General features: G+C 46.7%; 5 protein-coding genes and 2 long non-coding RNA genes across 14 annotated transcripts in view; 4 read left to right on the top strand and 3 right to left on the bottom strand.

Annotated features, from left to right (window-relative positions):
* The window catches only part of PAX3 (paired box 3), a 77,420-nt gene extending 63,813 nt beyond the window's left edge, over positions 1-13,607 (bottom strand). For 2 of the 5 annotated variants that reach the window (XM_084530274.1, XM_084530277.1), the window contains exons 1-4: positions 13,470-13,607; positions 12,708-12,943; positions 11,366-11,495; positions 10,884-11,018 (exon numbers count right to left, since the gene is read on the bottom strand). In XM_084530274.1, coding sequence (XP_084386400.1) covers positions 10,884-11,018; positions 11,366-11,495; positions 12,708-12,943; positions 13,470-13,554 — 586 coding nt within the window. In that variant the 5' untranslated portion in view covers positions 13,555-13,607. Of the gene's footprint in view, positions 17-9,528; positions 10,420-10,883; positions 11,019-11,365; positions 11,496-12,707; positions 12,944-13,469 lie in introns of those variants that run through there. The other 3 variants (XM_084530279.1, XM_084530283.1, XM_084530282.1) reach the window with 3 other exon arrangements.
* A 10,394-nt stretch (positions 13,608-24,001) lies between these two features.
* Positions 24,002-26,779, bottom strand: RNF228 (ring finger protein 228). The gene has a single exon (XM_084529309.1). It carries the CDS (start codon positions 26,725-26,727, stop codon positions 25,828-25,830), a length of 900 nt encoding a protein of 299 aa, XP_084385435.1. The 5' UTR covers positions 26,728-26,779; the 3' UTR covers positions 24,002-25,827.
* An 11,671-nt stretch (positions 26,780-38,450) lies between these two features.
* SGPP2 (sphingosine-1-phosphate phosphatase 2) lies at positions 38,451-64,808 on the top strand (the record flags this gene model as incomplete). Of its 2 annotated transcripts, XM_084528847.1 has the most annotated exons (5): positions 38,451-38,693; positions 48,628-48,786; positions 55,176-55,355; positions 57,405-57,494; positions 62,605-64,808. In XM_084528847.1, 5 exons carry the CDS (start codon positions 38,451-38,453, stop codon positions 63,142-63,144), a joined length of 1,212 nt encoding a protein of 403 aa, XP_084384973.1. In that variant the 3' UTR covers positions 63,145-64,808. The 2 variants fall into 2 exon arrangements, with proteins under 2 accessions (XP_084384973.1, XP_084384974.1); XM_084528848.1 differs by lacking the exons at positions 38,451-38,693; positions 48,628-48,786 and adding an exon at positions 51,917-52,035.
* Positions 64,809-66,855: 2,047 nt separating this feature from the next.
* On the bottom strand, positions 66,856-103,230 carry FARSB (phenylalanyl-tRNA synthetase subunit beta). The gene is made up of 17 exons (XM_084528839.1): positions 103,119-103,230; positions 102,666-102,721; positions 101,349-101,503; positions 100,697-100,769; positions 100,102-100,217; positions 99,503-99,653; positions 98,204-98,312; positions 95,692-95,762; positions 94,318-94,379; positions 94,180-94,231; positions 92,611-92,672; positions 91,996-92,203; positions 91,489-91,569; positions 89,192-89,284; positions 87,404-87,521; positions 80,992-81,144; positions 66,856-67,544 (listed from the first exon to the last, which is right to left on the bottom strand). Exons 1-17 carry the CDS (start codon positions 103,174-103,176, stop codon positions 67,393-67,395), a joined length of 1,770 nt encoding a protein of 589 aa, XP_084384965.1. The 5' UTR covers positions 103,177-103,230; the 3' UTR covers positions 66,856-67,392.
* Positions 67,551-77,833, top strand: LOC311441150. Its single transcript, XR_014695828.1, has 2 exons — positions 67,551-70,624; positions 72,226-77,833. It is a non-coding gene; the product is annotated as an uncharacterized lncRNA (long non-coding RNA).
* A 108-nt stretch (positions 103,231-103,338) lies between the features above and the next one.
* Positions 103,339-126,219, top strand: MOGAT1 (monoacylglycerol O-acyltransferase 1). 2 transcript variants are annotated; one of them, XM_084528849.1, is made up of 6 exons: positions 103,339-103,718; positions 113,256-113,434; positions 113,878-114,079; positions 116,744-116,918; positions 120,478-120,677; positions 122,871-126,219. In XM_084528849.1, exons 1-6 carry the CDS (start codon positions 103,625-103,627, stop codon positions 123,023-123,025), a joined length of 1,005 nt encoding a protein of 334 aa, XP_084384975.1. In that variant the 5' UTR covers positions 103,339-103,624; the 3' UTR covers positions 123,026-126,219. The 2 variants fall into 2 exon arrangements, with proteins under 2 accessions (XP_084384975.1, XP_084384976.1); XM_084528850.1 differs by lacking the exon at positions 122,871-126,219 and adding an exon at positions 121,743-122,864.
* Positions 126,220-127,314: 1,095 nt separating this feature from the next.
* LOC311441151 lies at positions 127,315-136,500 on the top strand. Of its 2 annotated transcripts, none has more exons than XR_014695829.1 (3): positions 127,315-127,521; positions 133,124-133,281; positions 133,995-136,500. It is a non-coding gene; the product is annotated as an uncharacterized lncRNA (long non-coding RNA). The 2 variants fall into 2 exon arrangements; XR_014695830.1 differs by having other exon boundaries at positions 133,861-136,500.
* Positions 136,501-140,906: the final 4,406 nt, after the last annotated feature.

The following is a 140,906-nucleotide window of genomic DNA, read 5'->3' as shown; positions in this document are numbered from 1 at the left end:
CCTATGGAAAGATGCCTTTGGCAGCCCCTTTCCCACAGCTGTGGGAACTTCAGCAGCAAACTAGCACCAGCTGTGCAAGTGGGGGGAGCCATTTAGCCCAGCATACTGGGACCTAAGGCAGCCACTCAAAGAGCTGAATGTCCCCAAGTGCAAATACCACCTTCAAAGCACCACTGTGACCACAATGTCTCCATCTAGAGAACACAGCAGTCCTGTGGAAGCTTCAAACTTTGCGTTAAGAAAATTAGCATCGCTTATAAGCATCCCAGAAAAGGGCAGAGGAGGCAGAGCAAGGAGCAGCCTGGGCTGGCAGTCCGGGTAGCACAGCCAGCCCCGAGCTATTCCTAGCTCACCTCTCACACATTAATGCTGAAGGCACTCAGGGAAGCACAACGGGTCTCATAACCAAAGGTCCCAGGTCTGCAGAACGTGTCTAAGGGGCACCCAGGGCACACCACTCCTCAACCCCCCTGTGGCTGAAGCTGGAAGAGCAGCGTGGAAGGAAAGCCAAGGGCACCCAAAGGAGAATCACCGTCCGGGTCGTGCCCTCCCCGTGCCTGCCACGTAGCCTGTTCCTACAGTAGTGACTTTTCTGCATGCTAACACCTGCTACTAGGAACAGGTGAGTCGCTTCTCCGTGCTCTGATCACCTGGAGGATCTCTTTTTTTTCCCCTTACAAATCTTTTCTAGGGTATTTTTAAATTTACGTTTAACTACCATTATCTGGATTCAGATACTAGACGTATTTAGGGCTCGTTCAATACGTGCTCTGAATCTTTTTGCCTCAGATATACTCTCCCAGAGCTGACAAGTCTGTTCCTGATGTCAGATTAAGAGAAATATTTATGCCGTCAATCATCGCTGCATCTTTAGCACTGCCAGCACAGGAGAAGTACGGCAACTTTGAGTCCTGGCTTGTTTTAAGTCCTCCCTTGGCCAAGGAACTTCTAAGAGTCGGGAGAAAAATCCTCTTTGTGCCTGTCATAGCCCTGGGTTTGACAACCATTCAAATCGGAGCTCCTGATTCCTTTCCCAAAATCTCATTTGCTGCGTTGATTAGGATCAAAGGTTGAGGGGAGGAATGCAGTTTAGGAAGAAAGAGAGTGCCTCCCTCCCCTTGCGATAGCCTTCAGCCAGTGAGGAGCCAGAAATCAAGCCAAGCAAGGCGCTCTCTCCCTGCCATCCTGCCGGCGCTGATGGAGCAGATTGCTTACAGAGCTGCTCCAGCACGGGGCCAGGTTTTTTGTTTTTTTGTTTTGCTAAATCATGTGTTAGAAAACTTTTAAGTGCAGTTCGCTAAAACAGCTCTTTTTAATTTGCTCTGCTTGTAATGCTTTATTTTAACTAGGCCTACTAGCCATGTCACATCTCTTATTTAGCAGCTGAGGCAGACGCTTCGTGCTGTGATGTCTTGCTAAGCCAAAGTGAGCGAGGTCCCTCAAATCCGAAACGCAGTGGGATCTTCCTATCAGGGCCAACTTCCACCCTGAGTAACCGGCACAGCCCCGCTGAGAGCAGGGGGCTGTTCAGATGGAAATGACGGTACAGTTTGGCCCCCAGACCCTTTTTTAACGTACACTGAGAAGGCAATAAGATGAACAAAATGTCTGCTATACGCAGCCATTTTGCAACTTTTGCCAGAAGCGATGCTCCCGAGCGCCTGTGGGGCCGCGACTGCCCAGCGCAGACACACAGCACACACCTCCTGTCAGTCCTTCTGCGGGGCAGGAGAGGTGGACAAGTCACTCCTTCTGTGGGATTTTCAGAAGGTCACACTGAAGTACCCAGCACACAGGTCTGATGGCTCCGAATTTATTAGAAAACAAACCGTGGATGCTAAAGCAACAGGATTTTGTGTGGCTTTCCACATAGTTGTCAAATATTTGAGCGTTTTTGCCTGATCCCATCAAACCGAAAGGGAGCAGGTCCAATCAGCTGTGCTACACCAGGGACGAACCCACAGGGCTTTTTCCCTACTGCAACATTTATGGTGCGATTTTTTTAATAGATAACTGGATCGCCCCGATTCCTAACTGCTCGCTTGCTGCTAGTACTCTCCTGCTCTGCAGATGTTGGCAGAGCACAGCTGAGCCCCGTACCATGTGCGTAATTGCCACCGTAAGCACCAAGAGGCTGGAGCGTGCCGTGCCTTGCTCTGCACCGCACGTGTTACGGAAATACTTGTAGACCTCCCTCCCCCCAAAACAGAGCGCCAAAAAGGTTCGGTGCCTACTCCCTGAAAACATCACTGCTCCTTGTGTAAATAGTCCTGGGTTGATAACTGCTCCAGATTTGGTGAAGCTGTTTAAAGCACTTGTGCAAGGCGATCCTGCAGGATGGTAGTTACCCAAAGTGGTCCCTGCTGCTCCGGGGATGCTCATGGACCCTCTTGGTGTCACTCACACCCCAGCTGCAGAGCCATGATTTATACCTTTGATAAATGGAATTCCTGCAGTTTGGGAGATTTGGGCAAAACAGACACTTGACAGGATTACATTGTGAAAATAGGCAAATTCTGCACTTCACTTTCTATTTCCCCATTCCTTTAGCTAAACATACCCCCCCCAGCTCCATTTGTTGTGTGTGTTTGATTTTTTTTTCCCCAAACCTCTCTTTTCCAAAACCAAAGCATTTTGCTGCCCAAGGATGCAGAGAAGCCTGACTTCCACCTGGCTCTGCCCGGGAGCTCTCTCGCCGCTCAGCCTGAGTGGAAGGGCTGGGTGAGCATCAGGGTCCCCCCTGCCCCTCTGCTCATGCTCCAGCCCTGCAGCACTTCAAACGAAGGAATTGCTCCTTCAGGGAATGGGACATGCTCCGGCACTGCTCCCTGCCGCCTGCCTCCTGCAAAACCTGCCCCTGGCCATGTGCACCTTGCTAAAACATGGAGCAACGCAGAGGGGCTCTAAGTCCAGGCCAGTTACACCGAGCATGCTGGTGCTACTGCCCCACGGAGCTCCATGGACTACACATCGGAAAAGCAGAGTAATTCGGCCAGGAGACTGTCAAGGTTATTGCTTTTCTGTGTATGGAGCAGATCCTGACTGTATTGGCATGAAAAGTCCTGCTCATTTAAACCAGGTGGATGAGGTTTGACGGGGGCTGAACACACTGCTTGCAGAAATGCCAGCTGCAGACAGTTCGTCCCTCACACAGCTCAAACCACAGTGATCTACGTGACGGTACATCTGATAAAGAAATTACTACGTAGTCATTTTGGGATCAGGAATCCAACACGAGGCGTGCCATAAAGACAAAACCCCTTAAGACGGGTCCATATAAGGACTTGTGCGTGACAGAAACTTGGGACATGCTTGGCAGAAAGGTTACATCCAGGCAGATACCCATAAAAACAAAACACCAAGAGGTGGAACACACATCACTGTCCTCACTGCAGCTCTCCGCTGCGATGAACATGTTGAGTCTGTGCACTTCAAGGAAATTTGTGCCTAACCTGATTTCAAAGAATTTTAACCATTATTCTAGGGCAAGATGTCTTCTAAAGTAGCTAGGCACCTGTGAAGTAAGTGCTAGTATTTTATTCAGACAAAACAAAAAACAGTGTATTTAAGAAAGGGAATGAGAAACCGGTGATTTAAAATAATAATAATAATAAAAAAATTAAAAAATCCTTTTCAGCTTTTTACTCTGCTGCTTTCACTACAGCATGAGGCTCATCCACGTAAAACAACTGTGAGACCAGGGGAGGCTCTGCAGCTTTACCAGGCTTCTTACCACCGCTGCTGAAGCTGAACGCCTCTGTTCAGAGGTGCCCGTGGAAGCAGCAGGACCTGGACCTGATGCTCACAGCCCCCCAGTCCAGCCGGAATTCCACGGCACAATTACAAGCCAACGTAACACATCCCCGCTGCACAGCCTCTTGTGCTGAGGATGCGGTGGAGCAGAGTTTGCTGTCTCTGAAGTAAGCAGAGCTCTCCGTACGGCAACAAGGAAGCGATTATTCTCGAGCACTCTCGTTGCCTGTCAGCACAGCCTGGCCGATCCGACTTTCCCCCCCCCCCTTTTTTGGGGGAGGGACAGCACAACTCTCCTGCCTGATGCAAGTGGGGACTGTAAAATCAAAACTGGGGAAAATGCACAAAGAAATGCTGCCAGCTCGTTTGCTTTCCCCCTGCACCGAGAGCCCAGCCCTGAGAACTGGCAGGCTTCTCCAGCTCCCTTTCTTTCAGTGGCAGCCCCGGACCATTTATCTTTCTGATTTGGTGTAGAAAAAGAAACTGTCTGTATACTACGCCCAAAAAAAAAAAAAAAAAAAAAAAAAAAAAAAAAAAAACATGAGACTAAATCAGTTTCATTAAAATTCCATGAAATACACAATTTTTCTCCTGTTGTTTTAGTAAAATTTCTGTGCCCTTTGTACTAAAACCAGTGATTCACACAACTACAAACCCAATAATGCCAAACAAAAACCCTCCACAAAACTGCAGGAGCGTACAGTGAGTACAGGCAACAGCCTGGGCAAAATAAGGAGTCTGCTCAAATTTCACATCTCACTAAAGACAATTTGGCCATTAATCCATACGGTTTTAGGAGCAAAGAAGGATTTTCCAGGACAGATAAACTGAAATGATCCTCCTTTGATCTCTGAGGTTAAGAATCAGTTACAATGGAAGATGAACAACACGGGGCAGGACTACTGGCCTTTTTATCTGCAACAATGGCATCAGCAAACAACTACTTAATCAATATTTGGCCAGGGCCACTTAAAACTTCCTTTTCAAATTTTAATTCCTAGTTGTAAAACAACTGTAGGGCAACCAGCAAGATAAGACATTAAACTGACTGCTTAATTGCCTTTTACTGTCCTGCTAGTTATATATGCACATCCTTAATCGCCCTTGAATCTTTATTTACCGGGATGAATAAATGACCTGTCGACAATCACATCAAACTCCACTAACCACGTAATCTCAGCGCGCGACACACTAACTCTAATGTGCCCACAGTGAGTTTTAATTTCATTACGTTTCACTTTTTTTCTAGGGAGAGTGATTTAAAGTGAATTAGTTTAACAGCATGGGGCAGGAGTACTCCAGGGCAAGTGAAGTAAAACGAGGCGCTCGCACTACGCCGAGCAAGGTTTGTGGTGAGCTGTGTTACTGTACATCATTTTTATTAGCCAGCAAGCTCAGCGTTTGGGGAACACTTGGAAGTATCCCACATTTTTATTTATATATTTTGTTCTCTCTGCAGCCACATATGTTTGTTACATAGGATTTAAAGTGACATTTACATGGAGAAATCTGCATTGACTGGGTTGCTCTGATTTATTGCTTTGCGTTTCACTCAATTTCTTCTTAAATTAACCAGAGAGCACTTTGTAGTTCTGCTTCATTTCCCAATGCCGTTTTATTACACAGCCCTGGGGACTCGTGATAATTCATCACTATCAACTTTATTGGCTCCCCTCATCTAAACCCCGTTCCAGCCCTTATCAATAAGTAAACCCAATACAAAACTAAACCTTCCCCAAGTGTTAGATAAAAGCGGCGTCTTGGACAGATACAACAGAAAATTACCAGTTGAAATTGGACCCCGAAAATAATCTCTTCTGGGGATTTCATCAGCGTCAACTTTTACTTTCAGCATTAATTTCTAATTAATTTTTTATCTAATTAAAATCGCTGCCTGGCTGCCTGCTGATACCATCGCTACCTTTGTGCGAGCACGGCTACAGAAATCCTCAGCTCGACGAGAGTTTTGCCGGTTTCGGTCGGGACTGCAGCCACGCTCGCAGTCAGCCAGCAGTTTCTCGTAAGAGAAGAGGACAAATTTAGGCCCCGCTGCTGCCTGCCCCAGCCACGTGAGCAGCTTTACACACATGAATGGGCCCTTTCAATGGCACTCCTCGCTGTCCCTCGCATCTGATGCTTTCCAACCAACCTTTTTTTTTTTTTTTAAGAGTTGGTTGGAAACAGAAGTGCTGGGGCCACCTCCTGTCATCAGAGTGGTTCCAAAGAACATTTGTCAGTATGGTGATAGGTACTTATATATAAATAAGTATATATATTTAGGGGTCTGATATGCAAGCCTATAAACCCAACTCACATCCCAATCCTGAGCACTTCCCTGGGAGCTGCAGTTGCTCAGCACATTAGAAATCTGCTTTCAAGACAAGGCTGAGCTTTACCATGCTAAATTCCTACTGTTGTCAAGGATTTGGCAATCGCAGCAGAATCCAGAAAGCCAAGGATACAAATCATGGTTTGGGAGCAAGTCCATTCATTTCCTGCCCTAGTCTTTCCAGAACGACACTGTCTAGGTTTAATCAATCATCAGTTAAAATTTTCAGAACAACCCAATCGGATGCAAACTTGGGTACAAACTCCAACCAGTGTGCGTGAAACTATCCTGGTATTTGCTAAAATAATATTTGTCTTTGCTCAGGGTACAAAAGTTTAGAAAAAAAGGGACAGGATGTCCCCGGTTGTACTGCTTGAACAGCTAAGGAAAGTGCTCCCGAGATGGCAAACCATGCAAAACCAGCAGAGAGATCAGGATGTCAGCAGGGGCTGCTGTAGGATGCGGGGAGCCTGCGCCTTCCCGCAGCCCCTGCTCGCCCCGCTGGTAGCAACCTGGTCCGAAACACCACAGCCCCTGGCCAGGCAGGAGCAGCAAACCCAGGGCCACAGTCCAGCGACGAGCCCTGTGGTGATTTACTTTGTGCAGCACCCGGCTTTTCTGCCCGCCTTGAGCCAAACCCTGGAGTCATTGGGGAGTTTTTTGTAATTACGCACGATTTCCCCGCCAGATCTGAGACCCCGAGAGGCAGAATTCTGCTCAAATCAGACGAGCAGGTTTCTTCGAGCTGCTGGTGACCAAACATTTAACGTAAAACACTGAATGCCAGGCTCAGGAAGGTGCCTGCCTGCAGTCGCCATCCCCACGTCACCCCAGAGGCGACCCTTCAGCAGGGGATGTAGCAGGGGCAACACGTGGCGCTCCTCAGACCTAAAACCCACTGGTACTTGACACGGCAAGGACACCCTGGGAGGGGATCCTGGAGCAACACCACAGTGAGCCCAGCATCAAAACCCCAACCAAAGCACCAGGCAGCCCCCGCCCTGCCCCACGCCTTGCCATACAGCGGGGAGCGGGATGGCTCCAACCGATATCTGGCGCCTGCGTGTCAATCCCTTCCCTTCACAAGCTGCCTTTATTAGTTTAGCAACCTAAAAATAACCGGCTGCATGGTACTGACCAAACCTAAACAAAACATCTGCAGGCCCGGCTAGCCCCCGCTACCCTCCAGACCATGTGCCACCACTTCAAAGGCCGCGCATCAAGTCAGTAATTGTAACATTGCATCTAAATATTTAAGCTAGGGGCTGGTAGTCGCGTGCCCCATTTACAGCCAGCATCTGTCCTCTAATTCCATTACAGTACAAAGCAAAAATGTTTCCCAAAACTCGCAAACAGGAAAAGCATCGCTCTGCTCGAGAGGCAGCGGCAGCTTGAACTTTGGAGCTGCTGAGCGGGGCTTTTGTGCTGAGGTCCTTCTTCTTCTCCCCCCCTCCGAGCTCCCCGCATACACGCATAGAAATAGGGGTGGTGCCGAAATTGTATTAATGTGAGCCTCGGGCACACAGAAAAAAAAAAAAAAAAAAAAGAGAGAGAGAAAAGAGGAAGGGGAGGGCGAGGGGGGAAGGGTTTGGTCCGAGATGAAAGTCAGAAGGAAATAAAGGAGGCAATTTAGTCGGCTGTAGCCTGAATTGCTCTCAGTGCAGCCCAGGGTAGAGGCTGGGGATGAGTAGGGCCCTTTCTGGATGGGCGCGCATGACTGGGGGAGGATCAGCCGGGACAGGGCCCGGGGGCCAATTCCGCCGGGCCGGGAACAGAGGCCCCCTTTGAGGCCGGGGGACCCCAGCGCCAGCCCCGTCCCGTCCAGCGCCGCCCGCTCGCAGCGGCCCCGAGCAGCTCCCGGCCCCGTCCTGCCAGCGCTGGAGGCCGCCGGTTTGTGCCAGAACACGGCAGCAGGAGGCACGGGCAGCTCCCCGTCTGAAAATACAGCCTGATGTGCCTGATAGCGCAGGAGCTTCTCTTTTGTGATCGTTATTCACAGCTTAAGTGGTTAAGAAAAATATATCAGGCACGCAGAAATGCAGATGTGCTGTTATAGGGAGATAATCTCACCGATCCGCACTATGACAGCCAGGCTTGGCTTTAAACACACACCCGAAACCAGGGGAGAGGACGAGACGGGCAGAAATGCAGAAACGCAGCAGTGCAATGTCTGCCAAGGCGTGTGAGAACAAAAAGTTTAGGTGCCTGTAAATAGGGGCTGAAACAGAATCACAGCAGGGCAGATGGGAGTTTACCTACGCTCACGTCTGTGAAGATCAGAGGGAGAAAGCCCAAGCCACGTGACGGACTGCTTCTGTCGCACATTTAAAATGTATATATATCACATTTCTCTTCTCCCTGACCCCGCTCTGCTGCAGGAGCTCCCCAGCTCCTGCACGGTTACAGCCACAGCCCCACATCCCTCCCTCCCTCCAGCCCTACACAGCCCCGGCTCTCCCCACCTCACCCACGAGCAGGGGACACCAGCCACCCCCAGCCATCCCGTGGCTGTCCCCTTCCCTCCAGTGGCCAGGGCCCCCCAGCCCTGCCACCACAGCCACAGAAAAGGCTCGGGCACGCCAAAACCCCACACTTTGCTTTTCTCGCTCGGACGGGTGCAGTGCTCCTGCCACGGGTGCTCAGCACTGAGCTGCCCTGCAGGGTTGTACCACGCGCTTCAGCAGTGACACCAGGGACCCAGGGGTGCCAGCCCGCCTCTCACATGCCGGCTGGGGCTCCAGGCCCTGCACACAGGCAGCCAGGATCCTGCAGCACCCACATCCCCGGCAGCACCGCCAGAGATTTCAGTAAGAGGGTCGGGCAGTCTGTGCAAATGGCAGGGCCCAACCTGAGGATTTTATAGACAAGAGTGAAATCCTAGCTCCTCCACTGGTCACAAGAGTTGAAGCAGAACTTTTGTTTTTTGTTTTTTTTGCCAGATACAGCCAGAGAGGTGGACTCATTTTATGTTTTTTTCTTGCAATGAGCTTTCCAGCATGGTGTCCCCACAGCACCACGCTATGCGCACGGTAACAAATCCGTCCTGCAGCAGCTCTCTCACTGCAGCACCCCGGCCACCCCAGTAACAAGCTTAAGGAACAGGCTGACACCCAGGCAGGAGTCAGCAGGAGCCTCCCTCCCATCACCAAAACCTCCCCAAAACTCAGGGAACAGACCAGATTTGAAGCCGCTGTTTGCACAGAACTGCCTGGCCCCCTTCACCCAACAGAAACCTGTATGCGCAGAGATGGGACAGGGCTGTGCTAGCCTATCTACTCCCGGGGAATTTGGCCTCTGACTGAAGGCAGAAGAAGCAAAATATGCTCACTATGGCAGCAGAAGGCAAAGGAGAGATACATGGAAGGCTGAGGGCAGCCTCGGCACGGGCTGCACTGGGGAAACGCTGCAAGGCAGCGCCCGCGTTCCCAAAACCAGCTGGTGGCAGGTCAGGATCCCTGCCTTACAGAGCAGAGTCAGAGACTGTGAAGATTTTTCTGAAGTAGAGGGGTGGGTAATATTGATGATAATATTTTTTCTCTTGCTGTCTCTCTTAATTACTCTGCTCCATAAAGCTGGGGTGTTATCAAGGTTCCCTACCTTCTGGTTTTAATCTCTGCAGGGAAATTCAGGAAGGCAGCACAGCTAGCTACTTCACAGCTGAGGGCACCGCGTTCAGCCCATTTTCCCTTGGTGCACATCCCTCGGAACAATTCTCCGTTGCAGGAGGTACTGGGGGAAGCTGTGACACGCCATACAGGGGCAGACAAACCGTGCCTCCTGGCCTTAAAGTCTGTGCCTCTGTCAGCATCGCATGTGTGTGTGTTACACACACCCACAGACACAGAAGGCAAAGTTTCCCCGAGAGCTTCAACAACTGCCTCGGAAAGTAACTCTGGGAAATGCTTTCAGGTCCGTTCCTACACTACAAGGGGACACCCTTCTTTTAAAGAAAGGGTTTCAGTTGTCCTCTCGAGTGGCGCTCGGCATCTCCAGATGTCTAAAAACGCTACAAACATTTTGTAGGTAAAACCAGTTACTTTTTCCACAGTGGAGAGTCCATAAAACTGCGTGGAGCATCAGCTATTAGGGGCTCATTGAATAATTCATCCCTCATTGCAAGCCCATAATGTCTTTTCTCGGCCTTTTGTGGGGCTGTTTTCTCTTCTTTTCTCCTTGAATTATAAAAAGGTTGCCTTCTTTTGTTCACATCAAGCTGCTGCTAGCTGAAGCTTTGTCTGCGCAAAGCCAAAGTGTGAGTTTCAATGGACTCCCCCCTCTTTGTTTTCCAAGTTCATCTCCAAGTGTAGATTGTGTATAGAAGGCCTTCTTTGTAAAAGCTGGAAAAGTTGTACAAATGTTTGACCAGCTCATTTGCTACTTTTGTCTCGCCTTCTCCAGCGCCTGTGCCTGTGCCGGGCAGCCCCAGCCCTGCCGCCCGGCCCGGCCCCAGCGCCGCGCTCCGCCGGGGTGGGCACCGCCGCCGCGGGCAGCCCCCTGCCCGCTCCCGGCCCCCCCCAGCCCCCTCCCCGAGCCGTCCGCGGCCTTCCCAGCGCAGCCGGGACGGGGGGCGAGGCTCCGGGCCCTGCCCGCGGCTGCAGACCCCGAGCAGCTGCAGCCTGGCGCTGGGCTGGGGCTGGCAGCGCGACCCCCGCCGCCCCCCGCCGGGCCGGCTCCAGGCTCCCCCCCGCTGCCGCCGGTCCCTTCGGGGGCTCTGCCCCCACCGGCGGACCGGGGCCGGCTCGGCACGGCTCGGGTGCCCCGTCGGGGCCCGCTCCTCGCCCCGCACGCCCCCCGGGTGTACCTCTCTCGCTGAGGATGCCGTCGATGCTGTGCTTCGCCTTCTTGTCGCCTTCCTCCGCCTCCTTCCTCTCCAGCTCGGCCTCCTCCTCCTCGCCTTTCCCGAACTTGCTCCGCAGGATGCGGCTGATGGAGCTCACTTCGGGGGGAGCGGAGAGCTGGCACCGGGCCGCCCCCAGCCCCGAGGAGCCGAGCCCCGCTGCTGCCGGGGGGCCGCCCGCTGCCCTCCCGCGGCCGTTCCCACCGGGCACCGCTGCCGGGCCGCCCCCACCAGTGGGTTTGTCCCCGGGGCGCGGACAACCAAAAAACCCCTCCACCACCCGGCTCCCTCCTTCCAGCCCCGGTTCGGCGAGCCCCCAGCCGGCCCCAGCCCGGGGGAGCATACAGGGGGCCCCGGTCGCTTTTTTAATTACCCCTCTCCTCCCTATCCCGGGGTCCCCCCGCCGCCGGGCCGCCCTCCCCGCACCGCCCCGGGGCTGCCCGTACCCGAGGGCACCGTGTTGCGGTCGCACACGCCGTCCTTCAGCAGCTTGTCGCGGATCTCCCAGCTGAACATGCCGGCGTTTTCCCGCTTGTATTCCTCGATTTTCTTCTCCACGTCCGGCGTCGTCACCTGCTTCAGTAAAGACAAGGCGAGCGGGCAGGGGTTGTGCGGCCGGGGGCGGCGGGGGACCCCCGAGGGTCCCTCTCCCTTTACCGGGCACGGCCCCGAGCGAGCCCCGCTTGTGGGGCGGGCGGCTGGAAAAAGGGGGGAGCATTACGGGTAACAGCGGGCCCATTTAGGGCAGCCCCCCAGGAACCCAAAACTCGCCCCGAAAACCGCCGGGGTGAGACGCGGTGGAGGGCGGCAGGGGAGGCGGCCGCGCTGCACGGGCTCCTCGGCCAGACCCATCCCGGGAAGCCGAGCGGGCAGCAGCGGAGGAAAAGTCTCACAATAAATAAATAAAGAGGTCTGAGCACCGGGACCGACACGGAGAGCTTTCTCCGATCGCCTCGAGATTTTTAAAACGAAACCGAGCTCAAACGAACCCGAGATGTCCCGGCTGGGAACAGCCTCTCGGCCGGATAACGCGCTTGGAAAAAATCGCCGCCGATTGAACGCCAGAACAGAAAGTTCGGGGTTTGCTACTTTGGAAGCAACAAAGGGGGAAAAAAATCTACGGGGCAACTTTCAACCAAAAATAAAATAAAAATAAAAATAAAGAAAAAATGAAAATAAATAAATAAATACAAGAAATAAATAAAAAAGAAAGCTTTGTTTTGGAGGAAACGAAAAGACAAAACGACGGAAGAGGCAAACACTGAGACAAGTTTCCCTGTTTGTGCTACCATGAGCGCGAACTTTTAGCCGTGTCACTATAAATACACGCAGCTTGGGAGCAAACAGAAAAATAAAGGGGGCAGGAGAAGGCACCGCAGCCGGACAGATAGCCGGACAGACAGGGCACTGCTGCGATTTGCAGCGTCCCGAGCCGTGCCCGACCCCACCGAGCCCCGGCGGCCCCCCGAGGCTTCCCGGCCGCCGCACGACTCCAGGGCGAGCACAGCGCTCACTAAACTCCCCCCTTCGCCCTCGTTTCGTTTCCTTTTTTTTTTTTTTAATATACATATTTTTAAGCATTTTCTTAAATAAAACAACGGCCATAGCCCAGCAACAATCCCTGTAAAGGCCGGGACTCAGCAACAGGCAGGGCTGGGCGCACCCCGCTCCCCCCGGCCCCGCTCCCGGCGCATCCCGGCTGGGCCCCGTCCCGCTCGGGCCGTGCCAGGGGGCAGCGGGGCCGAGCCGAGCCGTGCCCAGGTTTTGCCCGGCTCCGGAGGGGCTCACCTTGGGCTTGCTGCCGCCGATGGCCCCCGGCCGGATGGAGCCCGTCTCCTGGTACCTGCAGAGAATTTTGGAGACGCAGCCGTGGGACACTCGCAGCTGGCGAGAGATGACACAGGGCCTTATGCCATGGTGGGCCATCTCCACTATCTTGTGTCGGATATGGTTGGGTAAAGGCCTGCCATTGATAAACACTCCTCCGAGCTGATTGACTCTGCCCTGGCCTAGAGGAGTAGAGACTAGAAAAGGAGGGGAGGGGAGGCAGGGGGGGGAAACGGCGTTAACGTCTCCTTCGGATCCCGCTGGCTCTCTTTTTGCCGTCGCTTTCTGGAAGGCAACTCGCCGCCCCCCCCCCCCCCCCCCGAGCCGCCCCGCAGCGCACCCGGAGCCCCGCCGAGAACGGGCCGGGCCGGGAGGCTTCACCTGAGCCCCGGTGCTGCCCGCAGGCCGTGCTCCGGCCCGCCGGGAGGGCCACCAGCCCCCGGGGGGGCACCCAAAAGCTGCGCGGACCCCGCCGAGCGGGGCCGGGGGCTGCCGGCCGCAGGACGGGGCGCGCACCGCTGCAGTGCCGGAGCCCCTTTCGGCTCCGCCAGCCGATCTGCGTTTTCCAACTTTTTCCCCCGCTCCCTCTCGCCCGATCGCCGCTTCCCGCAAGGGCGGCGGGGCTCCGGGACCCCCCCCGCGTCCCTCTTCCCGGCTCCCCCCCGCCGCCGGCCGTCGGGGCAGCCCCGTCCCGTCCCGTCGCGGTGCCGGTGCCGTCCTTACCTTCCAGCGGGAAGCCGCTGCGGGGGTAGTTCTGCCCGGCCCCGGGCCGCATCATCCTGGGGACGGCTCCGGCCAGAGTTGTCATCGCGGCGGGCGGCCGGGGTTATATCCAGCGGGCGGCCGGGCCGGGGGAGAGCCGCGCTGTCGGGGGGTCCCCGCCGGCAGGGGGTGGGCGCTGCCGCCGGGGGGCGGGGAGGGGGCAGCTCCCCGCTGCCCCTCGGGCACTGCCCCGCACCGGGAGCGCTGCGGGGGCCGGGCGGGGGCGGCGTCGCTGTGCCCGGTGCGGCGGGGAGCGGCAGAGCGGGGCCGGGAGCATTTATCGGCTCCGGCCCCGGCGCGGCTCCGCGGCGGCACCGCCGCGATTGGCCGCCTCCGCCCGGCCCGGCCGCGCCGCCCCAGCTGATTGGGCGACGGCCGGGGCTCTCCCGCATCGCCGGCAGCGTGACCGGCACGGCACGGCCCGGCACGGCTCGGCTCCGGCACGGCACGGCTCGGTGCAGCCCGCTACAGCCCGCTGCGGCACCGCACGGCTCGGTGCAGCCGGCTGCAGCTCGCTGCGGCACGGCACGGCTCGGCACGGTGTGGCACGGCTCGGCACGGCGTGGCACGGCACGGCACGGCCCGGCTCGGCCCCGCACTGGGCTCCCGTTAGCCAGCACCGCGGAGCCGCTCCGTGCCCCGACAGCAGCCCCGGGGCCCGCTGGGCTCCGGGCGGGGGGCGCAAGGCCCCGCCGCCCCCCTTCTCCCTCCCTCCTGTTTATTCGTTTCGCCCCGCAGCCCCTCGCCGTGCCGAAGAAGCCTCCCGGGACCGAGCGGTGCCACCGGGCCCGCAGCGGGAGCTGCCGTCGGGGCTGGGCGGCAGGAGCGGGCCGGGGCCGCGGGGTGCGCGGCAGCGGCGTGTGCGGGGGGCTGCGGGCGCCGTGCGGTACGGCCTTACTAACGAGCGTTTGTTCCCAGGAATTTATTGTAGTATTCAAACTAAACTGCTGGAAAAATAAAAGAGGTAAAGTCTGCCTCGGAGCTGAAGTGACCACAGCAGGATATGACGCCAGGAGTGTTGTAAAGACTGTCTGTCCTTAAAGAAGGTACTATTGTGCGCGGCCTTTTATTTATAACTTGGTAAGTGCCAGCAAACTCGCCTCCTTTACACTCTGAAGTGCCAGCCCGGCTTTCCACAGCGCTCTTTATTTGCAATAGTCTATTCAGCAACTGTCACTCCCGAGCTTCAAGTTATTCAGGACCTTAATCAATCAAAAGGATGAGAATCGCTCAGGTTCCCCCTTTGAAACGGAGCGAACAATGTCGGCCGGGCCGCGGCTCCGCTTCCCCTCCGCCGGCCGCGGGGCGCGGGTCGGGGCCGGGGGCGGGCGCCAGCGACCCCCCCCCGGAGGGGAGGGCGGCGGGGCGGGGGAAAACGGGGAGCTGCCGGCCGGCCCCGCACCGCCCCGCAGCGCCCCGCAGCGCCCCGCAGCCCCCCGGCTTTTCCAAGCGCTTTGGGATGCGGAGGAGCAGCCCCTCCGCAGCGCGCAGCCCGGCGGAGCTCGCAGGGGACAGGGCTCGGGGACAGGTTGGTGCAGGAGCTGCGGGGACAGGGAAGCTCGTGTGGGGTCGGCACGGCGTCGCCGGCACCGAAACGTGGCCAAGGGGCGGCTGCGAGGCCCCAGCCCCGACCCCGGCCCCGGTCCCGGCCCGCAGCAGCTGCGCGGGTTTCCTGGGGGATCCGCTCCGCTGCCCTCTGTCCTGCGTGTTCTCGGCGGAGGAGTATGGAAGAAGCAACTTAAATAAAAAAATGAATAAATAAATAAAAATAAAAATTAAAATTAAAAAATAAATAAAAAATGAAAAGCGAAGAAGAAAGAAAAGGAAAAAGAAAAAGAAAAGAAAAGGAAAAAGAAAAAGAAAAAGAAAAAGAAAAAGAAAAAGAAAAAGAAAAAGAAAAAGAAAAAGAAAAAGAAAAAGAAAAAGAAAAAGAAAACTAAAGAGAAGAAAGAAGGAGGAAAAGAAAAGAAAAGAAAAGAAAAGAAAAGAAAAGAAAAGAAAAGAAAAGAAAAGAAAAGAAAAGAAAAGAAAAGAAAAGAAAAGAAAAGAAAAGAAAAGAAAAGAAAAGAAAAGAAAAGAAAAAAGAAAAGAGAAAAACTCTTTAAGACACTTGGTGCCCGAGAAGCGCAGGCAGCTGCGGGGAGCGCCGGGGCCCAGCAGCGTGGCGCAGCCCGGCGGGGAGCACGGCCCGTGGCGATGCCCACCCGCGGGGAGCGGCCGCGAGTGGGGGCGGCTCGGAGCCCCCGCAGGACGAGGAGGAGGAGCGGGGTCCCTCAGCCCCGGGGCTGCGAAGTCGCCGTGAGTCGCCTTTCGCTGTCATTCGGGCGTGCGTGGGGTGTGAGCGGTGTGTGTGTGTGTGTGTGTGCGCGTGGGGTGTGTGCGTGGGGGTCCCGGGCCTCGTCCTGCGCTGCCCCCCGACGGCTGCGCCTCCCGGGGCCGCAGACCCAGGCGGGGGCCGCCGCGGTACCGGGCGGAGCGGCCCCGTCCTCCCGCAGCGCCCGGTGGCGGTGCCCCGGCCGCCTGGCCCCGCTCCTCCGCCCCTCCTCGCCCCCACCCCGCATTGCCGTCCTTTAGGCCAGCAGAGATGATTTCACGCTTTGCCAGTGGAAATAGCTAAAAACGCTCCTGCTAATTACAGAGCCCTTCCAGGCCAGGTGCACTTTTAATTGGATTAGTGAGCGCTCTATATTAAACCTGCCGCACATCAAATGGACAGCGAAAATTAGAGCTATTAGGAACAGAGGCAATCATTTCGGAACGATAACGTTGCTGTTTTCTCCTCTATTAGAAATAAATCAATTACACTGTTTCCGGGTTTGCGCGCATACATTAATTTCTCCTAAGGACTCCGGAGGGGATCTTCGCATAACTGTGTCGTGGGGGGGGGCAGGGAAGAAGGGGGTCGGGCTTCGGGGGTGGAAACGTTTGGGGGGGAATGGAAAGGAAAAAGGAAAAAGGAAAAAGAAAGAAGGAAGAAGAAAAAACAAAAGAACAAAAGAAAAAAAATAAAAAAGAAAAAGGAGGAGGGAGAAAGAGAAGAGAAGAGAAGAGAAGAGAAGAGAAGAGAAGAGAAGAGAAGAGAAGAGAAGAGAAGAGAAGAGAAGAGAAGAGAAGAGAAGAGAAGAGAAGAGAAGAGAAGAGAAGAGAAGAGAAGAGAAGAGAAGAGAAGAGAAGAGAAGAGAAGAGAAGAGAAGAGAAGAGAAATTAATTAAAGAAAAATTAAAGAAAACATAAAGAAAACATAAAGAAAAAAATAAAGAAAAAATAAAGAAAATCTAAAGAAAAATTAAAGAAAAATAAAGAAGTTAAAGGAATTAAAGAAAGAGAGAGAAAGAAAAAGTTATTTTATTTTCAGGCTGTTTTCGAGCACACGAGCGTGTAGGACCGCCCGTTACTTCTGGTTCGTGCTCCCCGTCGCCCTCACAACAAGCGCCCCGCACCACAGCCGGCCGGGGGCTGCGGACCCCCCTCCGCTGTCCCGGGGCCGTGTCCTCCCCCTCGGCTGGTGTCCCCCTCTCTCCCAGCACGGCCCCCCCTTCCCTCCTGCCCAGCGGGGTGCCGCGGGGCTCTGCGGGGCGCTGCGGGGCGGGGATGCTGCAGTTCAGCTCGGCTCGACCTCCTCAGCAGAGGGACCTCCGCACGTTGGGAAACGCCGCCAAAAAAAGGCACAAACCAACCCAACAGCGACAACACCCAGGAACGTGACCGGGGAGCGGTCAGCAGCAGCGCCGTCCCCATTAATTGTTTTTTTTTTTTTTTTTTTTTTTTTTTTTTTTAATCCTTTTTTTTTTTTTTTGGTGGCAGAAACATAATACTATTTGGCGAAAAAAAAAAAAAAATTGCCAGCAAAGGGCCGGGGAGATTAACGTTTGGAAACTTATGAAATGTAATCTGCATATCCAATTGATTCCCAGCATATCAGTTGAAAGGCTAAAGATGCATATCTCCATGATGGATATTGCATTAATAGGCACATAAATAAAGGTTGAAAAGTCATCACCGAAAGCTTTGAACCTTTTTCCTCCGCTTTTATGTCCCGTGCGCACGCCTCAGCACCGGCTGAGTTTTTTTTTTTCCCCTTTCGAGTTCCGTTTTCATCAATTCACGGCCCCAGCGCCGGGCAGCACGAGAAGGGCTCGGCACCGGAGGATGCTCTGTGCAAGGATGGGGACGGGGCACAGGACCCCCCAAACACCCCGAGAAGCCCCGGGAACCACTGCGGAGCCCCAGGACAGGGCAGGGCGCCCTTCTCCACCTCCTCGCCCCCCTGGTCCCACCGGAACCGCCGGGACGCGATGCTGCGGGGGTGAGGACACGGACAACCCCGGGGCTCAAAGGGAGCAGCCCGGCGGGGCTCGGCCGTGCTGGGGGGGCACACGGGGCAGGGGGCACCCCCGGAGCCCCTCGGGCTCCCCTGAGGCCGGGAGAGGCGGAGGGCAGGGGCTGGTGGCCTCCTGCGGGGGTGGGAGAGAGGGAGGGAGGGAAGGAGAGAGGGAAGGAGGAAGGAAAGGAGAGAAGGAGAGGAGACAGGGAGGGAGGGAAGGAGGTCTCTCTCTGCCCCCCGGTGCCGCAGCAGCCCCGCACCCCCGGGCCGAGCGGCGGGGGGCACCCCTCGGCCCGGCCTCCCCCTTCGCTCACAGCCGCGTTTCAAAACGAAGCGGCTAATCCTCGTTAATTACTTGTGAAAACACCAGCGATTATTAATTCCAGCGGCATCGCGGCGGATTTCCACGGGGAGCCGTCCTGCAGTCCGAGGCCCTTCGGGTTTTGCTCACCGAAGGCTCGGCCCGGCCGAATGGGCTCGCACCGGGAGCCGGGGGGGGGACGAGGAGCCCGGTGTGACCCACGGCAGAGGAGGGAGAGCCCGGGCCTGCCGGCAGGCAGCGGACACAGGCAAACATCCAGCCTTGTCCCCAGGGGACTCCGGGGTCGTCCCCAGCCTCCGCGCCCTGCACCCAGCGCCACGGGGCCAGGGACTGACGGCGCGGGGGGAAAGCAGCGCTCCGAGCTCGGACAGTCAGTTCGGTCGTCGGTATCTCGGCCGCGGATAGAGGATTTCACCAGTTGTTCTTCTGGGGATGAACTGGATTGGGACCTGGAAAGAGAGAAAATGAAAGGGAGAGAGAGAACGGAAAAGAGGGAAAGAGTGAGAGAAAGAAGCAGAGGGGGAACAGGGAGAGGAAAGAAAAGAAAAGAAAAGAAAAGAAAAGAAAAGAAAAGAAAAGAAAAGAAAAGAAAAGAAAAGAAAAGAAAAGAAAAGAAAAGAAAAGAAAAGAAAAGAAAAGAAAAGAAAAGAAAAGAAAAGAAAAGAAAAGAAAAGAAAAGAAAAGAAAAGAAAAGAAAAGAAAAGAAAGATGGAAGAGAAGAGGAGAGGATAGTGGAAACGTAAGAATAAAGGAAAGGAAAAGAAGGGAAAGAGAAAAGAAAGGAACGGGGAAGAGAACGAGAAAGGAAAGGAAAGAGAAGGAGAGGAGCACGAAGCAAGCCCGGCAGGAGGCAAAGCAGACCCCGGCGGGAGGGGAGCCGCCCGTGGGGCCGCGGGGGGCCGGGCCGGGCAGCAGCACCAGCAGCAGCATCACCACCACCAGCACCAGCACCAGCACCAGCACCAGCACCAGCAGGGCCGATCCCGGGGGTGTCGGCACGGCCCCGTCGCCCTCCCCGCAGGATTTCTGCCCCCGGGCAAGGACCCGAGGGCGCCGCAGCCCCTGCTCGCGGCCCCAGGTAGGGCAGCGGGACCGGGGGCTCGGGGCTCGCTGCTGCCCCCCGAGCCTCCCCGACGGTGCCCCGGGGGGGACAGAGCCTGCCCGGCCCCCGGGGCCGGCGGGGAGAAGCGGGGCCAGCCCCCAGCACACAGAAGGGGTCGGGGGGCGAGGCGACCTTCTGGTACCTGGCAGAGCACCTCGGAGGGCCGAACCGGAGGCTCTTCCCCCCCCCCCCCCAGAAGGAAACTCACAATGTGGACAGCAAGCCACAAGTACTGCTCATCGCCGAGTTTTCTACGCCGTAAAAAGTTTCATTATTTCCACATTAAAGGAAAGCAAATTTTGATTTGTATCTCGAGCATGTTTCTCAGGTTTCAGTCGTTGAAAAAAAAAAAAAAAAAAAAAAAAAAAAAAAAAAAACAGAAAGAAAGAAGAAGAAGAAGAAGAAAAAAAAAAACGAAATAATTTTCTTGCTATTACTATTAATCAAACGGTTATAAAATAACGACCCGAATGGATTTGTTAGGGTGGAAGGCTAAACAACATAAAGGGAGGGTGGGGAAACTGCTTAGATCTGGACCTGTAAGGAGCTGAAATCTAAGATTTAGATTCCCTGATAACGAACAGGTAGGTTGGGGCATAAATTCAAATAAAGATGTCAAAAACTTCTAAGCTATTCTTCCCAAATTCTGTATTCCAGTGGGACTGATCAACCTCGCAGTATTTCAGCTTACTGTAAAAATCCCCTTAAACTAGCTGAGGTGTTTTTTAACTGAAGTTATTTGAAGAGATTACAGCCACCTCGATCCAAAATGTCACCACCCGAATCCAAAGCTAAAAGTAAGCCTGAGCCCAACTCGGGATCAGGGCTGTGAGGCCGGTGTCAGAAGTGTTTTTTTGGGGGCAGAGGAGATGTGTCCAACAGGATCCCAGTACTGCTCCTTCCTCACAGCACGAGCAGAGGTGTTTTGTGCTGCAGCGGTCAGAGATCCGTGTAGCAAAATACATCAGGTACCCACAGAAGCATCCCCCCGGACAATACATGAATTTTGTTAACGCAGCTGTGGCATTTCTTCCAAACACCTCAACCTCTACACGCACCCGGACCAAGGGAAAAAGCAGGGTAGGTCATGGGGCTGTCCAGCAGTACTAAAAGCGAGCCACTGAATTTAAACACCCGTCAGAAACATTAGAAATCAGAGCCATGACAGACCTGTCACACAACCTGCTTCCTCGCCCCGTTTGTAACATAACGAGAAACCTGCAGTGTTTGCGTACAGATACTGCAGGAGCTGCCTCTCACGTGGTTTAAGTGGTCAGAGGTTAATACCAGCAAAGATGCAAGTTTTCTTTGGCAATATAATATGTTAACAAAATCACCAACTTCCAGTGAGATTAAACCTATTTTCTAGACCAGACAGGGACCTCGGAGCTGCAAAACATCCTTAGCACAGGGAAAAGGGGCAGTGAGTTCAGGAGGGTTTATGCATACACCAAGAACTCCCACATTAGGCAAACAATTCTCCTGTGTTTTTATTTCCAGTATCAGGCACTCGATATCATGTCCATAAATATCTCTCAGGCTGTGTTAGTATCAAATGCACTGCTTATCCCTGAGTCTGCAAGCAGAGCTGATTAATACCCATTTATCTGAATGATGTACATCATATCTAACTATTGGTTTCTTCAGCAGTTGTTAAATTTTGCCTGATGTTCACAACGCACTGATATAGGAAGGAGACTGTGCCAGCCCCAGACACAAGCAAGGGAGCTGCAGCAGCAGCTTGGGTTGCCATTCACAATTGCTGTTCCCCCAAGTGACCGCTCTCAGCGCCAGGTACGGGACTCCACATCACTTTCCAGGGAAACTTGTAGCTCACGCACCTCCAAAATTCCAGCTCTGCAGGAATTTTTTTTTTCTTTTTTTTTTTTTTTTTTCCTTTTTTTTTTTTTTTTTCCTTTTTGTACACTCCCCAGTCTTGGCCAATTGAAAAGTGCACCCACTCCAGTGGCAGTGTTCACTGAAACAGGATTTCAGCTATTAATTAGTTAATCCACGTGAAGTCTGTAGCTATATCTGTATTCCTAAGTGTGCTAACTCAGTGTGAAGACAATTCACTCTTTCTTCATTTGCAAAAGGTATCTTACACAAAGCATAATGCACAGCAAGCTACTTTGGGACTTAAGCCTTGACAACAAAGCTGAATCCCTGTGAACGGTGATTTGAGCTACAAAAGAAGAGCACTAAGGTAAGAAGCAACAGTGTTTCCATATGCACCTGTAATTTGCCAAATTTTAATAATGTGTTTTGTAGTGCAAGAAAAAGTAATTTTGTTTTGTTTTGTTTCTGAATTATGAACCCAGACAGGAATTCACTTCTCAGAGTAAGATGCTCTTTTGGATTCTCAGCCCGCATTACTATTACACAGCCTGATTTGCAAAAGATATTTTTGGAAAAAATCAGACTCTGTTGCCTCAACGCAGGCAAAAATAGAACCCCAACCACCAGTCACTTTTGGAAATTCAGGTCATCGATCTAACTTCCAGTGATGTATGCTTCGGTACCCACTGCTTGTAGCTCCCTTTTTATTATTTGTCTTTGTGGTACATTTCTAGTGACGGTACAGGACAGTAACTGCATCCCTTTTTGCATGATAAAGGAACACAAAAGTGGCTCTGTATGCAGGCCTTTTGACCGATCCAACTAGATAATCAAGGTTTTTATTCCTTCCATGCATTTACAAAACGCTCAAGTGTTTTTCTGTCAAGCCTGACTCTCATGAGATGATATCTGCTGGTAGGTAAATTAACACTGTATGATCACTTGCTACCTGTGGGCTAGTGAAGCTGAAAGGAATATAATTTCTTTCCTGTGGTCACAGCATTTATCAGAGACACCTTAAAATGAGAGAGCAGAAATAAAAAGTCCTACTCTTTAGCACGGATGGTGCTCGGTGCGTGTTAAGAACATAATGGTGCTTTAAAAAATTGAATTGGAAATTGAAAGAAGTTGCAATGCGGTGGTGACCGTGCTAGGACATCCCCTTACATCTGAAGGGGCAGAAGCTCCACTCTGCCCCTGAGGCTGTGTCACGTCGAGCCTTATCCCCTGCAGTGAGCCTGTGAGCACTCCTCAGCTGAGAAATCCCAGGTATGACGGAGAGGAGCATTTCCCAGGACTGAACTGCTGAACACCGAGTGTCAGCCACCCAGGTGCAGTGTCGGTGAGCTGAACTCTGCCCTTGTACCTGCTCTGCTCTGCCCCTTTGGACTGGCACCACCGCTGCCCAGCAGCACACTGCAGATCACCATCAGTGTAGCATTTAATCTGACCTCCCAGTCTGGAGTCCCGCGTGCTTCCCATCCGGTGCAGGAACAGAGGGCTACCACGAGACAAAATTTCAGATCTATTGGCACAACTGGAAACTACAGCAATCTCTCAGAATTCATGCATCCCGTGCACTCGCAGAGGTCAAACAATTCCTGGGAAAGCTTCAGGTCTTCATTTACTTTCCTGGTGCTCCCATGTACTGGCTGCAGCAGCTCCTGCCACAGGCCGTGCAACTCAGTTACATAGCAAAAAAAAAAAAAAAAAAAAAAAAAAAAAAAAAAAAAAAGAGTACAAGAAAAAACAAAACAAACCAGCTTGTATTTCCCCTATGGTGCTGTGGCATACCCTGCTTTCCCCCCGCGTGCCCCAGAGCACTGTTTTTCTGCTAGATGTGTGGATGGCGTAACTGATGCATACCCCTCCAGCTGCGTATCTCCACGTACTTCTTGAACGACCAGAAAAGTGGTCTGCCTAAAATAATTACAACAACAAAACACCACCAGTGACACGGTTTTTCTCTTTTCTGTATTTTACTTTTTTTTTGTTGTTTTCAAACTGAAACTTGAGCGAAGTTTGGCTTTGGACAAGCGATCTGTACACTCAGAGGAACCCAAAATACAAACATAATACTGGGATTCGAGAGATGTACACAATGCACGATTTTTTTTCTGACTGGTACTGTGATGTGGATCCAGACAAACGCTCCTGAAACCAGTGGAGTTTCCCAAAATTTGCATAAGTACAGAGAAGGATTTGGCATGTGGTCAGACTGTCCATTTTAATTTGGCTCTGAAATATTTTGAAATGTATGGGTAGGAACCTGATACGTAATATGACTGTTCAATTGTAAATAAGCCTGAAAATCCTGTTTAGGCCTGTGATCTTCAACTTTTTGTAATGTGCAAACCTCTAAACAATGTAAAGTTGACCCTCACATAAGAAATTTAAGGTTCTGGTGATTGATTTGCTTTTCTTACTTACCTTTTGCAGATCTTTTAGAAGTAGTCCACGGATCCCAGCTGAAACCATTGGTTTAGACAAAATGGCAAATACTGTTTACAGAGAAAAAAGGCAAAAATGGAGCTATGATATGGAAAGAAAAGAGAAAGATGGAGTATCGATTTCTTACTGTAACCAGTATTTAAGGGCCCAGCTACGTAACAGCTCCTGTTGTGACTGCAGCTCCTGTAAACACGGCCGGGTCGGCGTGAGCCCGCTCAGACACCTCTGGCAGCACGTCCATCGCACCCGGAGGGCCCCCAGGAGTCAGGCAGAGCAGGAACGAGCTCCAGCTGAGCTCCCCGAGCCCTGCCAGGCAGCTGCAGCATGTTTACAGGAGATGGAGTTAGAGCAGGCCAGCCTGAGCTGCTGGACGTGGGGCTCACCTGACTGCGCACAGAGGCCGGCACACACGCTGCGTTTGCAGTAGAAGCACAAGCAGGTAAATCGTAACTTGGTGCATATGATGTACACACGTACATATTCGAGATATTTATTTTTCTTAGAAAACATTGCCGCTGTTTATGTCCATTGATTTACATATATTTATTCTTACTACAGTATCATTTATAATAATACTTTCACTTCTATAGCACCTCCTCTTCAAGGTTCTCCAATTGTGTAAAAACTTTAATAAATAAAGCCTCACATCTTGCCTGTGAGGTAGGTCAACGCTATTATCAAACTTTACAGATGCATTAACTGAAAACAGAGAGGTTAAGGCCAAAATTTTCAAATGCTTGTACCTGAAGTCAACCATCTAAATTCTCATTTAGATGCTTAAATAAAAGTCTCGTGGTTTTCTTTGGTGCAGAACATCCACAACTACTGCTGAAGTCAACAGGGGCTAATAGTCAGGCCTGATTTTAGGAGGCGTACCTTTTACACAGCCACCAGACACCTCCAAGTCTGAAAACACCGGTCTAAATACACAACCCATGGTCAGAGCCAGAATTGATCCCAGTGATTTATCTCCTCAGGGCCTTTTTATTATTAAATATAACTTTAAAAGGCTGGTGTGGATCTGGTAAATAAACGTGACACAAAAATCATATACTATTTCCACAAACTATGTCCATCATAGCAAAGGCTGTATAAATACCACTTTTTCTTTTTTTTTTTTTTTTTTTTTGAGGGGGAGAGGGGTCCACAGATTTGTGATAAGTAAGACTATGCACAGTACACATCACTTGTGCAGTCATAAAACACATCACACATCTTCACTTGCTGTCTTTACATGTCTACAGAGTAAATTCCTTTGCACTTGTGATAAATAGAAGTGGTCAAGTAAAGGTCTATTGAGAGGATACTTGTCAGAATTCATGCAGACAGCTTGCAAAATACACATACTAAAAGATCACTTCTGAAATTCTTGAATTGTTAAGCACGAAAATAATTACCTCATTCCAATACAGTACTGTGTAGAAACGTGGAATAAGCAGCAGCATCTTACTCCCCATGTAATAGATTATAACAACTAATTAAGTTAAAAAAATTCAGGCACCAAATGAATTATCCTGCAACACAGAATAGTACCTATATAGAGTGCTCTCCTTAATATACTACAAAATCAGTTGTATGGCAATATTTTTCATTTCATAGTGCGAGCGTCTCCCCGCGCTTCCCATACATCTCTGGCGTGCCAACCGCACAAAGCAAGAGCATTTTCTACTGGCCTTCACAGAAACTCGTAATACAGAAGAGAAACTTTCCACGAGGGGAAAAACACGGCCCCGTGACAGCCGCCTTGGCGGAAGGTAAGGGCTGGAGACGCGCCTTACGCTGCTGCATCCCACCTTTACAGCCACGCCGAACGTTCGTGTTTTAATGTGGGTTTCTCTCGCTGTATCAAACCGAAATCAAGGGGCCAGTGGAATAAGGGAAACATGGTTCTCTGCCACAGGAGCCTCCCAGCTCCGCGTTAGAGCTCCCTTACTTAAATCGTCTGCCGTAAACCGTTTCAAAGTGTGCAACGCAGCGCTTCAGCCTCCCACATTAAATGAGGACTTCAAGGAATTAAATAATAAAGCTTATTTTAAGCAACCAACAGAGGGCCCGGCGGCCTTCCAGTAAAATCCGAACACAACCGTGCGCGGGGCGCCCGGGCTCAGCCTGGCCGAGCCCAAGCGCCCCTGGCACGGCTTCCCCGGGCGCTTCGCAGCCCGGTGCAGGGACAAGCAGCGGCAGCAGCATCCCTGCTGCCAGCGGCGGCGAAGCATCCGAGCATCTTCCAGCTGGGGGCAACAGCAAGCCGGCGGCGCTCCGGCCTGCGGGAGCCGGGCGGCTACGAGTCGGTCCTGCGGGCCGCCCCCCTGCCCCGCGGGGCGCCGTCGGACGCGGCCCCGGCGGCGTTGGCGGCCGCCGCCTCGGGCCGGTACTTGAGCCAGCAGATGAGCCAGGTGACGACGACGGAGAAGAGGGCCAGGATGCTGGCGACCGACAGGCAGATGGGGCCCACGGGCGACGGCGAGGCCGAGGCGGCGGCGGGCTCGGCGCCGTACTGGTTGACGAAGATGAGGCCGGTGAAGAGCAGCACCACCATGGCGAGGAAGGAGACGACGACGCACACGCAGCCGGCGCTCAGCGCCGCCCGCTTGCAGCTCTGGCAGCTCTCGCAGCCGCCAACGCCGCCCGAGGAGCGCGGCCCGGCCCGGCTGGGGGCGGCGGGCGGCGGGGCCGGGGTCGGGGCCGGGGCGGCCGCCGGCTCCCGGGCGCGGTGCGGGCGGCGGGGCGGCAGCGGGGGCAGGCGGTCCTGGGGCAGCGGGTCGCGGGCCCGCAGCTGCGGCGGGCAGGCGGCGGCCAGCTTGGTGTTGACGGGCAGGCCGTGGACGCGGTGCTCGGGCAGCGCCGTGCGGTGGCGGCACAGCGGGCAGGCGAGGGAGCCACCGGCACCGCCACCGCCACCGGCACCGGCACCGGCACCCGCCCGCCCCGCCGGTCCCTGCTCGGCGGCGGCCGGGGGCTGCTGGGCGGCCCGCAGGTGCAGCTGGCTCAGGCACTCCTGGCAGAAGGTGTGCAGGCACTCCAGCAGCTTGGGCGCCCGCCGCTCCAGGTCGAAGTAGTTGTAGCAGATCTTGCACTCGTAGTCCTCGTAGCTGGGGGGGGCGGCCGCCGCCGCCGCCGCTTCATCCTCCTGCCGCCCGCCGCGCCCGCCGCCGCCCTTCTTCTGCGCCGGCTCGGCCATAACATGTCGCCGGGGGGGCCCGGAGCGCCGCGGAATAGCGGGGGAGCCCCCGGCGGGCGGGCGGCAGCCGCCGCCTCCTGGCCGCGCCCGCGGGCTGCGGAGAGCCCGGTGCGGGTGGGCGAGGGGCGGGGAGGGGCGGGCGGGGCCGCGCCGGGGCCGCGCTGCCGCCGGGGGCCGCGGGGGGGCGGCCGGAGCGCGCTGCCCGCCCCCGGGGCCGCCCCCGGCTGCACCCTGCAGCAAAGGGTTTAATGAGGTCCAGGTATGCCGGCGGTGGGGCTGCTCCAGCCTTTGGTGTTCCGAGGTTTGTTATCGGAGCTGTATCTGCCTCCAGGTCAGCCGAAACCCCGCCTAATGAGGGTAGGAAAGTCAGCGCTGGGAAAGCTTCCTGTAACTCAGGCGTGGAAAACACACAGGAGAAATGGCAAAGCTGAGCGTAACTGAAAAATAAAAATGCTAGGGGTGAAATTAGGATGAGCTTTACTTTTTTTTTTTTTTTTTGATAAAACTTAAGAATGAGAAAAACTTGTTTTTTTTTTGTCGTGGGAACTAACTCCATCACACCCAAGCAAGGTTATCATGTGGCACTAGGTCCTAGCGAAGACTTAATGGAAGGTGGAAGCAGGATGGAGAATTGTGACAGAATTGTCCCCGTCCCAGCGAGTGGTGAGCTACTGCTGTTGTCTGCAGAAGGATGCAGCTCACATTTACCTGCTTGGATGGCCAGTGGTTCCTGTGCTGCCTGTCCTGACCCTTTGGCACAACCAAACGCCGTCCCGTTTTCTGTGATTTTTTCTGCTGGACCAGCTCCGCAGAGCGGGTTGCTGCTGCCTGGTTGCGCAAGGTCTGCAGCCAGCACAAGGAGAAACCCTGGTGGCTGTGGTCAGGAGAGGAAACAAGACTGGGACCACAGCAGCTGTGATTTACGTACCCTTACCTTGCTGTGGAACAAAACCACTAATGATTTCAGCCCTCCCATCAGCCCAGTGCCATGCCACCTGCGTATCGGGACAGCACAGTCTGGAGCAAGGCTTGTGTGTGAGCTGCCTGCCCACATCTGCTGGCAGCCTTCCCGGTGAGGGCACGCAGCTTTGGTGGGCAGGCTGCTGATCCCACAGACGTGGGCTCCATCACCCGTGTTCCCAGGGTGCCTGGCCTCTATCCCGGCTGGATTCTTCCCTTGTCCAGGCCCGTTGTTCTCTCCAGGTGGAGGAACTGGCCAACGAGTACGGGTAAACATTTCCATAGGCCTTTCATTAAACGTCTTGTGGGCCGGAATCAAAGAGAGCAGAAATGTCTCCAGATTTTGGAAGAGTTACTGCAGTTCTCAAGGTCCAGATGTACTCTCTCCTTTAGTTGCTTAAATTGCAATTAGCATGTGTCTTCTGGACTGTCAGCTTGGAGGGCCTGTTCTTTAATGGAAAAGTTGTATTGGTTATTGTAAAAAAACAAAACTGAACTGCAGCTGAGCCGAATCTGAGGGCTGACTTTTGGCTGAACCAGTTTCTGCGCCTTTGGATGTTATTCAGCAGAGGTTGTGTTATGAGTTCTGAGCAAAAGTGGCAAACAAGCCTTATGAAATACATATTTTTCCACTTAAAATAATCATCCTGCAGCTGGTAAGAATTGATTTTTTAGCATTTTAAATATTGTGCCTGATTTACCCAGTTCAGCATGCCAGTTCTGCGCCGGTGTAAGCCTTGATCCCAGAGGACTTGTAGCAGTGAGAAGTGAACTCACTGATGAGCCAAGCCCCAGATGTCGCAGAAGAATCTTCACGTTGGTCACAAGGAGCGTACTGGCATGCATCTCTCGCTTAGCAATAGAGCTTTGTTTAGCTGATTTAATTCTCCAGAATTTCTGTGTTACTGTACAACAAGTATGTTTAATGAAACTAGACATCTTGCTTTTTATTTGTAGGTAGGAAGGATGTTACCTCTGATGCATTCATAAGATAGGAGTGGATCGGATCGCAGCCCACTCAAGGTAAAAATGCTGCAAATCCCTTTTTGATGCCCATGTTTTCCATACATTTCAACAATGAAGTGGCTTGTATAGGACTGATGCAAAGATCACTGAAGTCACACAGCTCTTTGTTCAGTCCTTGTGGTTTAATTTGGCATCATGGTTGACAACAGAAGCTTTTTGCCAATATTTTAAGATCAAGAGTGTTTTACTTTATAAAAGTCTGCTTATTGTATGAGTTTCTAGAGTGCATTATGTAACTAAGGCTAGAGCACATTTGGTAAATATTTAGAAGAGAACTGTCTTGCTTTTCATCCTTGTACTCAAATTCATTTACCCGGGTTTCCTCCTCCAGCCCCATTTCCACTCACCTCTCAGGGGCAGCAAAAGCTGCACATCACATTTATGCCCTCAAATTGGATTGTGGGATGCTGCAACATCATCTTCTGATTTCTTCACGTTAACATTTTATTTCATATAATGTATTTCTGAATAATTTATAATTAAAGTGCTTTTTTTTTACCTTTTCTGTCCTGGAACTACTTGAGCAGCTATTGCACGCGTGGTTTATTGCATTCAGTACAGAAGGGAATGTTAATTTCCAATAGTATTTGTGTGCCATTTTGGGGAGCTGAGAAAGGAAAGAGAAAGGATTATGGTTATGAGCAATGCCACATCAGAGCAACGTGTGTTGTTCTCTTAATGCATATGGTATGAATGATACAGAGGTAAATGGATGCACAGGTACCATATTTGACACCCCTCTTCTCTCCAAAACCCTCTTTGTTGTGTTGTAGTTGCTAAATAGGGTCCTGTGTTGGTTGCCTCAAGCAACGAGGAACGTGTGAAAGATCCCAGATTTTCTGAAAGTGAAGCTGCCTCTTCCTGCAAAGTGAGAAAGGCCAGGAACTGACATTGTGTCTCCTTTGCGAGCCCTGACAAAACTCTGGCGCGTTTGCAATAAAAGGGTGAGGGACGTGGGCTTTCAGCTGGGAACGAACACATCAGACACCATTTCTGATTCTTCCCACCCGTATGTTTTCCACATCCCTGTGTTTTCTGCATGTCACAAACAGGCCGCCGCATGGTGAGGCTTGATTAAGACAAGATGAAGAAGCATTTAAAACTAGGGGGGGTATGTCCATTAGCGCAATATCCTTCTCAAGTAGCCCGGGTTGAACGGCAGCAAGGATCATCACTAAACTGGGAGACTAGAGGAGACGGGGCATTTGGGGATGAGGCACATCATGCCTCACGTAGCACCTTGGGACTTGTGTTAGCTACAGCTTAGGGCTCTCCTGGCCACGTTAAAGCACCCACATTTGAAAATACTGCTAAAACGAATAATTACCACTAATAGTGGGTAGTGTGAATAGCAGCATGGCTACTTGCTGTTGGGCAATGACTTCCTGCTACCCAAATTGTCCTTGCGTTCTACTGAGACAGAAAAGCTATTTCTGTGAGGAACCACTTAAAAAGATTATGTAGTGCTTTGGGAACTTTATTTGCAATACACAATACCGATTTCAGATACAGCACATCATTGGCATTGAGTTGAAGTAAGGATGGTTATCTTCAAAATAAAGTCCCCATCCAGTCAAGTTGGTAAGCATTTTCTCATCAGCTTCAAAGGGGACAAATTTTTATCCTTAGTAATGACAGGGACACATTTTTTTTTAACACAGCTTTTTAAAACTGCTATTGCCCAGACCACAATATTATGTATATGTGCTTAAATCAATTTTATTCAGAATGAGAAACAGATGAAGGATTTGGAGATTTTTGCATTCATACTATTGCATCAGTTCAGATAATAAAATTGTGTATTCTTTTTTGTTTTGAGTTGAAGCAAGCACATAGGAGTTTCTTATTTTTTTTTTAGACAAACTTTAACATCTCACAGGAAATACCAGATTTAAAATTCACATGATGTGAACCTAAAACTGGATCTATTGCTAGCTGGAACCTAAGGGGCCATTTCTATCAATTTCTCTGGGCTTGAGGTTCGTTTCAGTTTTCCATTGTAGATATATCCCAAGTTTATGCTCGAGAAGCTCTTTTGTTGGCAGGGGAGAAGACACTTCATAGGTTCACCCGAGCTTCCTCTAAGGTAGCTTGTGAGAGGTAGCTTGCAGAGCAGCAGGAGCTCTGAGTTCCAAGTGTTAGGGATACATTAGGAACAACCACAGACCACAACACAAAGCCTAATTTTTCTCCTGTGTACATCAGCAGCATGTTCACTGTGTGTGCTTCTGGTGCTCTTTCTCTAGGAAGGCATCTAGGGCAGCAAATGTTCAGGAAGAGCAGGGAAGAGGAGGGACTGGGAAGAGCTTCCAGGGGAAGGGGAGCAAGTGGTCTGAGACCCCACGGCCTGAGGAAGAGGCAGCTCAGAGGGATGCAATAGCGGTCTGGTTGTCTCTGCTCGACCAGCCAAGCAGCTCAGACACAGCGAATGAATCTCCAGCATTAAAAGGGCTGCAGACTGCCAAAAGGGCTGCTGCCAACTTTTAAACCGGCACCGCCAAGGGTGCCTGTAACTCTAGAGGGAAGGGGATATCTGATTTGTTCCTTGGCATACTTTTGCTGTATATTCTGTTATGCTGGCCCACTCATTTTCATAATATTGGAAAGGAAGATGAGAAGCTAGCTTCTAATGGGTTGATTAGATATTAAATATTTTGGAACAAAAAAGGCCAGCAACTGGGATGTCTTTCTGATGGGGGTGAGAACTCAGGATGTTCGATCTGGAGAGAAAGCCCTCCAATTAGCTGAAAATGCAGTTCTAGCTGAGTCAAGAAAGAGATTCCTTTATCCCAATTTGAAATCTAAATTACTTTAATTGAGGAGTATATGGTTCCTGAGTTTTATGAGTAGGAATAATTGCAAATGAATTCAATTGCAATTTTTTTTTTTTTGGTACACAATTGTTTTTCCCACAAAAATGTGGACTAAATTTGTACTCCCACTAGTGAGTGCCAATTTGGAAAAATTCCACTGAGTTCATTGCAGCTACCCTACTTGCACCTTCCTTTGTGAGTACAGAATCAGGCTCTGCGTGCATAATTTTTCCACTTTTAGACCTGAGGGAATATAATCGGGAGCCAGGCTGAGGTCCTATTCCAGATTGAGTCTTTCATATGCAGATTATAAAATCACTGAAAAACAAGCTTGGTTTGGCAGTTACTTTAAAAGAGACCTTGGGTGATTTTATCAACAGCAGAAGACGCAATTCATTCTTCATGCTAGGAATCACCGTATATCTCATTCTGGGAGATGGGATCTGTACTGACTTTTTCACGGTGAGGGAAAAATACCGTATTTGGGAGATTTCTTGGGGCCACTTCAGGTCTCTGGAAGTTCTTCCGCCCTCAGAAACCTCGTCCCATAATCTCAGAGACATGTTTTTGCACAATTTATTTAGATCAATATTTTTGTTTTATTTATTTCGATAGTCTTGTCTCATGTCTCTGACTGTCTGAAGCTTCAAATGAGATTTCAGAAGCTCATCCAAAGTTTCTATATTAGTTCTATTAGAAGCACGGACTTTGAGTTAGCAGTGTGGGTCAGGTTTGTAGATGCCAAGGCAGGAAAGCACACAAGGATTGCATCTTTGCTCGGCTCTTGCACTGCTAGAGACCTCGTAACCATGAAGGAGGGGAGTTAAAACACGATTTTCTCTTCAGCCAGTGCCAGGAAAGCTGCTGACCAGATGGATGATCCATGAGGGATGTGAACAATGGTAGTTAAATGCTCAGGAGTTGCTACCATTGTCTTTCAAAAGAATGTGTATTCCCCAAATGAGAACAAGTAAATAGAGATAACTATTTACTGGGCACGCATGAAAAACAATGAGGGAATGGCTGAAGTCTTGTTCTCAGATTATTTTGTGGGTCAGGAACGTAAAGCAGCGCCTTACGAGTAGTAAGGTCCAGCGTGCCAGATACAGCTCTGGGTATTCAGGAACACTAAAGGCTTAGCCCAGCTACACCACAACTCTCCCCTGCAAAAATATACTGACGATACCTGCCATTTGGTGGTATTTTGATGCATCTCAACAGCAAAGCATCTGCGTTAAGAGTGAGGCACGGGAGAAAATCATTTCTGTGGTGAGTTACGTGGGGTGATGGAGCTGCCCAGGCCAGCTGCCTCCTCAGTGCTGTCCCCACAGAGAGGCCAGTGTGGGCATGAGAGCCCCATATTTCTGTCTCTCCTTTGGGTCCCTTTTCCTTCCTCCCTTCTCCAGTCTGAGGACGTTGCACCCTGCTTCAGAAGGTGCCTGATGCTCAGGAAACACAGGTTTGTGCCATGGTTTACGCTTGTTGCAGTGCTTGGGCCAGGCCTGCCTGACACAGGCAGTAAAAGTCCTGCTCTGGGATGGTGCAGATCACCTTAACGTCACCCGAAACAAAGGCAAACGCTGTCAGACTGCCTAATGGCTGTTTCTATCCACTATCCCATAAAAGATGTACATATATATCCCTCTTGGTGTACTGCCAGTCAATCAGCGTTAAAAAGTTGACATATGGGTGTGGGATTTTTTGCTGTCTTTAAAATAGGAGCAATGACATTAAGGTTTGTCATGTAAATAGTAGAAATAAAGCAAAAAACCCAAGAGCTATTTATGGTTTTAGGATGGCATCTGCAGGGTGGGTGGCAGTAGAAAGAAAAGCAGAGAATCTCAAGGCTCTCTGTAGCTGAATGAAAAGACTGAACATACATTTTTGGTGGTTTAAGAAGCAGTGGTTACCCTAGGTTCATGCATACAAGCAAAATAAACCCTATGAACTAACGTGCTGTCAGTAGAAGATTTTCAGAAGGGATTAGTGTTAGGCACTGCACATTTATAAAGCTCTAACTAAAATATGAAGATATACTTAGTTTACGACTGACTGCAAAAAATCAGGGAAGAAAATTGAGCAGAGGGAGAAAAATGAGCCAAAGTAAAAGAAATCAGTAGCCCAGACAGTCTGCAGGTTCCCTCCTTCTTATAGGGTAGAAAAACGGACCAAAACATTTGCCAAAAACAGAGGTTTTGTACCACAGCAGAATGGATTCAGTTCTGATGTCCAGGTTATTGTGCAGTGGCAATGCCCAGCTCCATGCTGCATACACAGAGAAAGACAGAACAGCTCCCAGCCTGTTGCATTCCTAACAAATGCTTGGTAGCAGTGACTCATGCCACTGATAAACGCTTAGAAAACATCATGCTGCAGCTTCAGGAATGGTGGCTGAGGTTTCCTACATGTAAGGGGCCACTGAAGAGAAACTATGAAGCTGCCTGGGGGAATGGGACCTGGCTTTTAAATCCTCGGCTCTGAACAGGACAGAGAACCACGGAGCAATGTGCGGCGCACAGAGGGCTCTGGCAGTGGTCTCTGCCGGGGCAGGATAAACCAGTGCTGCCCAGCACCAGTGGGTATCAATTTCTTCTCCTCTGGAAAGATGATGTGATTAACACCAACCTTTCCTTCAGTTTTCGCTCAGTTTTGCATGTGCTGGCTGTGAGGGCATCCATCAGCAGCCAGCAGTTTAGAGAAAACATGCTCTGTTTGTGCACAGGGGCGCCAAGCAAAGCCGACCTTTTCAAGAATAATGGCTTGCTTGAAAGACAGGGAAGTTGTAAAAAGAAGGGTGTTACACCGCGTTCGGTAATAATCACTCAAGAACTGTCATGTTGTCACCATTTCTTCATCTGCTGAGCGAGAGTTTGTTCAAGATAGCATGCTAAGAGATTTCGGGGAGCAAAACAAGCAAACAGAAAGCCTGTTTGTTCAGCTGACCTCTTTCAGCAGAGACTGCCTCTCTGCAGGGCAGCTGCCCCACGAGACTGGCTGTTTTGGGGAATCCATTTGTCGTGATCTAGGAGCCCCTCCATGCTCCAGGCCTCGGTGAGAGCTGCCAGGAACTCTTCCCCTGGTTTCACGTACATCGAGGCAAAACTCAGCCCAGAGAGAGAGGAGTTTTCACCAGTTTAGGCCTGGGCTCTTGTTGAGACAATTTCTCCAGAGGGCTGAGATGGAATTGCGAATGAAACCAATGCAACTCTATTGATAGTCAAGGTTTTAAAGATTCTTAGGGGTTAAGTTAGTTATGTAAACACAGTGTTATTAAATTCTGTTTTGTCATCATTTTCCCCAAACACTGAAACAGCCAAGGTGTGGGATAAGCCTACAAATAACTAGAAATGTTGAGAACACCTCCAGGAATTTCACAGTAGAGATGCATGCAATTGAAGTGTCCAAATGATATGGTGCAGAATAATTATTTAAATGACATGCTAATCATTGCTGGAAATTAGCAATACCATTTCAAGCAACGCAAATCATACGCAATTACATAGCATTATCTGGTTACTTACACTGCAAACAGAAAAGTTAATTATTCCTACCCAAAACAGCAGCAGAAGCTTCAGCACATTCTCCTTCGTGCAGCTTTTGGAGATGCTTTCATCTTTCCAAGTTCTGAAATTCACTTCTCTTTTTGAAGAAAAGAAAATTCTCTAAAACTCTACATTCTCTAAAACTGGAAAGATGACCATAAGGATTTAATAAGAAAATTTTATGAACGTTATAAAAACAAGGGTCGGCAATTCCATTTTTTTCTGTGCCTAAACTTCCAGGAGCTGATGAGCAGTTTGGACCTTACAGGAGCGACATATTTAGCACACACAACACCGTGTGCTGCTGGAGCTTCACATTTTTGAGACCATCTGTGCAAAGACAATTGGCTGCATGTTCAGGGCACTGAAGGCTGCTGATGTATCAGAAACATGTTCCGATCTCGCCGTGCTGCTCAGCTAAGCTAACGAAGAAGGTACTTGTGTAGAAAATGCTTTTTCGAAGCCAGAAAAGCCATGCAAAACAGGCAGGCTTGAAACTCATTACATGTGTGTGGACTTCTGTTGTGCTTAATCGAGCTGGTTTTGTGTAATCCCCTCTCAAATGGAGATCAAAGCTGGGAGAGATCCAGTGGGAACCGTGCCTGTCCTGGGCTTCTCATGGCAGACACATAGCCGCTCCTGCTGAAGCTTCGTGTTTCATGTTTTTTATTGACCTACGTTGCAAAAGGGTTTTTTTGTTTGTTTGTTTTGTTTTGTTTTTTCTTTTTTTTTTTTTTTCCCCTCAGAAACCTTCTTTAAATAGAATTTTATTTGAACTTTGATATGCATTAAATCAAAAGTGAAGGATTGAAGTGCTGTGAAAACCACATTGGGGTGGTTTCTAAGGGCACACTGAACAGCACTTTGCCATCTCTGCAGCTTACTTCACAATCTTTGCTTCTTCCAGATAAACTGAGAAAGCTCCAGTTTGTTCCCCGTGAGGTTGGTGGGTGGTCGGGTCTGACATGCAGTAAAAGAGTCACCTATCCAAAATAGTTTGTTCAGTAATGTGTCAACTAAATAAAAAAGAAATTGCAGGAAACTTCTAAAAAGGGTATTAAATGTATACAATTTTTAACAGTTTCCTTTGCAGTAAGAAGAGTGAAAAATGCAAATTACCAAAAAACAGTGAAGGAAGATGAAAGCGAGCTGGGCTCTGAAGTATATGGAGAAAATGACTGAGGATAAAGAAGAGATACAGGATGATGCTGGTGAAGAAAACGTGGCCAACACCTCCTTAAAGACAATGTGCCGTGATGCCAATGCATCATTGGGATTTCGTTCTTCAGTGCGTGGCCAAAGGAGCCTGCAAATGGTGTAGCGGAGGCATTGCAGCCCAGCGGTGAGCAATATGGGTGCTGAGTGTGCTGGTGTCCACACCATTTCCCCCCTCGCCGTCTGCCTTGGTGAAGCACGGACATGGCATTCGTGGGCACAAGGACAACCTGCTGCCACCTGACAGGGCTGAGGTGCTGCCCTTCAGGGTGAAGCATGGTTGCTGGCTGCGTTTGCTCCTTCAGCCCCATTTCCTCAGCCTACGAGTCAAAACAAGACTCGTCTGACTGTCAGGGCTGCAAACAGGCTGGCATCTGAACGTGGAGCTGCGTTCTTATGGCAGCATTATCCTCCCCCGATCGTGGAATTTGTGCCTAGCTCTCAGCTTTGTTGATGCTGGAGGCAAAATGATACGCTGGCACGACAGCGACACGAGTTGTTGTTAAGGAAATGCTTTCGGTGCAAGGCACTATTTTCAGCTTACTGAAAAGTTACCCTTTGTTTTCTCATTTTGTGTGCTCAGCCCAGAGGTGAATTTCCTCCCCCATGAAAATGGCGCTGAGTGCTGACCAGCTGCTGGGGTGATGTTTTGGCCTGAGATGAGGGAGTTTCACTGGTTAAAACTTTTAGCATGTTCTTTGCAGCTGGTCCTTTTACATACTCTCAGAGAGCTACATAGCTTGTCCTTTGCAGCGGTCCTGCTTCCACTGCTTTTACAGAAAACTGCAATTTGAAATGCCAGAAAATCTGCATGGGGCATACAGAGAGTGGGACGGGCACTTCCTGAAGATTTCTGTGTTTCGTTTTCTTGTTTTCACCTTTCAAGGAGCCAAATCCTGAATGTTTTTATTGGCAGTCAGAGATAATGTGAGGCAGGTCTCAGGAAAAGGGTATTAGAGCCTTGCTCTGTAAGAGGAACATCAAGAGGAATGATTCACACTCTTGCTTTGAACAAGAACAAACAAGTTGTTCCCTGAGCAGTGCCAGTGACAAAACAAGCTTCCTATAGATGTGTATTCCAAGTTACTACGAGCTTTCCACTGCAACTGTCACTTTTGTGCTCTCAGTTCTCTCACCAAACCCTCCATCGTCCCCGTGGCCCTCCACATTTACTCTGTGGCCCTTCTTGTGATCCCACAATCTGCCCTGCAAGCATCCCTGTGTCCCTGGAAATAAGTGACCTGCATGGGGCCACCCAGTGGCCTGCACCATGTCATTTCTCTGGCTCCAGCCTTTTGTCACTGAGGCTACCCCAGGGACATGCGGGGGTAAGGCTGTGCACAGTACTGCCTCTGCTAAAATAATCTGTGTTGGTGGAAGTAATCTGCTGCCGTCATCTAATGCCACGGGTGTCCTAAGGTGCAGCCAGGAAGATGGTAAATTCCTGAAGGCACATCCCTCCTTGGTGTTTGTGGAGGCCTCAGTGAACAGAAAATTAACCAAGAGCTGGAAATCATAGAACCATTAGGGTTGGAAAAGAGCTCCAAGACTGCCTGGTCCAACTGTCCCCCTGCCACCAGTGTCAACCACTAAACCCTGTCCCCAAGCACCACATCCACCCTTTCCTCGAACACCCCCAGGGACAGTGACACCACCACCTCCCTGGGCACCCCGTCCCTGTGCCTGACTGCTCTGTGAGCAGAAACGTCTCCTCATTGACAACCTGCACCTCCCCTGGCACAACTTGAGGCACGCCGGTTCAGACAAGGAGCACCCAGACACCCATGCTCACAGGTAGAGCTTTATTTCCCCAGACATGCCTATTTATATCTATATCTATCTATCTCTATATAAATATCTATCTATCTCTATCTCTCTATACGTCTATACACAGGTGTATCTATTCCCCCAAACTCTGTGTGCACCCATCCCACACCGCCAGGCGGCCATTTTATGCCCTGAGCGCCAAGCCCCCATGCACCCAGTGGGCGTGGCCTGGCGCACGGAGGGGCGGAGCCACCCGCCGGGGCGTGGCCCCAGAGGGGCGTGGGCTACCGGGGCGTGTCCGGAGGAGGGCGTGGCTTATCGGGGCGTGGCCGGGCGCACCTGTGTGGGCGTGGCTTAGTAGGGCGTGGCCGGGCACCTGCGGCGCGGCGGCGGGCGCAGCATGGGCCGCCTGCTGCGGGCCCTGCGTGGCTCCCAGCCCGTGGCGCGCTTCCAGCGCTGCTGCGGGCTCTTCCCCGCCGGCGATGCGGGCGCAGGAGGAGGAGGAGGAGGCGGCGGAGACCCCGCCGAGGAGTCCCCGCTCCTCGCCGCCTGCAATGGGGCCGCCGCGGGGCCGCCGCGCCGCCGGGGGGGCAGCGCCGGCTGCCGGCCGCACAACGGGGTGCGGGGCGGCCGCGGCTCACGGGTGAGTGCGGGGAAAGGGGAAGGGGAAAGGGAAGTGTGAGGGGGGGCCGTGACTCAGCAGGACCGGGGGCGGCCGGGGGATGGGGGAGCCCGGCCGGGGGTGCGCGATGCTGCGGTCCCCGCACGGTGCCTGCCGGTGGGTGCGGGCTCGCCCCGAGCCGTGGGGAGCCCTCGGCCGGCCCTGCCCGCTGCCTCCTCAGCGTGGTTGATGGAGCGGCGTAGGCACCGAAGCCCTCCCCGGGGTAATGCTCCGCCGGCAGGGACGGTCGCTTCACCTGGAGCGATCGCTGCGGCTGCCGCGGCAATAAGGAAAGCCCAAAGCGCCTCGCTGGAAGGGCGAATGCGTCCTGCCTGGGCACGGCACCGCGCCGTGGGAGCGGGAGGGCCTTTTTCCACCTGAAAAACTCACTGCCCGGTCCTGGAACGCATTGAATTTAGATCTCAAGGAAATGGAGAGGGAAGTAACAGCTTGACAAGTGTTTCAGGGCGGCGTTAGAGCTGTTAAGGAAGGCTCCTGGCTCTTGCGGAGCCCGCTTCTGTGAGGAGGGCCTAATGCACCCCCGGGAATGGGCCCTGGCAGCCCCAGCAGGGGGGTTCGGGATTTCCATCCTGGTGCAGAAAGCAAAGTTGAGTGTGGCTTTTCCTTACACCAAACAAACGTCCTCCATTCTCTGTTGCTAAATGGCCTGGGGTGGCCTTGATGCATCTGGAAAAAAAACACAAACACAGGTTTAGGAGCCTGCTACGAGTAGCAAAGTCCTCAGCTATAAGCTTTTATGATCAGTGATGTTTTCTTGCTCTTTGCTGTGGGCGTTTGCAGCAAGGTGCCAGAGCACCGCCCTTGTGGCTCACCCCCGGTGACCCTGGTGGCTCAGTGCTCAGCTGGGGCCATCCCTTCCTGAAGCCCGGGGACCCCAAAGGCTGTGTTAGTGGGACAGATGGCTTCCCTGGTGTAACAACTTCCATACTACTTTGTCTTTCTTGCAATGATACAGTAGTCTGGAAGCTCTCAGGTTCTCCTGTGTGAGCTGTTGTGCGACCAGGAGGTTGGTCATATCTGTAGAGCATGTAATTGTGTGCTGGAGTGAGGCTGCTGGCCAGCTGCTGGGGCTGCAGCAGCACCATCCCCCTGGCACCCACTTTTTCTCTTGTGCTCCCTGTCCGAGGTGGGCTGGATGGGGGTAGGGGTGCTGAGGGTGCAGCTGGTGCTGGTTTGGGAGGGGATGGAGATGCCTGGCAGGGTTGGATGCTCATGGGGGACACCGAGGGAGGGCAGTGAGATGGGACTTGGGGGAGAGACCTTTAATTACCCACATGCTTGTTGCTGGTGGTGCTGCTCATGGTGTAGCAGTGCCTTCTGCCAGGTATCACCTGCAGCTGATGTGTTCTCTAAGGCCTCGTGGCTGCTCTCAGCAGCACCGTGGTTGGCTGTGCTCCTGGGATTCATCCCTCAGCCCCATCCACCCCAGGAGCTGCTGTGGGATGGCGAGGCAAGGAGTGACATACCTGGATGTAAAGTGTTTCTTAAGCATTGGATCTGCTGCTTAGTCCATGCTCTGTGTTCCCTGCCAGATCAGTTAGAACCTCCTTCCCCCCCACCCTTTTTTTTTTTTTTTTTTTTTTTTTTGAAAAACAACCTTCAAGTGAAAACACTGATATCTGAGGATAATTCATGGTGTTGCTAATGCAATGTGCTATTTATGCCCTGGCTCAGGCTTAGTATTGAACCCAAGGGCTTTAATTGACGGTACTGATGGGTTTTATCATTACAGAAGACAAGACATTAACTTCTTATAGTTACAGTGTCTCTAGCTAGGACTTCTGCACTCCTTTCTACCATTAGTCTGATTTACAGGGAGTCTACATCGGAAACTGGTTGGAAGTTATTTGTCCTGATTTTTTTTGTTGATGCTTTAAGTTTATATACTTGTAAGTTGTATATAAACAAGTACTAACTTTCCAAAGGCTTCTTCAGTCTTTCAGTGAATAACTAAAAAAATGCTTTGTGTATTTGAAAAGCAGAGTGCTGCTTATCTGTAGGCTCCTGATGGAAGCTCCGTCCTGAAGCTGATATCCTGAATTAAAGGCAACAGAGGGGGGATAAAAGGGGGGGGGGGGGAAATCTTATTTCAAGTTTTCTGTAGCGATTTACTCATTTCTTCTCCCCATTTCCTTTTCCGAGATGCTTTATCATCTCCTGCAATCTCTCTTTCAGACTGTGAAGGAGCACAGTTCATATTTACTCTGCAGTTATACCTTAACTGCCAGAACTGCTCCGGGCGGTGTGGTGTTTGCAGGCTGCCTGCTCGCCGTTACCGATCGCACGGCTCTGCCTCGTGCGCGGGGACTGATGGCAGGGAGGCGAGGGTAAGGGCAATGGAAAAGGTGGATAAAAACACGCTTCCATCTGGAGGTGTGGGTACTTGCTGGCAGCACGCAGGCAGGGTGCCTGGCAGCCTGACGCAGACTTGTCCCGGAGCTTTGGGGTCTCTCTGCAGTGTTCCTTTGCAACAGATTTTGCATCTGAGATTTGTTTGAAGGTTCCTCTGGAACCACTGAGGTTCATCTCCCACTGAGGGATGTTTGTCTGTAAGTGCAAGAGGCTTTCAGGAGATGACTGTGACTCCCTTTTGGCGCTGGCATACAGCCCCGTCCCAGACGGAATGGCTGGAGGGCTGTGTCGAAGCCTGGCACGTGCCATCTGTGACCAGCACTCAGTGACCTGGCAGATCTTGCTCTAGAAGCACCCAGTGCTAATAAACATTTGTGAAACTTCACTCGCTGATGGCAGTAGGGATCATGTGTAGCTGTATGGTGCCGTTAGGGCTGCTGCTGCTGGTGTGGGGGTACAGGAGGGGCTGTGGTGGTGCTGGGACCGGGCACTTCGTGACTCAGCACAGCCTGAGTCATCCCTTTGGAGGCTGCTGGACCTCGTAATGAGGAGCTGTCAGGATCCTGGGATTAATTCCCCTGCTTGGAGGCAAGCCACTTGCTGCTTTATAATTCTGCTGAATGTCTCAGGCCATTAGTTCGGCTATCAAGCAGAAGAGTAGGAGTTCATCTCTTGTCATTTTCCTGCTCTGTATCTCTGGAGTCTGGGGCAGGCTCCATGGGCAAGGGGCCAGAGGAAATCTCTTCTCCTGGAAAATTCCTTTGGACAGCCAGTTCTTACATTACCTCCCGTGCGTGTTGTATGGGAAGCACTTACAGGTCATCTGGGCAGTGGAAGGGGACTATTGCCTGCTATGGCCTTGCAGGCAAGTACATCTGAGGCCTTAAATGTCTGGACGGTGTTGTCTAAAGCAAGAGAAACATTTAATTTTTTTTTTTAATAAGACTATTCAGGTTCCTGCTTCATGGGGCTCCGTATCCCTTCCATGTAGTTGGCACCTGTAATTTATTTTTTCCAAGGTAATCAGCTACTGGTCTAGATTTAGAGGTACACAAATGCTTTCATGCAGGGTTATGTTGCTAATTTATTACCATTTTACTACTACATTAGTCAACATATATTGCTGGATTAAAAAGGTATTTCATCTGTCTTTTTGGAAGCAAGTGGCAGCGCAACGTCCTGCTGCGGAGCTCCTCGAGCCTGGCAGCACAGGTGCCCACGGAGCGATGCCACGGCTCCAGCAGCACCCTGTGTCTGTCCCTTTTGCAGCTAGTTAGACCCGATGGGGTCTGTGTGCATGTGGAGGGCGTGCAGGTGCCTCACTTCGCAGGAGAACTTGGTGTCAGGCACCGAAGCTGTGCCACAGGAGAGCAAAGACCAGGCTGTCGGGTGCTACAGGAGGAGCTCCCGGGGGAGCAGAAGGGACGTGACCCCATGGGGTCAGTGCTGGGGTGAGCTGGCATGGGGAGAGGCGTTTATTAAGCTCCATGCTGCATGCATCCCATCTACATCTCTCATCCCAAGTGGCCTCGGAGCTGCCTCTGCAGCCCTGGCTGCTGTTGAAACGCCTTGCTGGGGGCTGTGTGGCTGCCACCACGGCTGCCCAGTGAACCCCAGGCCTTGCTCTGCCCCTCGCTCCTCCAGGAGCCTGGCTGCTCCGTGCCTCTCCAGATAGACTTCTGCTGTGGAAACGGTTTTCATCTGGGTCCATCGTGCTGCTGGGTGGGACGAAGGGGTTCATTTTGGGAGCAGCGCTGTGGGGCTGCCCCTTCTCTCCCAGACACTCCAGCCCGGGTGTCCGGCAGCCGTGGCAGTGCTGGGATGGCTCTGACTCGGGTCACCTTGGCAGGGAGTCGAGCAGGAGGCGGTGGTGTCAGCTCCCATGCAGAGCTGCTGCTGCTGGTACTCAGCGTGTGGAGTACAAAACGCCGCTGAGTTGTGGAGGAGTTTCTTGATCTGCTTTGTGGCTGGAATCCCTGTCCTCTTGAGCAGTCGGTAATTTGTCTTCTTGGGTTCTTTCCTCTCTCTGCAGGTACTACTGCAGCTATCTAACCCCTGAAACATCTTCCTCTACCACTTTGAGGCGTAGGCTCCGTGGTGTACCTCATGAAATTGCAGTGTAATTCTGGAGAATTAAAATGCAATTATACAAACCTGTTCTCCCACTGCAAATCAGGGAGGAAGGGCAGCCTTTTCCTTCTGTCTTTCCTTCTCCTGCCTCTTTTGTGCCCCGTTCCTTCCTCTTTTTGCACAAGCCAGTCCTCCTGGAGTAAGGAAGATGCTGAAGCCCTTGGGAAGCTCTCCCTCTGCCTCCATCAGGGCTCCTGGAGCAGCTCACATCCAACCTGTGTGACGTCTGGTGGGGACAGCAGGGCTGGTGGCTTGCTGAGAGAATGGAGGAGCTGAGCTAAGCCTTCCCGGTGCTTGTGGATAAGCAGCTGCTATGCATAAGCAGTGCTGGTGCTGTGCACCTTCCTTGGCAGGAGGCTGCTGTTGATGCCACTTGTCAATGGTTAAAACCAGAAGCTGAAGAGCTGGAAGCCTGAGGAGTTCCTGGGCAGCTAGAGTAGTGATAAGAGGGACAAGGTCCCACAGAGCATACAAGGAAGCGTGAGGGTGCTGCCCTAGGAGAAAGGGAATGCAATTGTGGCACCAAGACATCATTGTGTGGGGCAGATCGGATGAGTATGATTATTAACGATATCTAGGAATCCCAAGTGTAGGAGCAGGTAGGAATTGGGGTGTCAGCTCTCCAGGCATCTGCTAAGGAAGGGATTTATGAAGTTAAGTGGCTTGGAGTTGTTGGAGTGCCACAAGGAACCTCTTTGGACAGAAAGCAGTGAGTACGGAGGCTCTTCAGAAGAGGTTTCTTAGCCTCGTGGGAGGAACCAGCTGGAAATGTGAGTGTGGGGGCCGCTGCTGGAGAAATGGAGTTAGGAGGAGCTGGAGGACAAGAACAGAAATCAATATCATCAAGTTGAAGGTAGGGTTGAGAACTGACTGCTATGCAATGCCTTTTGATCCAGGGGGTATCATAAATATGAGATGGCCTGCAGCAAGCAGCGGAGCCTCCATCGCTGGTGTCGGCGAGGACAGGTTAGAGCCTGCTGTCAGTGATGTGAGTGCAATCTGTCTGTCCTGGGTAGACAGACAGACAGGGCTTCTGCTCATGTCTTACAGGAAGCAGTGGGTGTCCTCCAGCTGGCTGCAGGCACTGTCCTCCACGAGAGATCTGCCTAGTTGGCAGCCACTGCCTTATGTCTCTGAGAGACTTCAGGTTTTTTCTTTTTAATTAAGAAAGCTTTCTTTTAGGAAGATGATTCTTCTTCCTTCATCAGTTCTTCCTATTAATTGCTAAGCAAGTCCTCTGTCAGCTCTAGTCTCACCATATTCCATGCTATATTCAAACAACCCAGCAGATTGTTACGTCTATTTGTGCCCTCTCAGTGAAGGAAGGAGGCCTAATTATGTTGCTTCCAGAACGATGTACAGAAATATATAATTAAGCCTGCCTCCCAAGCACTAATCAGGGCGGAAAGGAAAAGCATCTGAAGATAAAAGAGCTGAGGTGTCTTCTCTTCTCTGTCCTGGGCCTGTGCTGGCCATGCTGGTGATGACATGTGTGCCTCCATCCTTTGGGGATGAAGGGGGAAGGTGGGATCAAGGCGTGATGAGAGCTGCAAGAGACAGCGGCTGGGGAGCTGCTAAGACACCTTGCTGAGAGCTTTGCATAATGGCTTTTTGACTTTTTTTTTTTTTTTTTCTTGGTGCTTGGGATGAATTAAGCTGCTGAAATGCTACCAGAACTCCCCCTGACTTTCAGACTGCTGCTTTGTCTGAGAGCATTGAAAGCGCCGGGGCTGGCTGGAAGCTCTCCCACTGTCACCTCTTGCATCTGCATTAAATGATGATTCAATAAACGATGATTCAAGGCTGTCCCTAATAATTATGCCATCAGTGCATGCCCCTATAAATACATGCACAGCGGCTGCAGGCTGGGTGATGCCTATCTGCGCACTAACCGACGGGGCAGAAGAGCCATTTCTGGGAACTTTGTCGCATTTAAAGAGGGTTTTCTCCTGCTTGGCTTTTCTCCATCCTGTAGCCTCTCAGGTTTCAGTTAGCCGCAGGTCTCTCTCCAAGGACAAGGACACTGCACAAACCTGGGCAGCTCTCGTACCCTGGCTGCGTCACATTCTGGAGAGGGGGAATCACAACCTAATTAGAAGTGCCTGGGCAGAGCAGGGAGCTGCACACTCATGAGTTTGGCTAGGTGAGATTTGTCAAGCCTTGGGGCTCCTTATGTGCGTTTTGTAGGCTGTGTGCCACTGCTCTCCCCTCTCCTATCTTTCCAACATCTCTGCAGTTGTTTCCATGCTTCTGTTCCTCATGTTATTGCTGGTGCTGTGCCCTCCATCCCATCCCTGAGAGAAGCTTATGGTGCTGCAGCCATGCAGGGCCCCTTCCTGGGGACACGGCCCCCTTGTCCTGCCACCATCCCACCTTGGGGCAGCGAGTTTCCAGGCTGGTGCTGTGTTTCCCCCCAGTGTTACCCCCCAGATTCATGCTCTGTGCCATACTGCACTGCAGGACCAAGCTGTCTGGTTTCTACTGTCTGCACATACAGCAGGGGCTTTTTTCTGGGGCCTTTTTCATGTGCCTTGTCTTCAGCAGCTTCTCTAGACTTTGTGACTTTTTATAGTGTAAAAAATCCCCAAAGTGAGAAGAATCATGATGCATTCAGTAGGGTCTCTGGGGGAGAAATTCCCAACCTTCTGCCAAGTTTCTGTTGCAAGTGAAGTCATGTAGAGACTTCAAGAACCTTAATTAATCATGCTCATCTCCTGAAAGATCCCAAGTAACTGAGAGCTGGTATCAAAACGCTGGTTAATGGTGTCTCTGGGTCAGGCTCTGAGCCCTAGGGCTGGTCCCTGGAGATGGGGCAGAAAAGCCAGTGCCCATTCAGCTCTTACATGGGAGATCCTACAGGACTGGGAAGAGGGGTGGAAGAGGGGTTTCCCACCGTCAGTGTGCGGAGATGGGCAAGTTGGGCAGAGCTGTAATAGCTGCTCCTGTGTGAATATTTTGGGCAGGGGCTTCATTCAGGGAGACTTGCACATTCACGCGCATCACTTATAATTTGAGCAGCTGATATTGTTCCAAGTAGATGAGAAGGGTCATTTGTTTGAAATTATCTGTCTCCCGTGTCTGGGAATGCTGCGGCTTGTTGTACTTTTCTTCTGAAATGTTCTTAAAATTCTGGCTTTCCCTACAGCCTTAATTACTGCCCATTAAAAGCTCTCTGCTTCTGACCGAGTAGTGATGGGGACGGACGGAGGGGCTGACTCACTGCGGGTGCTCTGAGGTTACGGGAGGCCGCGAGTCACGGCAGTCCATGAGGCACAAACTCGTCTGCTAAAACTCAGTCGTGTAAAAATGTGGGCTGAGAGAACCTCCGAGCATTGGGAGATGCTAAACCTTCACCCAAATTCACACGCTCTGTAAAAGGCAGCGATATTCCTTTCTGTCAGGAAAAAAGGGACGTGGGGAGTAAGCGTTAGCTGAGGGTTTGTGGGCTGCTGTCTGGAGGCACGAGGAGCAGGCTTGGTGGGCTTTCCATAATTACGACTTTAGGATCATGAGGATTGTGAACTTTCATTGCCACGCACTCTGAAAGCAAGCGGAGCTATTCCGAGATGCCTTTCGCGCCTGTCCTCTGGCTGCTGCCGTCACCTGTCACGGCTGTGGGCTTTGTCTTGCACCTCGTTCAGAACTGCTGGTGTGTTATTAAAAAAAAAAAGTGTTTAAACAAGTCAAACTAGCAAGTGGGAGATGACTTGTGATGGAGGAGAAGAGAGAAGAAGAAAGGCTTCTAAAAAGCAGTGTGGAAGGATTTGGCCCTGCCTTCTGCCACCAAGTATTTTTAGCTCCAATTTCTTTTAGAACCTGAATAATTATACAATTGCTTTTTTTCCCCCCTACAAAACAGATTATTGTAATTAGGAAGTTTTATCCCTCACCCCATGAGGTTTCAAGCAGAAAAGAATTACCGTGGGGACGTGTCTGCTCATCTCTTATCTAAAGCCTGTAATTCCTGGGGCGCTGGGGACTGCCGCCTGATGGAGGAATTAACGGCGCTGGCAGAAAGCGTTCTTCGGGGACCCGCAGATATGACCAGAGATGGTTTAATGATCTCAGGCAGGAGCATCGCAGCTAATTGCACCGGGGGTGTTCTCTCACTGGTGTGTGAGGCTCAAGACGTTTCAGCTGAGAGCTCCATCGGTGCCGGTAACTGAGCTGCCACCTCCAGCACTAATGCATGGGGGAACGCTCCCGCAGCCCGAGCACTTCAGAAGTGTTGACTCATCTTTTCTCTTTATTGATGCAAAAATCAATTTAATATATTTTTTTTTCCTGCAGTAGGTGAATGAATGCAGTCTTTTTCCATCCTGCTTTGGTGGTTTTTAGGCAGTTCGCCTCATCTCCGTACTGAAGGCAGATGAAGGGACTAGAATGTCTAATTGCTCTCAAAATGAGTCACAATTGGATGTCTAGACTTCCTAGACAATTCTTATGCTTTCGCACTGTCATGTAGGATGAGGCTTTTTCTCTGGTGGATTAGGCTCACAATCAGCTCCAAGCATGATAGCTTTCCTCTGAGCTTTAGGAGTTTACGTCAAAGCTCTTTTACCTAGGGAGTCTCTGAAACCTTTGTGTTCCCTTTGCAGCCCTAATCTGTAGGATGCTCTTTCAGCCCCTATTTACCCAGCCAAATCCCATGCATGTCTTTTTTTCTTAGGAGAGATGAAGAGAGTTTGGCTCTCTTGCCTCCCAAATCCTCCTCGTGTATAGCTTTTGCCTCCCAAATCCTCTTCATACACATCGTTCCCTTTTCTCCAGAAGCATACAGGTGTTTGCATACAACCTGGCTGCATGCTGCAGCAGGACATAGCAGGCTGCTTGGTGATGTCCCAGTCCTAGATATCATCATCAGCAAACCCTCGTGTCCTCTGTGCCACATGCAGCTCCGTGTGGCTTCCCAGCTCCGGCGGGCTGCCTGCCACTCAGAAGAGAGAAAAGTAAAATTTCCAGGCCTGTTGAAGTAAATTTGTCTGACTTAATGAGGCACATTTTAAAAGAAGCAGTCCAGTGATTCCATTTCACTTATTTCATCTCAAAACGCTCTTCTAGCAAAAGCAGTAGTGGCTCTTTTTAACTGCAGATGTTGAAACTTGGAAATAAAAGCATCAGTGCCCTTTTATTAAATGTAGATAATTTGCCTTTAGCAAGGATTGATCTGATCTCTGGAAAACCTTCGTAGATGTGACTGCTGCCCTTAATTAGTCCTAATGGATTTCTGATCTCTGCTAAGTGTAATTGAGTTGTTACAATGGTCTTTGAGTATAAAAATTGATTTTTTTCTTCACATTTGTTCTAACAAATTATTTAGTTTAAGGGTTGGGAACCATTACAGTGAAATTCCTTGGATGTTTGATATAGTTTTCTAACTCATTAAACGTTTCTAAAATCCTGTTGTTTGCAGGGCTGTCCACAGAAATATGTTGTGAAGAACTACTTCTACTACTACTTATTCAAGTTTTCAGCTGCTCTGGGTGAAGAGATCTTTTATATCACTTTCCTTCCATTTACCTACTGGAACATCGATCACTCTGTGTCCAGAAGGATGATAATCATCTGGTCTGTAAGTATTTAAATCACTTAAGCACATACTTAATTCTGTACCTGTAGCAAAAGGGTATTTAAGAGTAAGAATAACCTTTCAAACAAACAAAACCTCTTCAAACAAACAGAAGAACCCAACATTATTTATGTGGTTCAGTGTCTTCAGTCTTGCTAGGGTGAATGCTTGAACATGGACCTGGCAATATCTTTGACTACTGCTCCCCTCCTCATACCTGGGGTGCTACTTGCAGTGTTGTCTATCAGAAATACTGAAGCATTCTCAAATCAGCAGGCTTCAGCATTGCTTCAGCCTTCCTAAATGCAGTGGGTTTCTCTTCTGGCTCTGAAAACCAGTGGGTAAACAGGCACTTTATTCTATACAGGAACGTCTGTTCTGTCACTGCCACTGCCCATCTTGATATTTATTACATTTTTGCCCAAATAAGATTGTTTTAGACCAAAGAAGGGAGGTAAGAAGCATGGTGGTAAGAAGATGATGGACCCTGGAGATTTGTTTGTCAGTCTACACTGATTTGAGAAATTAAAACTTGATTAAAACTTGGATGTGATACTTAGCTTTTTTCATTACAACAATGCTTCTCCTTGACTTAATCAATTCTGGTTAATAATATCCTGACTTTTGTCCAAATAACGTGATTAGAAATAATAAAAACAACTTGAATTGGGTCATACATTTAAAATGCATCCAGTCTTGGATGGAAGGCATCAGTTCTTCTGTGCCAGTAACCCTAGTCAATAATTTTTTATAAAGAGAACAGGAAAAATAACTTGCAGATGAAATTCAGAAGTAGGTGGACACTGTGTAATTAGAGCTGGGTTTTGGCCAGGAGTACACCTACTGCTTCTGGAAGTGTGCCACAGAATGATAATTGGTAGTCACTGCCTTCTGGCTTTGCATATTGCTCAAAAGTGACTCCTCCAAGCTGCCTGTGTGCCTCTGAAGACTTGCCTTGCCTTTACCTGGCAAGGAGGCTACCTGATTACTGGCCAGATCTAGCCTGGCGTAATTAGAGTACACAACCGTCTGATGTTATGCCTATCAACATTATTTCTCAGTTACCAAGGGAGTTGTGGGGCTGCCTTTTTATACTGAAAAGGGGAAGCTGTTTCACATACACAGACTTTGGACAATTTGTAGCTTTAGAAACATTTTAATTATATTAAGTATGAAAGGGTTTGAAGTATTGTGTAGACTTGGCATTAATGTTATGGCAAGCTCAGCTGGATGGCTTGCTTGCTTTTGAGCAGGAATGGGTTCATGGTGCTGTGAGGGGTCTGGGTCGGTCCGAGACAGCTCGCTAACATGTGCTACGGCAGGATTGGGATCTGAACACACTGCTGTTTCTGTGTAGATGGTGATGGGATGCAAACAGCCACAGAGAAAAATAAAGGTAGCCCAGCAGTGTCTAACAACAGCTGCTAGCAGAGCAGGGAAGGCAGCCGCGAAGAAAGCTGTCTGTGCTGAGCATGGGGCAGGCACACCGAGGCTGCTGTCCGATGGCACGGAGCAGCTGGAGTGCAAATGATAGAATTGGGGTCCCGGGCTGAACCAGGGGGATTCTTTCCTTAAAAGTTAGAAGTATTAATGCTATTTGCAAGGCCTACACAACATCTTATCTGCGATAGTTTCTGCAGAGCCAATCACCCACATTCAAGAAGGATAAATTCCAGCTGGAGCAGGGCCAGGGATGGCTAGGGAACAGGCTATTTTCTGAGCAGAGGCTGAAAGCTGAGATGAGCCCCTAACCAAATGCAGTCGGGGAGAGAAGGATGCTGGCTGGGAACGCCAGGGGAGGGAAGGAGCTGCTTGAAATAAAAACAGTCACAAGAGCAGATGTGTGCAAGGTAGTCGTGAATAAGCTACATCTAAGCTGGAAGCTTTGAAACACAAGGGCCAGGCTCATAGCTGCAGGAGGGCAGTAAGGAGGATCGTGCAAAGTGCATCTCAGCAGCAGGTGAGGCTGCCCTTGGTACCTTGGTTGCATTCTCCAGTCCTAGGCCCTCAAAACCAGCTGCTTGTGTCGGTTCAGTGGGGTGGCTGTGGGAAATACGGGCTGCGGTCACATCCAGCTGTTCTGGGGGCTTAAACCATGTGTGATGCTTCCACGGTGCCCTTCTTATAGGGATTCATAGCACATCTGTGGGCTTTGCCTTTTTCTTCATGGGCAGATGAGTGAAATACCTGCCTGGTGTCTGAGAGCGAGGTGCGGGGCTGGTGCTGAAGGCATCCCGACGTCTGCACGTCCCTTCCTCAGCCCTTTGAAGGGGATGCTCCTCAACCTGCACAAAGGTGGCTTTGATGCTTCGTGCTCCTGCTTCAGCCAGGAAATCTGGAGGTGGAAAGCAGCTTCAAATAAAACAGCTTCAAATAAAACAGCTCTCGGGCATGCTTTAAGCTCGCCACATCTCAGCTTAAAAGGTGGAAGCTCACTTGAGTACTTCTTTCTTCGGAGTGCGTGAATGTGAAGTGTCCCCACACCTCTTTTAAGCCCACGGAGCTGCAGTTTGCACGATATAAGTAACAACCGATTGTACAATATAAAGAACTGCCCCGCATGGACTTTGGGGCGGGTGGGGAGCTGCAGGTGTGCTGGGGTGATAAGCGAGCGGCCGGGTGCCTGCGGCCGTGGGCCTGGGGACATCGCAGCCTGCTGGGTGCTGGGGCTCCCCAGCCTGCCCGTCCTCACCCTGAGTGGCTCTCAGGGGGCGCACAGAGCTCCTCGAGGGGCACCTTCCTGCTGCAGCCTCATCTGCCAGCCCAGGCTGCAGGGGCTGCGGGCGGCGCCGGCTGGGTGCTTGGCTCAGTGCCTCTGCCTTGAATCAAAGTCACGCCTGCCTTGACAGCCCTGGAAAGGAGCTGGCGCTTCCAGGATGCAGTCTTTGCCTCTGCTTGGCTAATCTGCTGCAAATGCCGGTTTATTATTAGTGCATTCTCATTTTTTTTCCCCCCTCTCCCCGGTGTTCCTGATGTGCTCTGTTGCTCCTATCAGCACAGAGTGAGTATGAGGGAAAACAAAAGGGACATCACTTTCAAGCTGTAAGTTTCCTTCCTGGGAAGGTGACAAATACCTCTGCAGTCCATCCAGGGTTTCCAGAGCCAGATCACTGAGTTGCTGTTTCAGAGCTGAAACCGGTGGGTACCGAGTCAGGCTGGCGCGGCAGGAGCTGCCGATGCCATTTGACCCCGCACCTCCAAAATTTCATCCCCTTAGCAGATTGAGAGCATGGCCAGGAGAGCTGCAAAACGGTGAGTTTAAAAGGGATGTGTTCTGGTGCACCCTTGGCAGACCAGGTACAGGAGAGCGAAAGGAGGAACCAGCCCGACTGCTCCAGGGAGCCTCCCTGCGCCGAGGCCGGGGTGGAGGCTGGGGCCTGGCACAGGAGGAGGACGTGCCCCGCTCCCCACCCACACCTCCTGCCAAAAGGCTCAGGTGGGAATGCGTGCCTGGAGAGGGACCGCGTGTGACTGGGAGCAGGGAAGTCACAGGAAAAGGACCCAGAGGCTGCCGTGCTGCTATAGCAGCTGCTGGTTGCGTTCGTGGGGTGAAATGTGAGGCTGCTGACCCACAGCAGCAACTGAGCCTTGTCCTGCCCTCAGCGGGGAAGGACTTTGCCTGGTGGGCAGCATGGCACGGGGACAGCCCTGTTTGTGTTGCTTCTGGCGCTGCAGGACAGCTCCTGGAGAGGGGACAGCAAAGAAGAAGTCTCTCCCCAAGTGTTAGTGCTTCTTGTCTCAGCCAGCTTCCTGCGCGTCCCCTCCTAGCTATCCGCAGTTAATCACGTCCTGCGCCGTCCATCTTGGTTTTGACTTTGTTGCTTCAGTAATGGAAAAGTCTCCAGGTTCAGACAAACTTCCCCATTCAAAAGCAGAGGTACTTTTTAATATGCAAATTAAAATTATTTACGCTGAAGATGCCTGCAAATGGTTTTCCACCAGCACAGCAGAAAATCGCTCTAGTCTGGGGCTGGTGCTGGGTGAAACACGGCTGGTACCAGAGCTGTGGAACAGCACTGGGAGCCACGGCCTGAGACAGGAGGTGGACACAAACGTCAGTGATGGAAGGAAGCAAACAGAACAGTAGAGCATAAAGAGATGACTTGCTTCAAGGTTCCTTTTCTTGTCCCTGGCCTATAGCAGATCAAATAATGCCTGTTAGGGTGTTTAGGTTTGGAAATGCATACCCATGCTTGTGGTCGGGTGCTGCAGGGCCAAGCCTTGACCCACTGTCCTCTCTTTGTCCACAGCCACTGTAAGTGTGTGGTTTGTCTCCTGTAGGGTAGGCTGGGAGCTGCAGCAAAACCCCTCAGTCCTCTGATCCCGACTTTGTGACCTAAATGATCCTGAGTTACTGACGTTCTGAGGCTGGGGTAATTTCTACCCATATTGAATGTGTTCTGGGCCACCAAGGGTGTCTGGTGTTGTGCAAACAAGTAATTCAAGTCAAGTCCTGTGGGGGAAGCTTAGCTCTGTGTTCGTCTCCAGCCTGTCTCCATGCTCACCTCTCCATCTTCCTTCTTCTTTCCAGTGCTCCAATGTTTATGATTAGAGGGTTTGTTACAGGGCCTTTCTCATCTGCTATGTTGGAAAAAGCTGCTGCAGGCTGCTTGCTTTCTTTCCTGGGGCTGCTGGAGAATAAATCCAGAATGACAGAGAAATAAGGTCAGGAACTAGTGAAGTGTGGCGTAAGAGAGCACACCGCTTAAAGGAGACGGATGCTTTCTGTCCTCAGCAGATGAGAGCTGCCTGGAGCACAGCTCAGACGCTCCCTGCTGTGAGCCCGTGCTGGTGTGACCCCCGCAAGGCAGTGGCTGTCCCCGTGGTGTCCCCACACCTTGTGGGGCTCCGTGTGGCGAGCCCCAGTGATCCTGTGCTCTGCCTCACGTCTGGGAGCTGCTTGTTGGAGCAACCCTTCGGCTCAGCTGGTGGGATGTCCTGCTGCACCCATGGGTGCTGCTTCTGCTCCCCGGTGCAGGACGTTGCACATGAAGCCCTGTGCCCGGGGGAGCTGAAGGTGAGGGTCTGGCACTGCAGAGAGCAGCGCTCAGCCTGAGCATGCTGGGCTCCCCTCGCTGCCCTGCCGAGGCTGTCTCACCTCTCCCTGCCGTACGTGGTCGCACAACGTGTTTTTAAAAAATATATAAGGGCCAGGAATTATCCTGCAATGAACAGAAGAAACATGTTGTGAGAACACCTGGTGTTTTTGCTTACCTGTACCCCTGCCAGCAGCCGGCGCGTTTGTGGCTATTAGGAGCCCGAGTACAGCCCTCATTTCCAAGGTGACTCACTTCCCTTTCGGTAATACATTGGTGTATTGGGGCTAATAATACTTCTACAGGTGGAAGTCATTAGAGAGGACTGCTGATAAACTGGCTTGTCCAACCTTGCCTCTGAAGTGGTATCACACCTGGTAGCCTCAGAGCTTTATCCTCTGCTGCAGAGTGCTTCTGCTTTCAGCCCTGGCATTTGGTTGTCATGCAATGAGCGGAGGCTGCTCGGGCTGGCTGGGTGTCAGGGACTCGCCTCGGTGTGTCCTTTGCTGTAGGGAGGATGAAGGAATGTGGAACTCTGTTCTTTTCTCTGGGTCTGCTTTGTGAACCCTCAATCTCACCATTCTGCTCTTAAGGTGAAAGTATTTTTTAAGTGGCTGGTGGGAGAGAGGGATGCAGTGCAGCTGGTGGCGAGCATGGCAGTGGATGGGCGTGCTGCTAGCCACGTGCCGGAACAGCACAGCCTGGGAAGGATGGTATTTTAAGAGCTCTCCTTTCCTACTGGAAGTGCAAGAAGCAGAGCAGTGAGCTGTCTCGTGCAGCAGCTTTCATGACAGGTGTCAATTACCCTGATCTGTGTGCTAAAAAAGAAGTTTTGAGCTGCAGAGCTTGCTTTGCACGTATCTGGGCGTACTATCCGGGGAGGGGTGGGGATACCAGAAAGCAAATGCCTTCCTTTTTGTTCGTGTCCTTGTTGTGCTGCCTCTTGAGCCTGTTCCCAGCATTAAATCCCTTTGGGATCTCGCAGCACTCACCCGTGCAGGTGTCGTCTCAGGTGCCTCTGTGCCGCAGGACGGGAGTTAAAAGGGACGGGTTGGGGACTTACACCTGGCTAGTGTGGGACGGGAGCCAGCTCTCCTCGCACTGTGCTGCTGCGGTGACTCGTCAGTGAGCCCTGCTCATGGTCCCAGCTGTGATCGGGTTACAGGGCTGCATAGGAAACAGCTGCTGCCTTCGCTGACCAGGATAATGGAAAATCCTTTAATAATTCACAGGATGAGCTCTGCTCTTGGGGCGGTGGATTTTGCAGCAGAAAAGCTCAGATAGCCATGGTTCTGGGGTGGGCAGGGTGGAAATTCCCTGTGCGGGCTGACAGCCTGTGGCGTTTCCTCTCCCCAGATCGTGATGTACATAGGGCAGGTCTCCAAGGACATCCTGAAGTGGCCTCGTCCCCTCTCGCCACCTGTCGTGAAGCTGGAGGTGCGGACGGATGCGGAGTACGGGATGCCTTCCACCCACGCCATGGCAGCTACTGCCATCTCCTTCTCCTTTCTCATTGCAACCATGAACCAGTACAAGGTAAGGGCTAAAAAATGTTAAAACAAACAAACAAAAAACAAAAACAAACAACAACAACATAAACAGCAACAAAAACCAAGCCTGCTAGTCTCCTTCCAGCAAACTGCAGAAAACTCCACAAATCCCAAGCTGCTGCCACTTCCAGAGGAGCTATGTTCATTTCCACTGCTGCACACTTCTCCCTGGGATCTGTAGCTGGCCGATAATGGATACAAGAATAATCTGTGTGGCAGTCTCCCTGCTTTAGCACAAACCCAGCTCAGAGATGCGGTTTGGAGGCTGTCACTTTCCTGGTGATGCTGAGGGAACTGTATGTCACCTATTCTTGTCTGATGCAAGGAGAAGCATCCTTGGAAATGCCCTGACTATCGCTTGTATTAGGCTAATAGTGCATAACACAATTTAAAAGCCTGTTTATTGCAGAAGTAGCATCAGTTTCACTGCATTGCTGCTGTAGGCTGCTTGGGGTGATCCTATAATTATTATTTTTTCCCAAACCTTCAACCTTTCATCTTTCTGTAAGCTTTTTCCTGGAAAACCATTGCTCTGTGATGGTCATTTTGATGTCATTTTATGAATACTAACAGGCATTTCCTGTATTTTAGCAGTAATAACTTCCTGGCTGCATCATCTTTAAGCATGGTTCTTGTTCTCCTCAAGCATGTTTCAAAGATAACCCCCTATAATCAGTCCAGAGGACTCATGGCCTGGCTGGGAGATCCTCTGGGGTTCCTCGGAGGCTGTGCTGCCAGCTGTCAGCTCCCTGCTGGCTGTGCTGCCCTCCAGACGCAGACGTGGAGCTGCTCGCAGGGGCTGAGCCTCCTGGTATAAAAGCAGCACGTCTCCTCTGTTTGTTGGGGTGCGATACATCACCCCATCACCCCTGCCTTTGGTACTGTATGCAGGGTCTGCCAAAAAGACCTGGGCAGCACTGCTTTCTCCTCCTTGGTTGATAAGCTGGGAGTGGGGCTTGCAGCTCTTCACAGGCTGCCTTGTGCTTGTTGGAAACTGCCGTGAAACAAACAAAGCTGCTGCAAAATAATTAAATGGTTTAATTGCCTCCATTAAGAAGGAAATATCTCCCTGTGCATTACAGCGCTGTCTCCCAGAGCTGCCCTCCTCATCAGTTACTGGCCTGGGCCAGCTCCCAGGCTGCAGGGGGAGCAAAGTGGGCATAAATAAGCTGGGGGCTTGGAGGAGTGAGGCAGAAATAGCACTGCATGAACCGGGGCGGCATCTGCAGCGGGGCACGACCGAGGGAAGGCTCGGCAGGAGCTGGTGTGCCCAGCGGTGCTGTGGGAGCTTTTCTGCACTCACCTGCGGCCAGCCTGGCCAGGCGCCGGGCTCTGGGGAGGAGGAGGAGGCCGGGTTACATTAAGTGAATGCATCTCACTTTTTAAATTTTTTTAATCCTCCAGAAAACTGCCCTTTAGAGAGTGAAATGAACCCATTGGGCTTGTTTTCAGTGGAGCCCTGAAATGGGATTTGAATGAGTGGAGTGAAGGGCTGATGTGTTCAGCTTATTCTTTATCTAATGTGATTTTTTACAGAAAGAATGTTGATTTATTTCAACGCTTCTCCCCATGCTAGCAGCCAGCCCAGAGAGGGAATTATGTAAAAGCAGCTTTGTAAGGGGCCGATTAAACCTTAAACGCTGGAGGGAAGAGCGGCTCTGACGGCTCTAGCAGCTGGATGGCAGCTCCAGCCCAGCCATCGATTTCCCCGGCCCTGCTGCCGCAGCACGATCGATCTCTGGGCAGACAGCGTGGCTCTCGGCTCCCCTCGGGCCATGAGGCAGCAGCGAGACCTCGGGGATCGCCCGCAGGATGCGCTGCCCCTCTCCTCTGGAGGCCCACAGCGCTAAGGCCTCGCGCCAGGTGGATGTCGAGGGGCAAAACCCTGCAGGTGCCACCTATTTCCCAGGCCTGCCCCTGCTAGGATCTCTTTGGACAGCTCCGGTGTGTGAGGCCGCAGGCTGTTTGATTTCCCAGCTTGATTTTTTGGACGTGGGTAATGTCCTAACGTGTGCACTTCTCCTTCTCTCTGCAGTACCCCTTCGAGCTCGGCCTGACGGCGGCGTTCGTCTTCTCCACGCTGGTGTGCCTCAGCAGGCTGTACACGGGGATGCACACCGTGCTGGTGAGCCGCGCTGCCCCAACCCCTGCCCTCACCCCGTGCACGGCGCAGCTCTGGCCCTGTGGGATGGGGGGCTCGCCTTGCCTGTGCCGCTGTGGGAGTTTGTAAGCTGTGCCTTCAGAGGCAGCCACGGGGAAACCCAGGAGCTGCATGAACCCTGTTCAGCCAGCAGCCTCCTCTGGCAGCTGGAGATGCGCTGCTTGTTGGCTGCATGTGAAGAAATAGTGCGTTTTTTTATAACTAATAGTGATGCTATAATAAGGCAAATAGATGAGCGTAAGAAAGAGAGCCCTTTGTGTGATGGTTGTCTATAAAATATAGCCTGACCTCCCTGCCCAGGCCTACTGGATCAAAACAGTATCTTAAAGCTGATCTGGAGCCATCCTTTCTTCACCAGTGACCTTAAGTCAATCAGGGAGAATTCTTGGCATATTTCCCTTGCCGTTCCACGATAATGAAAGACTCCTCTAAATATAGATGGATTTTTAGGGTAAAGAAGAAAAAGTCCTTTGTGCCTCTGACACTATTAAAAAGGGCTTTAAAATTAAGGGGGGGGTGGGGGGGGGAAGCTCCTTCGTGTCACCGTGAGAAATGCTGCCTTTCAGAGGGCCGAGCATCCTTCACCAGGGGCTTCTCTGTGCAGGGAGCTGGGGCAGCGCTGGGCAAGCTGCATGAACTCAGCCTCGCACCATGCATCGGCCACAGGTGCTTCTGGAGGGAGGATTGGGGCTCGGGGCCGTGCCCCAGCTGTAGGGACAGCGTGTGGCTGGCCCGAACAGCACCCCGTACCCGCTGCTGGTGGTGCTGCCTCCTGGCTTCTTAACCGAGCTCCTCCCAGAAGTGAATACCGAAGGGTATAATTAAGCAGTCGTAATGTTTTAGTAAAGCAAATGAAGAGGTAAAACGTATCCACGTGGAGCGTAGCTGGATTTTCCCATGTAAGGACCCAGAGCACTGAGGGCAAGGCGGTTCTCTTGCGCTCCGCTGCGGCTCTGGCTCGTGCTGTGGGGCAGCCCCAGCCCTAAAACGAGCCTGTGTCAGCACTGCTGGCAGTGCTGCTGGGCTGGGGGGCCTCAAAGAGCACAGCCACTTCACTCGGAAAGGGGTTACCACTAAAAGCCCTCTGTGGATGCACTCAGTGGGGTGAGGGCTGTCCGTGTTGCTGTATTCACACCAGAAGGAATATGATGATTAGAAGAAAGGGAAAAAGCACCAGTGGCCTCAGCTGTTACCAGGAGCTTCTGCCTTGGAAAGGGAATGGAAGCAACACAGTTGCCTTGTTCAGAGAGAATTTAATTGCAAAACCTGCTTCTGCTGCCTGAGAGCGTTCCCCGTTTGCAGGAAGCAGAGGAGAGGCAGGGTCCGTCGCTTCCTTGTGTGTCTCCAGTTATGGGGCCCGAGGAGGTGAAAAGTGGGAATGGGAGTTACCTGGAAAGGGAGAAGCAAAAATCTGGGTGCACTTTGAAGCAGACAATCTGTGATTTTACTGAGATTATTTTTGAGGAAAAAAAAAGCAATGGGAGAAACTAGAACTGGGGTTTGTTGGTGGTGGTGGGTTGTCTTTGTTATGTTTTCCCCCAGACAACTGTATTTTGGAAATGTATATATGTATTTCCTCTCCCTCTTAAAACCATGGCCCAGTTTTTGATCCCCATCTCAATGGGACAAACAGAGTTTGGTCTCACCGCTGCCAGGGCATGTTGGAGTCATCCGATGTAGGAACATCAGAGAGATGGTGTTCTCCTTGGCACGCAGTATCCCAAATAGATAGGAGAAATACCACAGCAGATTGTGTTCATATGATCTGAGAGCAGCCCCCAAAGCAATGTGGCAGGCTTTCATCTCCCCTTTGCCCTTTGGGGCCAGCAGTGGGACCTTGTGAATGCACCACGCTGCTGGGTTTCTCCTGGCTGCAGTGAAGACAGCGCCCTGCCCGGCTTTCCCTAATGGGAAAGCAGTCCTGCCTGGTGCTGGGGAAGTCAAAAGGATGCTTTTTATCACCAAAAAGAAGCCTGAAAGCTGTTTCTGTAAACACAGGTAATTGTTTTTTCCTTTTCTGAAAGCACAGGGTCAGGCTGATGTCTTTATTTTGCCCAGAGCACTCCCCTGGGGATGGGCTATGTTGTGATGCTCACCCTGCTTGTTTTCCGTGCTGGATCTCGGGCTTTTAATAACACCATTCATCCTGAAATTATCTTTAAATATTGTAAAGCTGGTAAACAAGCAGTGGCACTTCACATGCGCTAGCAGTGCCATCCTCATGGGATGAAACACAAGTGAGGCATTTCAGGGTGGAAGGGGAAGTGTCGTGTCACACTGGTGCTGAATGAAGCCAGGGAGCTCAGGCAGTAAGTGGCTGCGTACAGAGCAGAACTGCTTTCTCCTTGATCATTCAGTCAAAGTGATATTTTTGAGTGCGGCTGTGTTTGGGGTGCTGGGTCGATGTTCTGGGGGCTTTTTTGGTGCTCCCCGTTCCAAGCAGCGGCATCAGCTTGGTTTTAACAGGAGGCGTACAGCAGGGTCTTGCCTTTAGACAGCCAGGCCACGTGCTTTTGCAGTCCTTAAAAAAATAAAAAATAGTGCTGTAAGGCCTTGAGAAATAAAATCAAAATGGAGGAGAGGGGACGAAGAATGTGCTTCTGCCAGCACTGGACATGTCCCCACCACAGGGAGAAGCACAGTGTGGAGATGTCAGAAAAGCAATTTTTCCTCTCAAGACATCAGGGTAATCCTTCCTCTGCTGGTCTTCCCCCTTGCTGGACAGAGCAGGGGGAAGAACCATTAATCCTGCACTGCCAAATGTCATCCTACAGCCCTGGGCTGGGGCTTGGCCTTGGCACAAGCCTGTCCCCTGCGATACTGGACCTGAGGGACAAGCGAGGTGCATCCGGAGCCTGGTGGGGCCGTGGGGCACGTCCCACCCTGGCTTCAAGCTGTGTCTGCTAAGGGCCCTCCAAAAGGAGGAGGGCCAAGCCTGTATACTGCAAGCAGTATAAACCACTGCCCTCTGAGCTCTTTTGGTTGCACACCCCTACCAGTAAGAGATTTTTGACCATGCACCCCAATACGTGTGTATTTATAGGTTATATACATGCGCTACTGCACTAATGCATGTGCACGTTACAACATACACAGAAATAGAAGCGAAGGGTTTCTAATTAAATTAGCACCAAAGAAATTAGCGCTACTTTTTTAACATATATTTCTACCAGTAATAAATACACATATTTCCTTCCCACACCCATTTGGGGAGCTTTAATCAGGTCCCTAAGCAGAGGGTGACAAAAGCTCCAGTGCCAGAACAATGCGGGTGGCAGCTGGGGAGAAGGTGCAAAACGCAGAGGTGACTGTGGAGGTGGAGCCTGTGGGTTTGGTTAAATACTTACAGCTGGGACAGAAAAGCCGGTGAAGAGCTGCTGAATTTCTGTCCTTCATCACACAGGGAGGAGGCATCGGGATGTCAGGACTCCTCCTTCTAGTGTAAGGTGGACGGATAGCGGGGTGGGAAGCGACCTGCACAGCAGTGGTGGGGTTTGGGGATGTCTGTGCTGGAAACAAGCCCCAGCTCCTCTGAGTCAGTGCCGTGTGCTAGCGCCAGGCCCAAGTGTGTCTTGGTGTGTAAAATCCTCATCTAAAAGTTGGTATCAGAAGAAGGATTATTTTGTGAAATATAGACACCTGATATTATTTTACATTTTAGTTATCTGTAAATAACTTTGTGTATTTCCATGGCTATCCTAACGTAATGGATGAGGAGATAACCGTAGGTGGAAATCTGTGTGAGGAACGTGCAAAATGGCACTTGGAGCTGCTTAAAACCAAGCGTGCTGTGAATTCATTACCTGGTAGCTGTGAACAGCTGACGTTGGGGTGTACCTGAGTAATGCTCTTAGCAGGAATTCATTAAATATTTCAGTTGTGAGCAAGTCCTCCCATTCCTGCATAACCAGCAGTGAGTTCTCATCAATAATTCATGTTGCTCTGTGACCAGGCATAGAAGTACTCAGCTCTCACGACCTGCTGGGGAGGGCCCAGCCTTGGGAACAGGACATGACACGGCTGTGTGGGGTTAGCTGTAGCATGGGCAGTGAATTTCTTGGTCAGAATACAAACTCTGTTGCATCCCGAGCCATACCTGGGGCAGCACGGTGATGCTGCTTGCTCTGCTCTTTATTCACCTGCTTTCACACACAGCTGCTGTTTGGGGCTGCCTTCCGCCCGCCTTCCCAGCACGGCTGTTGACAACAATCAAGTTCTCCAAACACCCAATTTGCCTCTGTTAATAAATCAGGTTTTAACTACGGGCTTGCCTCAGGCACTTTAGTACCAGCCAGATTTCGGAGGCTTAGGCAAGAGCTCTCTCACGGGCCTATTCCTGCCCGCCGGTGCCCAGCTCTAGCTGGGCTGGTGGCACTCATCGGCGTCCTTCTGTTGTTGCAAAGCGAGCAACAATCCGGCTGTGATGGAATTACCTGTAGGATTATGAGAGGAAGGTTTGTGCTGAGGCAGCTGATCGTAACGTTGTCTGTGAGATGCACTTGGGCATCTGCTTCTGCTGTTCAAGTGATGTACAGAGTGCCTGTAAAGCGTGACGGCAGGGGAGAGGAAGAGTCTCTTGTTCTGGGCAAAAATGGGGACCCCACTGCCAAGCCTGGGAGCAGCCGTGTTACTGCCCGAGCTGGGAACTGCTGGGTGCAGAGGGAAGGCGACTGAAGCCAGAGATGCTTTCCCCTGGTGGAGAGCTGGAGGGGAACAGAGCCAGCCGCTGACAGCACGGGGCTGCTGGGGTTGGGAAGGGAAGGGAAGGGAAGGGAAGGGAAAGGAAGCATCCTGGCTGCTGTGGGCTTGGAGGCGATGGCAGGAAGCTGGTGGGGGGGTTGTGGCTGTGTGAGCCTGCACCTGAGCAGGAGGTGGTGGTGGGAAGGAGCACAAAGGGTGCTCGTCGCTTCTGCCTCATAGCTGTTTGCAAAACCCCCCCTCACCCCTTATCTGTGAACCTGGAGGTGCTGAGGTCAGGCAGTTCTGCTGCTTATGAGTGCGGGTGTTGGTGTTTGCAGTCGTCTGGGAACCCATTTGGCCTTTCACCGAGCTTTTGAACCTGATCTCTTTCCAGGATGTGATCGGTGGGGCGCTGATCTCAGCTGTGCTGCTCGTGCTCTTGTACCCTGCGTGGGACAGCATAGACCACCTGCTGCTCACCAGCCCCTTCTGCCCGCTGCTGTCCATAGCCGTGCCTCTCCTTCTGTGTTACAACTACCCCAAACTGGACTATTACAGCCCGACCAGGGCGGACACCACTACTATTCTAGGAGCCGGAGCTGGAGCTACTGTGGGGTTTTGGTTAAATCACCAGTACGCAGCACCAGCCTACAGCGGCGAAAATTTGGGGTTTCCTCTCATTACCGGTATGACGGTGGTGCTCGTGCTGGCCAGGTTCTTCACAGGGCTCTTTGTTATCCTGCTGACACGTCAGCTGATGAAGAGCGTGGTCCTCGGCACGCTGTGTTACTGCTACAAATTCCCCATCAGCGACCTGGAAGCCCGGAGGAGGCTGGAGGTCGAAGTGCCCTATAAATTCGTGACATACTCCTCAGTGGGCTTCACTGCCACCGTCATCGTGCCACTGTTGCATGGGCTGTTAGGATTGATTTGAGCACATTTCCCTCCTTGAAAAGTAAATTGTAGCATCACCGTTTCAGGGAGAAGTTGTTCAAGGCGGGTAACTTGATCAAAAAGCATTCGTGCCTTTCTGCGCTGACCCCAAATGCCCCTTTCTGAAGACTGAGGGGAATCACCGACCACAAATAACTGCGATAGTGATCCCTGGTGTCACCACCCCTGTGACAGAGCCCCGTGTTCCAGATGAGGTATGTGCTTGTTGGTCTTCACACCGGCTTCTGATAGCCAAGCCATTCCTGCAGGCCTGGTTTTGCCCATTGCAATCCCATTTTATTTAAAAAAAAAAAAAAAAAAAGGAAAGCAGAAGAAAGAAAAACCCAACCCAAAGCATGTCAAGTGATTATTAACATCTCTCTCTAATGTTAACCAGCTTCCAGGAAGAGATTCTTGTGCTGTACAGCAGAGCAGAGTTACCGCAGCGGTGAGGCTCACCTTCAGCCTGCTTGCCCTGACCTCACTCCCTGTAGGGCCAGGACGAGGCTGTCCCCATGGTGCTGGGGTTGGGGGACAGGCAGTGCCCTCAAAACGCCTCATGGCTGGTCTGGGAGTGATCAGGGTACGGCGAGAGGTGGTGCTGAGCTGCCCTAACTTGGTGGTGCTGCGCAGCATTGCCAGTGGTCTTCCACGCACCTTGCAACACCTGTATAAAGCTGTAGGATGGCAGTTAGGGCTGCCGGGGCTTTCATTCTCAGGCTGCACGTTGGGAAATGCGTATCTGCTCCAGGACCCGTGAGCTGTTGGGAAATACAGCGGTGAACGTGTTCTGCTCGGCTAGGGAAGCGTAATGCTGCAAGGATGGCCACTGCGCCTTCTCCTGCCAGTGTGTGGTAAAAGAGTTTTAACCATGTACATTTGTGTTCTTGGCTGATAAAGAATAAATAAAATAACTTGAAGAATGTAAAGGAGGTGCTTTGCCATCCCTTGGCTGCTTGTGCAAATAGAATCAAGTTCAAAAACCGTAGCTGGAAGTTTTGGCTGGCCGGCTGGAGCACTTGCAAGAGCTGCATGGCTTTAAAATCCAGGCAGTAATCTCCAGAAGAAGTGCAGGCAGAAGCGTTAGCCAGCTGTAGATTTGCCCAGGCTGTGGCTCAACTATTTTAAAAGGTGTGTGGACACGTCTGCCTCCACGTGTGCATGTGAACAGCTTAAGCAAATTTTCCAGCAGGGCACGAGCGCGCTTGCACCATGTTTGAGCCACCAAAGCTGGTGGGTCCCCGCTCAGGCGGGATGCTCTCGGTCTTCTCCTCGTACCCCACCGCCAGAGAGTGTCCTGGCTCCGGCCCCAAGGATGCTCTCTGAGGCCCGCTGTGTGGGATCGGAGGCGCGGCAGCCGGGCAGGAACTGGGAGAAGGCTCCCAGCGGGTCGGGGGTGGGCCCGCGGTGGGGAGCGGGGTGGGCTCGGGGAAGGCGCGGTGCGGCAGGGACATCTGTGCAGGTCTGTGTGTAAAACTTCACTGCTGAATCACGGCTGTCTTATGCTATTAGAATTTTATAAATTATACTTGATAAATCCAAGCACTTCCATGTTAGATACTAAATAAATATTTTTATCTTTTATAGCATTCACCTGCATGTGGTTCGTGCGGTACATGCAAGCTGTACTTGGTTCAGATTTTAAAATACAGATATTTTGCAAGAGTTGGTGTGGCTGTGTTCGTCTTGTCCTCTGTTCCCACTTGTAAATGACCGGTTTGAGGGGAATGGCTCGCAGTTTGATAAGGCCCCCCCATACAACCCCCTCGTGATCTTCCAACACAACGCTCGCTCTGCTGGAGGCAGAGGGAGAGCTGTTGTGGTGTGAGGCATTGTAAGATACGAGGAAGAACAGAAAACCTGAGAGGACACGGTACCAGGGACCTTGGAGGGGAGTGAAGACTCCCAGGACAAAAGAAGACTAAACAAGGAAGTCATTAATAGACCTAGACACTGGAAATTTGGCAAAACCCTCTTCCTTCTGTAGTTTTGCCAGATGAAAGATATCGGAATGGGTTTATTTTCTGTAAATAAACCCATTCTTCACCTTCTTCCACCGTGGCTTTTGTTCCAAAAAGCCAATGCTTGTCCAGGCACCAACAGCCCTGAACACGGCGCTTCTGCAAAGCTTGGGTGTCGGAGCTGGAGCAGCCCTGCGGGCATCGCGGACAGCAGGGAGCAGGTTCAGTGGCCTTGAGGAGGCTTCAGACTGAACCTCGCTGCTGACTCTGCTCTTGGCGAGCAGTGCTGCTTCCCCGGCACAGAGCTGGTGTCCTGCTCGTGGAGTGCTCGGTACCGATATGAAACACTGCAAGCCGGGAGAGCTGATCCCTGAAAGCCCTGCAGCTTGAGCCCCTAGTGCCAACCTAAGCCTCACAGGACAGTAAATTGACAGGAGAATTGGGACCCCCAGAGTCAGAAAATCGTGCGTACAGAAGTATATTTAGTGCACACAAGTATGCCTGTACTCTGCTGAAATGCAAATCTGCCTTATTGTCGTCCTAATCCCCATGCATGACACACTAATAAACAGGGTTTTTTAATTCTTACCATCTGTGGCACAGATTGCTTCCCACACTGCGGGCTTGCTTGGTTACAGTTGTGTAGGCATCGGGGAGAGAGCTCCTGCACGCGGCAAGCGGGGTGATCCCTGGGAGGCTCAGGAAGGCTGCAGCGTCCTCACTCCCCACCTGCACTCGTGTCAGTTGTGCAACGCCCGTGCTCGCATTTCACGTCTGTCACGCAGGGATCGGTACAAAACCACGCTGCCATCGGAGGGGAGCCGCAGCGCTCCCAGCTGGGTCGCTGTCGGGCATTTCTCCCGATGTGTTGGCGCTCACACCCCGCAGCCTTGCCGGCTGCCCCCCACCTGCTGAGACGAGTGGCGGAGCTCCCATGGAGAAGCCCGCAGGGTTCCAGAGGCAGGGCTGTGCCGGCAGCTCCCAGAGCTGTCCTCTCGCCTTGTCCTCCCCGTTGCACCTCACCTCTTCTCCCATCCTCCAGCACCCAGAGGTCTAACCCGGCCCTGCTGTCCGGCTCCGCAGTGGAGACGAGCCACACTAAGCTGGCCTCATGCAAAGAGCTTGCTAGTGTTAGCCCGCAGCATTAGCGATGGCTCTAGGATTGCAAAGGAGCCATAGCCAGCTTCATGAGGAGCTGGGAAGGAGCCTGCTGCAGGCACTGAGCTGCCCACCCAGGCGGCTGCCTTGCGGCAACGCGGCCGCACCGAGCGCTGCCGTGTCGGGATGGAGCTCCCCAGCTCCCCGGGGAGCTGAGGCACAGCGCAGTGCCAGAGATCCACCTAGACGAAAATCCTGATCAGTGAGAGGTGTCCGTGTAACGTCATGGGCAAGGCTGCAAGAAAATGCAACTGCCCAAAGCTGCTTGGCCCCTGCTGTGCACCTGGGGGTAAGGAATCCACTGGGAGGGCTATGCAGGAGCAGCAGGGACCACGCTGGCTTGTACAAACGTCCCTCTGCCCAACAAAAGCTTTGGTATTTCTCAGCTCCTCGTGCAAAAAAGCACTGGCATATGCTCTGAAATGCATTGCTCCAATTTGGTTTGGAGCTTCAAAAACCACCAGGCTTACATCAACCATGGAAAAATTTAATTCCACCCACTCCCCTTTCTGAATTTAGAATGATAAAGGAGCAACAGTTATGTCTGGAGTAGGGAAGCAGATATTGCACACATCTTGCTTACAAAATATCTCTGGTTTTCATGAACAAGTTTATTTTCCTCCCCCAACCATTGATGAGCACATGACAACCGTACAGAATAAAAGCTCAACTCCTTAGTTCTGCTCACATTCACTCAACATTTGCTCTAATCAATTATCTTATTTCATGCAATAAGAAAAGAATGAGATTCCTGTTATGCAGCCATAATCAGTTACAGTATGAAGCTGTGTCTGTGGAACATTTCTGATTTTGAAAACTAATCATGTGCTCTGCCATTACATTTCTCTTGTAAAACACTGGGCTTTTACCCAACTTGATACTTTATTTCCCTCCCTCAAAAACATCGGTGGCACAGTCTCATCCTTGATGCCACATCCTTATGCTGCAGAAGCCTGCCTAATTGTGCTGTAAGGAACATATTTACCCATGGAGCCAGACTTGTTTTTTTTTTTTTTTTTACTTTATTGAAACTTAAAAGCATAAGCGGATGTTCCCTGCAGAGAAAGACAGAGGAGCAGAGGGTGCTGCATGTGAAAGTGGACATCTGTAGGAGGACAGAAGTCCGGTCTTCACAGGAAAGGCTCAATATTGATCTCTAGGGCAGAGCACGGCATGGTGAGCTCAAATTTGGTGATAACATCAGGGTGTAGGACTCCAAGTTTCCCAACGCTCTGACCTTTGGCAAAGATCTCAGCACAGCGACCAGGGAAGAAAGCAGAGCCTGTAAAGAAAGCGAGAGAAAAATCAATATTTCTCTGGGCCAAGGAAGTCAATAGGCATTTACCATGGAGAACAAAGCGCTCAGTATTAAACAGTTCTCTGTGCTGAGATGCTAAGAATGGGCTCTCGCTTTCTTGCATTAACAGTTGTCATGATTGATAGCGAACAAGGAAACCGTTTGAGTTAAAAATAAAATGTGAAGCCCGAAGCATGGGCATTTTTCGCACTCCAGTTGTTTTGACTCAGTTACTCCTGCAGAAGGAAGCAGTGCCCATAAGTCAAGCCAGAGGGACACTGAAATGAAGAACTTTTGCAGGCTTTAGGCACTGTTTAATACCTGAATGTTTCCCACCTTACTCTGTTTAAGGAAATAAAGTTTGCTGTCATCTAAGGGGTAAGTAGGCAAGTCACGCTTGATTACACGTCACATAATTAGAAACAAACTACATTCCTCATCTGGAGAAGGGCTTTTAAGCAGCTTCACAGACACTGTAAAACTGGGGAACAATGACCTACTCTCCTAACAGCAGCTCCGTTTGCATTTTTTGTCCCTGTTTTATCTGATAGCCCTTTGGAAGAGCGAGCCAAACCAAACCAGCAAGCTTCTAATCAAGCCACCTTTCACAGCAAGTGTGTCCACCTAGGAGCAGCAACAGCAAAAGCTGGCACTTCTGTGAGGACAAGGAGAGGCTCCACTGCCGTGCACCCAGAGAGCTCTGCCCCCCTTCCAGCTTTGACAAATGTTTTCTTCTAAGTTCTCTGCTAACCAGGTGTGTGGTACCCACACCAACACCTCCTGATGGGACCGCCCAAGTGTGCAGCTACTGGCACTGCCAGAATTCAGCACAACAGCTGTAGGCAAGTGCCAGCTGCCATTTGCTCAGATTTAGTAAGATTTTTAAATGCCTTTCCCTAGAGGAAAACTGCAGAATGTGTGTTCTGAGGTGGGAAACTCTACACAGAGGAAAAAAAATAAATCTCCCTTCTCTTTTTGTGGTTCAGCTCCAGCACGGTTCGGGTACTGCGATGCTCCAGAAGAAATCGCATTACACTAGAAAAAACGGGCTCTGTGGCCTAAGCTGAAACACAAAGCTCGTGTATATATTTTATATATATATATATATTATTTTGTTACTTCCTTCAATTATTTTAACCCTGAAAATGAGAAGAGGGCTGGATGTCACGGAAGCCAGGCATGGCGTGGGGCCGCCAGCTAGCAGACAACACGAGGCTGCTGCAGCCCCGGCTTGCTGCTGCCCTGGTAGCAAGCTGCCTCCGCTGTGGCTTCATGGCAGTGGCCTGCACAGAGAGAAGGCATTGCCAGGGAGCAGCACCAGCCCAGGACGTTTCCATGTGTTTACCAGGAGCTATGTAGAAAGGCCATAAAGGGCCAAATTAACCTCAAACCTCAGGATCGTTTTGATGGCGCTCTGCTCACTGGTGGCCAGGCCCAGAGATGCGATCACTGCCAGCTCCCCGGTGGGAGCAGCTCATGTAAGCTGTGTCTCCTGTAAGGTTTGCAGTTGTAACTTGCAGCTCCAGGAAGGCGAGCAGCAGCTGGGTCTCTTCGATGTCCAACAGGCTGCAAGCGTGAATTAACCTTGCGTGGGTACTTGGGTTTTGGCTGCCTCGTGAAGTGCAATGGCAGCAGTAAATGATCACAGGAACATGAAGCAAAGGCTGTTTTGAAGAATATTCTGAACCTGTACATTTTAAAGCGTCCCGTTGCAACCTTAGCTGTGAGCACAAACCAACTGCTTCCACTGGACATACAAAAGTGGGATTATTTAAGGCCTGAATCCTACTGACACGTGACTTTAGCCAAACAGACACTTTCTACTGCCAAGCTGCAGTGTTCAGAATGAGTGTTAAAATAAAACTTGACGAAACAAATTTAGAAAAGAAACAAACGCCGCACATACAGATCACTCTGCAGATTGCGGGTGAAAACACAGTCTAAAAATAAAGTACCCTTGTAGTTAGTGGTAAAGGCTTTTCTATTTGAGCATAAAGCTGGTATTGTACCACGGATGTGAGCAGCATACAGTGACATTCTTTTAGAAACTTGTGTGTAAGCTTATACTGGCACAGCAGCAAGAACTAAGCATATGTTAATAATGTTGGCATGGTACCCCCTGCAAAACTATGGGAAAAAAATGAAAAAAACCTTTGACAATACGGTTAATTAAAATACTGAGTCTAATTTGTCTGTTCTTTTGAGCTTGTGTGTAGCCTTGGGAAAGTTGCTTTATCTTCTCGCACATCTCGTCCCAAACATATCATGAGACTTCTCCATTTGGAAGCTTTAGATACTTGAATGGAGTCAAAAATAATACTGCACTGAATCAATCCATTGCAAAGCCAGCCACTGTCCCTGCATCTCTGTAACAATTAGATGTGTTTTTCCTCACTACGCTTCACCTCCAGCACCCAGCGGGCTAGGCAGAGCCACGGGCTTCTCGCAGAGCTCAGACAACGAGCCAGCGAAAATGAAGGAACCTGTTAAAAGCTTCAGGACCCCATCTGTCTGCCCAACACTTGGCTCTTGCACCAGAGAAACCTGAGCTGAGGAGTAGGTTTACAGATAGTTTATGAACTCTGGTTAATAATGAAACTATTACTGGGACAAGGGGCTGCACCACGGCATGCCTGGGAGGAGATCCCTGCCTCCAGCCTGCGTCCAACAGATGGGGGACCTGAAGCTCCCTCAGCCCAGGGATTGTCCCCCAGGTGCTGGATGAGGGAGGTGAGCTCGCAGCTGGGGCTGGGGGGCGGCCCGCGTGTTGCTGCCAGGCCACAACTTGGAGCAGATGTAAAGTTCAGGTTAAAAATACTGATGTTGAAAGGGAAGCACATAAAGATAAAACACAGAAGAAACATTAACAAATGTGAGCAGAAAGAGGGGAGAAAAGGAAACAGGTGTTTTGCAGGGAGGGGTGTGATTGGGGTGAAGGACCACCCAGGCCTAGAAAAGGAGAGCTGAGATAGGGCAGGGCAGGCCAGCAGCTGCAGCAGGGCCTGGCCAGTCCTTGCCACAGGACAGCGACCCACAGGAGGCATCAAAATGACCATAGAACAGAGGTAAGGATGATTTTTATTGCTTTCTGTGTTTTGTTTCTTCTTTGTAATACCAATGAAATAGCAGTGGTGTTTCAGGCTCCTAGCAAAGCTTGAGTTTGTGTTGTGGCCTGGGCCGTTGTGCCAACTCCTGGAGCAAGGCACAAACCTGAGTGAGAGGCTGTAGGAAAGGCAGGGGCTCACACTGCTCCCACGTGTGGGGAGCCAGCACAAACTGCAGCATTGTGCTGCTTGAGCGTGCCACACAGTAAGCTGAGGCCTTGCGCTCTTAAGCCCTGCTAAAGCCTTGATGGCACCAGGAACCCAGAGGGTGCCTCCTGTGAGGGGTCAGCGCAGCGACCTGCAGCTCTGAGCAGGAGCTGAACGCTGGCAGTGCCGTCTGCTGTCCTGTCTGGGTAGGGCTGTTAGGAACCAGACGGCTGTGAAAGGCAGAGGAAGGCCGAGACAGGCTCTGGCCAGCTGCTGAAGCACACCTGAAAGCACGGTCATCGGTGTGTGTGCTGCTGCAGAGCATCCAGTCTGCTCTTGTGGAGCTGCTTGCTTGTGCTACCAAGCATGCTGAGTCAAAATTCACTTAAAAATTGCAATTTACTATCCCAACCGCATTAAGGACAACAAGCTCCTCGCTCTTTGGATACAATCCTTTCTGCTCTGCACACAAATAGTCCTTCACAAACTTCACCTTGGAACCCAGCCAGGGATGGGATTGTCCTTGCTGACAGAGCCTTACACAATGGCAGAGGAAACCAGAAGGTTTAGCAGTGGAAATCCACCTATTAATATGTCAACATTATAATTGCTGGTTGCAAGAAGGGGTGGGGTGAAACACAATATGCATTCCTAAAGGAGAGATGCCAAAGCCAGTCATGTTTTATGCTGATATCCTACACACAAGTGAAAGACAAAAGCTACTTCTCGTGGCTGCGAGTAAGAATTGAATTTCCAGTGTTCAGTGATGTAGAAGTAATGCCTTTAATTAAAGCTTCTGTAGCACGTCCTCAAAAATCTGTAATTGCCTTTCTGTATTCAGGCAACGGGGCCACTTTGATTGCTTTGGGGTAATTCTTTGGCCAGTAATCCAATAGAGCATGTAGTCTTTAGCACGTTTTCTGGCTAATTGACCCTCAAAAAGCTCCCAGTTCCCTGCACTCTTTGTTGTCAAACACCTTGCACAGTTTCTTTTCTCTGCTTTACTCTCCCTCCTTTTCAAAAAGAAATTGATTAAAGTAGTATTATAGGCCTACAGTTGCACTAAGCCTTCAAACCTACTTGTTTGTTCCTATAATTTGAAGGAACATCGGAAGCTGAAGCTTAAGAAGGTAATAGAGAGGAGCTCATGGGGCCTCTAAAGTCTTTCATCTTAATTCCCCCTGCCCTTAGTGAAAGGGCAGCTGGTGTGCCTGGCTCGCTCTGACTCACCTGCCCAAGTATTTTACCTGTGCTACATTGTATGGAATTTAGTTTTGAGGTTAGTGGTGGTTTTTCTTTCTAGGATCAGGTTCTTCGTGCTTTTGGCTAATTCCTTCTTTAGGTAGACGCATTCAAGTACAAACTCACAGTATGCCATCAGACCAGACAGTACTTTATTTTTTTTTTTTTAATAGGCAACTATCTTCTCTTGTGCATGTGTGCAGCGCAGTCAGGTTACCAAAACCTCATGCAAAAAGCTCCCAAACTGCAGCAACCTCAAAATCACATCTTGTCATGGGACTATCTACCTTAAGCTACTTCTTAAAAATCAGAGACCTCAACTCTTGTGAGACTTCTGGAACACTGTAAGGCTATTTCTCCTTTCAGTGAGAAGCAGACTTGATAGTATTTAAGACTCTTTAGAGATCAATGATACTGTTCTGCAAATACAGACTTAGAACATAAGTCTTTGAAGTCCTGTCCTCTATTCTGATTTGTCTGAAATTAAAAATCACAAAGAAAAAACCCTCCTCTTGTAAATATTTCTGTGATTGGCTGCTAAATGTTAGTTACTTCTACAATGCCTGCAATAACTTCTAACTGTGAGGAGTGAGGAGTAATTGCAGTACTGCTGGAGCCTGGAGCCAGCTGTTACAGTCATGTTCAGAAAGAGCTGCACTGAAACTGGGGATGGCAGAGGTAGCAGCCTGGTCCCCTCATCTGCCTTGAGAACAGAGAGCAATGCAGGCATCTAGGCTCTAACTTCATTTTTCATTCTTGCTGTGGCAGAGGATGTGTTGGGTGTTAGTGGATGTCCAGAGGCTGTCAAGAACGTAACAGGTTCAGAGCTCCTCTGAATTCTTCTGTTGTTCTCTGGATTACAGCCCTGTCAGAGCCAGTTACAATTAGGTGGGTAACAGCAGCGTGTCCCTGCCTGTCCTCATGGAAGGCAACGTGGATGGGTGCTGAGGAAAGCAGACATCCTGGGTCACTGATCCGGGTAAGAGGATATCACACAGTCAGTGATGAAGTATCATTGTGGCTACTTACACAATATTTACAGAAAAAGTGAGTAGAAAACCTAGAAAGAATTTTATCATTCATTTATTTTTCTATAAATCAATATTTGTGTACCAAGCCCAATAAATTTGCATTTGTGTGGCAGTTGCAAGAAATAGCACTTCTTTGCTGGACTGGAGCTGCACTGTGGAGATACCATTACATAGCTCATCTTCAGTTTTAGGCCAGTTCTGAAATCCAGCTTTATCTGAAATGTTGGTTTGTCCTGCCTAAAAGTCCCAAACCCAAGCTGGTATCATGTCACAGCTAACTTTTTGTTCTGTCTACGTTAGTATGTGGCAGCTCGCATGATGTTGGTGCGTCCCATGCCCTGGATCAAGCTGTGCTCCCCTCCCAGTATGACCTGACAGCACTTGCTGAGACAGACAGCAGCCACCTGACGGTATGCTTTTATGGCCACCACATCGCATGCTGTTCAGAGAACGACTTAAACTTCCATGAAATGGTGGATAATTAAGATATGAATCTCAGCAGATGCTGGAGCTGTTGGTCAGTGTTAGCGACTGAGCCTTTTTTGTAGACCAGAGCCCTCTGGTCAGAGCACATGGCTGTGCCCCTAGGAGCAGAGCTGCTTTAGCCAGCCCAGGACCAGAAGCAAGGCTGCGAATGCAATCAACGTGGCTATTTGCTTCTGGACCCAAACAAGGGCAGTCTTTGCCTAGGCTGAGTCTGCACCAGCTCAGTGTGTCTTTGGTATCTACCGACTTCTAATTTGTGCAGAACAAGTGAAGGGAGAGTCAAGTCCTCTACCAGAGGCATGAGACTCACTGATCTCAATATCCTGCATCTACACTGATGTAGAAATTTGAGACAACAATCTTACAAACTCACGTTTAGAGTTTTGTTGCATATCTGTGAGAAAATGTACGTCATCCTAAATCTGAAGCGCTGTCACTGCCTCTGTACTGCAGTTCAAAAATCAAACCAGAGAACTGCTGAGCTACAGCGTCACAGCAATTTCAAGACATGCCAGCACACCACTGGGCCTCCACGTAGGGCCCTGATGAGAAGAGGTGCAGAAGTCAGCCGACGTTGTGTTGTTATCAGCCACCCTGCTTTGGGCTGATGCCGCCCTAAACACTGCTTTCGTAACCGCCAGCCAGCAGCATTTCCCCGCATCTTTATTAGAACAGATGTGTATGTGGGAAGAGGTTTTCACTGGATCATAAAAGCCCTTCACTTCAAAAACAAAACTAAATAATTAAAAAAAAAAAAAAAAGCTGCCCCCCCCAGCTCAAAGCTATGACACTGAGCATAAATAAAACCAGAATTATTTTGAAAGCCCAACATACTGCGGTGATTACTATGGCTCCAAATTTAATGAGACCCCCAGTCACAGCATTACTGGTGTAGTGAAGATGAACTCAGAGGAACACGTAGCCGGCCTCGAGCTGGAGCAGGGCGATGCTGTGCCAGGGCAGCCGGCGCTGCCCCTGCCCGCTGAGCAAGGTCTGCAATTTGCTGCTATTTCTGCTTACCGGCCTGGATGAATCATCTCTCACACAGAGGGCTTTGCAACTGCTACGCTGAAAACAGTTTCTGATGAAGAAATAGTTTTCTATTTCAAAACGTAAGGAGACAGTATTAAAAAAAGGCCAATGACCTAATTCTGCGTTATGTAATAAAAGTTGTGCCAGACTTCAAAAATTCTTGATGCAAGGAAAATTTTTATCTTAGACTCGCTGTGATGTGTGATTAAAAAAAGATAGTTGCCTTTGGGGGCAAAAAACTAATATAGCTCTGAAAAGGCCTCCCCAGTAAAGGCACAGCAGAAGAGCAAAGACAAACTGCTAGGGAGGAGAAACCAACGTCTGGGCTCAAACACAAAGGCCAGTGTTTCAGATGGCTCTGTGAGGTGACAAACTGGCAGAATTAGAGGCTAAGCATCTTGAGAAGCACTGCTGCTGTCTGGAGCATCCCTGATCTGTCAGAACAAAAGGCAATGAGAATGAAGAATTGTAACCTTTATTGGTCAGTACTTGAAAGAAGAGGATGGTACAAGAACATCATTTGTCTCCTCGCAAGCTGACTTGACACCCTTCCCCAAAATATTTCTGTAATTTCCATGGATTTTTTTCCCTCCCACTATTGTACCACAGGAAACATAGCTCTGTGTGAGGCAATTTGAAGGTGTTTGCCATCTGAAATCATCTTCTGAATTTGAGAAACAAGTATTTTCTTTGTTCTTACTCAACATTTCATACGCGGGGAAAAACCATCTGTCAAACATGGCTTGGTACTGAAAGTTTAAAAGACAGGAGTCTAACCTCTTGTTGTCCCATGCTGTGCTGAAAGAACATACTTTTCTTCTACCCGATCATCTTTTTTTGTTTTGTTTTGGGATAAGCTTTGTGCAAACATTATAGGGTGTCATGAAGGCCCATTCAGGAACTTCCAGTAGAGGAACCGAAATGACCATAGGAATAGAAAAAATCCTTCCTCAAATTTACATTTGGTAACCTCTATTTTTTTCTCTATGATAGAGAATTATGTAACACAGAGCTGATGCAATGAGACTTACTTCCAGAAACTAACCATGGGTTTTGCCACAAACTGTTTCAGCGTTGCTTGCCAAAACTGCTTCACTGCCACTAGCAAGGCACCTCTGAGACGTCCAGTGACACAGCGTCCTGTCAGATCTTGACAGATTGCATTTATCTGTAGAAACTCCAGACACTGCAGACTCCTGACTTGGCTAATTAAATAAAATAAGCAACTCTCTCCTGTTCTGCATCTTTGCCAGGTACCTCCTTGGGTGTTAAGTCAATTACACTCAAATTTGAAGTATCAAAGCTGGTGTGGGAAGATGCTTGATAGGACCTGGCTTACCTTTGTAGGGATTTAGTTCCTATAAACTGGAAGTAGTGTATTTACAGGAAGGAAATAAAGTGCAGAGATAATACGTAATTAAAAGGACATAAAGTGAACAGCCACACCCAATCCATTAGATAATTTAACTGCAGCTGTTAGAACTGTAATTTTTCATATAACTAAGCTCTATTGATGCTGCAGGGAAAATTGCTCAAGAGCAAGTGTGAGAAACTAATTGGAAAGTCATAAGGTCTGGAAGTAGGAAAGCCAAGAGAACTAGTGACAAACAGCTAATTTTGCAAGATGCTTTATAGTTAAGCTATTGTAACGCCCAGTGGTAGAATTCCTAAAAATCTTTGCAGAATTAGGGTAATATGTTTAAAAGTAGTGAAACGAATCAGATAAAAACAAACACAAAAAAACCTGTCCCCACCTCTTAGTCCCGTTAAAGCACAAGCTGACTGTAAGGAAAAAAATCTAAACAGGAGCACACGTTTCCTTTATTTATCTATGAGTAAACGCACAATCATTGACACTCACGAAATGATGCAATGCTTGCCAAGACAGGAAACTGAAAAGCCAGGATTGCTACTGACAGCAATCAAGCTTGAATTCATTAAACTAGAACAGGTATTAATAACGCCAAGTTCAACACGGGTACTAAATCTCCATGTGTTACAATCTCCTAATCTAAACTGATCACCAGAGAGAGATGCAGGGGCTCAATTCTGTACACGGAACTCAGAATTAGTCCTGGACTTCCCTCCTCTTGTCTCGTGAATTGAGATTAACTTTGAACAGAGATTTAGGCTGTGATTTTTTGTGTAATTATTATTATAAATGTTTATTTATGTCCTTAGTTATGGAGATAACTATTACACCTCTAATTTCACAGCTAAGCCTTATTAAATGAGAAGCTATTGCTATGATTTACTGTGGAATTAAAATTTTCTACACTTTACCACACCTTTTGTTTAATTAAGGGCAGTAAAAAGAAAGGAATCTTTTTTCAAGACAACTGTCAATTACTAAAGCAAATGAGGCTTAGTAGGCATGTAAGTATGCATTTATTAAGCGTGCATTTATGTTGAATGCAAACTGGCTGACTTCCCAACCTTACTAAACTGCCGATTACCCTAAAAGAATGAATGGCATAAACATTAAAAAACAAACAAACACACAATATATATGTATATAAGATTTCAGCTGAAATTTATGAGCCAAAAATGTACCAAAAAAGTAGCTGATGTCATAAGCTCATGCTATTCACAGATTGTTTTCCCATGAACACTATTGTTTCATCACATATCAATAGTCAGGGAAGGCAGTGGGACGCAGGGAAGCAGTCCTGATTCACAGATTTACCACTAACATTTTCTGTGAACATGTCGAGTTGCTTTACTTTCATAAAATATGGGTATTCTCCCTTCTTAAACAATTTGGGCCTAATTCATTTACATTTGCAAGGTAAAGAGACACTCAGAAGGTACTGCAAAAATAGGGCTTCTTTCCTTAAATCAGGGACGGTCATTCAAATATTTTAAGGTGAGGGAGGGTAATTGTACCTTATACCTCACACCACACCCTTGAAGACTGCGATAGAGAATCCACATGTGGATTCTCTATAGTAAATAGTAAATTAGTATTTACTATGCATAAACTCTTTTTTAGCCTAAGTAGAACTTCACTGTGGACGCAAATCCCATGAGTAACATTGCCTTTTGTGATCCCAGTCCTGATTTCTGGAAGAGAACAGTTATCTAGGACAGAGGATGACCAAAATGTGGCACAAAATGTACCTGTTTCTGCAGAAATTAAAACTTGAAATTAAGAATACCTTCCAGAATAGTTATCAGAATGCCACCAGTTTTCACTTCAAGGGAGGTGAAACCAATTAAAGTCATGTTTTTTATATATATATATAAAAAAGACAATTCCATGACATAGGATTACCTAACATTTGTTGGCTCCTTCTATTTGTAGTTTTTTTCTTTGAAAAATGTTTTGATCTTATTTTGTTTACTTCCTAGTCATACACATTCATAGTGACCTGTACATTTTATTAATGATATGGAACTGGCTAAAATTTTGAGTTTTTTTTATGCAAAAAAGGTATGCTCCATAATACACAGATTTGAGGAGTGATGCAGTATTTGTATTCATCCGTTTGGCTTTTCTAAAACATACCCAAAATGCTTCTAGGCCAGTAATTGTAGGGTTCAGCAAGTCTACTCTGTATTTTATATCAATGGGTAGCATTTCAGAGTTCTGTCTTTGAAATTTTATAGTTTTCTATATACAGTGGTAATAAGGAAAGAAGTATCCCCAGTAACTCTGAGAACAGTACTGAGTACCAAATGTATACTGAAATCCCTGCAATCAGCCACTCAACACCCTCCCTTCCTCAAGGCTGCCCTAAACACTTCATTTATTACCTAGCTCAGATTACACCGAAGAGTAGTGCAAAGGCCAGGGGACCGTCACAATTTCACCCATATTTTCTAGCATCTGTACTCTTTTCCACAGGTGTTGCTATAAAGGCAAAAAGGCTCTGACCTTAAGGTCAAATCACAGGGTGCTTAGGTGTTGGTAGACAGCAGGGGCTTAAGTGACCATGATTTGCACATATGGATCAAAGAAGAATATAGCAGAGGCATTTCGTTTTTTCAAAGTGTATTTGGGAAAGAGGCAAGTATGCGCCCAATACATCTCTCTTCTATCTATTCTTTGTTGCTTACTCAAACATTTTTCCCAGAATTGTTTTCCAGTAATCACTGGAGCCATTTTAATCAGTCACACGAGGAATAAAGCTGGACTAAAGCCCTACCTTCACACTGTGTTGCAAACTAGTCTCAAGTTTTGCTTAAGATCACATACAGAAACGTACCTGGAATCTTTCTAAATCAGAATCCGTGTTGTAGGATAAAGCCATTTCTCAGTGTATAAACATTAATTTGGCACAGGCAATAAAAAAGCATGCTCCATAAGGATGCATCTAAAAATCCATGCCATGTGTAATGTCCTGATTTAAAACCTGAAGTAACTCGTACTGCTCTCTTTCTGAATTATTTCAGTATGCTGCAGTCTCTTAAGATGTTATAGGATATCTTTCTGCCTTCCTCCTCCCCCTGACTCTGCAATTGACCTTACTCCATCATCTGCTGCTATTTTCTCTCACGCACGCTTAACTCAGAGATCGCAAAGCGAGTTGAGAACAAACAAACCCCTCTAAACTACTTTGACTTCCAGCCATCTCTGCAGTCAAGGTCTTTTAAGTTGGTGCAGTGACACTGCATTCCCTTTGGCACCAGAGTATCAGCCATCTGCATTGTTACTGAGGTTAAATTCCAATGTCAGGAGAACTGCAAGGATCTACATGCCATCCCAGGGGAATTTCTGAATCGCTAGTGAAACAGAAGGTAGTAGGCACTTTTGTCTACAGCCAAAAGCCACAAACTGCTCATAATATATTGCATATGACAAGGCATAATCCATCCTTTACACTAAATGCATTGTGTAGTAACATCATGGGAATGCAGGGATTTTGAAAGGCTATTGCAAGTCCACAGCATCAGGAATACTAAACAGTACTAGGATCTAGAAATAACTTCTTCATTGTGTTAGGACTATTCTTTGAGATCTTTTTCCCAGTTGCTTAAGTCAGTCATACGTTATTGAAGTGCTATAATACAGAATATAAAACATTTGTTAAGTATTTTTACTACAGCAAACTCGATATGTCTATTCAAAACAAGTTACAGAGGGGTTTTGAGAGAGGATCTGACAGTTAGGTTTGGCTGTCACTTCAATGGCAGCTGTGTACCCAGCTCCTTAAGGCTCTTCTAAATGCCCCAAATAACATTTGCTGTTACCTGTTCTGTACTTGGCAGAATTAGAACAAAACGCACAATTGTTTAAAGAGCCCTCTGGTCAACCTGAAAATCATAACGATTTTAATTAGGAAAATCTTTGAAAGTCTGCCTAAATAGTACTCAACAAACTACTTTGTGCAAAAAAAATGGGAGAGGGGCAGGGAATCAATGTATTACAATCGTGCATTAAAGATGTGCCAGGAGACCCCTTGGTTGAAGTGTTATGCTCGGCATTTCTGGCAGCACGCTGTGAAACAAAGCATCTACCAACTCTGCGTTACAGTTTTACAAATAGGCAAGCCCATCAGGCTTTTGGGGATCCTGTAAGTGCAGAAAAAGGGCACTTCTTCAAGCTGAGCCAGTTCATGTCATTACTGTACACGTATCCATGCACCGGTGCTCAGAGAGGAGTTATAATTGCAAGCTGCCATCCCTGCAGTCTTGTTTTTCTGTAGTGTAATTATTACACTGCTATTTTAGTTAACAGAACAGATTAGCTGCTGGTGCTTGTTCCCCTGCATCAACCTCATTACTCCTTCAATAAAGCAATATGGTCAGCTTGCTTTCTTTATCTCTTGCACGCATATGCACGTACATGCACAGAAGAGTCTTTGCACTTAAGGATGTTATTTTTAATTCATGGGCAGCTTACTCTGTATGGAGAATGAAGAGGCCTGTTAAACAACTGCTTGTCTAAGCAGTCTCAAAGACAGCAAGCAGGTCTTTGAATAAAAGATGTACATCTTCACATGAATATAGAAATGCAAGTTGCACATATAAATAAAGGGTATAGATAAAGCTATAAACTCAAAGGTCAGGCGTAAGAAGCTTTCTTTTCCAGGCACTGTTACCCAAAGAGAATATAGTGGTTATCTGGCATATACATTAATTCAGTGAATTCCTACTTACCTTATCATTGGATTAATGCACTGTAAACACTCTGAAGCTTATGGCATGCACTTTACTATGAGTCTCCTCCTTTCCTTAAAAAGCTGTCAACTTGTAGTTTATATAAAGAACAGCTTGCAGAAAAACACTAAGCCAGTTTTACAACCAGCGAATGCAGTCGATGCCCTTTCATTTATACCGTGGTGTGGTAGCGTACAATAAAAATCTTTGTGCCTACTGCTGACAAGGGGAAGTTCGCCTCACGTTGTAGGGGAACACCTGAGCTCACAGATATAGTGTATTCCTTACCTTCAGTTGCCTTGATCACATAGCCATTCTCCTCGCTTGGTGGTACTTCCAGAAGTTGCATGACCCTGTCCAGCAAACCATGGATAATCTCAAACCCAGGGCTCTTGTTGTAATAAACAGCACATAAATGCCTGTAGTTTCTTGCACCTACATCTGAAGAAGGAGGAAGTGATTACGTTATCCAGGAAACCTTGCCTTTTTCATCTGTTTTCTTCTGCTACTGCCTGAAGTAGCTGAAAGGAGAAATAAGAACACAAACCGGCCTCTCTGATGCACCTATCTAAGGAAATAAGGGCATTTCTTTAGCCTACTAGCTCTCACACTCAGAAATGTGGATTTCAAGTGTCCCATGTCTTGGGCAGGAAATAGGGCTGTTAAATACAAGCATCTCTACACAATGGCAAGTACCAGGCATATAGTTAAGTGCTAAAGAAATTCAAAACAGACAAGTTTTCTTACTGAGTTTTTGCATTTTGCCTAGTGGTGTTGCTGGGAAAACTAGATATTGATAAAACTCAGTTGTAGAATAATTACCTATATAAAACAATTGGCCTAATAATGTTAACAAGGTAATCTATGGCAAGATCTAAATTCACACAGGTTTCTAAATTGCAACTGTTGTTTTTCATCATCATCTTGGACATTCCCGAAACCAAGTGACTATGTGCTACTTCCTATGAACTTGAGACTGTGATACAACTGTGTCCCACTTTGGACAGTTCCTTAATTCAAAACCCTACTTTCTCCCTACTGTAGATTTTCTTACCTTACTCATTTCATCAAAAAATATGTATTTTTACACTTTCAAATTGAATATGTAGCTGTATGTTCCTATACTTGTACCTTCAGGCTATACTGTTGCTATATATACACCATCTAGGACTACTGTGGTCTATTTAGAAGCTTTGAAGCTTTACCCATTGCAGACTTCAGGGTTTTTAGTTTTTTTGAAATAAATGATCTAGGAACAGAGTGACAAGCTGATGGTCACAGCTGCCAATTCTGCTGTGGTGAAATTCAAAATACTGATTGATGTAGTGAATTCATTTTTTGCCTTCGGGTCTTTGACTTCTTAAAGTTGAACAGCAAGTGCGTGTTCAACAAAGTTGGTGTAACAAGGGAAAAACTTGTTCAAAGCAGGGGAGGAACTATCTACATAACTATCTTCCTCTGGAAATTATACTGAAAATAGTTCCAAAGCATATAAAAGATACATTACGTTTCAGTTTGGAGCAGACCTGCAGTTCTGAAGGCAATCTCCTGACCATCCCCACTCATTATGCTTTGTTCCCTGTGAAGCAATCCTGCAGCACATAAACTGCAGTCCTTCAGTTGCAGTTTGGCTGGGAAAGGCGTTCCAGAAGGACACCAAAATACCTTAAAGCACTAAAGGGCATTCAGCACATTTTCACTACAGCTAGTTCAAAAACACAGTTTGCTTTTTTACAGCATGGACTGCAAGTCATCGGCTGATCTCTTTTTGAACTGCACTGCTTTGTGGTGTTGACACAGTGCAACAAGTTGCAGCCAGATTTCCATGGGTAAATGTCTTCCCATTCTAGAAAGTCCTCTGGTATCTGTGGACTTTCAGTTGTTCATATCTAGACAGACATTCTCATCTTCACCTCTTCCTCTTAGCGGTAGTTAGATATAGGGAAAAAATTGATTTACTGACAGTAATCGCTTAAAAAAAATCATAATAGAAATCCTTAACACCTCTGGCTAATTGTAACGTTTGAGAGGAAAAGGGGAATAAGAGCTTCTTCAGTAGTGAAGGAATGAAGGAGTAAAAAGAACAACTCCACCTGTCTGCAAGTTAAGGCAGGCCTGTACCACCTGACATAAAGCTGCATGAGTAGGGCTTTCAGATTTCTTTCCTGGCAATCAGCCAAAAGCAATGCACATGAAATCTAGTTTATTACAGGGTGAATTATGTTCTTTATACACTGAAACTGTGTGTGCAGTGGACATTTATCAGGACTTTTGGTCACAAAGCAATGGAAAATATTATATATACTTACCTGATCTTGTGCTTTTCCCTCGATAAACGTGCCTAGCTATAGTTACGGACAGGACATTAGGCTAAGTGGGCCTTTGGCCTGATCCACCCCAGCCAATCTCTGAAGTGCAGTAAGCTTAAGCACAAGCAGAAACTCCAGTGTTCACTGGGTGTTCCCTGAGCTGGTAAAGCCTACCACATGAGAAGTTAGATACCTAGTAAATCTACATCTGGCTTATTTGGTCCAACTGACCATTTAGTAAGAAAAATCTATCAAAAACTAAACAGGAAAAAGTTTACCAAGTAAAAAGACAGAGGAAAAAAGGTTTCAAAAGGAATGCAAAATACAGGAGCAAGAGCCTACACAAAAGCTGAAAGCACAGCCTTTTGGAGCCAAAAGTCATTTAAAACTTCTAGAGCAGCAACCTGGCAATATAGCCACAAGTTTTCTTGACAGTCACTGAAAGCTGGACTTACATGGACTGTGACAGTAATTCTGTGTTTTGTCACTTGGGAAACCTTTACTGTCATTATTATAACTTGCAGTATTAAATAATGATGGAGAATTCAATCTTGAAGTTTTATATTACAGTAGCAACACAGAAAAGTAAAGGTTGCAGAGAAAATGTCAATAAACACAACATCTGACTCCTGTTCTCGTAGCAAGCTGGCCGTTCAGTCGCATCATTATTGTGTCTCTGTTTCCTGGCTCTAATAAGATGCCAGTCAGTACTACACAGTCATGAATGGTGGATAATCTATTTTCACCTTGTGTTGTCCAATGGAAAAAGAACAAAGTGTTCTCCCCTTCCTCAAGTCTTTATTTGTTCCTAAGAAAGCAAGCTTTCTGGGCTAGATATGCAATAGCATGATTTCACTTTTGTCCGACCATTACGCTAGCAGAACATGACAACTGTCTGAACTTCATTTCATTACTGGTCAGAGTCGCTGGTGTCTTCAGATCACTCTTCTTAAGTAAAGCATCAGAAAGAAATGTATACAACAACTCTTATATCTCATGATTTCAAGCCAACTGTGAATATCTTTGGTGAAGTAAAGGATGCATTTTGAAGCATTCCAAAAAGCTGTGTTATAGAACGTGTTCCTTTACAGCTACAACACAAGAAGTTCATTCACTGCAGACAATAGGAGAGAAGAAGTATTGGGAACTGTATGTAAAAGCTGGTGGATGTTAGAAATGCTTCAGTTCCTTATAACTCACTTAAGAGATCTCTTGTGTCATGCCATGAAGCAATTCTATTTTTCAAATTGGCCTGCCAAGTATGTCAACCTAAATTATATATATATAATTTCTGAGACTTCAAAGCACTTCCTTGAGATGCTGCTGAAAAGCAGTCCAAAGGATGGACAGCTGGTTAGGAATACGCTGTCCAAGGAGTACAGAGGAAGATAAAGCAGTGCTGTATGCTGCCCCCTTCCATGTTAGGGATGCTTCAGAAAAGTAACTTAATCTGAAAGGGGGCACCTGCTCATTTCAACTTGTATCACAGCTTCATGAAAATCCACAACTATTTTCTGCTTGTAACTAACACTTCGAGGCAGAGCTTGGAAAAATGCTCCAAATTAGGCACCAGCTCTTCTCAAATGATGTGAATTATGTTAAAAATATGCTACCATAAGCTTGCCAGGTTCCACAAGATCGCTGATCAGAGGTGATTTTATGATGGATTCATTTCTTCCATTGTGATGAAGGTATTCTGTGTTAGAGGGAGCAGTGTAAGGTAATCTTTTATCCACTGAAGCAGTATAACCATCCTACTGGAAGTGACTATTCTAGGGTTACAAGTTAACTACACAAATGCTACGTTAAGTTTTTCAAAATCATCACGTTTCCTCTTGCCTTGAGAAGAAACATTTCTGCTCAGATTTGGTTCCATTTAGTTATATTAAATCTAGCACACATTTTGCTAATTTAGTACGTCAAGACTTTCTGCCAGATATGTCTGAAGAGAAGTAAGTTCTGTTCACCTTGGTAAGCGTGGGTTCTGTGTAAGTAGGCATTTTATTAAAAACCAGTGTTTAAAAGCTAGGTTCATTCACACATGAATGACTACAAGATGCCATTTCAAATACAGTTAATGTCAGTACACTTTTGACTCATACTTCTTACATTATTAATTGGAAATTCTGCATGCCAAAATCATGAAATAATAAAATTAAATTAGTCAGTCTGATGACATAAGCCTTCTGCAAGAAATCTCATTCCATATGTGAGAGAACAATCCCACATTTTTCAGCATTTGCAGTTACCAGTTATTTCTTTCTGCCCTTCCCTTTCAAACTACCTATTAGGCAAGTTTAATTTTCAAAGTTTGGGAAAAACAGTAGTTATTCTACAGACTACATTAAAACTATTTTAGATATTGTTTGCAGCCTGCAAGTTCTCAGCCCGTGAGAGGGCTGCCTGAGAGCACAGGGTACAAAGCTGCGGCCTCAGAAGTGTTTCTTACATCTGTTGCAGTGATTCCCATCAAAATGAAGTACACTACAAAATCACTCCTCACAACATTGTGAAGCAGCCATCCACATAAAGGAAAGCTTTCAAGAGCTACAATTAACACAAACAAAATAAAAGTAATCAATTTAACTTGCAAATTTTATAAAGCCAGGATAAACATGCTCCTTATTCCAAGATAAATAGCCCCACTCTTGGTTCTGAGGAATGCTAATGCTATTCTGCCATCTGTACCAAGTTTTTTGCATTTCAGCTAACTTATGCCCCCCAACAAGGAATGAACTGCAGCTCCAAAACGTTTGTATTTAACTAAAAAAAAAAAAAAAGTTCATGTTTTCCTAAAACTGCTTGTTTAGCTTGGCAAGGCTTCCCACCCCCCTTTTTTTTTTTTTAAAAAAAAAAAAAAAAAAAAAAAAAAAAGTAATCTACAAATTAAATTCATCACCAAAGCAATTTACTTGCCATTCTGTTTATGCCTTATATAAACCTTTGTTTTGCAGATCCCAGATACCTTAAACACAGCCACTAAAATCTGAAACCAGATAATGAAACAACAAAACCATTTCTGCTGCTGAATTTAAAATAATGTGAGCCTTTTCCACTGAGAGGCAAAACTTCATCCCAAGTTGTAACCTACTGTACAAGTACACACTCACAAGAATTGTAGCTGTGTACTCTTTTTCCCTTGGTATACCATATAAAAAGGAATTGGTAAATTTCTTTAGAAAAATGTTTATTATTTTAAAAATCTATTTTTGTATTTCATTTTACTTTGGTACCTTTTTCCTGGTGAAGAAGATAATCTGAAATTTTGATACTGTACAGTGAGATCAGTGCACAGAGGCCCCATCGCACAGGAAGGCTTTCACTGAAGCTTTTGGAAAGCAATCTAGCTGCTTTTGCTGTTTCATGTAAATAATTAAGGTTACAGAGCAGTTCAAAGGCAGCCATGCTTTCTTAGCATAGTTGGATGAAAAGGAAAGATAAGGAAAATCTTTTTATGCACGAGTGGGGAAATTTTATACTGTTGGGCTTTTTGTTTATTTATACATGTTTATACAAAGACTTGCTCTGTTCCTTACCCAGTGTGCGTGCTACAGATCTGATTCTTCGTATCGGTTGTCAATATTCCAGAACACAAATTTGGGGAACAAAAACTAGCAATCCTGTTTTGAGGTGATGGAAAGGGGCTTCATGTTATGATAGACCACAGAATCATTAAGGTTAGGTAAGATAATTGGTTGGTAAGATAACGGCACTGACACCCAAATTTTTGAGTTACAGTTGTCCAGATTAGGATCAGTCTGCAAGCCGTTTCCTGACTCAAGACATTTTGCTTTTCAACTGGCAACACTGCACTTTTTTAGAGACTGCAGCAGCTTAAGCAGGCTCTAGTACTCTAATAGCAACGTACCTTAAATATGTTCAGAGCAGGTTCTTTTTGGTGTAAAATTGCCTTGAGTTTATTCTTGTATGCACAACTGGGCTCCCTGACATGGGAAGCGGTCAGTCAGGGCTACCAGCTGGAGCAGTCCCCGTGCATGGACATGAAATCCTCCAGTAGCTGCACAGTGTGTACCCTACCACTGGCTATTGGAGTAAACAGCATTGCTAGGAAAGATACAATACAGCTAAAAAAAGTCTTGGAACTGTAACTGATTATGTCAAATCAATCCCCCTTCTGTTCCTCTGGGTGTTGTACCAGTAGATCAGTGTTGCAGACAAACCCAGTGCTGCCATCTGGGAACTTACTTGGGGTCCAGGTCATGCTGACCCTGCAGTTCTTAGTCATTCCTTCTGTTTCTTTAAAAAGTTTTTCCCAAACTTGCACAATGGTAATCTTAATTAGTCTCTCAGAAAGCTTCTGAAACTAAGCTGGGCCTACAGTCCTTTCAAAGAAGTTTAAGAGTTATGAATGCTGATGAAGTTTTTCTTACCTTTACTAGGATCTTTTACTACAATGTCAGAAATCTCAAAGAGCTTTAAAGGCAAGGGCATCTTTCGGTTAGCAGCAATAGTTTTCAGTAGCCCAGGAAGGAGGGTAGTACGTGCCACCTGCAGGACAAACATGGATGCTGCAAGTGAGATACATTGCAAAATAGCTAATGCTACATTTCTTAATGTTTTGCCAGAAGTCAGAAGTAGTCAGGTGCAAATACTGTACTAATCTCTTACTCTTCACCATCTTTGTTTTAGAATTATTATAACTGAAAATGTACATTCTCTGTATGTTCTTTGTACTGTATAGCCTGAAAGACCATCTGCATGAGCTGTTTTTGTTCTTGGTCAGTACCTTTTATGTTTGTGGTACATTCTGTATCAAGCAGCTGTAATTACCATGCAAAATGATATATACAAACAGGTGATAATAGCCTAAACGCCTTATGACAGTGGCTTCATAGGACTGTTTAGTTGTGGTAGCAAATAGAACAGAAAATACATGAAGTTACCCCAAAATTATGTTCCTTAATTAGAACGTTTTTTACCGCAGCAGAATGTTTTTACCATTAGAGGAAAGACCTGGAAAGGTATCTTTGATATTCAGAGAAATCAGACTTACCAGAGTTCTTGGGAGGAAGATACCACAGTTTACTGAAACTTTAAGCCTTTCTGTAAAGTGTTTACCTTTGTATTTCTTAGGTTAGAAACAAAATATGCCTCAAAATTGTTTTCCATTTACTTTACAGATCTCACAACGTCTAGTCACTTTCCCTATAAGCTAAATCATAGAATATCCCAAGTTGGAAGGGACCCACAGAGATCGAGTCCAACTCCAGAGTCCCCAAAGGACCACCCAAAAAATCAGACCGTGTGTCTGACAGCAAAACACTTCTTGAACTAACACTGTCACTACTTGTAAGTGCTCATTTATCTCCCCTGACAAAAAGATAATTTCTCATGATTATTTCAGGTACAGATAAATACGTTTGCCTCTGTTCAGATGGATCCACTCAGGATCACCAAGGAAAAGCAGAAGGAATGTTATCATTGACAGTTAACATATTTGGATAATTATTTGAAATAAAACAAAGTATGATGATAAATAGAATAGTAAAAATCCCCAGCTTATTTGACTCTGAAGCAGATTTCAAAGATAAACAGATGCTTTCAAAATTAACCTGAGGTTCATCTTCCCAATCAAACATTCATGTATTCACACCACTGATAAATTTCACATTCAAAAAAACCTCTCTCTCTATTATATATATAAATATATATACACACACACACACACATATATAAATGTGTATATATATATATATATATATATCCAGGAAAAAAAAACAACTGTGATAACAGCTACTTCAAAAAAAAAAAAACAACAATAAAAACCTTCCCATTCAGAGCTCAGAAGGTAACTGCAGGTCCAATATTTCTATTTATACTTACTGGCTTTTCTAAATGCAGGTGTCGATCAACAATCTGGGTGGAATTTTCTGTAATAAGATAGCTCAATTTTGCTACATGCCATCATACCGAATATGGTATTTTACTTCACTGAAAAGCTAAGTGTTTCACACCGCGTAAGTTATTTCTTAGTGAAGATATAACAGAAAATGACTGCAAGCAAGTTTAGTGCATAAATACCCACATTCTCTTTGCTGCAAGACAAAGTAGCTCTATAGCTCTGTAAGTTGTTTTCTGTGAGTTCCTTTCTTTCCTCTTTATACATAGCATCTGTGACACTGTTGCTTCCAAACTTGACCTGAATTAAGTTACTTCACCTGAAATTCTGCAGTTTTGGGGTTTGCTATGTGTACTGCTTTTGTTGTAGAGATATCCGTGCCAAGTTTATCCGCAATGTCTTCTTGAGAACACTGAGAAGAAGAGATGAAAGAAAAAAAAAACACAAGGTCAAATAGTTAAGACAGACACGGAGCCAATGACAAAACCTGCCATCTATAATGAGCAATGCAAGCAGAGCTCTTGTGCTGAGGCCCTCATGTACAACACCCTCTTACAATACAAACTGAGCCCCGGTCTTGAGACAAAGTAGGCAAACTGGTTTATCTACAAATGTTAATTACTAACCAAAATAAAGCTAGTTAAAAAAAGTAGTGTTTATTTAAGCTTCTGTCATAATTTGCTGTCAGAGGCTGACCTGCAGTGGAAAAAATACCTTATTCAGAAAATAGTACGGGAATGGCACCCAAGCTTTCTCCCAAAGAAAACAATCCCTTTGGGGTAACTGACAGAAAGTAAAGTACTATCTAACAACAACAACAAAAAAATTCTCATAGCTCTGTTTTTGTTTTTCTGAGCTGGAACATTTTTCAAGTCCATATTCTCAAGGTGTAGTGTTAAGCTGATCAGTAAAGCAATACACATGTACTTTATCAGGCTCAGACAATGTCTGTGCACATACAGCAACAGATGCGACTGATAAGATCCACACTGCAAATTTTCAGAATTTATAGCTTTATTAATGCATTAAGAAACCAATAGCAGACTAGGCATGTAATTGAGGATTTGCCAGTATACTGCAGTCTCCCTTCGCACTGGCAGCATTCCGAGAAGTGTGTTGATAGTCTAAATGTGAGGAAAAGGAGCAGATGATAACATCTGAAAGAGTAGATTGTTGACTAAAAAAGAGAATCTTAAATGAATGCTGACCTTAGGAGGATAAAATTGTGTTCAAGTTTGCAGATGTTTATCTAAACTGCAGTATGTTACTATGATGCAACTAAGTGCATTTTGGCTAAATTTGAAGCCCCCACAGAAAGCAATGTTACTTTGTAGGAGTGATAATTTAGCGCTCAAACCAAAACTAGGATTACATTCACAGACATGTAAGCAGTGCTTGTCACATAGCAAAGGGTTACAGAATGTTGTAGCAGAACTGATGTTTGCCATAGGGACAGACCTCATGTTGCTGTTTCAGTGAAGTGTTGGTGACAGCAGACTGTGGGTTTCATTGTGCCATAGCGAAAATACAAAATGTAATGCGATAAAATAATACGCTGTGTGATCTTCTGCTATGGCAGTTCATAAAGGTTCTCTATTGTAGTGATACAATATACTTGATGTTTTTGAGCATACTAACTATTCAGTGCTGAAACAAAAAAGGAGTTTATATAGGGACGTTTGCAGTGAATTATAAAAGTTTGACCATGTTTTACACAGCAGTTCCCCAAGATGGCACTACCACAGGTAATCTTTGTCAAATACTAGCACTGCAGGAAGTAACATCAGTTATTACTGACTTGTTTCTTAAACAAGTAACATTTAACAAGTAATAAAATATTAAAACTAAAATACATTTTTCAGGCTTCGAAGTAACTATAAATCTTGCATTTTAAGCTCCATAAAATGTGAAGGTGTTAAAATTTTATTTGATCCGTTTGGATTACCAACCTCAGTTGCAATACCTAAACTTTTCAAATGCATGCAAATGTTTTAGGAGCCTGCATCACCGTATCTTAAAATCTTTGACGTTATCAAAACTTCACTTATGATTCCTTAGTCTGCATTATATAGCGCCTACAGGGATTCTTAAAATAAACTCTGACTGAATAATTATATATCAACTTGGTATCTAATCCAAGGAACCATGGGCAGGCGACAATACTGGGAAGAGACAAATAGAAAGTGTGATCTCTGAACTGTAGTAATATCCACCAGAAATTACTAAATTTTGATAAATGGTTTTCCAGATTATCAAACTATGATGAGTTTCACATTGGGTGATCAAAATCCCTGAAGAGAGTTGCTGTCTTACAATTTCATACTGTCAAGTTAAACTAAAAACAGTACTTCAGCAACTATTCTTGCCTTTACACTTAGAATTGCATGCCACATTAGCAGTTTCTGTCAATTAGCAGTCAATTTCTCTGACTTACAAACTCACAAAATATTACACTGTAATTCCAAAGCACTAGTAAGCAGTCACCTGCTTAAAACAGTAACAGATAATAGTGGTACATTTATACAACAGCATAGTCTCAACCATCCTCTACAGTTTTTGTGCATTGCCTTTCAAACATGCAAGTAAAAAAATGTTAAATCAATACAATCAATATACCAGGGCAAAAGTGAGTGCTTCAGTGAATCCAGCAGCCGCCAAGTCCAGTCTCAGAAGTTCTGTGAGCTTATTGAGGGGGAGCTAAAATTAAACAAAACACAGTTTTTGACTTCCATCTAAAAACACTCTTCTGTTCTTTCCCGAGGTGATTCTGCCTCTTACATTATGGTGAATTCACTAGGGAGGTACTCTGCTTGTGTGCTTAAAATTTTTTGAAAGCATCAGCCAGCTGCCTTTAGGCTTGCCTGAGGAAATGAATCTCCCAATTAGAGATTTAATATGGGCTCCCTGCTTAAACCCTGTCTTTTTTCAAGTACCAGCGACCACTGGTCTTGGACTTATTCAAATCAGTGGGGCATCTGTTTTGTATCCTATCCATGGTAAATACTTCTCAAGGCAAAGCATGTCAAAATATTTAATTCCTAGGTTCTGTTTTCCCCAAAGCCCTTCTGGCATGCACTAGTCATTTACTGACAACAGAGCGCTTATTTGAAGGGGCAATCTTACTTGATTAGCTATGGTGTACGTTTTCGGAATAGTCATCTGAATGTTGTTATAACCATAAGCTATTGCTGCATCTTCTACGATATCACATGCATGGATAATGTCCGCTCTGGTAGGAGGGATTTCAATCTCTATATTGTTCCCATTCCCTGTGACGTGTGACTTCAAACACATCCTAGTCAGCAGCTTTGCAAGGCTTGATGGAGTTTCACTGAAACAAAACAAGAGAGTAGTAATTTACTGATCTTACACCATACTTTTTAAAGTAATCAGTGTTTCTGCTATGTTGCCTTATTTCCCCAATAATCTCTAAGTGCTTTACAGACTGTACGTAAACTCAGCATTCCAACAAAACCAGCTCAGATTCTGACTCTGAGACAGTCATTTTTCTTTACTTCTTAACAGTTGTGAGAGGCCATGAAGAACCATTCCTCTTTTGTGAAAACAGCAAAGAAAGTCCTACAGAGCTGATCTAATTACCAAAGTTAACCCCAGAATTTTTTCGTAGATTAAAAATCATGGTGTAAACATTTTTAAAACGATGTAATAATCGGTGTTTAAGTATCTTTTTCATGATTAATGCTTAAATAAAAGAAGCTTTTATTTGCAGTAACGCACCTGATTCCTAACTTCTTGTTAATGTGTTCAGGTTTCACCTTCTCTTTTCGGTAAGCCAGTTCCTAAAAAGAAAGGTAAAGCTTTTCAGCATATACAACCCTTGCTACCTCTAAAAGGATTCAGTTTTGACATCTTGCTAATCTAGCTTCTTCTAACCGTGATACTCAAATGTCATCCACAGAAGACAGGTGTGGAATATTACATTAAATTCAGTATTTTATGATAACATGATTCTTGAAAATAATACTACAGTACATGATGCAAAAGCTGTTCTCAGTTAAGCTAGGAGTTTGAATGCAGCATGAAATCACTGTTATTGAAACTTCTGATAATTTCAGATAAACGCAAGTAACAGGGTTTCTGAAAGTTTCCAGTCACCGGTTCATCTTAAGTCAAAGCCCTAAAGCAGTGAATGGTCATGCATGAGACTGCATGGTCTAGTACAGATCAAATGACTTTTTGGAGGAAAAGGAAGGAAAACTTGTTACCTCTGTATTGGCACAGATATGTTTACCATTATTTAACCTAGGAAGTTTGTAATGCATCTATAGCAAGCTATTGTGTATGTATATTTAAAGTGTTTCTAAACTTCTAGATAAACAAATCCATAAAAACCTTAGCATCCAGAACTCTGAATTTTTTGCTCTATTTTATGTAGGGAAATTGCATTGCCTAGTACAGTGATTTGTTTTGTTGAATGTCACTTCTAGATTCTAGGTCTTTCCTCTGAAAACTGCAGTTACCTTTGTTAGAAGAGCTAAGATATAACTAGAAAAAAGTCTCAACAACAACAAAGTTTCTTTCTCCCTAATTAATTTGTACTTGCTTGATACGTCCAATTTTACGAACCCAACCAGATCTCTGTCTTCAGTCACTTCCAGGAAACAGGAGGGATTGCTCTCTATGCTTTTTTGTTCTCCTAAAATGACTCTGTCACTGCACAGAGATGTACCTGGCACTCCTAGTACAGGCAAACCTGCACTTGTAGTCAATATACTGCCTAATAGACCTTTATATAGTTGGAGTCTATAAAATGAAGGACTGAAAAAATCTGGTGTTAAAAGGTTATTTTAACTCATAGGCATTACAGCTTCCTGATCTGATAATAAGTTATGCTGAGGCTGATTTCAGCTGCCCACTGGTTTCAGCCTGAAGGACCTCTTTCTGCATTCCTTTTTTCCTGATATGGAACAGGTAGGTTTTAAAGGCTTTAGACACAGATTATGACCTTTGATTGCAATCTCTGCTTGTTTCTCAAAATGTCTGTATCACAAACTCTAAACCCACAGTAGTGGTTTCCACACGTAACTTTAAAGCCTAGCCATCTTTCTTGAGTATCAAACTGTGAGACTATTTTTAGCTTCATCATAAATTAGTGGAGCTTCAGAACGAGTTTTCAACATAAGGGGAAACTGAGGCACTGTTCTTTTTTGTGCGGGGTTAGAGAAGGCCCTGACTCACTCATTACCTCTACAGAAGAGATGATAGTATCAATAATAGCACCCTTATACTTCATGTAATTAAAGTCCTTTCCCCAAGGATAGTAAGATACCATCTCACTATGCTTACCGGATAGATGTGGGTCTTCCCATTAGGAAGAATTACTTCTACTGCTTCAACACTGTGAGAGACAGAAAAACAGAACTAAAAATGTGTTTTTTAAATGTGGCCCAAATGTAATGGCTTTCTGACTAGATTTATACTCACGTGAATGGCTTCTCACAATATTCACTAAACATCGTGACTATAGTATCAAGAACAATTTTTGCCTACAAAATAAAAATGATAATCACATTGAAATCTGTCCTCTACTTCTACTGAAAGCAAAGTGTAATAAAAAAGGGAAAAAAATCTTACATTCTGTTCATTCTATACTATTTAGTACCTAAGGATCCAGAATCATAGCAGTCTAAAATACCAGACCAAGTATTAAGAAATGTTTTGCTTCTGCTGCAAAGATATCTACACTAAAGCTTGAAAAATAGAAATCCTTGCTCTTCAAGGCTCTGAAATACTTGTATGTTTTTGTTAAAACTGTTCTGAAGATACACAGAGATCTTTATTTCCAGCTGGAATTGCATCTTCCAAAACTTTAGTTTAATTAGTTACTTTGCTAATCAAGTGAGAATGTAGAGGCTGGAGGATTGTGCATTGTTTAAGAAAAAATTGTTAAATTAGCTTCACTCGCAAAACTTTTTAGTGAACAGTTGATATTTTAACACATTAGTATAATAGAACATAACCATGAGATTCAGCTCAACTTCTCAATCTACAAATACTGTTTTTGATGCCTCACAGTATAATTTTCTTCATGGAAACAGAACAGCACTATTTTGCACTATCAAAGTAAGCAGCAGCAAGAAGTATTTAATTTTTAGTTTGCTTAGAAGTTATTCTCCACTATGTAAATTTGCATCAATAATACACCATTGTGTAGCTGGGTAAATTAAAAGCATTCTTTGCTCTTCAGCATCAACGTACACATTTTAGGGAAACTATCAATGAATGCACAACCTATATTTGAGAATAGGCAATTATAACTGCTGGGCTTTCATGCTTCCGCTTTGACTTACAGAATTTGCATATGGAAGGACTTCCATTTCATAATAATTTGCACAGCATCCCTGCTTGAAAAAGATAACTAAAAAGAAAAAGTCTTCTCCCCTTCCCTCAGCCTAAATTTGAAGTTGGAGACAAAATGATTTTTTACAGAGTATTCCATGGAAGTAAGCAGTCTTACTGAACTTTCCTCTTTTTCTAGGTCTGAAAGGCTTCAAGAAGTGCTCAAAACCAAAAATAAACCTAGTTTACTTAGATTTGCTAATACAAACTGAACACATACTGTCATCATAAAGACCTAGTAAAAACAAAGCCCCCCTGAACACACAACACTGTCCACAAAGCAAGTCTAAAACTCTATTGAGGGATTTCCACGTAGCCCCACAACTTATCCTGCCCCTTTGAAATGGGAGGTCTGCTCTGTAAACACCTGTCTACTGCAGGTCTTTGTACTGGAGCACTATTACCCAAAGGGAAAACAGGGACTTTACAGTGTATCAAAAGCAGAAAAGATTAACTTACCTTTGTCATATCTGTGCCTGTACATTCAACAAAAACATTTCTTGTGTTTAGGTTTATTTTTGAATGATCTCCTAAAACATGAAGAGAATAACAAATTAAGAAATGGTATTACTTATCTTGCAATGACACTGATTACTTTTGTGACTCAGAAAGCACCTTCCCCATCTTAAAAACCACTATGTCTACTGCACCAACACTCAGAATTCTTACAAGAACAACAGCACTTTCTATTTTCAAATTATAAATCAAGAAGGGGAAAAACAGCGCGCTTCCTATCAGAAAAGGCAGACCAGACTTGCTGACCTGGCTGTCCTTCTACACTGGAAGGTACACAAATCTACAGCCACTCTCTGTATCCAGTTGAAAAAACAAGCTAGCAGAACAGCAGCCATCTGCTGGTGGCAGAGTGGTTCTTCACTTCCAGAGCATCTCCCCTTTCCCGGCTCTGGCAGCACATCTGCCTTTGTAACATGCATAAGAAAGCAGCCTTGGATAGGGAAGATTGAAGTGTTTTTTAAAAAGTGATTTACACTGATAAACATCCATAGCTGCTTCTGCAAATAACCAGGATCTTGACTGTCATCTGAGATACTCTGGCTTTTGTCTACATTAGTGGTCTAGTGCACAGAATGTGTTCCTTTTAAGCCTGGCTTTGGTTTTTGCCTGTACTTGCTGTTGTGAGGTATGCCCTGCACCACACTGCTGATGCACTCAAAACTTTGTCATTTTGAAGAAGCAAGGTAGACAATGCAGTCAGGGCCATCATCTGAAACGTCTTCCTTGCAAATTGGATGCCAAGTCCCCAGTAGTCAATTCCTTAAAAAAGTGGGGTTCTGTTAGTAAATGGCAAGTTGCGTGAGGAGGCTGAACAGAAATCTGCCTCACACTGCCTATTAGGCATAGATGTCCAGTGCATACCTTGAAAGAATTTCATTGCTAGTCACCAAATGGTGAGGACACATGCAGTCCTAGAATTGTTTGAGGTGGTGCCAAATAAAACCTTAGTCCTTCTCACCTTTCCTTGCCCCATTCCCTGGTGCAGATGCACCCCACAGGAGTGAAAGGGAAGCACACACTTAGATAGACACAGGTGTTCTTGCTCCCTTTGATCCCAAACAAGTCACTCAGCTTCTGTTTTTCTGTTTCCTACCTGGGAAACTAGGTCACAGCTAGACTGACAGAAAGTCAGGTACAGCAGCGAGGTGAAGACTGAGGGAGGGATGCTGTACGCCCTTTCCAGGATGCTATGCCGTACCCCTTTAGAGCTGAAATGTACTCAGCTCTTCTGGCCTCACTTTGAAGCCTAAATAACCTTTCATTTAAATACTTGTAGGTAATGGGAAAAGAAAAAAAAAGGCAAATATTTACATTTCCTGATCTATCTAAAAAGAACTGTTAACCTGGAAGCTTCTATCAAATACTCCTCTTTAAAGTACAGACAGTTTTTAAGAAATTTAGCTTAACCTTTCTGATAAAATGTAAACAATGTGCAATGTTTATACACGGAACACACTGAGGCTGGAGTAAGCCTAACGGAGAAGGATCAGATACAGTTGTTCTTAACCAGACTCTGTCACAGAATTTGAGCTGCCCTGTAAGATGATTTAGGTTAGCTGTTTAAGATTTGGATAAAGACTTTCAGGAAAAATACATCCAATGTGATTATCCCTGCAGATTTTATCAGTCACTGTAGGGAAATGGTTACTAATTTTTGACCTATATTAATCTGTAGATGTATAGATATACTGAATTATCTCTGTTAAGGGAGTTGTTTTTGCCACGTCATTAATTGGTTTCAGTAAACATGGCTCTCAAAAATCACCCCAAAGCTTCTTTTGCATTCAGAGGAAACTCATGTTTGGAAACACTGCAAAAAAAAGTTTAGACCAATTTATTTTTTTTAACCCATTAAAGACTTCTTGAAGTTACCTGTGATACCAAAAGGATTCACAAGAACTGCTTCACACTGCTGCTAAATACACTGGGCTTAAGATGTAGATAAAGAACCCTGCTGTAACCTTTAAAACACTACAAAGCAGAGTATTGCAGTTTACCAGTAAACTAATTTTTTTTAGAATTTAGATTTTTTAGAATTACCTTTTTTTTTTAAACCAGTTTACAAAATAATTTCTTATTTCTTTTAGCTAAATCGTTGATAAATGAACAACATGTCTAGGTATACAAAATGCTTTTCTAACAAAGGTTCCTACCACAAGAAACCTATCCTGAGGTTATATTATAAAAATGTAGAAGGATATGAGAAAATAAGTGCAGAGGTTTGCAGTGGGACCTTTATATTGTCTTGTCTGAGAAAAGAGGAACACTAGAAACCCAAGGAAACAAAAAAATGTGGCCTTGTTTAAACTGAAAGAAATATAGAATTCCATGTGAAGTTGTAAGTGAAACAATTTGAATAGAAGAGAATAAACCATATTGCACATTAACATTTCTGTTAGACACCCTGACTCACAAAACAGCAGCAACAGCACAAACTGGTCATAAGAAATCTTACCATTGATGATTGGTGGCATGGACAGAACAACACCATTGCTGTCATATATGACAGGATAAAGTGGTTTGTTTTCAATCAGGTGTAAATAGTGCCGAAGATGGCTGTCAGTCTGGAGAAATAAAGCATAACCCTAAATTTCACATTAGCTCACTTACAAATTTCCCATTCTACCACAGTCCTCTACTGAGACATTGATGGGAAGTTTTAAAGAGGGCAGGATTGGGCTTACATCTAGGTACTTCACTAGCAAAAGCTATTCACTGTCAAAAGCAGGAAAACCTGGAAATCAGAGAGCTTGTTTTTTGTTTTCTTCCAAAATGTTAGATAACTGATTTATTTAAGGATTCTCTCAAAAACGCGTAACACATGCTACCCAAACAATGCCCTCGTTCACCACAGCAGACCAGCTACTGCCAAACCCACAAGCACCCATCCTTAGTTTATCAGAACATTCCTTAGAACTGCTAAAAATGTTCACTATGATGCTTTTAATGATAAATTGCTGAATATTGACATATTTACACTTAAATTTGATTCACAATTTGCATTTGTTCCAATGACATGGATATATGCTCTACCAAAAATAGTTTTCTTTTAGTCTGATGCCTCATTTTCTAGCTTTTACTTGCCTTCAGTCAGATATCTTTGAGAGTTTTTTTTACCTCTGTATGTGTGCTCCAACAGAGTTCTATATTTTAATAATAGTATCATTTTCAAGTACTGATGTTTAAAGTGGCCTTCATAAATACTGTAAAACTAGACCTGTTAAAATCTTTTCCTAATGCTTACCAGGTTTCATCAGGATACTGGGCCAAGAGCAGTGCTACATCTGTATAGTATGTAGCTGAGTAAATAATTTAACGTTGACACCACATAAGTTGGCCCAATTAAAATAACATTAAAAAAAAATTATTTACATCAGCTTTTTTGTCAGCTTTGTACAGTGAATATATTTACAGTAGAGGCACGTATATAAACCTTTTACAGTACTATGAAGAATATCACGAAAAGCAGTCTTTGTGTTGAAAAACTGGGAGGCTAACATTGAATTCACTATTTTAAGAGTTATGTTTAGACATCAAACAACGTGATGTATCTTTCATGGGCAACATAATTTAAGTATTACCATGCATTTCTCTTGAGTAACCAAAATGTGGAACGTTCATTGGCTGAAGATACAGAAGATGGCTGGGTTTTTCTTGTTAGAACAACCCTTAATGCCAGGGGTATACAAGATGCAAATTCTTGGAAACTTAGCTTCCTGCCTTTAGCACATCAGCTCTGAAAAATGACACTTACCCTGTACAGATCCATCATTTGTGGAGCTGTGTACTCCTGCGATTGGTTCAAGGGCTTGAATTTAATTTCAGAAGGTGCTTTAGCCGTATAAGTAAATGGACCAGCAATGGTGTCCAAGTCATGGGTACCTATTGCTACTAATGCTCTTCTCCTAGAGAAAGGAGGCAAATAATGACTTTACTAGTAATAGCTGGAGTTCATTTGAGATCGTGTTATGATGCTCAATATTCCCGTATGTTCATAGATCTTACTGAAAAAGCAGATGGGCAGTGTTGAGAAGCCTAGAAATTAATTTCAGTCTGTATGCTACTTATGAGATACAAACGTTAACAACCCACGCAACACTCAAAGGCAAATCCAAGAGGACTACTGCAAAAGGATTTTTCCTCAACTGTTGCAGAAAATGTAGCAGCTATTTATGCCTGTATTGAGAACAGGCAGAAACAGGGAAGGAAATGAGAAGGATCAAGAGAGCTGTTATAAAAGATTTTCCTTAGCACAAATATAAATATAATGCTTCTCCCCAACAGGCCTGTGAAATCTTAATGTGACCAAATCATACACAAACACTATATGCTACTTTACATTTAAGCACTAACCTGCAAATATTTTGGTGTAGCTTTTCTTGGAGGTCAATGAAACTGTCATAGCGTTCTTTGGTAAAAGTTATGTTACGAAGAACTGCAGCTACAGCATGAGGACGGACTTTGGCAGTCTGCAACAGATTATAAATTTCAAGTACGCAATATACAAAACTTAAACTGATGAAATGTGCCCTTTCCTTCATAAAATCCTCTTTTATAAAGTAGTAATCAAAATGAAAAATCATGAAAATACATTAGAAATCCAAGGGAAAAAAAAATAACAAAACAACTCCAAGTCTGGTAGAGGCAATGAGGTTTTCAATGTACCCTGTAATAGCCCAGAAGGGAAACGCTATCCAACTACCTGAAACTTTGATTTGACCTGCTACTAGCTACTAAATTCACCCAGAAAAATGTCTGTTCCTCCCCACCCCCCTTCCCTAAAAACAAATCAAACTGAGTAGAAATATTTAAATTTCTTTAGCTCTTGTTCTGTAAATAAGATTTCCAGTCTCACTGCTGCTATAAAATCGGTCCCTATAATCAATTTCATAGCTATCTTTCTGGTTGAGAAACGTTCAATACACCACAGTGCAGTAAACACTTTTACCTCTTCAGTGATAATCAGCTTCTGACCTTCACCTTTAGCTGGTATTATCTTTTCATACCTAGGGAGATTTATCCTAGAATAAAAATAGAAGCAAGTCTATAGCTGACAAACAGAATATTTGTAAAATGCAGGAAACTTTAGAAATGTGGCAACAACTATATGTAGAAAACTTTGTTAGCAACTGTTCTGGTTTTAGATGTTGGGATTTGGGCACGTAGATTTTATTTACGCTGCTTAAACATTAAGTTTTCTATTGAATAGTAAACAGATAACTAAAATAGAAAGGATGCCTTAGTGAAGATAAAGTCATAGCAGAAAAGTGAAATAAATAATTTGTATCAGTACGTATTATAGAGGAGCACAACAAAGTGCCTCTGCAGTCGTTGTTTACAGAGGATGAGTATCAGCTGGAGCAGCAGTTGAAAAAGTTGTAGAACAGATCCAAAATGTAACAAGATTCTGGTCTAGTCTCTCAGAAGTATGTAACAGGCCCTCTCCGGAGGAACAACAGGGACGCATATGGACATCTGACAAATCCAGCTGATCTATGCCTCAGACTGCCCTCTCCAGTCAAGTAGCAATGTTATTGACCAGAAATGGACGCGTATTCAAACAAGTAACAAAACACACAAAAATCTCACAACTCTGTTACCTTTCTTTAAAGACCTGCAGTCCTCGGACCAACCCTTCGAGGCAAAGAAGATCATATCGATTGGCAGGAACATCAATTTTATAGAGAACAGTGTCAGATGCACCCTCTGCCTTTCTTTCACCCTTTTCTTTACTTATAATGTCTTTCTCAGATGTCTGAAATTAAGCAAAAAAAATGTTTTTAACCTGAAATATCTTGACATTGACAGCACAATGATAGTGAGATAATGTAAAAGGAAAAACTATTAAGTAAAAGTTTAAAAGTATAATTTGGATTTATACAGCAAGTATACATGCCAAGTATCAAAAATAATGTAAAATCAATATCTTTCTCATATGTAAAGATCGTAATGTAACATATCAACAGAAAAAAAAAAACACTCTTAGAATTTGAATTGTTTAAACAGAAATATAAGTACAAGTCTGCAAGCTAGCAGATCCCAGTAGAGAACTGGGACCTTATTTACAGCTACAGATCAGGAAAGATTGGTGTTATCAATTCTATTCTGAAATACAACATGACATATAGGGTTTAGATGTCTTTTGGAAAACCTAATTAAAAAAGCAGTTAATTTAATTCAAAAAGCAAAACCAGAATGAGTTCTACTGGAACAAGATTTATGTTGATACAAGCAAGAGGGTCAGCAAACTTTCACAAGTACAGAATCTAGTTCAAAACTTGAAATGTGAGTGAGTTACAACTCAGGAAACAGAATGTCCAGGGGAAACATTCTTGTGGTATTGCACACAAAAATGCATACAAAACACAGCCAATAAGATCTTGCAAATATGTTTAATATTTGCCATATTTTCCTTGTGGCCTTATTTATGCTGCTGAATTAAACAAATTTTTTGTCAACAGAGATTGCCAACTTTTACAAACTGTAGCACTATGCCACATGGGGGCCTCCTGCCCCCTAAAACAGCAACTTTGGGGTCTCCTTTTCAGATTTAAACCACTTGTGTCAATACGCTCTGTTACAGGAGTATTTTATACAAGACCCTAAAGGTCTGCGTTACATACTCTGGACTGTGCTACACAGATATATGAGAAGGTTTCAGGTGGAAAAGCTCGCTGCAGTACTGCTGAGGGATCGCACAGGATAAAGGGGACGCTGAAGTCCTGTCTGCATCACTTTTTCAGCACAGCCCCACGGGCACGGTTCCCTCCAGACCTTGACTCGATGTTTTCTCTGGCGCACGGTGAGGGCCTTGTCCAGCACTATACTGGAGAAGCCGGTGGCAATGTGCAGCGCAGGCTCTTACCACGTATACCTGCTGTCATTCTGCTCCATCAGGTAACAAAACCAGGACTTACCACGTCATCGAGCTCCAGGCCAAACTCAAAGCAAAGCTCATCAAATTCTTCATCAGCTGGGGGGGGGGGGGGGGGGGGCAGGAGAAAAAAAAAAAAAAAAAAAAAAAAAGAGTGGGTTTTGGTTTACAAGCAGAGCTCGGAACCCTAAAACTAAATTTTGTGGCGTTTATTTTGATAATTTCAAACAATTTTGAAAAGGGGGGGGGGGGGGTGAAAACCACGTGAAGCAGTTTGCCAGCGCCCGCGCAGCAGTTTCCTTAGGACTCCGCGTTCCCTGAGGCGTTACTGCCGCAGTCACTGCGAGGGGCTCCGCGTGTCAGGGCCCAGCCCCGAGTGCCGGCCCGGCCTCTCACACGCGGGGACCCCCGCTCGGGGCCGGGCTCCCCCGCTCGGTGCCGGTGCCGGTGCCGGCCCCGCGCTGCCCCCCGCCCGGTGCCCGGTGCCCGCACTCACTGTAGCTGCGGCCCAGCGCCTGGAAGAGCAGCTCGCGCCGCACGCTGACGGTCGGCATGGCGGCACCCGGCCCGCCCCGCGCCTGCGCGCCCGCTCGCCTCAGCGCTGCCGCCTGCCGGGGCGCCGGGAAGGACGGGGCGGGGGTGTTGGGAATAAAGGGATGAGCTCGCTAATTGCCTCGTCTGCCTGCCTGGGGGGGCGAGGGGAGGTCTGTGTGTGTGTGTGTGTGTGTGTGTGTGTGTGTGGCGGGTTATAAACACCACGCTGGGCGCTGCCACCGTGTGAGGCTGCGAGGGCACCGCGGGGTGGCAGCGGGGCTCGGCTGAGGGGGAGCTGCGGGTGTGGGGCTGTGCCCGGAGCCGTCCCCGGAGCCGTGCCCTGAGCCCAGCCGTGCCCGGAGCCGCCTCCCCGTTCCCGTCCCCGTCCCCGTCCCGGTCCCCGCCCGCCGGAGCCGCGCCCGGGCCGTTGCCGTGAGGGCAGGTGGCGGCGCGGTGCTGGCGCCCGGCATGGCGCTGCGCTTCGCCCCCGTCAGCGTCCCCCTGGAGCGGAGGATCCAGACGGTCGCGGTGCTGCAGTGGATCTTCTCGTTCCTGCTGCTGGGTAACAGCCTGCCTCCCCCGCCATGCCCCAGGAGAAAGGGGACAGGAGAGGAGAGGAGGGGGTTTCCTTCTGTTCCCCGAGCCCCGGGCATCGGGCTGCTGCGGGGCTGCTCCTGGGCTCGGGGTCTTCTCCTGGCAGGGGGCTCTGGATGCTTTTCCTCCTCTGGGTCTCCTTCTTCCCATGGAATCCTTTAGAAATACCTTCCTGAAATGCTAGTGACAGCACCTCCGCGGGCTGCCCACTGGGTTTCTGAGAGAAATTTTTAATGATCGTCACCATAAAGACTGCTACACCACTAACGCTGCTCACGCTGATCCTGTCTAATAACTCCGTGTACCGTAGTTCAATAAACTTTTTGTTTAAATGGGTGGTGAGTTTGAATAAAGGTTGGCAGTGAACTGAGAGCCAGTAGTGCGACCGCTTCTGTAAACTAATGCAAAACGTACTTTAAGAAAGCTTTCCTAACAATTTTTCTTAGTAAACTCGTTCCACTGATTGTTCTTCTGTAGCGAACTTTCCTAATATCTTAACAGGCTCTTATCGCTAAACATCTAATCGTAACAGCAAAGCCTACAGGTAGGTGTCGGGAACTTGCTGAAATGAGCCGCTGGAGGAGGGAAGCTGGCCCTCGGTCCCCTGGGACCAGGTCCCCGACCCTACAGGTTGGAGGGAGAGCTGTGTGGGATGCCCTGACCCGAGGGATGCGGTGACCGCCTGCCTGTGCCCTGCTGCCAGCGCTGGAACACCTGACAGAAACCTGTGCTTTAGGGTTACAAGGAGAAAAAGAGTGTGCGTATCTGCCTTGCACAGCTTGGAAATCCATTGTCATTCAGGTGCTGCTCTGATGTGCTTCAGATGACTGTTGGGTTATGTGGCCGTACCCAGGTCATTTATGTATGTGGGGGAAGCACGGGGGATATGGAGCATCTTCACAGGCTTATCCCGAGCGTTTGGCTGGTTTATGTTACCTCTAAATTATATGGGGTTGGACTATAAACTGTTTATGTTTGTGGCTGCCCTGTAAATAGCCCGTGGTTTTTATTCTCTGTTATTGAGTTAAATCTCGACGCATCTCATTATTCCAGTCTAAATAATGCAGTGGATACGAGCGGCAGTGGAAGGAAACAATTTTTATCCTAGCATATGTGGTGACAATGCTGCCACCTCCTTGAGGAATATGGGAAGCCCCATCCCTCTGTGCTTCCTTGGAGTGGGCAGCAGAGAATCCCCCCTTGCTGCAGTTTGGGGGGAGTAGGCAGCTGTCTGCTGCAGCTGGTGCTGCCTGGGAGGAATAAGTGTCAAGGAAAGTCAGCAAGGAGGGGGTCTCACAGCTGCTTAAGCTGAATACAGTGAGTACACACAACCATGAAAAAATCTGTTGGCAAATGCCCCCACAGAGGACAAATTAATGCTAATAATAATCTGCTTTCATTTATTTTTAGAGCTTTCTGGGGTGACTTTGTCATTTTGTGTGTGCATCCTTGCAGTTACAGGTCAGTCAGAATGGTCTGGTTAAAAAATTCCATGTGGATCCAGGAAAAATCAGTCGGTTGGCTTTAGTAACTGTAAGAACTGAAAAAGATGTTGGTTCCTAGTGTCATGGATTGCAGTTATGCGTAGATGTCCTTTACCCTTTTGTGTCTGCTGAGCTAACAGACATGGAAAGAGTGTTTGTTTAAGCTCTTGGATTCAAAAGTGACTCTTCAGATCGTGCAGGCGATACCCAGGCACAAGTGAAATACTGTGTGAATTCATGGGGAAGGTCAAGGGGGGTTGGTGGTGTTTGGGTGGGTGTTATCATTATTTTTTCTAATGCAGCTGGAACTAGTTTATACCAAGCAAGACTTTTCTGCAGATTCAGTGATTCTTATATAAAAATCAGTCGGTAACACCAGATGATAACCAGTGATTTGTGTTACAGGTATCATACAGTGTTTCTGTTTAGAGCAACGAATAAATAGGGTACTGGCTTAGTCCATAAAGTTGTCCATTGAGGATGTGGTGAGGTGCCACAGCTGAATAAAATAGCCTAGTAGGATGAATGATGAAGTAAGAGAACTCTAAAAATTAGTGCCTGGAAAGACAGAAGCTGAAGCAGGTAATGACATCCTTTAAATCTGGTAGGTGGCATGGGAAAACGTGGTTTGTTGTGCAGACTAAGCTGTAAGGGGGATGTGAGTCTGTTGTAACTTTGAATCCGTGATGTGACTTGGATAGAAGACTCTGGAAATCCAGCATTGTTTTTCTCTTCCTGGCTAAGAGAGGCTTTAAAGTAGCTAAATTTAAAGTAAAAAGTACATTGTGGTGGCATTTGCACCTTGTTCTCCCTGGCACCTTGGTTGCAATGCTGCATGGTTTTCTTAGAGCATGGAGCTGATGTTTGAGAATGCCTTCCTGCTTGTGTGGCTAAAGGCTTTGCACAGTTTGGCCAAAGTACATGCACGCGATAGCTACCTCAGACGGCAAACCTCAGCTTGCAGTTGCTTATCACCACTTGGAGAAAGCGCTGGTCAGTCAGCGAGCAACTGGTTAAGTTCTGCTCCTTTGCACTGCTTACTGGCCTGCGCTACAAACACGGTACTTCTGCTTTAGAGCGTAGGCAGAACAAACCTGCCTCTGCCTCCAGAAAGCCGCATAGATGTACAGAGCATTTCATTAGATACAAAAGGAACCTCCTTAAAATTCAGGGTGTAAGTTCCCATGCTTTCCTGCGCTGTTACTGTAAGCTGCCAACACTTCTCCTCAAGCAGAAAAGACGAGTTTTTATTGTAGCAGTGGGTCTTCTGTTGGTTATCCAGGAGCATGAGTCCAGAGGCAAAAATGACCTCTAAAATACTGTAAGTGATGTCTAGCAGCTAATCTAATGATTTCCTGCACTGTGCTGCCTGAAACTGCCATGTGGAAGTGCAACAGGCTAAAATAGTTTAGGTGAAGTTCCATGAAAGAGAAAAGTGTCTCAAATGGGCTTGTTGCTTTTAAAAGAAAACTGCCAGCCTGGAGTCTGGGAAACTAAAGCTATCAAAACTGAAAAACAAGGAACACTAAAACTGCTGTTTCTTGCTGTGTTAAGCAGAAATCCAAAAAAGCTTCAGACTCGAGCATAATTTCAAGTCATAAGGGTTTCACTGCTGAAACAGCAAGTATGCGAAGTGTTGCAATTTCAGAGTACCTATTTTGGAAAAAAAAGCTGCAAGCTGCGGCTTTGATAAATGCATTTTTCTGTCTAATTACTGTCACTGGATGTTCATCGGCTTGCCAAGGGACTGACAGTCCCAGGGCAGGTCTGGCGCCGTGCCGAGCTCCTGCAGCGCCTGATGCTGCACGCTGGTGTCTGCCTGTGCTGTTGTGCAGCCAAACCCCAGGCAGAAGGTCACCTGGAGAAAGGAGACCTGCAAGCCCACAAGTGCTGCTGAGACGACCAGGGGCAAGAGCAGAGGTTGCATCATTCCAATCTTCCACCCCATTCCCAAAAGCAACTGTGACGGGCCATGAATGCAACAGGTGTCACTGGCGTTCAGTGCGAGATCTTTGTTTTTAAGCTTGGAAATCCTTTCCTTAAGGTTCCTGACTGAGCACTTTTCACTAGGGTTAGTAGAACACCTGATGTCCTCCCGCTAGGAACCGGTGCAGGTTTTCTTCCTCTTGCAGAGTAAGCGAGCAGCCCTTTACCCGTGGTACAGACACGAGGTGTGCAGGCGAGCCGTGTGCCTGAGCGCTGCCAGGCTGTGCGTGAGGGTTGCTTTGTTTCGGGAGGTGCTCAGCGCCCGGGCAGCAGCAGGTAGGTCGAGGTGCTCCTTTCATGCAGTGAGATTCGCTTACGGTGCTGCTGTGCAGGTGCTGTACCTTTTGTTGTTCACGCTCTGTGATCTGCATAAATCAAATGGCAATTGGACCCAATAAAGCTATTTTACAGAGATGGGGGAGAGAGGGTTTTTAACCTTGTCAGCCAAGGGGACTGGGGTCTTGTTCTGAGGTGAGGAGGTGGTCGGGAAGCATGGGACCTCTTTCAAGGCTTGTTTTCTCCGTCCAGCAGTGGTGGGGCTGGTCTTGTCCTTACTGGGGATCTAGGAAGTGACTGCTGCATGTGTACCCCTGTGTTTATTTGCAAAATACTTAATAATAGAAAATCAATACAGAACAGAAGCTATACTTTAGTATGCATGAAGCCACAAAATAATATGCTAAAGGCACTGGTGTATATTAATGTGCATCCTGTTTTCTAGTGATTAAACTTCTGTGCATGCAGCAGGTAGGATGAAACACTGAATTTGGCTGGAGACAACTTTGAGTTGTGGGTCCAGCTTCCCCAAAATAACAGAGGTGATGAAACACTTGCCACAGAGTGAGATATTGCTGCTGTAATGATAGGTGACTTCAGTGGTGAGAAAGCAGGTGTGCAGTGGGATGTGCTAAAGCGGGGGAAAAAAAATAAATCCTTTTCCCCAAACATGTCTTGATGTTTTGTTATCTGGTGCTGGTTTGATTTGTCAGCTGTAGCTGGCTAACTAAAGCCACTATCTCATTATTTTATTTTTATTTTTTAAACTTGCAGCACTCGGAGCCCTTCCTGGCACGCTGGCTGATATTGCTACTTGGTTTCACGCCTCTCTGTGCTCATCTCTCCCTGACGAGCACTGCTGGCCCTCAGGCAGGGATTGGTGTGTGATCCCAGGGCATAACAGGGTACCTGCTGATGCCTGACTGGTATTTCTAGGAACGCTAGCACTGCTGCCTGCCTCTCAGGGAGGGAATTTAGCCGTGTCTGCGGGGATGTAAGTGCAGAAAAACGGCTGTGCTGTGTCAGGCATGAGGACCACCTACTGTGGCATCATGTATGTGAGCATAACTAGTACTGAATGCCTGAGGAGGAGTAAAAGACCTAGGAAATACGTGGACTAACACATTATTTGGCATGCTGTCTCAGGATTTGGTAATCAGTAACTCAGGGATTTGCCATATCCAGGCCGCTCTATCTAACAGTCAGTAGTGCCTAATGCTCCGTATCTCTTGCTTATCAGTATTTATCGCTGCAAGGTCTGCTTCCTTGGGAACGGCAACCAAATTCCCGAGTAAACAAGCCCTCAAACCAGCCTCCAAACCTTGGCATCCGAGGGTTTGTATTTGTTATCGCAGTAGTGTTGAAACACAGCTCACTTGGTAGGAATGCTGAAATATCTTCGTGACTGGGACTGATATGCCGAGAAGGGACGGGTACACATTCAACACACGCTCACCTCCTTACCACCTCAGTCCTGCAGATGGCTACCAAATTCACATGGATTTTGACAATTTTAGTTTAAATAAGTTCCCCCTTATTTTTGCTGCGGTAATATTTTTTTATCTGGGAGTCTGCCACAGGTAGAAAGAGGCAGCAAGTTCCTGTGCTTCTGGTGGAAACATGCTTGTAGGTGGAATTGTGCAGACTAGTAGCATCTAAACAGGGTGGTAGTAGCGTTACATACTCCATATTTTAAGGACTTTGAGGGTAAAAGCTGCAGAGCACTACTCTGTCTTTGCAGACTGCCTCCTGTTAAGTCTTCCTTGGGTGCGACTGTTGGAGTTAATTTGCTGTATGCATAACTTCATTTGAGTTTCTACCCCTTGCTTTACCATCTGTACATAGCTCAGAAAGTATTTCCAGAAGCTAAGGTTGGTGGGTTTTTTGTTTGTTCATTTTTTGGTTTTGTTTTCTCTAATGAAAGAAGTCACTAGCAGGCAGAACTAGTTTGTAATGCCAAAATCAACTTACCACTGTTACCTTGCGAGATACTAGAGAGGAAAAAATGCTCATTAGGGACTAAATCATCACTGTGCAGCTCTCTGCTTTCCCCCCAATGTTCTGTTCCTCAAGCAGCCAGCTCATAAGCATTGCTGCTGCGAAGAATAAGGCTGAGGAAAGCTCTGCTCTGCCCTAGGTACGTCCCTGTGCTTGTTAAGGAATATGCCATCTTTCATTTTTCCCCTGCAGCCATAGAAGCAAGACACAAGATTTTCAGCTTGCTCTCTTCCCCTGGCATGCTTTATGTATTTGTGTGCACGTGCGCTCCAAGCCCAAAGGAGCAGCAATATTACAAATCCCATCTCTACATGTGTATTCACGGGAATGCCAGTGGCATAAAGATGTCCTGCTTATCTCATGCTTTGTGGGATAAGCTTCAAATCAGTCAGCTCTGAAAGCCTCCAACCGATTTAAGCCGTGGCAGCACGATGTGGTTCCAGAAAGCTTTGCTAAGGGCACCCGTGTGCCGTTGTTCCAGCAGGATCTGCAGCGTGGTTCAGACCTGAGCTGTCGAGCAATCCAGAGGTGTGAGCGGCTTGCTTTGGGAAGCAAATGGACTGAAGTCGCTTGTTACTCCGCTGCTCTGGGGAGCCTGTAGTGTGGGTTGGATGGAGACCAGCACCCTGGCCACTGAGGATCTGCCTGCACCGGCTGGACGTGGTCTGTGACTGCTCTGAGGGCAATGGGAGGCTTTCTGCCCGTGGGTGAGCTTAGGCTTGGTGCCCAGGTGTTTGAGCATCCTTGGGCAGGACAGCTGCTGGTGCTGCCACCTAACACTACTGGTATTAATCCAGGTTCGAGAGAAAAAATTATACTGGAAATGCATCTCAGGAGGATACAAAGAAGTGACAAATTCCAAGTCATTTAACTTCTGCCTAGAGTTTGTTTATAAAATAAAGGTAAATAAAAGGTAAATATACCTTTTATAAATAAAAGGTAAATAAAATAAAAAGGTAAAGCGGCTGCCATTTATCTGCTCAATGCCTTCTCTGAAGGAGAGGACACTGGTTTTGTGTTTATAGGCACGTTGGTTTTGAGTCACCGGTGCTCAGCTCACCTTGCTATGAGTAAATGCACTGAGATGATGATGAGGTGCCGTACAAGGAATTTGCTTTGCATGTCTCAGTGTGAGCGCAGTAATAATTGGGTTTTGTCCTACAGCACGCCGAGCTTCTCCCAGGAGGTGCAGGGAGCACACTGCACTCCTGCCCCTTAGGTGCACCCCGTAACGTTGGCTCTGTCCTTGCTAAAGCAAAGCAGCAAGCGTGCTGATCTCCACGCGTGTTTGCCTGCACAGCACTGAACAGTGCTATCTTGCACTTCTCACTGCTGATTTAATTAGCTCTCTCAGCAAGGATGCTTTGATCCAAAGCCCCTTTCAGCTGTTTGGCTAGGTAACAGATACTTAAAAGCCATGGGATTCTGCACGGAGCCAAAAGTCTTCTGAAAGGAAGGCTCAGAAATACAAATGCTCACCAGCTCGTGAGAACTTGAAGCTCATTGACTTATGGCAGTTACAAAACTTCTCGTGCTTATTCCAGCTTAGTGCATGAACCTTGTCATCTTGTCCAGATTATCATTGCTGCGAATTTCTGTAGTTTCAGGATTCATTTTTTTAAAGAACAGATAATGACTTTTCCTCCAAATGCTCCTGTTCCCTATTTTGAAGTGTTGCCGGCGTGGGGTACCCAGGGAGTCCTCCCTCGGGAGCAGAGGTGAGTGTCCTCCTTCACCCACGTCGCTTGTCCTCTGTTACAGGTGTTCCCCAGAGCTCACTTGCAGTCTGGGGGAGTTTTCCACATTGACTTTGAAGGTCTGTGGGTCTCAGTGAGCCGTGGTATTCTTCTAGAGCTTTTGCTGAGGTGTTTCTTTGTGTGAGACCAGGTTTGCCTGTTTAAGCAGGAGGCAGTGGGCTTCTGTACTGACTGTACCGAAGCACGGAGTGTCCTTCAGACAGTGGTGTTTGATCCTGTTTTGACTTAGGGTTGTTCCCTTCTTTCCTTTGAGCAAATGCAATTCCGTATTCTGCTGATTCCTGCCAGAAATGGGCATTTTCATTCATTCCTCTCCTACACAGTCTAACGGGCAGCTTTTCCTGCTTTGTCTGCTGCTCAGCTACCTCACAACGATATCTCCTGGTCTGTGCTGCAGGCACAGCCGGGCTAGGAGCAGGGATAGGCTGGGAGAAGTTCAGAAAAACCTAAGTACACACGTTGGAAGAAATACATGAGTGTGCATAGTTAGGCTCTGATTCCAGCAGCTCAAAACCTGCTTGAGGGAATCTGCTGAGAGTTTTCAGCTCCCAAAAGTGCTGCTAGAGAAAATCTTTAATGAAGCTGACCTGAACTAGGACAACTGGTTTTTAGTGTTGGTTCATCTGCCTGTTTCAAAGTTTTTGTTTCTGCCAAGGTTAACACTGTGTTAGTCAAATTATTGCCTGATGTAATTCTTCCAAGGTTTCACCCCTCTCTCCTCACTGAGGTGCCTGGCCCAACGTGTTTCACCTTTTAGGACATACCCGGATATTGCCCTCATGAAAGCCAGTCAAACGTGGGACATACAAAGCAGTTCTTAAAAATCTGCCGTGTAAAATGCCTCAGAATAATGCCTCTGTTCTGCGGCTCTGCCAGTGAGGACTGGGTCCTGTTTTGCTTGCTGTCCTATAAATATAGGATGCCAAAGCCCAGGCTCCCTGGAATTCAGCATCTGCAGCTGTACTCTGATCCATGACCTGATGCGTTCTGCTCACAAGAAGCCAGAGGAAGCAGGCTGGTCGGGTGTGCTGCAGGGCAGGGAGCAGCGTGCACCTAGGCACTGGCTTTACCTCACTGCTTATAGCTGCCTAATTTGCTGCAAGAGTGCAAAATTCTGCAAATCCTACAAAAGTTAATGTCTCCATAGGGAGTCTCCCTGAATTTCAGGTTTGAGCCCCAAAGTAACGCGTTCCGTGTAATAATTTTTTTTTCCTGTCTTTTTGAACTGTGCATAATGCACTGCCTGCACGTGGATATTGTAGGAGGATGCTACAGTCCTCATTAACCTGTGTCTGAAAGTAGCAGGGCTTAAAATTGGTACTGTGCTCCCACAGAAATGGTGAGTTTCTGATTGCAGTGACGTGTCCAGACTGAAATGAAACCTCGTGATGTTTTGGTCTTGTCTAGCACATCTTCGTCAGCCGCAGAGCACTTTCTGCAGGGAGTAGAAGTACCAGCCCTACTAGATAGGTAGAGAAACTAAGAAGCAGAAAGGGAAAGTGATTGCCCAGCAGCATTCCTATTAGAAAAGAGATCTTGTTGCAGCCCTCTCCTTTCAAACCCCTCCTCCCATCTTCTTGTTCATGGGAGCATCACATCTTTGTTAGCTCTTGCTGCCTCCTTTTAGTCTGTCCTAGGTAATCCAGATGTTACCTCCCAAATGTCAGTGTTCATCCTCACCATGGGGAGAAGACAGCTGTGCTGGTTCTCAGCTCGTGCTTTTGTTCTATTAAAAAATCAAGCATCATCTTAGGCTGATTCCCCCAGTTATGCAGAGTAAGAAATACAGGCTGAGGTGATGCATCCTTGGAGGTAATTGCCTCAGTGAAACAACATTCACACAAGGTGGAACAAGCCAACTTCAATTTGTGTACGTTTTCAGTAGCATCCCTGGTAACAATGTGAGGGCTGGGAATTCGAGATCTTAAAAAAGACAGTCGTGATTACTGCTAGTTGTGATATCTTTTTTTTTTTTTTTTTTTTTTTACCTCTTTCCTTTTGCAGCACAGTTTTGCTGTGGATTCTTTGTGATCTTGATTTTGGGCAACTTCTGGTTCCTTGCTGTTCTGTACCTCGTGTGGCTCTACCTCGACTGGGAAACGCCATGCGCTGGGGGCAGACGGTCCCAGTGGGTCAGGAGCTGGACTGTCTGGAAGTACTTCAGGGAATACTTCCCCATTCAAGTGAGTAAAAGGTTTCTCACTGAACTGTAAACATTTGAACAGAGACAGTTTGAATAGCTGTGAACATGGACTAATGTCTAGGACTCATCTGTGGTGTGATTATAATGGTTACGCCATTTAAGATCTTTTTAAAACATGGGAAACCTGAGATTTAGCATCAGAAAGCAGAAAGGGGCAGGGGAGGGGGAACAGGGGTAGGATTTCTGCTTGGACTGTTGGGACACAAGACAGTGCCTCAGCACAGTAAATGCTTCAGAGATAATTTTTGGAGATTTATCTATTTAAACTTCATTCAGCACTAAAACAGACCAGTAAAGTGCTTGGAAGAAAGAAATGAATTGTCATTGGTTCTGTATCCTGTCGACCTGCAATTTCCACGTGTTGTTTTTGAGAACCCCTGTGAAATGAATATTAAAACGTCTTCCACCATCTCTCTTTTTCAGCTTATAAAAACTTCAGATTTGAATCCCAATCACAACTACTTACTTGGCTTTCACCCTCATGGGGTCCTGGTAGCTGGAGCCTTTGGAAACTTTTGCACGGGCCCAAGTTTCAAAAATTTATTTCCTGGGCTTACTCCGTATCTGCATATTATGCCCATCTGGTTCGGCTGTCCCTTCTTCAGAGAATACATAATGAGTGCTGGTAGGTAAAATCAGAGTGTCTCAGCTGTTCTCCACATTGTAGCTTCTGCTTCAAATGTAAGGTCTTCTCCTGTACCCACAAGCTGTACCTACAAGTTATTTCACTTCAAATGATCAGCGCTGAATTTAGAGTGCTGGCACTAACTGTTATGCGATGAACTGTTGTTGCAAAGTAATTTTGAAAGGTTTTATTAATTTTGCTAAACTGTATCATGTATCAATATTTATAATCAATCCTACTGGAAGTCTGAGTTGCTCTGTTGCATCGTATGTGGCATATGCAATGCAGGTGGGTCGGGTGCAAGGAAGAGCTTTACAGCAGGAACAGCTCACAGTAGTTGTTCTTCTTGCAAGACTGCTCAGAGAATAAGGTCTATTAATAGTTTGATTTTGTTGGGTGTTAATGATGGTTATTAAATCTGAAATGTTATGGTCAAACACCGTATTTCTACCCTTTACAACACCATCTGAGTTAAACAGATAAGGTCAAGTAATTGCTGGTCATTAGAGTATTACCGCAAAATTTTGCCTAATACTTCTAGATGTGGCAAGAAGGGGAGCAAGGGGAGCAGGAACAGGAGCTAAGGAGCCTGTGGCTGAACTGATTTCATCTGCTGACTTTCCCTGGCCCCACAGCGAAGGGGAACGGAGCCTCCAGCACCTGTTGTATATAAAAGGGTCATGTTTGTTATTGGTACTGCAGTAATAAAAGATACAAATAATAAGTAATAGAGTTTGGGGAATAGAAAAATATAAGCGAATCAGGACTAGTGTTCCTCTACAGTGGTTTAATACAGGAGTTATTTTACTTAAATTCATTAAACTACAGCATTTGAGTAAGTACGGTCTGCAGGACAAGAGTAGGTTTGGGAGACAGATCTAGCTTTCAGTCCTCCCTGCAACATGGACAGTGTGATTTCAGACAAACTATTTATCTGCTCCCTGTGTGGAAGCATGCCAAGGGTGCCCGGATTGATACCGGAATTGCAAATCCACGTGCACTTCAGCATACCAGAAGCGCCTTTCAGTGCAGATGTTGTTGTCAGAGTTTTTCTGAGGCTTGCAAGGTTAAGGGATTAGTAATGTTGCAAGATGACAAATTTGAACATTGCCTAGCCTGGAGGTCAGTTTACCTCTTTTTGCATCTTGACCTGTAGAAAAAAGCATTTATGTGCTAAGAAATAACTGCAGTAAAAATCATGCTAAAGAATAGTCAGCATCTGAGCTTGTTTTTCACCAGCGTGCAGCTGATAAACCAGTGTTTTATAATTTGACTCATAACCTGTATTATACCAAAGGGGATCTTTTGCTCCCTGTGTCTGAAGTCTGCCAGTTGTCCTTGGGAAGAGCAGTCACAGCATTACCCAAGCTGCTGTGCAAGGGAGAGCGGGGAGCCGTCCCCTGCCTCCACTTCAGCAAGGAGAGGAGTTGGTCCTGGGGAAGGACAGTGCCTCTCGCTTTCTCTTCCAGGGAAAATGCATGCTGAGTGGTGAACGAGCATCACTCACAGGATTCGTGTCCTGGGTCAGCTGCCTTCTTCAGAGCAGCAGTGACTGTCAAGGAGTATATGGCAAATGGAAATAGCTTTTTACTGAGTTCTCTGAACTTGCCCCGAGATCCAGCTATTTCTCTTGGTGGCCAGCTCTCAAAACCAGATCACAGTCATTGTCTTTGTTGTGACATGTTCATAATCCATTTTGTAATGTCTGCAATAGGAAAAAAGGAGGTGAATCCTTCCCTCAGCATCCAGAAGGGCACAGTTGGATACCAGCCCTGTAAAAACAACAACACAAAAACAAACCCGAAACACTGCAACAACAACAAAACAACCAACAACCAACCAACCAAAAAACACACAAAATGAAAAACAAACAAACAAACAAAAAAACCCACAACAACCTAGATTTGATTTCTAGATTGTCATTTAGAATATATTAATTCAACACAATATAACTAAACATGGCTTCTGGGTGAGTGGTACCAGTGTGAGCCTTTTAAATAGGACTTAGGCACGAAGTTGCTCTGGAGGGGTCGGCTGTTCCTGTTAGGAAGGACGCTTCTCAGAATAGCAAGCTCAGAGCAAGGTCTGAGTCGATGCTACAGACTCCTACATCAGTGTGCCTCTGATTAGAAGTAGTAGCATTGGCAGGAGCACCAGGAAGCTATTCTAGCCTAAAGAGATTAGCCTAAATAAATGTGAGTGACAGGTCCTGGTTACTAGAGAATAAGCTGATGCAGCCACTGGGAATCGTGCAGCGGGGCCTTTCCTGCCTCTTTGGACACTGCTGTGTTTAAACCCTCTGTGCTTTATGGCTTTTGCCTCTGCTTCAGCACAACCTGCTGCGGTTGAGCTGTGCTGTTCTCAGACATAGAAGCAGAGGCGGAGTTGAGCAGCCAGCCAGCCGAGACAAAACTGGCTCTTCCTAAAGATCTCAAACTTCTGTGGTAGGCAAGCAGCATTTTAGCTCGTTGGTGTGAAATTAAAGGACTTAACTAAGACCTAATCTGTCGCATAGTGAGGGTGTTGAACCCAAATCTTTCAACTCAGTTGTGCTGTAACTGTTTAGAAACATCATTTAGACATCATTTAAAAATATTTTATATATTCCACTGTACTTGTAAGTGAAGCATCTGTGAGTGACTCTCGGAATGTTTGCTCCTAAAGGGATGGTTTCAGCCTCCAAGGAGAGCGTCTCGTACGTGCTGAATAATGAAGGAGGTGGCCACGCGTCCATCATTGTCATCGGAGGAGCCGAGGAATCCCTGAATGCACATCCTGGAAGTTTGACTTTGAACGTCCTCAACAGGAAAGGCTTTATTAAAATGGCCTTGAAACATGGGTAGGTTTCCCATCTGGCCTGTCCCAGTAAGCACGCTTTGAATACAGAGTCTTAAATATAGTACAAATTATGTGTAGTACACTCAGAATTAGAATTTGAAAGAGCTATTTGTGTATGAACGTGCAGATATCTGATGTAAGAGCTAGTCTGTACACCTCGATCCAATCTGGGTGTCGAAAAATCCTTTTTGTCTTTCATAATTTATGAGCAGTAGGTGGAGTTATTAGCATATCTTGGTGATCTGTTTTAGTTGTTCTATATTGCAGTAGCAAAAAGTGAGAATTGCGAAACAATATTAGTAAACCTTGGCTTTTATTGCTGACCGATGCAGACGTTGTTTTCTCTTATGTAAATTGAAGTTATAATAAGACAGAATTTTCTTACCACTCTAAGCCAAAAAAATTTAGAAAGCTAGACCCTGTTTTATTAAATCGTTGTAAAATGTATTCCAGGAAGATTTCTTTTCACCTTTATTCTGAAGACTTTTTTGATTTTGTAGATTGTTGTTTACAAAAGTATGTTTTGGGGAAATTTGTAATGAATCTCAAGAAAAACTAGTTTACTTTTTACTATCCAACATCTATCAGTATGTAACTAAGCAGAGAGAGCATTAATATCTTTTGAATGCTTTATACAGCGTGAGCTGTTGTTTATGCTGAACTACTGGAAGTATTCGAACCAATGACTTATTCCCGCTAAGCTGTCTGGTAAGCTCCCAGGATTATACATCGACATGCAAAACGATAAGAAAACAATATTAATCCTAGACAGATCTGTAACATTTTTTAAACTACTAATTAGAAGAAAAAAGGTGGGCTCTGAGAAGAGTTCTGCTTTCACAAAGGATGCTAAGGTAAATTTCTTCTAGAAACTGTCATGTGTCAGAATATTCCAAGAAGGTTTTTTCTATATATGTCACTAGGATTTTCAGAAAAGAGCTGTACCCTGGTAAAGTAACGTTTTAGTGGAATTTGTACCCAGAAACATCACTAGTGTATTTAAATTGGGACTTTGATCAAAGACGCACAAAGGTACTAATCTCTGTTCAATTGCTACTAAATTCATGAGAAGTTTTTATTTATTACCATAATGTTTGGAGGATTATTTAAGTCCTTTTTTTTTTTTTTTTTTTTTTTTTTGAGCATGCCTGATCTGTCAGTTCACAAAGGCTGGTATTTATCTCTCATCTAAACTGATTTGGATTGAGAAACTAGGTACTCCTGTGCCATTCGAGGCCTTGATTTCAAGAGCATCCCCAACACATGACAACACTCTCAGGGCACTTACAAAACACAATAATGAACACTGTTCTGTGTTAAGTTCAGTACTTCAAGTCATGGTTCTCCTCTTAAAGAAAGGCCTAGTGTCTGGAAATAATGCCCTACCTGACTGACTGACCTACACCTCACACATGATCATCCTAACCACTAGACTACGAGTTATTCTGGGTCTGAGCACCTTCTAGACAAACAGCCTCTGTGTGAACTGTAGGACACCTGACTTCATTTCTGTATCTCTGTTCTGGTTTTGGACTGTATGATGATAGGACATGATGAGACTCCAGCAGCTACAGCTCCTGCAGCACTGTAGGCAGGCCTGAGATCCTGTGCCAAAGGCATCCAGTAGATGCTTCTGCTTTTATCATTTGTTTCTAACAACTAACAAAATCTGAAATGAACTTCCAACTTGTGGAAATGAAAGGGCAAGGGAGGTCTGCAGCGTGAGGAGGGTGAAAAGAACACATGCTGTAAGTGTCTACGTATCTTTCTGGTGCTTGTGATCCACAGCATCAAATACCAGGAGAGGAAAGGGCAGTGCATAGACCAGGAGTCCTGTGCTCCCTGGCCCTGGCTTTTACACTGCCAGTACAGAAAAGTTCTCATTCCTCATCTGGGAGCTCATCAAATTTGCTCTTAAGTATGAAAGCTGAAGTCCTCTGCACTTCTGGAAGACATTTTGGTCCAAGGTAATACAGATATCTGATATGAAGTGAAGAAATTCTAAAGATATGAAAGAAGTGATGAATCAGCTAACTTATCCTTAGTTTCACAATCAGAAGTTACTTATTTCTCTGTCACAACCTCCTACATAGTGTCTTGCAAAAGTCTTTACCATCCAGATTAGAAGAAATCTCACAGTCTTGGGGTGCTATTGCACCACCAGATTTTCCTGTTTGTCTTAACGTAGTAGTAAAAAAATGGAGTATTTACACAGCACATTATGTACCAGGCTTTCCAATATTTTCTTTACAGGTGGCTGGGTGATATGTTGTATGAGAAACCACCCCCTGAGCAGACACCATTCAGGGTCGTGAGTGGGAATGACAGTATTTGGGAATCTTCACGCTTGAGAAACTATAGAAGCAGTTGTTTTGTCCATACAGGAGAGTTTTAGTTGTCCACAGTACTTTCCAGACAGCTCTGTCCTAAATGTATCCTCCTCAGGCATTCAGAGCTTTGTGATCACTCATCTCAACAATATTATGGCAATGCTACTATTTTACAGTGTTTTCTGAAGGATAGTGTAAGCTGAATGGAATGAATGAAACTAAGGCTTCAGTAAAGCAAATAAAACCTCTCAGTATCCTTCAGAGACTGCTTGGGATTGCTCTGGTAGGGTTTTCTGTTGTTGTTGTTGCTTTATTTTTGTTTTTAAGCTTAAACTGTGTAGAATACTGTTTGATCAAGCTCAGAATTTATCTAAAACATACTGCAGTTGAGGCTTTAAATATAGTGATGCTTTTGCCTGTTGGAGATAACTGCACTGATTCCATCTGCCTAAGTTGTTTGTTTGTCCAGGAGCTAGTCAGTGCCCTTCCTCCCAGCCAGTTCATGAACAGAATGAAAATTCATTAGGCTGTGAAGGAGCCAGAATGAGTTAATATAATTTCTGTGAGTATGATTTGACCTCTGATAAAAATAGATCAAGGCTAGTTTTCGAAGAAGTCTGGAGGAAGTAGGATTTCACTGGGAGTTGGACAGTGGGGGAGTTTGGCATTGTACTCGTGTTTGTATGGATGTCTGTTTTTTATCATGCTTTTTGTGCTGAAATCAAGTGCCTGCATTATTCTAGTCAAAAGGCAGAGGAAGGCTAAGATCTGTTTCTGACACCACCCAGCTGGGAGCATTATAAGGTTAGCAATGAGGCTTCTTTCCTTGCCAAAGGAGAGAATACAGTGGAACAAGGGTGGACTTGCTGAAATAGTGGTGGATTTGATCATAATTATGATGCATACAATTATTCATTTTTTATTATTATGAATGATCATAAAAGGTTGTAATGGGTAGCAAACAGCTAAATACTGTCCAAATACTCAATGCTACTTGTTGTGAATGACTTTTTTTTTTTTTTTTTTTTTTTTTTGAAACAAACCCAAAAACCCTACACAGCCAAAAAGCAGCTCCCTATCAAAAGAACTGAATACCTGCTACTGATACATACTAGAGCTGCTGAAGATTTCTGTGCTGGTTATAGGGAAAGTTTCCACACTGCTGATGTGAACCACAGTGCAAGTGCTGGCTGGTGTGGGATCCTCACTGTTCATTGTGTTGCTTTACAGGGCTCATTTGGTCCCAGTGTTTTCCTTTGGCGAAAATGAGCTATTCAAGCAAGTTGCAAACCCCAAAGGTTCATGGCTCAGAAACATACAGGAGAAACTGCAAAAGATAATGGGCTTTGCTTTACCATTGTTTCATGCTAGAGGAGTATTTCAATACAGTTTTGGCTTAATACCTTTCAGGCAACCTATTCACACTGTTGGTAAGTTCCTTTTGCCTTTTCTAATGCTTTTGAAAATATTTAAAAATGCATAGATGTTCTCCTAATATCTGTATAAATTTATAAATCTAAGAAATATCTGGCTACTGTGCAGCTAAAACAAGTACGTGAGGTTTAAAATAAACCTTTGCATATATATATATATTTTTATTTTATTTTATTTTTAATTCCTCTCCTCCCCCATGTCAAAGGAGGAAATCCTTTCTCCCTTTTCCCTTTCTGTCCCAGAACAAATAGTATTGTTCATTCATAGTTATTCCCAGGCTTATAGCTGCAGCAGTCCTCAAGGAAACCAAAGGAGTTGTCCAGCCCATACCAGAGGGCTGGCACAGCTCTGCAGCCAGTGCTGTGGATTCTGGGTGCCACAGTTATTTTGTAAGATGCCCAGCATCTTCATTTCTTAGCCCTGCAGTGAAGCAGCCGTGGGATGTTCCTGGTATTGCACAGCCACTGCAGCTGCACTCTGGAGCAAGGCTGCTGGAAGGAGCTGGTGTTGTTCTGAGCTGATGCTCACTGGGACTGGCAGGGACGGAGGCCTTCAGCTCCCTGTGGTGTTTCCTTCCGCCTCCCCCCCTTTTTTTTTTTTTTCCTTGCTATGGAAAGATCTATGTTTAATTAAGAACACGCATGCCACGTTGACAGGCAGTTTGGAAGAGATTTTTCTTGCAACAGAACTTGTACGATCTCGTGAAATCCTTTACCTTTGGTGTCTCTGTTTCCTCATGTTTGGAAACTATTTATTATCATCTCCCTGCATTCGTGGGGGGAGTTGTGGTATGGCTCAAAGCAGGCTTAAAAGTGTTAGCTCACCTACTGAAAGTTGCAGAGTTGTACTGACCTCCACCCAAGCCGGTTAGCTGTGTTCATGTGGCCAGGTAGCTGAGTGTCCTCCTCCTGGAGCAGACACTAGCTCAGAAGCTGTTGTCCCTAAAGCAAAGAAAGACAATTCAGTAAAAGCAAGGTCCCTGAAGTCCCTGAAGTGTGCATGTTTAGGGCTTCACAAGTGAAGTAACTTTGCTTTTCCTGTGAATTATTACTGCTTTTCAGAAACAGAATCAGCTCTAGAGTATTGATTTGAGCATTTTGCTTAAAACCGAATCCGAGGAAGATCTGTGTAATTTCTAATTCCACAAGAAATTCTCTGCTCCCGGAACAGACTTCTGCAGAAAGGCTTGGGGCGTGGTTTGATGTTTCCAGTCAAGCTCCAAGATCTTCTGCGTCTGACGTGCAGTGATTCCCCCCCCCCATCAAAGTCCTGCTCCAGCCAGGGCCGGGATCACACCCGTGTAGGCCCTGAGAGCTCTTGGCAGCTGAGCCTGCAGCAGGAGTATGCAGAGTGGCTCTGGCTGCACTTTCCTTCCCGTTAATCAACACCACCCAATTTGAAGTGGCGATATGTGTTGAAAGGGATTTTCAGGTGCTTTTGAAAAAGCTCCTGGAGAGTGCTTTTAACTCTCTGTTTTTCTAGAAGGAAGTTAAAAGAAGATTTAAAGATTACTTCCTCTGCAATCTTTGTCAAGTCTATTATGCTCTCAGTGCCTCCATTTACTTCAGTGAAAGAAGAGCAGCTGTCAAAAATTGTAGTGAGTGAACAACGTGAGATTGTGGGAAGTCTCTGTCAGCAAATTGGAGTTTTTTCAACTAAAGCATTTTGTGGAGGAGGCTGCCCTCTGGACTTATGTGGGCTTACCTCATGTTCCCTCCAGACCTGACTCCAGGTGAAGAAGCGTGATAGCAGGCTTCGCACAGTGTCTCGTGTGGGGAATGTTCAGGTTGGAAGGATATTTGTGAGCAACTTACGGTTCAGAGACACCTCACAGGGTTTGGGGGTTTCAAGTGCTACGTCTCCCTAAGCTGAGGTAGCAGATGAAATTTCTGGCGCAGGTGCAGTGATGCCCATTTTGTATAAATTGGAGAATATCTCCATTTCCCTCAGTGTTCACGTGTTTGCGAGCTTGTAGGCTTCACTCTTTTATCTGAATTTGAACAACAGAGAGAGAAAAAACAGACCCAGGGCCTAGGTTTGTGAGAGGCAGGATGAGGCCTGAGAGCAAGAGAGCTGTGCTGTGACTCTGCCAGCTTGCTGGGAGCTGGGCAGAGCCATCAAAGGGAGAGCAGCTTTACTCAGAAAGAGATGTCAACGAAGCTAATCCTGCTGTTGTGTTTGACTTCCAGTGGGAAGCCCCATCCCTGTAAAACGGAACTTGAATCCCACCACTGAAGAGATTGAACAGCTACATGCGGTATATCTACAGGAACTACGAAAATTGTTTGAAGAACACAAAGGAAATTATGGGATCCCTGAGCATAAAACTCTTATCTTTGAGTAGTAAACCACAATCCGTCATTCTAAATCTCATGGAAAAAACTACTGTATGCTGAAAGAGTTCTTTCTTGCAATCTGTGTTTTGCAATCTGTAATTATCCTTGTGTAAGGAATAATTTTAGGAAGGGATTATTAAATAGTTTATTGATCTTTATTTTATGAAAACAAAAAAAAGCATCCTAAGGGTGCAAGCCGTGAAGCCAGTGCTGTTTTGAGTTGTCCTTTTAGGTTCATCTGTACTAGAAATGCCAGTGAGAGACTCGACACTGATGTTCTTACTACCATGGTACTTCACCATAGCTTGAGCAGAGGAAATTGCCCCAGCATGACAGCAAGAGCAGGAAAAGCGTATATACCACAGAGGTCTGTCATTAGACATTGGGACTGTAACCAACATGTATCAAACACAAGTTGTCTTCTTAATGTCAAAAAAAAAACCCTGCTGCTCTTCCAAACCAAGTTGTGTATTTTCAGTAGATGGCTATTACGAGCCATTTGCATGTGAAATCATGAATAAATGAGTTTTCTGCCTTGAACAGGATATCAGCAAAAGCAGTTTGTCCAACCAATGGAGCAGACCAAACGCTGTTTGCAGGAAGAACAGAGTGTTGAGTTACTCTGTGCACATATGTGCTGGGTGGGGGTAAGCACTCAATAATGTGACTTTTTTGGACAGCTGTCCAGTATGTAAGATGAATCAGCTTTGTTCGGTAGTTTTAGTCTCAGAGAAGATGGCAGGCACAGGACGGAAGTACACCAACGAAGCTAGTGTGGGAATCATGAATTTCACCTCTTACGCAAATGAAAAGTTATCCTATGCCAAGCACTGCCACACAAGGAAGGGGAGCCCAATTTGTTCAGTCTAGTTCTGAAATTTCACCAAGGAAAGTGTACTTGATTTATATCTTCTTCCTCACTGATAGATGTGGGGAAATACGTGGAAAGCAGTGCCTTGGAGTGACAGCTGTAATTGCCAAAGCAGTGGGAGGACAGCTGTAGGGTGCGGCAGGTTAAGAGGATGTTTGGTGTGCAAACCAGCTGCCTAGATGTGAGAGGTTTATCTGAAATGTGGATATCCATCTAAGAGAAGAAGAAAAAACATCTTAGCCAAACTCTTTTTCAATTAAAGTGCCTAGGTTTCTGAGATGATTTGTAAAGAGAATTATAGTATAAATATAAATATATATATTTAAATGAAATTCTTGTATTTGTAAATGCTTTTCATCTGTGTGTGGACTTTGCAGACCTGGTTTTACTGAAGTGTTTGGTTTGCTCTAAGCAGTTTTTGCTCATTGGGCAGCATGGGGCATCTGCAGTGGGGTCTGCTCAGCACAGGTGTGCTCTGGGAATGGTGGTGCTGGCACCATAAGCACAGCTACATTGGACACATCTGATTCTCCTCAGGAGAAACGCAGTTGGAATTTTGGGAAAAGTTAAAACTTTGTAAAGAAAAGATCATAGCAAAATGAAGGTCTTCAAGGAAAAGGGTCAAAATATTTTGACTCCTGAAGAGTGGATTCCTTATGAACCAAAGCCCCAAAGCTGTGTAGATACTTGCCAGACAGACCAGATGGGTGTTGGGCTGGAGTTCCAGAAACCCTCCAGCAGCAGATTGATTTCCTTAGGAGGGCCGATATATACCTTCTGGTATATAGCAGTCATTCAGAGGTGACCAGCCAGTGAATCCTGTTCCCACTTTCTTCAGGACTATGGATGTCTCTCTGGGAGCCAGGATGAGAGCTGGAATTCTTGCTGTTGCCTTCCCAATGCTTTTGGTGCCTGATGATCACTGTGGTGTAGACGTATCACTTCTTCCTGCCTTGTTCCTCTCTCCCTGGGATAAGATCTCTGAAGAGCTGTGTGTGCAGACAAAATAAAGAATATTGGCTAAACAGGGGAGTTACGAGCAGAGCTTGAGAAGAGGAAGCACTATGAGTGTGAATGTTTAACATGAATTTAAGATCAGGGCTGTTTCAGCTCTTGGAAGGGCGTATGTCTAGGGAAGTCAAATGTGGCAGGTCTGCTACCTGGGAAGAGGCCTCCAGCATCCTGAGTGCTGTAGTGATGAGCCCTAAATAATCACTGACCCATTTTGGCTTAGCCAGCTATGTGAAATTTCCTTTGGTTTTGTTTTTTGCTGTCTGTCCTGGTGAGGAGTGCTGATACAGTCATGAAAGAAGAATTTGGAGTCTGTGTCAGGCTTCCGTCCTAAATCATCTGCTCTAGTGAGATATTTCCTCTCATTTTCAACCTGCTCTTTTCCTAATACCTTAATGATATAGGAGCTCAGGATGTAAATTTGAAAGCATTAGCATTGGGGTGAGGATGGGAAGTGATTGTAATAAAATCAATTTAGCTAAAAATTCTAAGGAATATAAAGATACTGATTTGGGGGCAATACCTGGTCCAGAGGGTACCCTGCAAATAGGCTTACTTCTGAATTCCATGAGAAAATTATTTGTGGGCTCTGAATATCATTCATAACTGGCATAGTTAGAACAAGTAGGGATTGTGTTGCTGTGACTACTAGTATTTGTTATGCTTTGTAACACGGGAAGATGGAGGAAAAAAGAAGTCTTTGAGCAATATGAGTATTTTTTCTTCTCTATAACTACTGCATATTGCCTGTGATGGTCCTTACAAACTACCTTTTATTAAATTTTCTACATGTTTAGGCCGATTTTAAAATATAGTATCAATCTCTAATAGGCATGCTGTCTTCTAAAATAATTTGGATTTTACAAATCCAAATACTATTTGGATTTGAACACCAAATTGAACACCAGGTTGCTTCAGAGCAACCTGGAAACTGTAGATCTGTTGTGATGCCCACGCTTACTGTGACTTGCACTGTGGTGTGTTACTCTTAGTGCCTTTTAATGAGATGGGTAATCCCAGGGAAGCTAGTCATCTATTAAAAAGATAGATGCTTTGCATGTTTACCATTGAAATACTGTTTTGTCTGATGTGCTCAAGCTGGCAATGCCTGCCTGTTGCCTTGTGAGTGAACATCTCTACCAAATTTGATTCACAAAAAGTCTTTAAGCAGCAGTCCTTAAGATTTTTTACTTCCTGAACTACAAAGCATATTTTACACTCTTTGTAACTCTTCATGACACCAGAAAAATATGAATGTCAGTTGTATCAATGATAGATGTGGCAAGATGGTGCAAGATAATAAAAGTTTATACCAAAGAATGCTTGTGTGGACTGGAATTCAAATATTTGTCACTACTATTCGATACAGGATTTGCACTTCATCTGTCAGACACTGGGAGCCTGACTGAACTCAAGAGGTCATATTTGAGGAGCTGTAAGGCAGTGCTTAAATAAGGGGTCAGTGAAACTGGATGGATTGCTTGCTGCAGTCTTCTGAGCAGTCACCTGAAGCCAGGTTCCTGCTGATGGTCCAAAAGAGCTTGAGGAAGAAGGGATCCATGGCAGGGGAAAGGCTGTGAGCTGCAGCTATCCACAGCCAGAAATAGTGCCAGGGAGATGCAACAGGCAAGCTAGAGCACAGGAGGGTGGATGACTCCCCTGAAGAACTGGGGATAGAGCTTTTAGAGTTGAATTCAACTGAGTTTAAGCGTAAGTTTGAATTTTAGGTTAAACTTGTATTGAAGAGTCAAGCTCTTAGTATCAGAACCCCAGAAAGAACAAACCCTGTAGAGGCTCCACTTAACTCTAGAAATTGGGGAACTAGATAGCCACTTGAAGTAAAATAAATAAATAAAATTAAAAACAACAACAACAAAAACAGCATTTTTCTATCAAGAAGAAGAAAAACAACCACCTTAAAACTGATGCCTTTTAGTTTTTATGTTAAAAACAAACAAATAAAAAACAAAAACAATGCTTATACTAACAGCTCCACTGGCAAGTATAAATTCCTAAGCCTGAGAAAGGCTGAGGATGTTTTATTACTGCTTTAATACTTCCTTTATGGAAGGATCCCACTTTGCATCTCTGTATACCATAAAGGGAATAAAGAATAAAAAGCAGTGGCCTTGGATTGCTTTGAAGTAGTCTCATTACACCTGTGTGTAATTGGGAGGTATGTCACGGTTTATCAATGCATCAACATCACATTTTAGTTTTGTTGAAATACTAAAAAGAAGCAAGTTATACCCAGAAAGCAAGAAAGAGAGAAAAATGAGGAATGGAGTGTGACTGAATTTTCTTGCTTTCTAAAGCGCTTCAGAGACGCAAATGCCGATCACAGCTGCTTGTAATGGGTAAATAACGTTACCTCCATATTGAAGTAGTTGACTCTGAAGGGAATTTGGTGGCTGAAGGACGTAGACAGCTTTTCAGCTGATATTTCTTACGGTTGTATCAATTCTGTGTCAGCTGAGTTGCTGGAGCGCTGCCTGCAGTGCAGATCCAGCAGCCCCTCGTCTTTTCTCAGTTCTACGGCCAGAACAGGGCTGTAGAAAAAGAAGATAGGAAGAAGGAGGAAATTTACTTAAATATGAATGTGCTGGATATCAATCTAAAAAAGTAAGTAAAAGAAGATCCATATCCTTTTTTGTTTCCCTCCATATCGTAAAGGTAAGTTTCACAAACAGAGAAAGTTTGTGAAGAGGCCTTGAGCAGTGCGAAAAGGAAGAGGTGTTCCACTGATGTGTGCTGGGATCCAGAAATACTTGTTACCTTTGTATACTCAGTTTCTCTGACAGCGAACTCGTTTTACAATGTTTTACGTGTTTCTAAGATTTGTGATGTTTCTCTGAATTACTTTCCTGCAAAATACAATGAGAAACCTTCTACCAAACGTTCCCCCTAACCTCCTTAGTGCCTTCCTGCCCAGCAAAGGCCTGCCTAAAGCAGCGAGTGCAGCCCAAACAAGCAGCCCCATGCCTGCTGCACCGTTGTGGTTCTTGCAGCAGACGAGAGCTGCAAGCTGGGGACGCTCGTGCCTGTTGGCCCTGGGAGGCCTGGCCTCCCCCTGGGGAGCTGTTTGCCAGAGGGGCAGGCAATGAGAGGCCCTGGGAAAGCACCTGGCAGCCGATTTGGGGGCAGCTTTGTGAGGGGCTGTTGTTTCATTAAGGTGCCTTCATAGCCCTCGCTGGGACAGGCTGAGGTTGGAGGGGCAGAGGAGAGAAACAGGAGCTGCCTCCTCCACCTTCTGCCTGGCTTTCCCTCATCCTGGTGCCATTTCTGTTTTTTTTTTTTTTCTTTTCTTTTCCGGCTCTTGCGTTGCCACCTGAAGGGTGCTGAGAGCTCGGTGGGGCAGGGTGGCCGGACACCGCCACTGCCACAGGGGGTGCGTGGCGCGTCCCTCACCCTGCCCGCCCTGCTGGCCGTGTCCCCCAGCTGCTCGCCGAGCCTCCTCCGTCGCTGTGGCATTTACAGGCGGTGCTGTGCCTGGCCGGTGCCACATTTCCACGTTTTATATGAACCAGGCCCCTGTCCGCAATACAGGCGGCGAAGGAAGGCGCAGCTGCAGCCGCTGAGGCGGGACCCGGGGGCATGGCGCCTCACGCCCGGCGGCCATCTCAGCCCCGGCCCCTTCGCGTCCCCTCAGCACCGGGCCGGGGGTGCCATGGCCGCCCCGGGGGGCTGGGGCCGGGGCCGGGGGCTCGGGCTCGGTGTCTCCCCTGCCACCGCCAGGTGCCGCCGCTGTGCCGCGGCCGGGTGTGCGGCGTGTCCTCATGCACAGCAAGCCTCTGAGGCAGGCGCGGTGGCAGCACGGTTTTGGTTTTGGTCCGGTCCCCAGAGTCATAAATAAGTGCTGAGAACAGCCGGTCCTCGGTAGCAAGGGCTATTCGTTATCATCTTATGAGAGGCTGTTCTTTATTATCTCTCCCTGGATATCAAGGTTGAGGCACGCGCTCCTTTCTGAAACTGGATGTAGCCGTGACTAGGCGGTGCTCCCTAGCCTGGGGAGGTGGCATGAGAGGGACAGCAGAGGAGGAGAGCTTGTCCTGCTGCGCCTTGGGGAACCTGGGGGCTGAATCCCTACAAAGCTCGAGCTTGCTGGGGTTAATGCATCCACTCCTTGCCTCCTGATGCTTGGGGCTGCGTGGTTGTGCTCCTGTGCCCAGGAGTTGCCGCTGCTGCTTTGATGCATCCATTGCCTGCTGCTGTCTCATCTTCTTCCACCTGATTTCCTCCTGGCTCAGTGTTTTGTCTGACATTTTTCTCCATTTAAATGACTTAGTGGCTTTGCATTCCTCCTCCCGAGTTCTTAAGGCTGGGAGGAGGAGGGAAGGCAAAGAAGAGAGAGCTGGCAAGACTGTTGCTACTTCAGGTGCTATCTGAAATATCTCATCACTTCGTGATCTTCAGAGAAAAGGAGAAAAGACCCTGTGGAAAAAATATTTAGTATTCTCAAACACAGATTGGGAACTTGGTTATGTTTTATAGCAGAATGTGTTGTTCATTGTGTTCATCCTTTTGATGAACAACACCCAAAGCCTCTCTCCCAAACCCCACTCTGCTGTCCTGCACTTGCCGTGTTGTCTCTGTGGGATGCTTTTGCCTCCCTCTTTTGCAACTTTCTGTTCCAGCACTCTGTGAAGTGAGTGGCTTGGCTAATGATCGACCAAAATGTTTGCTTTCCTTCCCTGACATTTGTTCTATTTCATGCAAAGTCAGAGGTAATCCCCTCTTTGAATACACCCTGTCCTTGGGGAACCAGCAAAAATTAGTGTTTTTAGTACTCGTGCTGCTGCAGATCCTGCCACAGTTTCTGAGACATCACCACTGTGCTGCCTGCCCCATCTCCGATGGACGTCATCCCTCCCTTAGCAGAGCTGGTAGGACAAGGTGCGCGTCCACATGTCAGCCTGGCATCTTGCTTCAAGCCTTCATTGAAACTCAGGGCAGCAGAAACTGGCAGGGGTGTGAGGATGGGGCAGCTATGGACAGGGAGGGCCCTGGCTCCAGCATCTTGTGGCAGCTCACCCATGTGGCCCCCTGCCCCAGGACAGCATCGCTGCAGAGGGGGTGCTGACAGGCAGATGCTATGGGAACGTGTTTCAGCATGACCTTCCCGTTTAAGGCAAACTTTTGTCCTCCCTTAGGTATTGGGATTAGCAGGCAGAGCATGCTTGTTTTCGTTAAAAATTTACAGACATTCATTCATCTTTGAAACTCATGTCTTTCTTGCTTGAAAAAATCTCATTTTCAGAACACAAAAGACAGATTTCCAATGTTAAAAAAAAAAAAAAGGATTTATGTTTAATTATCCTTTTTTATATTAGCAACAATGATTGAGTTTTACTGCATCTATACCTAAATCACAAGAATTAAGAAATGCTTTTAAAAAGTTTACTATCCTGTGCCTTGACTCACAGCCAGTGGTGAAGGCCTTATCACATATCAATGAATTCTGTCAGTATTAACTCCGTCAAAGCAAGTTTTATCAGCTATGAACCAGAGATAAAAGCTGTAATTTGACCATAAAAAATCTGATGAGGTGGAAAATATTTGTTTAACTCTCGTATAATATGCTGGTTGAGGAAGCGTGTGTTATTACTGTAGCTTAGTTAACAGTGGTGGCGTACGAAATGCATTTTGGTAACCACTTACAAATCAGGATAACTGGTATTATTTACTCCTCCAGAACAGGAAAAGCATTATTGGAAATCCTGAAGTATGGCATGCCATTAATTCATGAAGTTATGCATCTGAAGACATGGTATTCATGCTCTTTTGAGGAATAAGCAGGTGCTATGTAAACACACTTTGACGCCAAAGGGCATTTTATCTGAGTAATGATTGTAAATTAATCCAATTAGATTTGACTCAAGTTGTGAGAAGCTGAGGTTCCCAATCAGCCCCTTGCCGTTCCACCATCTCCTTCCCTTGTGGATGGTTTCCTGTTCAGGTCAGACTGCCTGTTGCTATTCATTTTGATACAAAAACATGTCTTAGATTTTCTAGTTTGATAGGCAAATATTGAGGAGTGTCTTGAAGAAAGGACAGCCTTCGTGGGGCTGTCTCTGAGACCTTTTTTAGAAGATTTTCATCCCGTCATTCAAAAGCGGGGCATGGAATCAAAGCTGTAACCAAGTGCACTTTTTACCTGGAAAGGAGGGGTCCAATACCTTCTTCAAACCTGCTTGTCATATCTAACTCCTGTGTCTGCTTCCTACATACTGATAGTACCCAGGGAACAGTGTGAGAGGTTTCTACTCCCAGCGCTGATCAGCATTTCCTAACTCCAGGGTAGGCAACTCTGGGGCTCTGGAAGACGGTATGAAAGACAGCGGGCCAGTCTGTTACATCAACTGCTCTTGGAGCAGTAGTTGACAGTGCTAATCTGCATTATGTGGGATTAAACAGGCACAGTAATTAACTTGCATAAGAGCTTTAGCAACTTTTGGCCTTTGAATTGCAGCATGTCCTGTATGTGGTGGTGTGGGGCACCTGTAGCATCCAGACAGCACGGAGGGAAGCTGCGGAGAAGGAAATGCAGCTGAAATTGCAGGTGCTAACAACAGAGAAAGGGAGAGAGAGAGAAAAAGTGCTACGCAGCCAAGGCCAAATATTCACAGTCATTGTATCAGGAATTAATGTGTGCAGAATGATTTACAGGTGTACTGAAAAGGCATTATGGACGCTGTGTCCACAGTGCTCATCACATCCAAAAAATTCGGCAAGAGATGTCTCCATTTCCAATCCTAGCTTAAGTGTTATTTCCTGGTGAAAAGTGAAGTTGTACATAGGAATTGGTCTGTCAGTTTTACAGGGTTTACTCATCACAAACCGTAACTTCAATTCTTTGTGTTATGCTTGGGAGATTCAGTTTAAATGAGCCGAAGCAATTCCTAATCTGAACTAAAATGCTAACGCAGACATGCCAGAACTTTCCCCCAGCCTCTGTCCTCAGGTTCTGGATTCAGTGACCAAGCACCAACACCTTCACAGCATCTATGCTGAGAAGCGCTACAGAAATAAACCCAAAGCAATGTGTCTGGTGTGTAGCAACTCTTCTGATGCAGCTAATTCAGATCTGCTTTGAATCAAGCAGCAGGAAGGCCGAACTGCAGTTGACTGTAGCATTTTCTCTTTCTTTGAAAACATACAGTGCGGGGGAAAAGGTCTTGAAGTCAGCAGGAAAACCTGAGAAGGCTGAATTTCCCTGGTGTGTAGTGTGGTATCCTGGGTCTTACGCATCAAGCATGTTTCAGTTTTACGTGAGGCAGAAGTTAAGAGTCACTAACAGGTCATCTGAGATTCGTAGGGCTTGAGGAAAAAGTGCTGCTCCAGTCTGCCTTGAAGACAACGTGGGCTTTTTGTTTGTTTGGCTTTCAGACTTGGGGTCCTCTTGCAAGCCGTGCAGGAATCTGTTCTCAAGACCTCTTTGCCTTGCAGGAAGTGTTGTTTTAGGAGACTGCCCTTTTCAGAGCAAAGTATTTAGGTTTTCTCATCACCCAGACAGTCCCATATAACTCCAGATGTTTAGAAACTGTTGGGAAAATGCTTGCTGCTGAAGAAAATAGAAAGCTTAGGTATGACAGACTGCAGCCCCGTGGCACAATCCGTGTGGGAGCGCAGAACTTCAGAGTCCTGATTCAGTCCTAAAAACTGGTTAAAAGTTACTTCAGATAGTGGCTAATCAGCTCAGGAGGATACCATTTATAGGTACCGAGGGTGTAACAGTGTCTCTTGTGTTTGAAAACAGTTTCAAGGGGGAAATTGGGCCTTTTGCTGCCTTCTGGGTCTTTTAACCAAGCAAGTAGTCCTGAGCGCTGGTCTCGGACTCGGGAGCAGGTTGGTGTGCAGGAAATGGACTCCCAAAGGAGTTACAGGGCTGATCATTTTGTAACAGACAAATGAGCGTTCATGAATGGATTGCCCTGGGACTCAGCCTGGGCCCTCATCCTCTGGGCCTTGGTTTACCTCTGGCCGCTGCGTTGTCGCTGCTCCCCAGGCTGCTCCCGCTGCAGAGTGCTGGCAGTGCAGCTGGATGCCAAAGCCTGCTGGTGCTCACACTCTCTCACAGGCTTGCTTCCTGCTCCTCCTGTAGCACCTGCAAATCCCCCTCCTAATAACCAGTCTCTGCAGGCTGGCGTAAAAAGCAGATGAGAATAAGTTATCTTTGTGGCCTGATCCTAGTGAACTCTTGACTTCCCTGTCTCTCACAATCCAGTGCGGAAAGCCTGACCCTCTCTGCAAGCTGACTAGCCCTGCCAGGGAGCCTTGAGAAGCTCATCTCCCTTTGAAGAAAACCACTCATGGGTGTGAAAAGCTCTGATCCTTATCTAAATCTGGATATGCTGTCAGAATGACGTGGAGGAGGTAAAACCAGTAAGTGATAATCACCGACTGCAGTACTCTTTTTGAGGTATTGCTGTTTACCTGCATAGAAAAGGCAGCCCCTAGAGTCCTGCAGACAGTAATTTTTGTTTTGAAAGCTGGTTTGATCTTTCAGGTAAGAGATGGGAAAACAAAGCAAACAGGTTTCTTACAGTTAGTAAAAAGCAAAGCATGTAAGTTAATGGTCCCCACTTGAAGGCACAAAACCAAAAGTATGAATGTAACAACATAAAATGACTTTGAAGTTGAACTAATTATTTTATTAACTAGAATCCTAAAAACCATGTCTTGTTTCTACAAGAATCTCTTCAATGGATTTTGTGTGTTGATAGGCTGGCACTCTGAACCTTTGGGGAAAAGGTTATGTGCATGGAAATCCCCAGTTTTAAAAATGTTTCTTGCACTATTTGTCTGTTGTCCACAGTGGCAGCTGAATACTAGTGTTGACGTGCTTAATATTTATAAGGCATTGTTGTCAGTTGTGCTATTATTATATGTGATGTGTCCTTTTCAGTATTTGAAGGATATTCTTCCAATATCACCTGACTCTATTCTATGTTTGCTGTGTAGGATTTCACAGTGCAAGGTGGTAAGAGCTGAAGAAAATAGATAAGAGCCTGACACTGAAAGGCATAAGAGCCTTTCCATTCAAGAGTGCTAATTTCCATTTAAAATTGCTAAAAACCACATTGCACTTCATGCAGAGCGGCATCCAAAATTCTGATTCTGCTTCCAACGAAGGCCGTAGCCCGGTGCTCTCAGCACACCTCCTGACAATTTCAGCTCCGTGCCGAGACTGGGATGCGGCTCCCAGGTGAGACTGCTGCGTGGTGTTTTCAGCTTCCTCTGCCGTTCCTGTCCAGCTCGATGGGCAGCTCCTCACCCCATCTGCGCAGCAGGGGGGCTGCTCTGCCCCGTGCTGGTTGAGCAGCAGTCAGGCACGGCCACCCCGCCTTGATCTATCTCCGAGGGCATCTGGGTTGTGCTGCCCGCGGCGGTGTCCCAGCGCCTCCCCTCGCTGCAGGCACCCGCTGCTTGCGCTCGCTGGGTGCAGCCAGCAGGCAAAACCAGCCCTCATTGGGGGTGCAGGTGGATAGCTGTGGTTTTAATCGCTTGCATTAAAACAAGGAAAATGGAAGGGAACACCCAAGCATCCCGTCATCGTTAGAGGGCTCCAGCGTTACCACCTGCTGCCGAACATACCAGGCGTGCTTGCTCTCCAGCGCTCAGTGCAAAGAGGGGAGTTTGATTCCTTCTCCCTTTCAGGCTGTAGCCTTGATTGTAAGTGAAAACTGCACGCTTCGCTGCTAGCCAGGGCTGTAACCCAGCTGCCAGAACTCGTTAAGAGAGCGCCAGCCAGCCCTGTGTGCAGTTTAATCTTTCCTCTGATCAGGAGCGGTACAGAGGGACGTTTTTAATGCACCAGGGCTGACTTCTGATCTAATGCCAATGCTGCTATGGTTTTCTTGTCATTATTACTTTGGATAACTTTCAATTATGTTTCCAACTGAAAAAGAGCTTTCATCTGTGCGCTCACTGGGACTACATTTTAATTGCCCAGGTATTGAAAAAAGTGGTATTGTTAAACCATCGGCCCGAGCTCAGGTAAAACGTGATTTCTCAGCACAGTTACCTAGGTGTCCCTTTTAAGAATTTATCACCATTCAAAATAAAAAGAATCAGAACATAATGTTCAGGCCCTCTTCATGTTTGAAGGGGGCTGTGCAGCCACCCCCTAAGTTTTGGTGAGGGGCTTGCAGCAAAGGAATTGCCATGGATGGGAGAAGTCAAATGTTAATTTGTATGTAAACAAGCACATCTGTGTGCATGTATGTATAAAATGGGAGAACTTCTGCATCTACCTTCCATTCCTAATAACTCTAATAAGCTTTCTTAGTTCTCTCCTAAGGTACTTCAAGTCCAGCTCAATGCTGTATAAGGCAATTTGAGGGTTGCCGTTGTTCTGCTCTATCCCAGATCAAAGTCAAAAAATTACTGAAGGAAAGGGTTTCATGTTTTAAAGGTGAAGTAGTTCCATCAGCATTCTCCTTGTTGGCCTTAGGTTTGTTCCACCTTTTCATTTGAAGGGTGTCCTTGGATTCTTTAAAATATTTTCCTTAGTGCAGCAATATTGAAAAATTAAGTGAAATCTTTCAAAATGTACACAATTCACCTTGATTTCTTTTCTGGTTGGATTCTTCTAAAGTTTCCTGGTTCAGCATCAATTTCAAGCAAATCTTGGCAACTAAGGAAACAAGCACAACGAGCAAGAGAAGTTTGGACTGGAGTTTTCCATTTTAAACTTGAAACATGCAAAGCTGGAACCTAGTTTCCTGGCTGAAGCCTACATGCAGATGAATGTGGTGACCCAATACCGTGATTTCAGCTGCTTCCAGATCATTCCCCTTCAATAAAAACAAATGAATGAGGATTGGAAAAAATTAGTTCAACAATGCTAAATCACAATCTTAATTACATGTAATCTAGTGTAGTGAGGGGCTGTGACTATGGGCTCCTGGCATTCTCACTGCTCACTTGTTGCTCATGCCTCTTGGACTGTATTGGAGTGTATTTTGTGGATTTCTTCCACTGAACCATTTCAGAAGTCTGGCTGAGAGGCTGTGCGCAAAGAAGGGCTTGCCCTGAGGAGGAGATGCTCCGTGGAGCTGCAGCCTGAGACGTGAGCCTGTAAAGCTGAAAGGAAGCCGAGGAGCTCCACCATGGGCACAAGGAAGACACCAGTGTCACACCTGGAGCTGCGCTCTCCTGAACTCCAGAGGTATTTGGATGCCGGGTGAAATCCTCACCCGGCTGGTGTTACACGAAACATTCTGGCTTCTGAGGATAGAGGATTTCCCCTCACTGTTTTAATTCAGCAATGAGAAAAGGGGGGCTCGCCTTCTTGCCTTGGGACTGAGCTTCCCCACCCAGCGGTGCCTGCTGGGGGCTGCGTTTCAGCGCTTGCTGCTCGTCCCAGCAGGAGCTGTCCCCGGCCGGGTCTGGCAAAAGCAACCACACTGGGGGCTGGGGGTTAGTTGTTAGCAAGAGCAATATTTATGTCTTCTTGTTTTCATACTTTTATTTCTTTTTAAATGGTAATCCTGCTCAATAGGTGACCTAGTGATTTATTTATTTATTTATTAAAAAGCTCCATAGGAAAAACAAAAACATAGCTGTGTTTTTGTTTTGTTATCCTCCTTGCAAGCCTCCTGATGTTTCCAAGGCCTTGACTGCGGCGGGCTTTTAGCCTGTGGGTGGAATATAGCAGCACACTGCCAAGTGCCTGTAGGTGTGCTGCCACTACGTGCATGCTGACCAGCGCAGCAAGACCTGCCTGAAAACGCAGGGTACTGACTGCGAGGAGGGACAGGAGTGGGCACGGGCACAAGGGGAGGTGGGAAGAAGCCTGGGGTGCTTTCTGTTGCTGTGCCTGTTTGTTCTTGCTTAGGGGACGAGCTCGAGAGAAGGCAAATGAATACCAGCAGGAGCAAGGTGTTGCCAGGCAGAAGAAATGGCGCTGAGTCACACGTGTGCCCTAGGCAAGGATGTCAGGAATTAAGAGGCAGGGCAGTGTGTGCAGTGAGCACTGCTGTGCCTCAGTGTCTGGCATTCAGCTACGCAAACAGGCACGCGGCTGCGTCACCCGCCGAGGTATTTGCTCGCATACCTACGGCCAGGCTGCCAGTTCTTTAATTAAACAGGAGCCAGCACCTAGCGAAGCCAGGGGGGGGTTGTCTCAAGTGAGAGGGATGTAATTCTTCTTTTTAGCTAACGTGTATTGCATCTAATTGAACCTGCTGCAGGGGAGAAAGGCTGATCTTAAGCCGATAATTCCGTGTTTAGATGTGATTTAAAATAACTGGCTTAGGGGAGCAGCAGTGCCTCCACTGATCCCAGTGAGAAGCATTCTCCTGCCAATGCTGGTTGCAGATCATGGCGAGCAGGGAATTACCGCTCTGAATGACATCAAAGGCCAATTATCCCATCCTTTCAGTCACCCATTGAAGGACTGAATGAAAACCAACAGCAAGAGCTGGGCTGAGCCAACACGAGCTGGGGAACTGGAACTAGTCTGGTACTCTTCTGCACACAAGCACTCTGCCACCCAAGTAGGGGAGGGTTCAGGCAGCAGAGCTGAGGGCAGAGAATGCAGCCCCTGAAACATGGTCATTAAACCTGTTACGAAGAGGGGCTATTAGTGCAATTAGTGCCAATGCGATGGGGTGTGGATGCATCAACTTCCAATTGTTTTAAAAATGTATCTGGCTTTCTGTGGGTAAACACCGGTTTGTCGGCTCAGGACATCCACAGGTGTTCTTACTGTCACGTTTGGAAATCTTAGCTCCTGGTGGAAAAATAAAAGCGCGGAGGGGAAGGTGTTACTTGCAAGGCAGGGAAGAACCCTCACGCTGTAAGCATTCCTGATGGTGTGAACGTATCTCCGTGCACCCAAGAGGTATTAATCTGCAGCCTTGTTAGTCATCGTCATGCGCCTAGCCATAACCATGTTGCCACTTACGTGGCAGCAGAAGTATGCATGTTGTTTTTCAAGTATGAAAAGTCCTTTTCCTTGTGGTTGCAGCCTCCTATGCTAATTCGCTAGCCTGTAAATGTTGGTGCTGGTCTAGTGGGACTGTTGTAAGATCAAGGGCTGCGTTGCCCCTGCCACAACGAGCAATGAAGTCAAAGAAGAAAAAGGGCAAAGGTGAGGGAGAGCAGGGGTTACAGCAGCTGAGTCGGAGCATTTGAGTTATGTGCTGGGAGCAGCCAGGTACAGATGGAGTCATTTGTGAGGACTACAGTTACTGCAGGGAGGGAGAAATACGGCAGGAGATGAAGCAGAATTTTCAGAGGACACAAAAAGCACAGTCAAACGGGGTGGTTACCTGTTTGCTGGCCTCTCCTTCCTTGGCACCAGTTTTGTTGTGTTCTTTTAAGAGAGCTATTCTTGAAATATAACACCTCCTTCCTGAAATGCCAGTTGCAGTTCTGCCAGCTGTGTTTTCAGGAGGGCACAGCTGTGCTGCTTCACAGCTGACATTTCAAGTGGGAATTATTTTGCACTTACGTTAGTCAATTCCCATGATATCATAGCATATAGATACTTGCTAAATCAAGGACTGGGTTCTGTAGGTGATAAGTATTTCTTGAAAGCCATTTTGTAAGCCTACAATTAAAAAAAATAAATTACTTGCACCACAAAAATCTAAAAAAAAAAAAAAAAAAAAAAAAAAAAAGCAGTAAACCTAACATTGCATCCTTTACATTCTGGATTCTGAGCCTGTCAAAATTTCAAACTTTGTTTATTTAAGCACTGAAGTCTTACTTGCTGATTTTTATTTATTTGCTTATTAATTTTTATGAAGACTAAGTGCTTTGGCAGCATTGCTTTTTGGCACAATGAGAGATCGTTTGGTGCCTTAGAATTAGGAACATGGCTACTTAGTATTCCTCCAGGCAAGAGATAATTACTGAATGTAATATAGAACTACTGAGTAAGGGTGGTGGGGTGTAATCTGTTCCACGCTGCACGATTCTTCCTAAATTTGCAGAATAGCCCTAATCAACTTCTAAAATCAGGCTGCAAGCTGGATTTTCTTTTGCTTAAAAAATAACTGCTCTTTTCATGGCGTAATTGCTGAGCTGTTGATTGTTACCTTCAGTGCTGTGTACTGAGAAGGAGCTGGAGTAATAAAAAAAGTCTCAAGGGGCTCGTGTATTGCTGTTGCAAACTGCTAAAGGTAGAAATAAAGAGGGATCAGTTAAGCACGTTGGTTTTTTGTTTTCTTTGAAAAAGTCACAGAAAATTTACATTTCTATAAAATCTGGTATCCCTTATACAATAAAAATAAGGAGATACGTGTTTAATGCTTTTTAAGCTAGGTTTCTTAATAGCTATTAGTTCTCGGTGGTTTGTATCAAGCTTTCACTGGCTCAGCAGGAACAAAGCAAATGGCACCTAATGACAGTTCTGCTGGCTGATCATATCCCAGAGGCATCCAGATTTCACACGCAGATTAGATATTCCACAACACGCTTTGGGTAACTATGTTAATTATTCACTATTACATTTACATCATTGCTAATTACAGTATCACCAGAGTAGTATTGTTGTCTGTTACGGACTCAAAATTGAAAAAATGGTGCTCTAATTTATTTGTAGAAGACAGTGTGCTAAAAAGCCCTATAGTTTGCAGACGTACCTAACAAGTCCACGCAGTACAAAGCTAATCACTTTTATTACTTTAAAATAAAAGAAAAAATAGAATTTCAAGTGTACGATGACTGTTTATCAGGTCCAGGATTTTACATCTGTGCATATTTTTAAGGAATTAATAAAACTTTTACCTGGGCCTCCAGAATACACAGTTCATTTCTACTTGTTTACTTAAGTGGTAGTTATTGCCCCCACCCAGTGAGTAGCATTGCCTTGCTACCAGCAAAATAATGCTGTTGACTGTGTTAGCGTCCTATTCTGGAAGAAAATGGAGCTGACTCAGTCGATGCAATTGAGCTTGGTAATCTCTCTCTGAATGTCCTCCAGGAGCAGAACAGGTTGTGTGAGAACATGACCTGGGTGAGCTGTGTGAATTAGGACGATTTGAAATTCCAGGCTTTTGTCTCAACTAGAGAAACGGATGAGACAAAGCACCCTTAAAAACAACCCAGATAACCTAAATGAAGCACAGATATAGTTTTAAAATATTACAGTGAGTCGGTGATGACTACTAGCTGAAGTATGTTCATTTTTTCCCAGGTTGTCATAGTCATGAAAGCTTACTATATTAAAAACATGCTTTCTTTGCTTATAGGAGGTCTCTGAATACCTGTGCTATCTGTCACGCTGTTGGATGACAGCTGGCTGCAGAGGAATGCAATGGTCCTCGTCTGCACTGCATGCCGAGCATATTGCATTCTTTCTGTGCTTAATTGGCCACCAAAGACAAGCCTAAAATGTATTTTGTGAGTTATTTATAGTTTGAGAGGATAAAGTCATGTTTGTTGTCGTCTTGCCAAAGGTAACATATATTTGGATTGAGGTTAGAATTTCTTGGCATGGGTTGTCTCCAGCAAGGGCCAGCATGCAGTAGTTAGCAAGAAATGCTGCTCGTGTTTAAGGTGGATTGCTCCTTTATGACTTAAGATTTATTTGAGTTACGATGTTCTCCTGCAAATGTAATAAATCTTTGGTCTCCTAAGGGAAAGATTTTGGGGAACAAATGCTTAAAAATATTCACTGCGCATACAAAGTGTTTGTTGTTTCTGTTTTTTCTTTTTAATACATATTCACGTATATTCAACTTTCATTTCTTGGAAATGCTCTTGTCTTGGAAATATCAGTAGAGGTAAGAGGTACATAGTGCAGTATTTTGAAGAACACGCCTATGACCCATTAGCTGACCAAACAAACGTTTTCTAGGGATGTGGGTCATGCGGATGTCCTCATTTATCTGCTGTTAAGAAAACGTGCTTGTAGTCTTCCTCATGCATGAACTGTCTGCCTTAATCTTAATCCTTCTAATCCTTAGACCTTTCCTGTGTCAGGTGAGGATGAATTCTCTGTATGCTCTCAGATATTACTGACCTATTTTCCCTAAACCCAAACCACCCTATAT

This window comes from Aythya ferina (genome assembly GCF_964211825.1).
Source record: "Aythya ferina genome assembly, chromosome: 9".
Classification (NCBI taxonomy): Eukaryota; Metazoa; Chordata; class Aves; order Anseriformes; family Anatidae; genus Aythya; species Aythya ferina.
This window is presented reverse-complemented; position numbering and strand designations above follow the sequence as displayed.

Bases quoted from the DNA above. Each gene is read 5' to 3' on its own strand.
- MOGAT1 (XM_084528849.1), top strand. From the start codon at position 103,625: ATGGCGCTGCGCTTCGCCCCCGTCAGCGTCCCCCTGGAGCGGAGGATC. The intron at 113,435-113,877 runs GTGAGTAAAAGG...TCTCTTTTTCAG, and splicing joins GGGAATACTTCCCCATTCAA to CTTATAAAAACTTCAGATTT. The intron at 120,678-122,870 runs GTAAGTTCCTTT...TTTGACTTCCAG, and splicing joins GCAACCTATTCACACTGTTG to TGGGAAGCCCCATCCCTGTA.
- FARSB (XM_084528839.1), bottom strand. From the start codon at position 103,176: ATGCCGACCGTCAGCGTGCGGCGCGAGCTGCTCTTCCAGGCGCTGGGC. The intron at 98,313-99,502 runs GTAAGTGTCATT...TTATTTCTCCAG, and splicing joins AAATGATGGATCTGTACAGG to ACTGACAGCCATCTTCGGCA. The intron at 92,673-94,179 runs GTAAGCATAGTG...CTTTCTTTTTAG, and splicing joins GGAAGACCCACATCTATCCG to GAACTGGCTTACCGAAAAGA.
- RNF228 (XM_084529309.1), bottom strand. From the start codon at position 26,727: ATGGCCGAGCCGGCGCAGAAGAAGGGCGGCGGCGGGCGCGGCGGGCGG.